At 39.0% G+C, this 125000-nt stretch overlaps 2 protein-coding genes across 5 annotated transcripts in view; both read right to left on the bottom strand.

Moving 5' to 3' along the window:
• Window positions 1–13229: 13229 nt before the first annotated feature.
• Window positions 13230–79960, bottom strand: adamts18 (ADAM metallopeptidase with thrombospondin type 1 motif, 18). 3 transcript variants are annotated; one of them, XM_088991490.1, is made up of 25 exons: window positions 79597–79960; window positions 77700–77802; window positions 73450–73640; window positions 73321–73377; window positions 63139–63418; window positions 62705–62919; window positions 61918–62001; window positions 61432–61591; window positions 58802–58907; window positions 56546–56683; window positions 56309–56462; window positions 52761–52856; window positions 52173–52321; window positions 44792–44964; window positions 40650–40780; window positions 37408–37531; window positions 36344–36588; window positions 29015–29135; window positions 26144–26270; window positions 20301–20505; window positions 18179–18379; window positions 17519–17589; window positions 17293–17452; window positions 15033–15240; window positions 13230–14133 (listed from the first exon to the last, which is right to left on the bottom strand). In XM_088991490.1, the coding sequence occupies exons 1-25, from the start codon at window positions 79696–79698 to the stop codon at window positions 14015–14017; spliced, it is 3720 nt and encodes a 1239-aa protein (XP_088847616.1). In that variant the 5' UTR covers window positions 79699–79960; the 3' UTR covers window positions 13230–14014. The 3 variants fall into 3 exon arrangements, with proteins under 3 accessions (XP_088847616.1, XP_088847615.1, XP_088847617.1); XM_088991489.1 differs by having other exon boundaries at window positions 73321–73640; XM_088991491.1 differs by lacking the exons at window positions 73321–73377; window positions 73450–73640; window positions 77700–77802; window positions 79597–79960 and having other exon boundaries at window positions 63135–63383.
• Window positions 79961–99381: 19421 nt separating this feature from the next.
• The window catches only part of phkb (phosphorylase kinase, beta), a 66057-nt gene continuing 40438 nt past the window's right edge, over window positions 99382–125000 (bottom strand). Inside the window, exons 17-31 of one of the 2 annotated variants that reach the window (XM_088991487.1) lie at window positions 122064–122147; window positions 120879–120983; window positions 118717–118799; window positions 118523–118613; window positions 117156–117214; window positions 116891–117053; window positions 115450–115531; window positions 113649–113706; window positions 113446–113536; window positions 103327–103532; window positions 102336–102470; window positions 101598–101727; window positions 101394–101501; window positions 99976–100116; window positions 99382–99902 (exon numbers count right to left, since the gene is read on the bottom strand). In XM_088991487.1, the coding sequence (XP_088847613.1) occupies window positions 99765–99902; window positions 99976–100116; window positions 101394–101501; window positions 101598–101727; window positions 102336–102470; window positions 103327–103532; window positions 113446–113536; window positions 113649–113706; window positions 115450–115531; window positions 116891–117053; window positions 117156–117214; window positions 118523–118613; window positions 118717–118799; window positions 120879–120983; window positions 122064–122147 (1674 nt within the window). In that variant the 3' untranslated portion in view covers window positions 99382–99764. Of the gene's footprint in view, window positions 99903–99975; window positions 100117–101393; window positions 101502–101597; window positions 101728–102335; window positions 102471–103326; window positions 103533–108514; window positions 108606–113445; window positions 113537–113648; window positions 113707–115449; window positions 115532–116890; window positions 117054–117155; window positions 117215–118522; window positions 118614–118716; window positions 118800–120878; window positions 120984–122063; window positions 122148–125000 lie in introns of both variants that reach the window. The other variant, XM_088991488.1, reaches the window with a different exon arrangement.

Raw genomic sequence — 125000 nt, 5'->3', positions numbered from 1 at the left:
TGTGGGAGTGTGTGTGCCCATGCACCGAGAAGGATGGTACAGTATACACGTACCATCTAGCAGGGACCCAAAAGTGAAGGAGCTAGCTAGCTAGTTAGCTAGTAAGCTAATTAGTTAGCTAGTAAGCTAATTAGTTAGTTATTGGTTTGTCTGTTTTGTTTATTTATTTATATTGATTTACATTGATTTATATATATTTATATTTTTGTATTTATTTATATTTATTTATCTATTATTTATACTTTATTTATTTATTTATTTGTTTGTTTGTTTATTTATTTATTTATTTATTTATTTATTTATTTGGTTCGTTATTTAGCTAGCTACTAAGCAAATGTTTTGTTTATTTATATATTTTTTGTCTGGATATGTTTTTGAAACTCATCGAGTGTGTGTGTGTGTGTGTGTGTGTGTGTGTGTGTGTGTGTGTGTGTGTGTGTGTGTGTGTGTGTGTGTGTGTGTTGATGTGTTTGTGTGGGAGTGTGTGTGCCCATGCACCGAGAAAGATGGTACAGTATACATGTACCATCTAGCAGGTACCCAAAAGTGAAGTAGCTAGCTAGCTAGTTAGCTAGTAAGCTAATTAGTTAGCTAGTAAGCTAATTAGTTATTTGTTTGTTTGTTTTGTTTATTTATTTACATTGATTTACATTGATTTATATGTATTTATATTTTTGTATTTATTTATATTTATTTATATATTATTTATACTTATTTATTTATTTGTTTATTTATTTATTTATTTGGTTCGTTATTTAGCTAGCTAGTAAGCATTTTTTTTGTTTATTTATATATTTTTTTGTCTGGATATGCTTTTGAAACTCATCGAGTGTGTGTGTGTACGTGTGTGTGTAGTTATTTGTTTGTTTGTTTTGTTTATTTATTTATATTGATTTACATTGATTTATATTTATTTATATTTTTTTATTTATTTATACTTATATATATATTTTTTTTGTTTGTTTATTTATTTATTTGGTTCGTTATTTAGCTAGCTAGTAAGCACATTTTTTTGTTTATTTATATATTTTTTTTGTCTGTATGTTTTTGAAACTCATCGTGTGTGTGTGTGTGTGTGTGTGTGTGTGTGTGTGTGTGTGTGTGTGTGTGTGTGTGTGTGTGTGTGTGTGTGTGTGTACTTAAAATGCAGTTTTCCAATAGCCAAGATGGCTCCTCGTCCATGCAAATAGACGTTAATGGTCTCCCGCAGATTGCTGACAGAATCCCCCCCCCCCCCATGTTTCAGTCACCAAACTCGTATTTGATGTTGAGTCATCCTGAAGGTAACCTTCCAAGTTGTCTCTCCTGCTTGTCGCCATTTTGGTGGCGACGCTCCCTCGCCGCCATGCCTCTGCCGCCGCTGTCACCTGTCAATCAAAGCACAATGGCGCCCGTGACCCCTCCTTGTCCTTGGACTTGACGAGCAACGGTGGAAGTTTTCCACCATTGTTGGTTTGTTTTCTCCTGAAGCACAAATGCTTCTCACTCGCTCATGTCTCTCTCTCATCTGTCTCACACTCTCTTTCTCTCTCTCTCTCTCTTTCTCTCTCTCGCTCATCTGTCTCTCTCTCTCTCACTCATCTCTGTCTCTCATCTGTCTCTCTCTCAGCTCTCTCGCTCACTTTTGTCTCTTTCTCTCTCTTTCTCTCACTCATCTGTCTCTCTCTCATTTCTGTCTTTTTCTCTTTGTGTCTCTCTTTCTCTCTCTCTCTCTCTCACATCTCTCTCTTTTCTCTCTCACACATCTTTGTCTCTCTTTCTCACTATGTCTCTCTGTCTTTCTGTCTGTCTCTCTCTCACTCATCTCTGTCTTTTTCTCTCTCTCACTCATTTGTCTCTCTGTCACTCATCTCTGTCTCTCTCTATTTCTCATTCATCTGTCTCTCTCTCACTCATCTGTCTCTCTCTCTCATTTATGTCTTTTTCTCTCTGTGTCTCTTTCTCTCTCTCTCTATCTCTCTCTCTCTCTCTCTCTCTCTCACATCTCTCTCTTTTCTCTCTCACACATCTTTGTCTCTCTTTCTCACTATGTCTCTCTCTATCTTTCTGTCTGTCTCTCTCTCACTCATCTCTGTCTCTCTCACTCATTTGTCTCTCTGTCACTCATCTCTGTCTCTCTCTATTTCTCACTCATCTGTCTCTCTCTCATTTCTGTCTTTTTCTCTCTGTGTCTCTCTGTGTCTCTCTCTCTCTCTCTCTCTCTCTCTCTCTCTCACATCTCTCTCTTTTCTCTCTCACACATCTTTGTCTCTCTTTCTCACTATGTCTCTCTCTATCTTTCTGTCTGTCTCTCTCTCACTCATTTGTCTCTCTCTCACTCATCTTTGTCTCTCTCTATTTCTCACTCATCTGTCTCTCTCTCACTCACTCATCTGTCTCTCTCTCATTTCTGTCTTTTTCTCTCTGTGTCTCTCTCTCTCTCTCTCTCTCTCACATCTCTCTCTTTTCTCTCTCACACATCTTTGTCTCTCTTTCTCACTATGTCTCTATCTTTCTGTCTGTCTCTCTCTCACTCATCTCTGTCTTTCTCTCACTCATTTGTCTCTCTGTCACTCATCTCTGTCTTTCTCTCTTATCTGTTTCTATGCGTGCCCACATCTAGCACCGTTAATTCCCCAGTATTGGCGGTACTTCTGGGCCTTCGAGCAAGAGCCTCTTCTGGGCTCATTGGTGGACGTTCAAGGAGGCTCTTCAGCCTTTGAATGCTCCACACAGGTGCAGAAACAAAGAGTGAGAGCTCTGTAGCGATGCGCCGTGTGAGCTCGTGGAAGCCTCGCCTCATTTCTCAACATCCTTTTGTCCACTTATCCGCATTTGTTAGCAGGAGGAAATCACATTTCGGATGAAACTCTTGTGACTACAATTAGAAAAAGCTCATCATCCTGGCATCCCATTAGCTAAGAGGGACCTCTATCATGTGTTCTGTAGATAGATACAGTGGTACCTCGACTTGAAAAATTATTACGTTCTGATAGAAATTCTGAACGACAAAAGTTTGTAAATTAAGCCGTATTTTCCATGTAAATGCTCTAATCTGTTCCAAGCCTCCCCAAAATTCAGATGTTTTCTTGTGAAGAAATGTCTTCCAGGAGACATTAATTTTGGCAATAGAGACTCCACTGTACAGTGGGGCCTCGGTTTACGAACATTTGCCTTACGAAATTTGGCGCTCTACGTCATATTCTCTATTCCCGAATAAATTCGTGAGTGGCAGGGAATCAGTTAAAGGACAACCGACAGCATTTTTTTGTTTCCTAACTGACATCAGAAAAATGTTTTATAGCATCTAAAATAGTTTATTTCTTTAATTACAATCCAATAGCACATTTATTAGACATAAAATAAGGTATATTTTGTGTAGTTTTAAGGCTTACTTAGTAGAAAATGATGATTTATTGGGACCTGGGAACGGATTATTCTCATTTTAATGGTTTCTTATGGGGAATAAATATTTGGCAGACACATTTTCGTCTTACACACACTTTTTGGATACCAATTAAGTTAGCAAGTTAGGTATCACTGTAATATTCAAAGTTACTCCGTTCTGATTAGCACACCTTGCTAGCACGTATAGCATGCATTTTTTAAATGTACTTTTTTTACAAACTTTACATGCAATATTGTTTTTCTGTTGACATCTTCACACAAGTAGTAACACGCTCAGGCCCAAATCACTAACGAAAACAATCTAACAATGTTTGGTTGAGTCCTTGAGCGCCTGAGGATAAACTCATGTCACGCTTGTCGCTCACTGAAGCGGTCGCGTCTAATGAGATGCTATGCATGTCATGTCATGCTGCGGCCTGAGGAGCACATCTCAACGCCTACTTTCCAATCCGGATGGCGACTTTAGTGTTATTTTTGTGGAAATTAGATATTCAAATAACTCGGTGTACGTTATTCCCTTGGTGCTTACTGAGCTAAAGTCTTCTGAGAGATTCTTTGTTGTGAGCATTGACTGAAAAATAATTTGGCTTGATTCGATATACCCGAACTATTCCGCAGCCAGCACATACTCAAAGGACAACCGAGACCTCCGGACAAGTTGCGATCATAATTAGTAACGTTTCTTCAAATGACTTCGACTGAGCGCATTTTATAAAGATTCCACCGCATATAGCTATATTTTACCTTTCAAGAATTGCACTGAATATTCATGAAGTCTTGTTTTCGAGTTGATGACGATCCCCGAAGTGACGTCACGGAGGGAACGCCCCTGACCGAAAAAGCGACACATAATGCATTTTGGGTACTTTTTTTTCGTCTGAAAAAAACGTGTTGATCGCAAAATTAGAAGGAAAACTGCATAACTAACGCGATGATGAATCGTTGTGTGTCGCAGCCAATTGCGGTAACACGCATAAAGAAGGTGTAAGTAGACACAAATTCCCAGCGGACAAATCTGCCCATTTCCAACGGAGCTTGTGTGCCATCTTGTGCATTTTCTGGGCACTACATTGCAGTCCAGACGGTTCGAATTGATACGGAAAGACTTCTTTAATCGTTTGCAAACATGTATGCTTTCCTCTTCAGAACTATTTGAATAATATTCATCTTGTCCGAATCTGAACTCTCTGAAGCCATTGTTTTGATTCTGGAGCAAGGCAGTGTGTGACCAATAGTGACGTCACGAACAAGGGGGTTGGACTTTCTGAATCTGCCCAGTTCTGAACTTTAAAGGACAACCAACATCACTTTTTTGTTTCCTAAGTAACATCAGAAAAACGTTTTATCGCATCTAAAATACCCAAAACACGCAGTATGATATTTTTAGTCAAATGCAAAACACCAATAAAAATGACTTAAAGTGTCCAAAAACTACTTCAAATTGAACCCGGAAGTGGCCAGTTTCAGAAGGTCCCGCCCCCTTGTTCGTGGTGTCACGGCCCAAGATGTCTTGCCTTGCTGGAGAATCAAAACAATGGCTTCAGATTCGGAAAAGATGTTTTCTTGTTACTCATCCAGTTATGAATATGATTCAAATAGTTCTGAAGAGGAAAGCATACATGTTTTGCAATCGATTAAAGAATTTATTCCGGTCATTTTGATGCTCTGGAGAGAAATGTAGTGACAAACTCTTGAGTACTCACAGTACCCAAAAAAAGGCAGAAGAGGGTGACAAAGCTCCGTGTAAATTGTCTCCTGGGACGTTTTGTAAGCGATCATCAAATACACTGTAGAAGTCTTGGCGCAACACATAACGATTCACCATCGCGTTATTTATGTGTTTTCCTTCTAATTTCGCCATCAACACGAAGTTTTCAGACCAAACAAAGTACCGCAAAATGCATTGAGGTGATGCAAGGTATGCAAGGGTGAGGACTCGTCACCAAATGTAGAATATAGCTATATGCGTTGGAATCTTTGTAAAATATGCTCAGTAGAAGTCATTTGAAGCCATTTTACAAATTATGGACACAATTTGTCCGGAGACGTTGTCCTTTAAGTCATTTTTATTGCTGTTTCTGCATTTGACTAAAAATATCAGCCTGCGTGTTTTGGGTATTTTAGATGCTATAAAACGTTTTTCTGTTGTTAGTTAGGAAACAAAAAAATGGTGTCGGTTGTCCTTTTAAAACCACCAACCTATGCAGATGCAGGCGGGGCATTACAGTGCCACCCGTTGGTCGCAAACCGAAACGTGACACCTTGATTTGTGGCCATTTTGGTAGAATGAAGAAAAAGCAGAGTGACTATGAACACAGTCTATAGCAGTCTAACAAATGGTCGTCATTTTGCTGATTTGAAGGATTCTATAAAAGTTCTCAAAGAACCGCAGTGGCATCAGAGCTGTGGAATTTGTTTCCTGTGCGCAATCAGCATGTAAAAAGCGGCGGTAATTAAGGAGCAATGCCCCACATGAATCCCATCCGGCAAAGCAGGATTTTAATTCCCAGCTAATTGAGGCTATGACAGGGATGACGCTGGGTGGGGCCGGAAAGTCCTGCCGGTCGGGGTGATTTGTAAAAAGCCTTGGTGAAGTGAACCGGGAATGTGAAACCTCACACCTGAGCCCGTTTGTTTCGCTATCCCACAGCTCACCGAAGGAAGTCGGGCAAACATTCCGCTTTTAGCTCGTCTTTAATGGCAGCCGCCGGCGGGTGGCGGAAGAAAGAACGTTGTTTGATTGATTAGCTTCATTTGAATTCGGATCTCGCCTGTGATCGACGTCGACGGGTTCACAAGACTGCAAAGAGAATAAAAGAGCAGAGAGAGAAAGAAGTATATTTAGAATTTTCCGGGCTTCTGCCTATGCTAACGTCTAATCAAGGCAGTCGTTTGTTTAAAAAAAGGGTCTTTTCATCATCCTCTTCATTATCATCATCATCATCATTACAAAAATGACATTGTAGTTGCTTCTTTTTAATCACTGTGAACTATCTACTGCTCAAAAATGAACCCATAAGGCACAGGTGTCAAAGTCAAGGCCCGGGGGCCAAGTCTGGCCCGACACCTCATTTTATTCGGTCTGCAAAAACAAATCTAACTTGTGAAATTATATGAAAGTCCGAATCATAATTTCAAATTGTCCCATATAAACCACAATAACAGTTATTATTCTTGACTTCAGATGTTAAAAGTAGTCATTTATGAATTTGTTGTGCGTTCTGTATATAATATGTGGACGAGATGAAACATTGTAATGATTTCTCCGAATTCATAACGGCCCTCGAGAGGAAATCGTAACTACAGCTAACTGTGTAGCTCTCTCTCGTTTCTATTTATAATTGTATTTTATTTATTGCATTCAATTTGTGATTGGATTTTATTTATTATAGTACCTATGCTTGTCTGTCACTGCAAAGTGTCCTTGGGAGCTTTGAAAAGCGCTTAAAATGTAATTATTATATAATACAATCATTATGTATTAGTAGTAGTAATAGTACTAGTATTATTATTATTATTATTATTATTATTATTATTATTATTATTATTATTATTATTATTATTATTATTATTATTACGTGGCCCTCTGCAAAAAAAAATGAGTTTGAATGGATCAAACTTCAATTTAGCAGTCACCTTAACTCCTCTTGAACAAATTAGCTAAGTCACGATGTAGCTTCCTAAGCTCCTATTCCGCAAATTTCCATTATGAACGGAGAAAAACAACAAAACATACAAGGGCGAGATTAGCGCATGCTAACCGAGGTTAACATTAGCTTGACAGCATTGAAAAGCATGACATGGTAAAGAGCCGATCTGCGCCCTCAACTAGCTAGAGACGAGTCTATAGCATCATCAACAAATTCCTCGTCGAACAGAATCATTTTCACGAAATGCATAACAAATATGAGTCTTCATACAGGTAACATCCGACTTACGACCAGCTCGATTTACGACCACCCGTACTTACAACCATGTCCTCCAGGCCCTATTTTTTCAAATTTTAATTCTACACCTGGCACCGCAACGTGCTAGCAGGCCGCCAAAGCGGACAACAATTTTGGCCAGCCAGGGGGGGGGGGGGGCTTTCATGAGGTAGCCTTCGATATAGGAGTACCTAATCTAACATGAAATATAGTGATACCTCGGATTACGAACGCTTTAGCTAACGAACTTTTTGCTTTACGAACATTAAATTCGTGAAAATATAATCTTGGCATACGAACTACAGAACCACACAGAGCCACGGAGGCTGGCGGACTAGTTTTCGGCGGATGAACTACAATACAATAGCACATTTATTATACATAAAATAAGGTATATTTTGTGTACTTTTAAGGCTTATTTAGTAGAAAATTATGTTTTATGGGGACCTGGGAACGGATTATTCTAATTTTTAATGATTCTTTATGGGAAATAAATGTTCGGCAGATGAACTTTTCTCCTTACACACACATTCTGGGAACAAATTAAGTTCGTAAGCTGAGGTATCACTGTACAATAATTTACATCAGTTATGAGGGTTAGGGTGTAGTAATAGTTTGAGAAACGTGAGTTTTTTTTTGTTTATTTGTTAAAGTGCTTTAGGGGATTGTTGTTGTCGTCACGAGCCCATTGACATTCAATCCAAGCTTAAATGAGGTGAAAGGTAATTTACTATCTGTATTATTCTGATCCATTCATCTTTTCTGTGTTCTTTTGAAGGCACAAGAGGCCAGAAAAAAAACGCTAACTGACCGCTGCGCTTAGAAATCTGCATAGCAGCTTCTGTTTTCGGCAGGCCGCACCAGCTTTGAGACTCTTTGAGGTAAGAGCCATTAAGCTGCATATTTATGTGCATACATCTACCGTCTTTGTTGTGAGGGTGTGATCTAACATCTATTGTGTTAGGATTGTGTTGTTCTGGTTTTTGTTCTGTTTTTTCGTTGAAGATTTAAAAAAAAATGGATCCCATGGGTGAGCAGTGCCCCCTGGTGGCCTCCTTGTGAATTTAACCAGATTGGTCTTCCATACTTTTTAGCGGCTTATGGCAAACCATGTCATTTGAAAGGCGGACTCGGCCCACTCTTGCGTGTCTAGTGTGTCCCAACATGAATAAATTGATGGCAAGCAGAGCGCAGTTACTCCCAGGAAGACGAAGAAAAGGAGGGTGGGACAAAACATCGACACGGGAGAACAGATGAGCGTCTCTGCGTTACTCTCATTAATTCACCAATAACAAGGGCGGAGACGGGTAAGACTCAAAAGACGAAGAGGACATGGCGGCCTGGGTGGGGATAGGGTGGGTGGGTAATATCTTCCTTATTCCCATCAAAATTACAGTCGAACAGAAGGTGTGCATTTGTGTGACTTAGTGTCCCAGTACCAGTATGCTAAATCGAACATTGCTACGTGTGGCTAAGGGTGTTTCTGTGTTGTCTAAGCAACAGTCTCAGGCAAATAGAAGGGATTGAAAAACCTCTGTTGATTTGGATTAACGAAAAGTAGCTAGCGGGGGACAGTGAGTGAGGGTATTATCGCTGAGAAAGCACAGCAACTTCACTCGGATGTCATCAAGAGGCAACTACATCAAAGACCATCACAATGGTAAATAAAAAGACTTTATTATACTGTACCGTTTTTTTATTTAACTACAATACAATAGCAGAGCGCAGTAACTCGCAGGAAAAGGAAGAAAAGGAGGGTGGGACAAAACATTGACACGGGAGAACAGACGAGCGTCTAGGCGTTACTCTCATTAATTCACCAATAACAAGGGCGAGGACGTGTAAGACTCAAAAGACGAAGAGGACACGGCGAGCTGGGTGGGGGTGGGGTGGGTGGGTAATATCGGTCCCTTCCTTGTTGTGAACGGCTTGGCTGCCGTTTCCTCAAGGGCGCCGGGTTAACAGGCAGCCGGGCAGCATTGCAGCTGCTATCTGCCAGACCGGTGGCCCGGAGGAGCCCCCCGCCCCAAGACCCCCATCACCCCACCTCACCCCCTCAATCAATGATCACATTTCAGACCTGAAAATGGTGAGAAGTCAGCCTCTCAAAGCAAGATGGATGAGGGAGAGCGTTGCAGCAAAACAATATGGATCAATAATATTCGCAGCCTGCAGGGAGAATACGCTAAAGAGATGCTTTTTAATTTCGTTTTGGGCTTTTTATTATTTTTTTTCTGTACGCAATGGATGTGAGGCTCAGAAATACAGCTGGTCCGTTCACCTTCATGCTTCAGGGAGCAAGAAACAGTTTGGAATGAACAATTCTCCTCCGCCGTAATGGTTCTGAAATTGTAATTTCTCATTGACGGCAGAGGTGGGAAACGCACCGGAATGTAAGTCAGAGTCAGGTTGTACAACCAATGGAGTGACCAAATACTCTATTTTTCATTTGGTAAGAGGAACGATTAGGGTAGTTGAATCTCGCATTTTGTGTTTTGATAGGGTTGGCATCCAGTGTACATTTAGGGTTTAGGTTACAGTAGGATCAGGGTTGATTGTGGGTGTAAGGCAGTGGTTCTTAAACTGGGTTCGACCTAAACCTAGGGGTTCGGTGAGTCGGTCTCGGATTCGGTGAACCTTTGTGGTGGAGGATCCATGTAGATTCTCGTATGTAGTTAGTGGCCACAGTCTTTGAAAGAAGGGTTCGATGAATGAGCATATGAAACTGGTGGGGTTCGGTGCCACTAACAAGATTAAGAACCCTTGGATTAGGTTAGTTGAGTGTCGCATTTCGTGTTTTGATAATGTTGGTATCCAACGTACTTTTAGGGTTTAGGTTACCGTATAGTTCTGGTAGGATCAGGTTCGATTTTAGGTGTCAGGTAAGGTCAGGGTTTTGAATAAGTGTCAGGGTTGAAGTAAGGGTAAGGTTTTGGTTCAAGTTGGGGGAGGTGGTACCTCGGTTTTCAAAAAGTATTCTAGTAGGATTATCTTTTAGGTCATGTAACCAGAAGGTTTGGGGTAGGTCTCGGTCAACATCTGTTGTAAAAAAAAAAAAAGATTCATATTTCAAGGTGGCGCTCCTTGAGATGTGAGCTTAGTTCTTAACTTGACCCCGCTCGTAAATTTAAAAGATTTGGATCTTAGAACGTCTTTCCCCATTAAAATGAACTGTTATGGAAAAAAAATCATGTCATGGAAAAAAAAAATCTAGGGCAAAAATGTTTATCATGTGTATCGCTTTCTCATACATGCATACGGTAAGCGCGTAATTTCTAAGAATATGCTTTTTTTGCTACGAGTAAACAGACATTGTACTGCTCCTTCTGGTGGGCAAGCTTTGGCCACAAACTGCAATATTTGGCCACAAATGGCAAGCTTTGGCCACACGGTGGCGGTTTCAACAACATAAACAATTATCTTAAATTGTTCACTTGTATCTGAAACACTGGTGCTTGTCCAGCTTCCCCAAAACACATACAGTAAAGTCTCGTTATATCGATATCGGATATATCGATAGTCCCGGTTATATCGATACTATTTCTATGCACGCACGGAGAAAATTACATGCAAACAGGGTCAGATATATCGATAGTCCCGGTTATATCGATATTTTTTCGGACTCCCTTGAATATCGATATAACGAGACTTTACTGTAATTACAATACAAAAATAGGACCATCTATTCCCAAAAAATACATTTTGATGCATCATCCCATAAATCATGAGCGAAAGACTTTCTCCCGCACACATTTTCAACCAATCAAACGGAAACTTTTCCAAGTTTACAAAAGGCCAACGAAGGTAATGAGACGGACAAGGTGACGGCAAGGTGGGGGAGGACGAGACGCTGTAACAAACAGGTAGATCGATAGGAGAGAAGAGGCTAATGGGCTATAGGCTTCACCCGACTTGGCTGATATCCACAGGTCTTTTTTTTTTTTTTTTTTTTTTTTTTTACTGCAGCCTTTTTAAATTATACCGGCGGTGACACGGGCACAAAGACCCGCCACCGCGCCGGGAGGCGTCGCTTGTCGTTTGAGCCGTTAATCATACCAGATCTACTGCAGGGCGGGGGACCTCATCTTCCTCTTCACGACCAAAAGCTCCGTCGGCATTGTGATCCACATGCAGGAGAAAGCGCTTTGAATGAACAAGTACAGTAAAGTCTCGTTATATCGATATCGGATATATCGATAGTCCCGGTTATATCGATATTTTTTCGGACTCCCTTGAATATCGATATAACGAGACTTTACTGTAATAATAATAATACATTTCATTTATAAGCGCCTTTCAAAACTCTCAAGGTCACTCTACAGTCACAGGATAATCTTTTCTGTGGGCGAGCAACGGCAGCCATACGCGCCAGCGTACACTCAACCCGGAAGTACTCTAATAGATAGAAAGCTAGCTAGCTAGCTAATAGATTGCCCAGTTCCGAGCTCATTTTGTGGCAGTTTTTGGGACGCTTTGTCATTTTTATTGGTGTTTTGCATTTGGCTAAAAATATCAGCCTGCGTGTTTTGGGTATTTTAGATACTATAAAAAAATGTCTGATGTCACTTCGGAAACAAAAAAATGGTGTCAGTTGTCCAATAAGTCTGCTTAATGGGCCGAATTTGGGGTTCAATTCCGATCTACGCTCCGAGGTTATGAGGGGTGTTCGAAAAGGCCAAAAATGTTGCATTCCCGCGGGTGCTCAGTGAACACCAGCGCTGAAATATGACACCTTGCGCAGTAAAGAGAAATAGAGAGATGGATATTTTAAAGGCAGGATGATGGGACTCTCTTAAGATGTGATCAGGTCCGTTGATAGTGGTTGAGGGGCTCCTCTCAGGGTTCACTGCACACACAAACGAGCGCCTTAGGCTGGAAGGAGGGCAGTGGGGGGGGGGGGGGGTGCTTGACAGGCTGGAGGTGGGGAAATAACAACCGGAGCTCTTTAAATGGAGCGAGTGAAAATGTGAAAATACAAGTCAAGAAATAGCTACATCGATCAGGCGAGGTGGAGGGGGGATGAAGGGCAACAGGCTCCCCATTTTGGATTGGATAGATTGGACAGAGGCGGAGGTAGACATGGTGCTCCCTGTTCCGCACTTGATTTCTGTCCATGCAAACTGACAGCAGCGCTTAGTCTTTTTAGCCGTTAGCATGGAGCACACGCCCGTCGCTAGTGATTGAGAATGCCGATGTTTGTTTGAAAGTGTACACACACATTCAAGTCTTATAAATCAGTGTCTATGGCGCAAGATGGTGGTAATCATCGATAGGCGATAATAAAATATTAATAATAATAATAATTTCTGTAATACCGTACAATAGCTATCTGGCTGGCCGGATAGCTAGCTAGCTGGCTAGCTATTGGCTATCTATTGGCTTGCTAGGTAGCTTTCTAGCTATTTGTCTTACTATTCTATTTGAGTTACTTCCGGGTTGAGTGCTGGCGCGTGTGGCTGCCGCTGCTCACCCACAGAAAAAAACTTATCCTGTGACTGTAAAGTGCCCTTGAGAGTTTTGAAAGGTGCTTATAAATGGAATGTATTATTATTATTATTATATAAACCAATATGTATGTGTTGCATTGTATTTTGGATAGCCACCCTCATTTCAAGCTCATATAACTTCAGACCCATATAACTTAGGAATTAATTTTTTCGTTAACTCTTTGGTTCTGATTGTCCCTTCCACGAGGGGGCCGCATTTGCCTTTTGTCCATGTTAGCACTTTGTTACAGCTTTAGCTGTTGTTAAAGTGCTATATACAGTAAATCAATATGTATGCGTATGTATGTATGTAAGCACTATATAAACCAACATGCATGTATTGTATTGTATTTTGTACACCTGCCCCCATTTCAAGCTCAGATAACTTCATACTCCATATAAGGTTTCTAATGCTGCATTGAATGTTTATGTAGTCCTAAAACTCATTATTTTGTGATTCCTGGAATTCGAGTGACAATGACAAAAACCCTGGCACTGGAGTAGACACATTTCTGCACATCGTCTGGCAATGAATGAGTTAAAGTCGGCTCAAAATACCCAAAGTTGTAGAAAACAAAGTCGAGATAAGTTCATAGTTTTGATGAAAGGCGCTTAGAAATAAAATGGGGACCTGGGAATGGATTATTCTCATTTTAATGGTTTCCTATGGGCAATTAATTTTTGGGATACACACTTTTCACCTTATACACTCTACCTGGGAACCAATTAAGTTCGTAAGCCAAGGTATCACTGTATTTTCCACTGTGTCAACACGAATGGAAAGTCTGGTGGGTGTGTCAGCACAAAAAATGGACAGGGGGGGTAGTGCACCAAATGCAAATAATGCTTCATTCCCAAAAAAAATAATAATAATACAAAATGTCATCATGCGGAGAACGTCCATAGTGGGTGAGTTACACATCACAGATCCACTGCACAACATCATGAGCAATAAGTTAAATAAAGGCATCGGATCCTTGAAATACACGCACCATAAAGGCGCGCTAAGAACAACAATGGAGGAGCGCTCAAAACGTACCGCAGAAAGTCCAAAGTTACTTATTTTCCAGTTGGTTGATGGTCTGTTCTTACTTCTTCACTCAGTTCGTTCGTCAAGTACTCCAGGAAGGACAAACACAATCTGTGAAGTGCAGTTTCTTGTGTTTTGAGAGATGTTTCCAAAAGAATTTTTCCTTCTTTACTCGGCCTCGGCCTTTAAAGCCTCCAGCCCGTGCAGGATAGGCAGCACTGATCCCCGTAGAACCTGTGGCCGCAGACGCCGTGATGCGGGACCAGGTGGCACCAGCTGAAGCGGTCAACGCAGGGTGGCTCGCCTGCGGGGGTTGAAGAGAGAGAGAGACAGAGTGTGTGAGAGAGAGAGAGAGAGAGAGAGAGAGAGAGAGAGAGAGAGAGAGAGAGAGAGAGAGAGAGATACACAGACAGAGACAGAGAGAGACAGAGACATACACAGACAGAGAAACAGAGAGAGAGAGAGACATAGACAGACAGAGATGTAGAGAGACCGAGAGGGAGACAAAGAGAGAGAGTGAGAGAGTGAGAGAGAGACATAGACAGACAGGGATGGAGAAAGAGAGATTGAGAGAGAGACGGAGAGAGAGAGTAAAACAGAGACAGAGAGATGGAGAGAGACACAGAGACATGGAGAAAGAAAGAGAGAGTGAGAGAGAGAGAGAGACAGGGATAGAGAGAGAGAGATTGAGAGAGAGACAGAGAGAGAGAGAGAGCAACAGTAAGAGAGACCGAGACAGACAAAGAGACAGAGAGAGACACAGAGACGTGGAGAAAGAAAGCGAGAGAGAGGCAGCGACATAGAGACAAAGAGAGGTAGAGACAGAGAGGTAGAGAGACAGAGAAAGAGCGAGACAGAAAGAGAGACAGAGTGAGAGAGGGCGAGAGACAGCGACATAGACAGAAATGGAGAGAGACAGAGAGAGAGAGACAGTAAGAGAGAGACATAGACAGAGAGACGGGGAGAGACATGGAGAAAGAAAGTGACAAAGAGACAGAGACATGGCGACAAAGACAGAGACAGAGAGAGGTAGAGAAACAGAGAGACAGTAAGAGAGAGTCAGACAGAGACATACAGAGAGATGGAGAGAGAGACACGGAGACACAAAAAGAAAGCGAGAGAGACAGAGACATAAAGAGAGAGGTAGAGACAAAGAGAGGAAGAGAGACAGAGAGAGACACAGTGGACTTGCAAGCACTTTACCTCTTAGCGTGGTCCCGACGGCTGTGACGCGATTGTGGTGGTGGTGATGGTTCAGCGGCGGCTGGGCAGCAACACGTGGACAGAACTGAGTATTGCAGGCCTGCGTGGCGACCGGTCGCTGGTGAACCAGGCAACCGGTCGCCGGACGACCTTGATGCAGACACTGGACGTTGCGGGTCTGGACGCCTCCGCCGCAGGACACCGAGCACTCAAAGAAGAAGAAGAAGAAGTCATGAAGGCCTTCAAGGACAACCGACACCATTTTTCACATCAAAAACATCAGAAAAACGTTTTATAGCATGTAAAATGCGCTAAACACGCAGGCGGATATTTTTAGTCAAATGCAAAACACCAATAAAAATGAATTAAAGTGTCCCAAAACTGCTACAAAATGAGCTCGAAAACTGGGCATTCAGAAAGTCCCGCCCCCTTGTTCGTGACATCACGCCAGGATACTCCTTCACAAACTGCCCTGCTCCAGAATCAAAACAATGGCTTCAGAGTGTTCAGGTTCCTTTCTTAATATTCGGCACGAGTCTTAAAAGGTAAAATATAGCTTTATGTGGTGGAATCTTTGTAAAATGCGCTCAGTGGAAGTCATTCAAAAAGCTATCAAGCCAGCTAAACAGAACACAATTGATGATGAACTAGGTAAAATTATGGCAGAGAAAGCACCTACAAGGGATCATTCCTCAAGATGGTGAAAGAAGAAGGCTACGTTCCTCATCAAGTGTTTAATGCTGAGGAAAGCGGCCACTCCATCCCATCAAGCCATCAACGACCCTCACAAAGGTCAATAAAACGACTTTATTATACTGTGCAGTTTTTTTCTTTAATTATAATACCATAGCACATTTATTATAGGTAAAATAAGGTATATTTTGTGTAGTTTTAAAGGACAACCGACATCACTTTTTTGTTTCCTAACTGACATCAGAAAAACGTTTTATAGTACAGTAAAGACTCGTTATATCGATATTCTCAGGAGTCCGAAAAATATCGATATAACCAGGACTATCGATATATCCGACCCTGCGCGCATGTAATTTTCTCCTTGCGTGCATAGAAATAGTATCGATATAACCGGGACTATCGATATATCCGATATCGATATAACGAGACTTTACTGTATCTAAAATACCCAAAACATGCAGTATGATATTTTTATTCAAATGCAAAACACCAATAAAAATGACTTCAGGTGTCCAAAATCTGCAAAAAATTGAGCTGCGAATTGGGCATTTTTGGAAAGTCCCGCCCCCAGTTGGTGACGTCTTGCATTGCTGTAGAATCAAAACAATGGCTTCAAATTCGGAGAATATGCTTTCTTGTTACACATCCAGTTATGAATATGATTCAAATACAGTAAAGTCTCGTTATATCGATATTCAAGGGAGTCCAAAAAAATATCGATATAACCGGGACTATCAATATATCCGACCATGTTTGCATGTAATTTTCTCCGTGCGTGCATAGAAATAGCATCGATATAACCGGGACTATCGATATATCCGATATCGATATAACGAGACTTTACTGTAGTTCTGAAGAGGAAAGCATACATGTTTGCCATCGATTAAAGAATTTATTCCGTGCCATTTTGAGGCAACATTGGGGGGGAAATGTCTCACCCAAAAAGAGGCAAAAAATGGCCACCGAGCTCCTGTGATGAATGAATCAGCCCGTTTCCACAGGCTGATAAATTCCTTAAATGGAGCTTGGACGCCCTCTTCTGGCTCTTTCTGGTGCAACACGAGGTTTTCAGACCAAACAAGCATTGACGTGATGGAAGGACTGCTACAATGTGTCCTTTTTTTTTTTTTTTCGGTCAGGGGCGTTCCTTCAGTGACGTCACGTGCGGACTCGTCACCAACTCAAAAACAAGACTTCCGGAATATTCAGCACAAGTCTTAAAACGTAAAATATAGCTATTTGCGGTGGAATCTTTGTAAAATACGCTCAGTAGAAGTCATTTGAAGCCATTTTACAAATTATGGACACAACTTGTCCGAAGACGTCGGTTGTCCTTTAAGGCTTAGAAAATCACAAAGTGGAAAATGATGTTTTATGGGGACCTGGGAACGGATTATTCTCATTTTTATGGTTTTCTATGGGAAATTAATTTTTGGGATACACATGTTTCGCCTTACACACTCTGCCATGGTATCACTGTACAGTATATCGTGCGTGTGTGTGTGTGTTGATAGTGAATATGATGTGATCCCTTTTCGCCTCAAACCATCCCAATAATGATGAGTACCTGTTGCCATGGAGAAGAATACCAGCTTGAGACCACAGCGCCAGTATTGCCCGCCAGGACCCGCAGCAGTTCTGGACACGGTCCTCGATCGCAAGCCTGTTGGAGATCCGCCGAGGGTTTGGCCAGGTTCCTGCACCTCCTCACGGGAAACTCCACAAACCTACAAAAGGGATTGGATTGTGACTGAGGAGGAATGAATGTGAGATTGTTGCAAAAAAATGCTTACCCTCCCTGGAAGTCTTTCTCTCCGCAACGGAGATCTCGCTTCTGGAGGCCAGGACCGCATGATCTGGAGCACTAAAACACAAACGTTCAGAAATGTCTTTACTATGAAGATCTATCTGCAGTCGACATGCATCGAAAAGCTAGCAACCACTCATTTGACGACAATGAGGTTAACATCTTAGCGAAAGAAAATAGATGGTTTGAAAGGGGAGTAAAAGAAGGTACAGTAAAGTCTCGTTATATCGATATTCAAGGGAGTCCGAAAAAATATCGATATAACCGGGACTATCGATATATCCGACCCTGTTTGCATGTAATTTTCTCTGTGCGTGCATATAAATAGTATCGATATAACCGGGACTATCGATATATCCGATATCGATATAACGAGACTTTACTGTATTTTCATAAAACAGCAAAACCCTTCACTAAATCGTGGTGGGGTGAGGTTCAATTTGGATCATTCCTACAACAGACTTCTTAGGCAACATAGGCTTAGTTATGCTGATGAGGTGATACCAGATCAAATATTGTTGTTGGTATTATTATTATTATTATTATTATTATTAGTAGTAGTAGTCGTATTATTTTTATTATTATTTGTTTTTTTATTATTATTATTATTTTTATTATTATATTATGATCAAATCCATGTCCTTACCTCTCCCCAGGAAGTCAACGTCCACTGCAGTTTGTCGTTTTTTGGGCAGCGGCGCAGGACGCAGCTCTCCTGGGCTTTGGGTCGTTGGTTCTGTCTGCACATGCTGTCGAGCACCACCGCCCCCGCCGACGCCGCGCCGAGGTCGGCGCTTTGGCAGAAAACGCTTCGCTTCCTCAATCCGCGGCCGCAACTCTTGGAGCACTGAGGGTTGAGGACACAATACGGAGACGTAGTGAGACGCAGGGTGGCGTCCTCTGGAAGGGTTTGTGAAGCGTATGTGTGGATTTTATGACGTTCTGAACTCTCTGAAGCCATTGTTTTGATTCTGGGGCAAGGCAGTTTGTGAAGGAGTATCCTGGCGTGACATCACGAACAAGGGGGCGGGACTTTCTGAGAAGCCCAGTTCCGAGCTCATTTTGCGGCAGTTTTGGGACACTTTAAAGGACAACCGACACCACTTTTTTTGTTTCCTAATTGACATCAGAAAAACGTTTTATAGCATCGAAAATACCCAAAACACGCAGTGTAGTGGTATTGTTGTTGTTGTTTTTTCTTATTATAACTATCTATATTCATATTTTTATTATTATTATATTATTATATTACTATGAAAATGTTGATGATGATTATTATTGTTATGATTTTTTTACTAGTATTATTCTTCTCCTTATGTTTCTATTATTATGTTTATTTTATTATGTAGTTTTTATTTTTATGTCTCCTTATGTTTATACTATTATTGGTATTATTATTGGTAGTAGTAGTAGTATTAGTAGTAGTATTAATAGTATTAGTATTATCAATATATTATTAATATTTGATTATTGTTATTGTTATTATTATGCTAAAACAAAAACATAAGGATTATCATTAGGGAATATTTGAAATTTTATGATAATTATTATTTTTTTTAATTTGGGCTTCATCAAATAGACATACAGGTAGACGCAAACAATCGAACCAATATTTTTTTCTATTTTTCTAATTTTTGTTGTTGTCAGGTGGCCTACCTTCCAGCAGAGGGCAGCAGTGCATTGAAAATAACCGAGTCCTGCTCGCATGCAAAAACCTGGTGGAGTTTCCTTTTTCCCTTTAAGCCTTTAATTATGAAAACATCGTCAAAATATGTTTTAATTTAAGGTCACAAAAGGCTACATTTGTCATATATCCGGAGAATCAAAATGTCATTCTGAGCAGGCTGTTCAACATCACAAGCTAGCAAGTACTCATTCGTACGATACAAACAAAATTCACCGTTCAAAATTGCATAATATAATATAATATCGGAAGGTGGCTTAACCAAAATAAAGATGGATTTTTTGTATATGATCATTTTTATGTACTTTTGATGTGGCTAAAAATTATGAATATTTTTTTAGATTTTACATACCAGTACAGTGATACCTTGGCTTATGAACTTAATTGGTTCCCAGACAGAGTGTGTAAGGTGAAAAGTGTGTATCCCAAAAATTAATTTCCCATAGGAAACCATTAAAATGAGAATAATGCGTTCCCAGGTCCCCATAAAACATAATTTTCTACTTTCTAATTAACTAAGCCTTAAAACTACACAAAATATACAATATTTTATGTATAATTAATGTGCTATGGTATTATAATTAAAGAAATAAACGGTACTACAGTAAAGTCTCGTTATATCGATATCGGATATATCGCTAGTCCCGGTTATATCGATATTTTTGCGGACTCCCTTGAATATCGATATAACGAGACTTTACTGTATATAATAAAGTGGTTTTATTGATCTTTGTGATGGTCGTTGATGGCGTGATGGAATGTAGAGGCCGGTTAGATCAGCATTAAATACTTGATGAGAAACGTAGCCTTCTTTCAGAAATGATCCCTTGTAGGTGCTTTCTCTGCGATAATTTTACCTTGTTCCTCATCAATTGTTTTCTGTTGAGCTGGGTTGATAGCTTTTTGCATTAAGTGTACTTGTGCGGGTTATTTGTGGAGCCTGATTGATGGGATGTGCTCGTATCCCGCAGTGAGTCCACATAGTCACGCACCAGTTAGCCGCATTAGCATTGACATTAGCATGAGTTGGGAGGGTATGGAATTCATGTGCAAACATGGAGGGTAGGATGACATATAGGAGTACCTGCGACCAGGCTCCGGTGTTCCACCCGGGCGGGCAGGCCTGCGTGTTGCAGGGCCGAAGCTGTGCCGGCGAGACGACGGGGCAGAGGGAGTGCGGCGCCGCTTCTTCACGCTGGTAAGTTACCTTCCTCATGCAACGCAGCGTCCTGGCCTGCTGGCCTCCGCCGCACGAGCGACTGCATGTCGCCCAGTCTCCCGTCCACCAGCTGAAAGGATGAACACGGAGAAGATGAAGAAGGAAAAACATCAAGTTTGCTGGAAAGTTTACATTTGCCACTTCTTGATTTTATGACCGAACAGGTGATACTTATTTTGATTAATTCACTGCCAAATGTGCAAAAATGTGTCCACGCCAACTTCCCTCGGATATCATCAAGAGGCAACTACATCAACGACCATCACAAAGGCCAATAAAACGACTTTATTATATAGTACACTTTATTTCTTTAATTACAATCCAATAGCAGATTTATTATACATAAAATAAGGTTTATTTTGTGTAGTTTTGACGGACAACCGACACAATTTTTTTGTTTCCTAAATGACATCAGAAAAACCTTTTTAGAACATCTAAAATACCCAAAATATGCAGGCTGATATTTTTAGTCAAATGCAAAACACCAATAAAAATGACTTAAAGGACAACCGACATGACATTTTTGTTTCCTAACTGACATCAGAAAAACGTCTTATAGCATCTAAAATGCTCAAAACATGCGGTATGATATTTTTATTCAAATGCAAAACACCAATAAAAATAACTTAAAGTGTCCAAAATCTGCCAAAAAAGTTGAGCTGCGGATTGGGCATTTTCAGAAAGTCCCGCCCCCAGTTCGTGACGTCACGCCAAGACGTCTTGCATTGCTGGAGAATCAAAACAATGGCTTCACATTCGGATAATATGCTTTCTTGTTACACATCCAATTATGAATATGATTCAAATAGTTCTGAAGAGGAAAGCATACATGTTTGCAATCGATTAAATAATTTATTTGTGCCATTTTGAGGCAACTGGGGGAAATGGATCACCAAAAAAGAGGCAGAAAATGGCGTCCAAACTCCCGTGAGGAATTAATCAGCCCGTTTCCACAGGCTGAAAAATTCCTTTCATGGAGCTTGGTCGCCCTCTTCTGGCGGCTTTTTGGTGCAACACAAGGTTTTCAGACCAAACAAGTACAGAAAAATACATTGACGTGATGGAAGGACTGCTACAATGTGTCCTTTTCTTCGGTCAGGGGCGTTCCTTCAGTGACGTTATGTGAGGACTCGTCACCAACTCAAAAACAAGACTTCCTGAATATTCAGCGCAAGTCTTAAAACGTCAAATATAGCTATATGCGGTGGAATCTGTGTCAAATACGCTCAGTCGAAGTCATTTGAAGCCATTTTACAAATTATGGACACAACTTGTCCGGAGACGTCGGTTGTCCTTTAAGACTAATGCTACAATTATGTGTTGCGCGTCTGAGCCGGGAAGCCAAAAAATAGACACACAGAGCATGCGTGGAGATGCTCGCGGGACGTTAGCACTTGGCTAACGTTGCCGCGACAAGTCTGGGCTAAGCGCTGACAGCGCTAACACACGGCCTCTGTTCCAAACACTTGAGACACTATTTCCTGCCGCTAATCTCCGGCATTGCATTTCTCTTATCTTGGCGAAAAGGTATTAAAGTGGCCCAATGCACGTTCAAACACAGCCCCCTTTTGTTTGGAAAGGGCTTGAGAGATTTAGAGAATCAGCCCCCTTCCCCCGCTCTCTATTTGCAAATTTAGACTTGCTGAGAAAATTCGTGGTTCTTTGGGTATATTTGGGCTGTACAGTGGGACTTTGGCTTACAAACTTAATTGGTTCCCAGACTGAGTCTGTAAGGCAAAAAGTGTGTACCCCAAAAATTAATTTCCCATAGGAAACCATTAAAATGAGAATAATCCGTTCCCAGGTCCCCATAAAACATAATTTTCTAATTTTCTAAGCCTTAAAACAACACAAAATATACCTTATTTTATGTATAATAAATGTGCTATAGTATTATGATTAAAGAAATAAACGGTTTCATTTTTTTTGCAATTTCAGCACACTTTAAGTCATTTTTATTGGTGTTTTGCATTTGACAAAAAATATCATACTGCGTGTTTTGGGTATTTTAGATGCTATGAAACATTTTTCTGATGTCAGTTAGGAAACAAAAAAGTGATGTCGGTTGTCCTTTAAAGTTGATCTGTTTCTGATGTTGTGTGGATGAGTTATGGGAGTTCAACATTTCATTCACCAAAATAAGTGATTGATTCATGAAAGATAGTCACTGGCTTACCAAAATAAATCGATACTAAGGAAGGTACAACGCCACCAAGATAGCCGCCTGATCTCCGTCCGGAGCATCTGCGAAATCCAAATTAAGGGGGAGCTTGGCCACAGTGATCTGTTGTTATTTATAATCTCGGAGAAAACGCATGAAGCAATTCTTTTTTTTTCCTCCACCCAAATTTTTGTCTGCGGAATTCTAAAGAGAAGGCAAAGTGCCTCCCTCCGTGCCCCGAGGTCGTTTTTATTTTTGCAGCATCCCGAGCCATCTGCACGACTCGCCGTTTCTCTCCCCGACCTAAAATCCGGTGGTGGTCAGACCACTCGTTTGCAGTAATCTCACCCTTGAGCTGCGGTGCCAAGACGACTACTATTTTGGAGGAAAGATGTTGAGACTGCAAAAGATACGATCGTCTTGAAAATGCTAAAACTAAATACAGTAAAGTCTCGTTATATCGATATTCAAGGGAGTCCGAAAAAATATCGATATAACCGGGACTATCGATATATCCGATATCGATATAACGAGACTTTACTGTAGTTTGTGTTAAAACACAACGAGGAAGAAGTCGTTCGGGGATTTAACACGCTTAATTTTAGCTACATCGCTATATTTGCTAACTAACATTGTTTCATAGCATTTGATGATATTCAAAATCAATATTGCATGGATAATAATTCTCAGAGACCAAGGAATAAGTTATGGTGGAAATATTTTTTTTTGGGGGGAAAGAAAATTGATGTATAAAATTTCCCATTTTAGAAAATAATGAGCAATTAAGAGCAATTTTTTTTAGAGTTGCGTCCATAACTTGTAAAATCACTTGAAATGACTTCTACTGAGCGCATTTTACGAAGATTCCACCACATAAAGCCATATTTTACCTTTTAATACTGAATATTCATGAAGTCTTGTTTCTGAGTTGATGACGATCCCCTAAGTGACGTCACAGAGGGAACGCCCCTGACTGAGAAAGCGACACACAATGCATTTTGGGTACTTTGTTTGGTCTGAAAACACCGTGTTGATCGCGAAGGAAAACTACATAAATAACGCGATGGTGAATTGTTGTGTGTCGCAGCCAATTGCGGTAACATACATAAAGAAGGTGTAAGTCAGTGTAAGAGAAAGAATTAGAAATATGAACTCAAAAATGAATTTGTCACTGTATATGGTATATACAGTATATTATACAGTGGTATATAATATATTGACAGATAGATGTGTTGTTTTAAATTTATTTGTGAGCTAAAACAGCGCTCCCGATAATTGCGAATTATTTCTTGATGAAACTGTATGATCACATACAGAGCACCGATGCGTTTGTGGATTTGTCGTAGCTTGGAATTGAAGCGGATTTACAGTATGTGAGACAGGAGTGAGACAGTCTGTTTTTGTCAATGGATGCTACAGCGTGGTGTTTACTTTCAATATTTAGCTTGTAGCAGACATGCACATTTTACCATGACATCCCTTATCCACTGGTGAAAAGGACGCTTTGATCCTCTCATCATTCATTATTTGTTATTTTCTTTTTTTTTTGTTTTGACTTCAAGATGGCGCCGCGAGAGTTGCTGCCTTTACAGCAGCTCCTGTATTTTGTTTTTGTACTTCTTCCTTTCCTTTCCTATTGATAGAACGTTTTTACACACATCCGTAAACACCAGAAAGAGGTCCATCATTTTTTTCCAACAGCTATTACTTTCATGAATTTGCTGCTGTGAAATGTACATTTGTCCACTGCGAGACTAATAAAGGCTTATCCAATCCAATCCAATCCAAAATTCTATACGTACATAACTTTATTCTGTCTGCCCATTGATCTGTTAAGTAGAGGCCTTCGCCGCAAACCCTCTCGGTGAGATTTTCAACCCCAAAAAAAAAAAAAAAAAAACAATACAGATTAAAGAGTTGGGAAGAAGAGGAAGGCAACTCGACCACGAACAAAGTGCAGACTCAATCTCTACCGCAACGCGGGAGGGTACCCAAGCCTGTAATATTGATTTTGTCACATGATTATGGGGGAATAAGAAGTTATCATATTTAAAAGTTTCATGCTGTTATATGCTTAGTGGACATGTGTGACTCGAATAAACAATTGAAGCACAGACAACTTGGGGTCAATCTGAGGTCAACAGACACAGCTTGTTAAACTATTTGAACTAGCCAAGCTATTTGTTAGCTAGCTAGCTAGCTTGCTGGCTGGCTATCTATTAGCTATCTGATAGCTAGCTAGCTAGCTTTTTATTTATTTGAGTTATTCCGGGTTGAGTGAACGCTGGCGCATGTGGCTGCCACTGCTCACCAACAGGAAAACTCCTCCAGTGACTGTAGAGTGACCTTGAGAGTTTTGAAAGGCGCTTACAAACGAAATGTATTATTATTATTATTATTATTATTATTATTATTATTATTATTATTATTATACACATTTTGCACGCCTGGCAGTTTAATGAATTAATAATAACAATAACAATATTAATCATAATAATAATAATGATAATCATAATATTAATCCTAATAATAATCATAATAATAATCATAATAATAATCATAATACATTTCATTTAGAAGCGGCAGTCAAGTAAGGAAACTAGCTAGCTAGCTAGCTATTAGCTATATAGCTAACTAGCTAGCTATTTGAGTGAGGAAACATATGAGCTACCTAGCTAGCTATCTATTAGCGAGCTAGCTACCTTCCTATCTTTCTATCTTTTTGAGATATTCCGGGTTGAGTGAACACTGGCGCATGTGGCTGCCGCTGCTCACCCACAGGAAAACTGATCCAGTGACTGTAAAGTGACCTTGAGAGTTTTGAAAGGCGCTTACAAACGAAATGTATTATTATTATTATTATTATTATTATTATTATTATTATTATTATTATTATTATACACATTTTGCACGCCTGGCAGTTTAATGAATTAATAATAACAATAACAATATTAATCATAATAATAATAATAATGATAATCATAATATTAATCCTAATAATAATCATAATAATAATTATAATAATAATCATTATTATTATTATTATTATACACATTTTTGCACGCCTGGCAGTTTAATGAATTAATAATAACAATAACAATATTAATCATAATAATAATAATGATAATCATAATAATAATCATAATAATAATCATAATACATTTAATTTAGAAGCGGCAGTCAAGTAAGGAAACTAGCTAGCTAGCTATTAGCTATATAGCTAACTAGCTAGCTATTTGAGTGAGGAAACATATTAGCTACCTAGCTAGCTATCTATTAGCGAGCTAGCTACCTTCCTATCTTTCTATCTTTTTGAGATATTCCGGGTTGAGTGAACACTGGCGCATGTGGCTGCCGCTGCTCACCCACAGGAAAACTGATCCAGTGACTGTAAAGTGACCTTGAGAGTTTAGAAAGGCGCTTACAAACGAAATGTATTATTATTATTATTATTATTATTATTATTATTATTATTATTATTATTATTATTATAAAACCAGCACAACATTTAGCGACATGGAAGCGCACACCGCAAACGGACACTTACTATGCGGGGCAGGGCTGCGTATTGCAGAGGTGCGAGCCCAGCGTGGGTTTCGTGAGCGGATTGCACATGGTAGCGTTGACATGAACTTTCTGGTCCTGCAGGCAAATGGCTTTGGTGGAAATGCGACCTGGAGGGATGGAAACGGGAAGAGTTTAGAAAAGAAATGAATTATTATAAAATATTTGTCTTGGTGGCATTTTAGCTTGGTGACATTTTTTAAGACCTTCAACTCAATAACAATCTAGAAGAATTGTATCAATTCATCCAAGAGTCTAGTAGAATATTTGACCATCAGTGGGAGGACTTAAAAATTATGAATTCTGATTTAACGATTTTATTAGAGGGGTAAAAAACGGTTTTGATTACTAGCGCATGAAAAAAAAAAATGAGGGAAGAAAACAATAGCAGCAATACATTCACGAACCGCAGCGTCTCATGAAATCCAAGTACAGTGAGACCTCAACTTACGAACTTAATTGGTTCCCAGACAGAGTGTGTAAGGCGAAAAGTGTGTATCTCAAAAAAATAATTCCCATAGGAAACCATTAAAATGGGAATAATCCGTTCCAGGGTTTCCATAAAATATACTTTTCAACTAAATAAGCCTTAAAACTACACACAACATACCTTATTCTATGTATAATAAATGTGCTATTGTATTGTAATGAAAGAAATACACTGCATTGTATCAAAGTCACTTTATTTACATTTGTGATGGTCATTTATGGCTTGATGGAATGGCGTTGAAGGTCGAAGGTGAAAGGGAATTGCTGTTTGGAAAGAGAGGCGTATTACATGACGACTGTAATTAAAGAAATAAACTGTGCTGTAAAATAAAGTTTTTGATGGTCGTTGATGGCTTATGGAAGGAGAGTCACCTTCCATAAGGACTGTCTGTAACTTAACTTCTGGTGCTGTTCGGTCGTGTGCTTCCGCCAAAGATCACTCCGCCAGCCGTGGTGGGTGTGTATTATGAAAATAGTGCTTATTATAAGGTTTAATTTTCAGAAATTTGACGTTTGTAAGACAAAAAGTTTGTAAGTTGAGGTGTTTGTAAGTTGAGGTCTCACTGTATGGAGTGTATATGAAAAGAAACTTCATTGTTGAACACACTGGAAGTAAATAATGCGTTGGAAGGAAGCATCTAAGTATTTCTCTTTGGGGAAAATGTATCCACAGACATGATTTGCATTCAACAAGGAGGAAGGTGGGGGGGGGTACTCAATAGACGTCTGTTCTCCCGAGTGCACTTTTTGTTTGTAATTGTAGCTGTCAGATGTGATTACGGCGGGATCGAAAATCCTCCTTCAGGATCGCATTTTAAATGGCGATGGACAGATGGATAACAGTGGAACGCTGGAAACTAAAATGTTCCCTTTTTGAAGTTCCAAAAAACAGGAGGAAACTGTCAAGGTTAGCTTAAGTTGAATAGCGCCATGAATGCAAATTGTTAAACTATGTTAGCCAATTGGATGCTTTTCCTGGTGGAGCAAAACTGGAAATGTCAAATGTGTTTTTGGCATTTTTGTCAGTGTGAAGACACAGCAAAAAATATAAAATAAAATAACAAATCATGTCCATCAAATTATTTTTAAAAACCAAACACTACATACAGAATGAAAGAAAATAGATGGTTTGAAAGGGGAGTAAAAGAAGATATTTTCATAAAACAGCAAAACCCTTCACTAAATCGCCATGGTGGGGCTGAGGTTCAATTTGAATCGTTCCTACAACCGACTTCTTAGGCAACATAGGCTTAGTTATGCTGCTATGATTGATCCCTGCTCTCAGGTTGGGGGGAGTAGAGGACTACTCCCTGCGGCTACACTGATTACTTCTATTGTCCTGATTGATTACTTCTATTGTCTGAGTTGCCTGAGTAAGGGTCTACGACTGGCCTGATTACCCCATTTGATCCGATATCACCTAATTAGCATAACTAAGCCTATGTTGTCTAAGGAATCTGTTGTAGGAACAATCCAAATTGAACCTCACCCCATCATGGTGATTTAGTGAAGGGTTTTGCTGTTTTATGAAAATAGCTTCTTTTACTCCCCTTTCAAACTATCTATTTTCTTTCGCTAGAGTCTGGCACCGCCACGTCTGAACAGTAGGGATATATATGTCAGGCCGAAACTACCAGTAAGACTTTAGTTTGCTGACAAAGTTTCTCGGATAAGAAGCGAAAACAGCTCCAAAGAAGTACAGATGAAGAAACCATTCTCAAATGTGTTCGGGTTTTGTTTTTTTCATGGTTGGGCTGTGATAAAGCGCTGGCCATGGCCTCTGGCGATGTTTTTTCCCTTCCACAAGGGGGCAGCATTTCACTTCTTCCCATGTTAGCGCTTTGTACCAGCTTCAGCTGTTGTTAAATCACTATATAAACCAACATGTATGTATTGCATTGTATTTTGGACAACTGCCCTCATTTCAAGTAGAGATAACTCCAGAACCATATATTTAGGAATTAACTTTTTTTCTGATAAGAGAAGCGAGTCTAAGGTTTCTATCGCTGTATTGAATGTTTATGCCGTCCTAAAACTCAATATTCTGTGCACGTCTGGCAGTGAATGAGGTTAAAAAGAAAAAGTGGGACCCAAAGGCAAACTTTGTCACGGTGTGGCAGGAAATTTATATTTACATCGAATTGTTTTCCTTCCCTTCCCTCGAATAGGATGTGTATTTATTATTTTTGCCAATCGGTTTTGCCATTTGTTCTCCATCTTGCACTTGCAGTCATTCGTAACAAAAGTGCTCAAGGCATGCATGGCCTAGACTCATCCAACCTGACCGCCACCTGTAGCCGCGAACGAAGGACAATCTTAAAAAAAAAAAACGTGTTAAAACAACATCCAAACTCATCCAAGTTACCTCCAGCGCAGGGAGCTGAACAGTCTGAACGCACCACACCCCAGCTAAAGTCTGGCTTCCTCTCTGTGCGAGGCAACGTGTACTCCCAAACCACTCCGGGATTCTTGCCTTGCAGGAGGATCTAGGAAGAAGAAGAAGAAGAAGGAAACATTTGTTATTTGAAAGATAGACAGGAAGTCAGATCATGAGGGTCACATTGGACCCTAATTTTGTTCTGTGGGCAAAGACCCCAGAGTGTATCATTCTCCATCCATGTGTGACATGGATGGAGAAACATGGGTGATAGATATTAGACAGAGTGGAAGTGATCATATTTAAAAGTTTCATGCTGTTGTATGCTTAGTTGGCCGAACACAAGGCCCACAATGGAAGCACTGAAGATCTCGGGTCAATCTGAGGTGAACAGACACAGCCTGTTAAACTGTCATGTTCATGTAGGCGATCTGCAATTTAGGACTTAGTAAACTCCTTCACAGGAAGAGGTTATCGGGTTACAAATCTATCAGTTTATGGAAAGACAAATAATTAAAATGTCTATGTTCTGTTGGTTTATGGATATTGGTGCATTGGACGTTCAGGGGTGTGGTATTCAAATCAAGAAGACTATGTTTTACTAATGCATCGCTTAAATTTTGCATATGCTCTCAATAAATAGCTTGGCAGTGGGCTGCAGAGGTTGGGCGTCGATCATGAATGGCTGCGTCCCCTGCCGGCAGTAAAAGACAATCTTCCTGTGTTCAACCTTTGTTCGCAGTGTCCGAACAAACATCTCTGACAAGGGTTGTCCAAACGTTTTTGTTTGAGGGCCATAGACAGAAAATCAGAGAAGCTCAAAAAACGTGAATGGTAGGAATGGCCGTGTCTGGATATGTGCCGTGTGACTACCCGGTGACCAGTCGAGGGTGTGGCCTGCCTCTCATCCAAAGTCAGCTGGTGGAGACTTCGGCCCCACCCATGACCCTAGTGGTCTGGAAAAGAGTGTAGACGGCTGGATAGACTACAAGGGCAACAACTGCCTTTGGTGAAAGTATGCACAACCCTACGCTTTGGTGTCTATACCAACCAGGATTGTAATACTATGCCAAAAATCACAAAACTCCACTGGAGGTCTCCATAGTGGACCAAGAGGAAAGTCCATCACGGACGTTGCTTTCAACCGCGTCCGGAAATCTTAGCCTTAGGCTGCGAGCGAAATCGCTGTTCAAACACCAACATTTTTGTGGCATGCCACACGCGGGACTCTAGTGTAATTTCACTCCAGTTCTTTGAGCTTGATGAGTGGCGCGGTGGGGATGCGGAAAATCTGTGGTTTGTTGTCTTTGATGCCACCATGTTTTGTACTTGTCAAACATGACAAGGATCTGACACTGTGTGCACCTTACATGTGTCTACAGTGATACCTTGGATTACGAACTTAATTGGTTCCCAGACAGAGTGTGTAAGGCGAAAAGTGTGTATCCCAAAATTTCATTTCCCATAGGAAACAATTAAAATGAGAAAAATCCGTTCCCAGGTCCCCAGAAAACATAATTTTCTACTTTTTAATTTTCTAAGCCTTAAAACAAAACAAAATATAGCTTATTTTATGTATAATAAATGTGCTATGGTATTGTAATTAAAGAAATAAACTGTACTCTATAATAAAGTCGTTTTATTTACCTTTGTGATGGTTGTTGATGGCTTGATGGAATGAAGTGGCCGCTTTCATCAGCATTAAACAATTGATGAGGAACGTAACCTTCTTCTTTCACCATCTTGAGGAATGATCCATTGTAGGTGCTTTATCTGTGATAATTGTATCTAGTTCCTCATCAATTGTGTTCTGTTTAACTGAGTTGATAGCTTTTTGCATCAAGTGTACAGATGGCTTGTGCCGGTTGTTTGTGTAGCCTGATTGATGGGATATTTTAACCTTCCAGTCTACACTCTGCTTTTGAACTATCAAAGTTGAAAGTCTCTCACTGTCCACCCCCCCTCACTGCTGCGTTCTTGACCAATCGCGTGGCTTTAACCGAAGACTGGGGGAGGGGAATAGAGGACAAAAACAGTCGGCTGCCATTTTGTTGTGAGAAGAACGGGCTCGTTCGCGAACGACACTCACTGTGGCGCTCCGTGTACGAAAAAAGTTCGTATGCCAAGGTAAAGTTTGTATGCTAAGATAAAAATGTCATAAATGTAACGTTCGTAAACCGAAAAGTTCGTAAACCAAGGGGTTCGTAAACCGAGGTATCACTGTATTGCCAACACAGCCTCTCAGTCATCCCAGTTATTTTTGTCTAAAACGTCATACCACCCTCCCCCACTGCTAATTTGATGGAATATGCAGATTAGGATGTTGACGGTTATGGAAGAATATTTATCTTTGCTGGTGTTTGGCTTGGAAACCAATATTGAGCTTTGTCCAAAACAATTGTTCGAAAAGTTCTGCGGTGTTTATCTTGGCACGCTACGTGAGCGCATATTGTGTGTCTTTTCCCACAGAGGGAGTTGTTTCACAGATGCAAAGCTACAAAATACACAAATTGTCTCCGCATTGTATTGTTACCGCAGCTGTTTGCGAAAGGATTTTAGACAACGCAACATTTGCATTTTATCTCATTAAATCGCCACAGATTGTCTACCAAGTCCTTGTGGGATGTTGTGTAAGTTTCCAACGTGTTGTTTGCGCATATGCTTCAGTACAATAGCAAGAAACAATAGTGGATTTAGGACAGAGCCCTGGGGAGCGCTGTCGAATGATGACTTGCTAATTTTAAAACGGTAACATCTGAAAATGGGTTTCGGTTTGAAGACTAAATATAATCATCTCGGAAAAAATGACCCGCCAGTGAAGATATTCGCGACCCATATTCCAACCAAGCGAAAAGAGTGGACTAACACTAACACAGGTAAAATTTTCATGAATGTAACGTTCACAAACCGAAAAGTTCCTAAACCAAGGGGTTCATAAACCGAGGTATCACTGTACCTCACTTTACATTCAGAAATTACATGTATTCTCTGTTTTCTGTCTTTTTTAGCCACATTTTAAAGGTCAACCGACGTCTCCGGACAAGTTGTGTCCATAATTTGTAAAATGGCTTCAAATGACTTCTCCTGAGCGTATTTGACAAAGATTCCACCGCATATAGCTATATTTCACGTTTTAACTGAATATTCCGGAAGTCTTGTTTTTGAGTTGGTGACGAATCCGTACGTAACGTCAGTAAAGGACCGCCCCTGACCGTAAAAAAATGACGCATTGTAGCGGTCCTTCCATCACGTCAATGTATTTTGCTGGCCTTATTTGGTCTGGGGACCTCGTGTTGCACCTAAAAGCCGCCAGAAGAGGGCGTCCAAGCGCCATACAATGAATTTATCAGCCTGTGGAAACGGAGGTGGCCACAGGAGGTCGCCATTTTGTGCCTCTTTTTTTGGGTGTGAGTTGTTGCCTCAAAATGGCACAAATAAATTCTTTAATCGATTGCAAACATGTATGATTTCCTCTTCAGAACTATTTGAATCACATTCATAACTGGATGTGTAACAAGAAATCATATTCTCCGAATCTGAAGCCATTGTTTTGATTCACTAGCAATGCAAGACGTCTTGGTGTGACGTCACAAACTCGGGGCGCGAAATGCCCAATTCGCAGCTCAATTTTTTGCAGATTTTGGACACTTGAAGTCATTTTTATTGGTGTTTTTCATTTGACTAAAAATATCATACTGCGTGTTTTGGGTATTTTAGATGCTATAAAACGTTTTTCTGATGTCAGTTAAAAAACCAAAAAGTGACGTCGGTTGTCCTTTAAGTGCCTTGCACGCTGGGTCCGAGAGGATATTAATTTCATCTGTGCTGTATGTCATGCATATTAGCATATTTGACAATAAAGCTGACTTTGACTTTGATTAAAAGCACCTTTGTCCGCTCTTCCCTTTTTGTCCCCTTTTAGATTTGCTTGACATTATAATAATAACTGATGGAGACATCGCCGAAATATGAAAGGAGGATTAACGTTTAAACAACCCAAAGCTGCCCTTTAAGGACAAGCGAATTTTAATACGTATTCAGTCTTGTCTGTGTGCGTTCGCAGTTCATACTGATCTGCAGATGTCACCGCTGTAATCTCTCTAAGTATGTCCTGTAATTACAAAAAAAATGGTAGAAGATCTTTAGAGTGCGGCAGAAGCAGTGGTGGCTAGATTAAAAGATTAAGAATATAGCAACTGAGCTCTTTGAATGTGATGATTTAAGGTCAGGCGACGAGGGGACACGAAATCGTTGATGCTGAATGCCGCTGTTCAATTTTTTAGCATTTTAAATAACTTCCGAGTTACGACCAACCGCACTTACGACCACAAGTGCCAAACCTTTTTATTTTTATGTTTTATTTTTTTAATTCTACGCCTGGCACCGCAACGCGTATTATAATTTTGGCCAGCCAGCATGTCACACACGCACAGCAATCATCTGCGTGACTACATAGACTGACATATCGTAAATAAAATATAAATAAAAACAAAAATAAAATAAACATAAAAATACATAAATAAATAAATAAATAAATAAATAAATACAGAAAAAAAGACTAAATAAATGAGTAAATAAATACAGAAATAAAATATCAATAAAATATAAATACATGTATCAATAAAATATAAATACATATATTAATAAATACATCTTAAATAAAATATAAACAAAAACAAAAACATAAAAAACTAAAATAAACATAAAAATATTAAATAAATAAATAAATAAATAAATAAATAAATAAATACAGAGAAAACAAATCAATAAATAAGCAAATAAATAAATACAGAAATGAATATATGTATCAATAAAATATAAATAGATATATTAATAAATACATATCTTAAAATATAAAGAAAAACTAAAACATAAAAAACGAAAATTAACAAAAATATTAAATAAATAAATACAGAAAACATTAAATAAATAAATAGTGCAGAAATAAATAAATAAATACAGAAATGAATACATGTATCAATAAACTATAAATAGATATATTAATAAATACCTATCTTAAATAAAATATAAATAAAACAAAAACATAAAAAATAAAATAAACATGAAAAATATTAAGTAAATAAATGAATAAATAAATAAATAGATAAATAAATAAGTAAATAAATAAATACATTAAAAAATTACTAAATAAATACAGAAATGAATACATGTATCAATAAAATATAAATACATATATTAATAAATACATCTCTTCAATAAAATATAAATAAAAACAAAAATATAAAAAGGAAACAAAAATACAGTAAAGTCTCGTTATATCGATATTCAAGGGAGTCCGAAAAAATATCGATATAACCGGGACTATCGATATATCCGATATCGATATAACGAGACTTTACTGTATTAAATAAATAAATAAATACGTAAATAAATAAATACATAAATGAATACATATTTCAATAAAATGACATGAAATTCTGCTTATGTAGCATTGCACAGTTCCAATGACAATTGACCAATGTAAACTTCGGAATGGAACGTTTTGCTTTCCTACTGCGGATGCTCTCAACGCACAAAAGCAAACAACAACAAGCACTCGACGGAGCCCGGCCATAAGTCAAATTCTCTTTTCTGAAATAGCGGCAAAAATCTACAAATGCGAATGGCGCAGTGGAGCAACTTTTAGGAGGATCCCACCAATGTTCCTCCTGGAAGATTTACAAACAGCTCATTCTTCAACCAACGAATGTCCTCCAGCTCACCCGGTTTCAACTTCTGGTTTCTACAGCCAGAGTTCAAAGTTCAAGCGAAAATAAAAGCTTGCGCTGACGCAGTTATGCGCCGAGAACAGCCCCCGTGATGCCTGCCGCTTCGGGGCAAGGACTGGTGGTCCTGCTTTATGGTCTCTCGCCCTCCATGCAGTTTTTCCTTCCGTTTTCTCGCTCCGCTAACCTCCAATCACGTTTGCAACAAAGGCGCTATTGAGGTCAGTGGCCACGGGGGCCACACGGCGGTGGCTTTGGACGCTTTGTAAATCAATGATGGAGCTGTGGTGTGTTTTTATTCTTATTTTTTTGTTTGTAAAAGATGGAAAATTCAAACTGCATCCAAAATGAGTGAAGACAGTTGATGATAATTAAAAAAAAAAAAAAAAAAAGGAAACAGAAAATAAATGAAGACAGAAATGCCGACATTTTATGACAAAAATTAATAGATAAATATTAATTAATAAATAGATAATTTCTCCACTGTGAGACTAATAAAGGCATATCCAATCCAATCCAATCCAATAAATAAACGGATGGATGGACGGATAGATCAATGAAAAAATAAATGAATCAACAAATAAACAAACAATAAATAAAGCAACAAAGAAACAAAAAACAAAGAAATAAATACATAAATAAATGCATAAATAAATAAATCATAATTAATAAATAAATACATGAATAAATAGATAAATAAATGGATGGACGGATGGATGGATCGATGAAAAAATAAATAAATCAACAAATAAACAAAAAAACTAATAAATAAATAAATGCATAAATAAATCAATCATAATAAATAAAAAATAATAATAAATAGATAAATAAATAAATGGATAGATCGACGAAAAAATAAATAAATCAACAAATACCCAAATAGAATAAATACATAAAGAAATACATAAATAAATACATAAATAAATACATAAATAAATCAACAAATACACAAACAGAATAAATAAATAAATAAATAAATAAATAAATAAATAAATAAATAAATACATACATGCAAAAATGAAAACATGCAAAATTGCAAACAAAAAAAAATTACAAAACAAACAAACAAATAAATACATACACAAATGCATAAATAAATCAATCATAATAAATAAAAAATGATGAATGAATGAATAAATAAATAAATAAATGGATGGACGGATGAAAAAATAAATAAATCAACAAATAAACAAACAGAATAAATGAATCAACAAACAAACAAACAGAATAAATAAATAAATTAATTAATTAATTAGTGAAAACATGCAAAATTGCAAACCAAAAAATACAAAACAAACAAACAAATAAATACATACGTAAATGCAGAAATCAATCAATCATAATAAATAAATGAATAAATATTTTATAGATAATTAATAGATAAATACATCAAAGGAAGGACGGATCAATGAAAAAATAAATACATCAACAAATGAACAAACAAACAAACAAACAAACAAATAAACAAATAAATAAATAAATAAATGAAAGAATTCTACAGATGATAGAAATTGTCCCTGCCTTGTCTGCTCAGTAAGAAATAGAATGGCACTCTATTCGATTTGATCCAAATATTGACTATCAGCCTTACCTCAAACACTAGCGTCTCATTGGTTGGTCCCGCGGCGTACAGGCTCTCAGGTTTACTGAAGGAGCGCTGGTAGCTGAACGTGGCTCCTCCAAAGTAAAACTTGCCCGGCCAGTCCACCGTCCAGTCTCCCGTCAGGTAGTATTTCCTCTTCGGGGAACGCACCGCCAGATAGCTGGTCGACACCGCCATCTCTTCCACGCGAATGCTGCGGGCACCCGCCGGGATGGTTACCATGGAGTAGTACTCTGGGTAAAAAAGAAACATTTGTGGGATTACACCTGTGATGCTTTTTGTCTTGACATTTGAGAGTTTTGAAAGGGGCTTAGAAACTAAATGTATTATATAATAATAATAATAATAATAATAATAATAATAATAATAATAATAATAATAATAATAATAATAACAATAATCATCATCATCATCATAACCATAATTATTATTCTTATTGATAGAGTGTTTTATACATAATAATAATAATAATAATAATAATAATAATAATAATAATAATAATAATAATTATTATTATTATTATTATTACCATTACTAATTACTATTAGTATTACTATGATGATGATTATTATTATTATTATTATTATTATTATTATTATAAATAATAATATTATTTTGCAAAATGTATTCATCAATTCATTAATGATAATAATAATAATACACATAATAATATTATTATTAATAATAATAATAATAATTATTATTATTATTATTATTATTACCCTTACTATTATTTTATTATTATTATTATTATTATTATTATTATTATTATTATTATTATTATTATTATTATTATTACCCTTACTATTATTATTTATTATTATTATTATTATTATTATTATTATTATTATTATTATTGCTATTACTATTACTATTACTATTACTTATTATGATGATGATGATGATGATTATTATTATTATTATTGTTATTAGTATTATTATTATTACTATTACTATATACTATTATTATTATTATTATTATTATTATTATTATTATTATTATTATTATTATTATTATTATTATTTGGAGGCAAAAAGTTGGAATAACTTACCATTCGCTCTGTGCTGCAGTGTGTACATGCCTTTGTAGAATTTGCATGTAGAATTGCTTCCCTTGCAGACGCCGCAAGCATCCGGAGCGGCTTTGGATCCTAAAATCTGGTCGCAACCAACGGCCTGAATACAAAAATATGATTAAAAATGCGTCAAAATCAATGAAGATTGTCAAAAATAGCAAACATGTCAGGGGGGAAAAACATAAGAATTGTACACAAAAGCACCCAAAATGTACCCAAAGAAATTCATGAAATGCACATTCCACCATGACGCCCATGATCCACTGGTGAAAAGGACACTTTGATCCTCTCCTCTTTCATCTGGAACTGCTTCATGGAACGAAGAGGGTGCAGAAAATGATGTCCACGATTTTTGTGTTGTGTCACATTATTTTTATTTATTTTTTCTTCTGCCTTTATAGCAGCTCCTTGATTTTGTTTTTCTACTTCTTCTTTTCCTTTCCTCTTACTTCCATCACTTTGCTCCGGTGAAATGTAAATTTCTTCACTGTGAGACTAATAAAGGCTAATCCAATGCAATCCATTCCCATACAAATGATGAAAAAAAAAAAAATAACGAATTGTCAAAATTGTCTCGAATCACTACAGTATAATAAAAAATAATCCGAGAAAAAAAACAACAATTTATATATAAGTGACTGTAAATATCAGAATTAAAAAAAAGAAAAAAACAGTAAAAATCAAATATTGCAATTTCAGAAGTCAAAATAGTTACATTATGAAAAATGTCAATTGAATAAATAAATGAATAAATAAATAAATAAATAAATAAATACATGTGCAATCAGGCCCAGATAAAAACAGTGAAAAGTTTCAAAAAAAATATTTCTCATAAATACAAAACTTTAATCGATTGCAAACATGTATGCTTTCCTCTTCAGAACTATTTGAATCATATTCATAACTGGATGAGTAACAAGAAAGCATCTCCGAATCTGAAGCCATTGTTTTGATTCTCCAGCAAGGCAAGACGTCTTGGAGTGACACGACGAACAAGGGGGCGGGACCTTGTGAAACTGGCCACTTCCGGTTTCATTTTGAAGTAGTAGTTTTTGGACACTTTAAGTCATTTTTATTCTGGTTTTGCATTTGACTAAAAATATCAGCCTGCGTGTTTTGGGTATTTTAGATCCTATAAAACACAGGTGTCAAAGTCAAGGCCCGCGGGCCAAATCCGGTCCGCCACATCATTTTTTTCGGCCCTCGAAAGCAAATCAAACTTGTTAAATTCCATGATGATTGCTAAAATCTGAGCCAAAATTTCATATTTTTGGATGTCAACCACAATAAAAGTCATTATTCTTGACTTCAGATTTTAAAACGAGTTATTCATTAATTTGCTGTGTGCTCTATATGTAATATTTGAAGGGATTTAAAAATTCTAATGGGTTCCCCAAATTCATAACGGCCCTCGAGAGGAAACCATAACTACAATGTGGCCCGCGGCAAAAAATGACTTTGACACCCATGCTATAAAACATTTTTTCTGATGTCAGTTACGAAACAAAAAAAAATGGTGTCGGTTGTCCTTTAAATGCATTCCAAGAAAAAAAAAAAATGAATGAAAATGAAACCGACACCGAGCTTTCGACCCGTTCTCGTATTCAAATTTCAAATCCAATCACCCCCCCCAATAAAAACCTGGCCACAGAAACTGACACACAGCTGTAATTATTTACTGCAACAATGCTAATTCACATACGCCTCCTCCAAATTTGGGAGATCGCATTGCCGCATAACGTTCAAACGCTGTCTATAAATACGCTAAACTTCACATGCGATTCAAGTTGGCGGCCATTTTAAAGCCGATCGACCAAAAGCAACAACAGCGCCCGTGGAAACGGGACAAAATAAAGTGTCAACGCGTCGGTTTGGGTTGAACCGCAAGACAATTGGGTTTAAGATGATGGTCGGATTTTCATAGGATTGTTTGGAAATGCGCTCTTGACGGCTGCTGAAAGGTGACACTTGAGGTTTACCCAAGTTGCTGAAAGACGATGTTATGCTTCAAGCAGGACGAAAGGGATTGAACGGCGGCCATTTTGTGGACTGGCCTGCTGCTATTGAGTGTTCTTTTTTTTCTTGTTTTTCCTCAAGAGAATCATGATACAGTGATACCTTGGCTTACAAACTTAATTGGTTCCCAGACAGAGTGTGTAGGGCGAAAAGTGTGTATCCCAAAAAAATAATTTCCCATAGGAAACCATTAAAATGAGAATAATCCGTTACCAGGTACCTATAAAACATACTTTTCTACTTTCTAATTTTCTAAGCCTTAGAACTAAACAAAATATACCTTATTTTATGTATAAAAATGTGCTATGGTATTATAATTAAAGAAATAAACTGTACAGTATAATAAAGTCGTTTTATTGACCTTTGTGATGGTCGTTGATGGCTTGATGCAATGGAGAGGCCGGTTTCATCAGCATTAAACACTTGATGAGGAACGTAACCTTCTTCTTTCACCATCTTGAGGAATGATCCCTTGTAGCTGCTTTCTCTGCAATCATTTTACCTTGTTCCTAATCAACTGTGTTCTGTTGAGCTGGGTTGATAGCTTTTTGTATCATATCTTGATGCCTCAAAATGACCCGGAAGAACTTCTTTAATCAATTGCAAACATTTATGCTTTCCTCTTCAGAACTATTTGAATCATATTCATAACAAACCAAATATCCAATGGATGAGTAACAAGAAAGCATCTTCTCCGAATCTGAAACCATTGTTTTGATTCTCGAGCAAGGCAAGACCAAGGTCTTGGCGTGACGTCACAAACTGGGGGCGGCACTTTCTGAAAAATCAATTTTTTGCAGATTCATTTTTATTGGTGTTTTGCATTTAACTAAAAATATCAGCCTGCGTGTTTTGGGTATTTTAGATGCTATAAAACGTTTTTCTGATGTCAGTTGGGAAACAAAAATGTGATGTCGGTTGTCCTTTAAGGCTCATATAAGTATGTTTAAGGTTTATATAAGTATGTTTAAGGCGTGTATAAGTAACCTGTATTGGTTTGTACTGAAAAATAAACATTTAATAAAATATATGCTCTATAAAGGTATGTAAAACTGGAAAGAATACTACATATGTTACCACAAAAATGTTCGTATGTATCGTTGTTCGTAACTCAAATGTTCATAAGTAGGGGAGCGTCTGTATATTGCTGTATTTTCAAAGGTCATCATAGCATTCGGAATCATTGGTAGAATTTTTTATACCTCACACACGCCGTCGATGCAAACATCGCCTCCGTGGTCGGAGCAGGAGGTGCCGTCTTTGACCTTGCTGGACATAGCGAAGAAGAAGTCAAAGTCCACGGCTGTGCAGTACAATTTACAGACGTCTTCATCTGCAGAAATGATACAATTAAAATCACTCGATGAGAATGGAAAACACTCAAGCCAAATAAACATTGAGTGTGTGTGTGTGTGTGTGTGTGTGTGTGTGTGTGTGTGTGTGTGTGTGTGTGTGTGTGTGTGTGTGTGTGTGTGTGTGTGTGTGTGTGTGTGTGTGTGTGTGTGTGTGTGTATGGCTATTTTTGTGAGGACCACTATGCTTCTATACCATACATAGTGAGGACATTTTGGAACCAAAGTTGAGTGAAAAATTGTCAAAATAATAATAATTATAATAATAATAATAATAATAATAATACATTTGATTCATAACTCTCCAAGGTCACTTTACAGTCACAGGATGTGTGGCAGCCACACGAGCCAGCGTTCACTCAACCCAGAGTGACTCAAATAGATAGAAAGCTAGCTAGCTAAGAGATAGCTAATGACAATAATAATAATAATAATAATAATAATAATAATAATAATAATAATGAAAATAATTAGAAATAATAATAATAATAATAATAATAATAATTAGGAATAATAATATTATTAATAATAATAATAATAATAATAATACATTGCATTGATAAGCACCTTTCAAAACTCTCAAGGTCACTTTATTTATTATAATAATAATTAGGAATAATAATAATAATAATAATAATACTGCTACTACTACTACTACTACTACTACTACTACTACTACTACTACTACTAATAATAATAATAATAATAATAATAAATAATACATTTGATTTCTAAGCGCCTTTCAAAACTCGCAAGGTCACTTTACAGTCACAGGACAAGCCTTTCTATGGGTGAGCAGCGGCAGTCACACGCGCCAGTATTCACCCAACTCTCAAACAGACCGAAAGCTCACTAGATAGCTATTAGATAACCAGCTAGAGCTCTGGCTAGCTAGAGATAGCACTAATAGATAGCTAATAGATTGATAGCTAGAACTAGAGCTAATAGTTTATGTCGGTCAATTAGTTTATATTTTTTTTTATTTTGGCGAATATGTTACTCAAAACTGGTTTAGTGTGTTCAGAACTGAGGCAAAGGTCATCCAAATATGGATTTGATCTACATACAGTAGAGTTTATGTATCTGCGTGAGATTAGCGATGCTACAATTTCAAGTGAGGTTTTTCAGGGGATTTCTCCCCATGGCTTGAGGCAGAGTCTTTTCGACAAGTCTCAGCAGATGGCGGCGAAGGTGACTTTACAATCTTCCTCCCTCCGTAACCTCCTATTCATCAAGAGCTTAAACAGAACCGGGACGGCGGCCAAACAGATCGCTGTCCTTCACCGCACGACGCCCCCCCCCCCCCCACCCCCTTTTTCCCTTTTCCTTCCCTCTCTCCGATTTCCAATCTTTTCCCAGTGTGTCAAAGGCTTACAAGTGGCTGCACGCCTTCCGTCGAAGGTGGCAAAAGTTCTCACGTTTCAGATACTTGTTACAAGAAGAAAACAGGGGAGGGGAATTACAGCTTCAATCGGTTTGATTGAGGAACAGTTAGAAGTACAGTGATACCTTGGCTTACTAACTTAATTGGTTCCCATACAGAGTGTTTAAGGCGAAAAGTGTGTATCCCAAAAATTAATTTCCCATAGGAAACCATTAAAATGAGAATAATCCGTTCCCAGGTCCCCGTAAAAGATATTTTTTTAATTTTACATTTTTTTAAGCCTTAAAACTACACAAAATATACCTTATTTATGTATAATAAATGTGATATGGTATTATAATGTGGCATTTTTGTGTTTATTATGTTTGTTCAAGTCATTATAAGTGCCTCGTACGTTGGGTCCGAGAGGACAGTAATTTGTGCTGTATGTCATGCACATTAGCATTTGACAATAATGACAATAAACTGACTTTGATAATTAAAGAAATAAACTGTCCTGTATAATAAAGTCATTTTATTTACCTTTGTGATGGTCATTGATGGCTTGATGGAATAGAGTGGCCGGTTTTATTCTTTCACCTTCTTTCACCATCTTGAGGAATGATCCCATGTCGGTGCTTTCTCTGCCATAATTTTACCTAGTTCCTCATCAATTGTGTTCTGTTTAGCTGGGTTTATAGCTTTTTGCATCAAGTGTACAGATGGCTTGTGTGGGTTATTTGTGGATCCTGATTGACCTTGCAGTCTCCACTCTGCCTTTGAAATGTCAAAGTTGAAAAGAGTCCAAATGTCACTGTTTTCTATACATTTTGTCACTCTCTCTCTGTCGTCTGCCTGTCTCTTTAATGTTTAAATCCCCCCACCCTCCTTACTGCTGCGTTCTTGACCAATCACGTGGCTTTAACCGAAGACTGGGGGCGGGGAATAGAGGACAAAAACAGTCAGCTGCCATTTTCTTGTTAGAACGGGCTCAATCGCGAACGACACATCACTCATTGAGGCAGCACCATGTACGAAAAAAGTTCGTATGCCAAGGTAAAGTTTGTATGCCAAGGTGAAATTTTCATACATTTAACATTCGTAAACCGAAAAGTTCGTAAGCCGAGGGGTTCATAAACCGAGGTATTACTGTATCCTTTTTTGAATGTCTTGTGTGAAATTACAGTCTGTTAAATAAATACCCAACTAGAGAACTAATGCCAGGAAGGGAAAAAAATGATGCTAGGACATCACTGGCTGCCATATTTATCGCATCAAGTGATCCTCCGCTCAAAGTATTTTGGGCCGCAGTCAATGGAGCTTTCGGCGCAGCAAAAAAAAAATAAAAATAAAATCTCATTAAAGGGATTTGGGCTGGAATACGGAAGATCAAGTGAATTAAAAGCAGACAAAGCTCATCGGCAGCGATACGTGCTCCTTTGTGTGTTTAAGTCGAGCCGCGCCGGCCAATCGGATTGTGGCTCTTCGCGCTTTATGTGGAAAATATTCCCATGGATTCAATTACGGGGAACTAATTAAGAAAGTGCTTAACGTTGGACAGGCCAACCGTGACGGGGTTGAATACACTCTACTAGCTCTGGGCAAATTGAGTTTGTGCTAAAACCTGGACGATTTTTCTTTTGAAGCAATTTCAGTGATTTGAAATGTTTTATTTATGTTTTTATGTTTTTATTTTCTATGTTTTTATTTTCTATGTTTTTATGTTTTCATAGTTTTTATGTTTTTATGTTTTTATTTATTTATTTTATGTATTCATCCATTCATTCATTCATTCAAGTATTCATGTCTTCATGTATTCATTTATTCATGTATTCATTTATTCATGTATTCGTTTCACATTTTCCCCTTCTTTGTAATTTGATGTTTATTTTACATTATATCGCTGTGAACTTATAAAACCTCAGACTTTTATTTGGCTATTTATTTATTTATGCATTTATGTATTTATTTATTTATGTATTTATTTATTCATTCGTGTATGTATTTATTTATTTATTTATGTATTCATTTATTTTAGTTGTTGGTTTTTTATGTATTTATTTATCTAATGTTTATTTATTTATTTATTTATTTTAGTTGCTGGGTTTTTATTTTTTTATTATTTTATTATTATTATTTATTAGGTATTTATTTTTTATCCGTTATGTCTTCAATTCTTCATTCATTCATTTATTCATTTATTTATTTATTTATTTATTTCAAGCATTCTTTCCCTTCCTTTATATTTTTTTGTTTGTTTGTTTATTTAACATTGTCAACAAATCACTTTTTTTACAAAGAATAAATTAGCACCATTGTAATATTTGCAACACTTTGACTGGCCTGTCTTTGGGAAAAGGTAAAATCTACACCCCCCTAAAATAATAATAATAATAATAATAATAATAATAATAATAATAATAATAATAATAATAATAAAATGTTATGTTGAATGTACTCTTTCTTTTCATTAATTTTTGTTGTCCAATGGTTGCACAAAATAATATATATTTATTTATTTAATAATATATTTGTTAAGTCGAAATATAGATGACTTTTAATTTTTTTTAAAAAGCACTTGAAGCAAAGGATTCCATTTCATGCAACCGATTTCTGCAATAAATGTTACCGTCCACTTTGGTGTACGGCTTCCACTTGTAGTACCAGCCCCTGAAGGGTTTGCTGTTGTGCTCGGCACACTGCTGCGTCCGGAAGTCCACGCTGTTGATGGGGCACGGGCGAGTGTTGCACAGCTGGTTATGGCGGCCGGGTCCGTAGCAGAACTTGCCGTTATGCTGCGGCCTGGTAGTAACACAATGGTCATCATTGTCAAACATGGTTTGAATTTGCATGAAAACTGTTACAACTAGTTATATGTATACACATCCTAAAAACATCCCATGTTATTTCATTTCTACTTATTCTTATCAGTTACTAAGTTCATATATGTATGTAGTTTAGTTATTTGTATATGTTAGTATACATGTACTTAGCTTATGTCCTTAGTATACAAACCTTAAAGGACAACCGACAACACTTTTTTGTTTCCTCACTGACATCGGAAAAACGTTTTATGGCATCTAAAATACCCAAAACACACAGTATAAAATGTTTAGTAAAATGCAAAACACCAATAAAAATGACTTAAAGTGTGCTGAAACTGCAAAAAAATGAAACTGAAAGTAGGCAGTTTCAGAAGGTCCCACCCCCTTGTTTGTGCTGTCACCCCAAGACGTCTTGCCTTGCTGGAGAATCAAAACAATGGCTTCAGATTCGGAGAAGATGCTTTCTTGTTACTCATCCAGTTATGAATATGATTCAAATAGTTCTGAAGAGGAAAGCATACATGTTTGCAATCGATTAAAGAATTTATTCCGTGCCATTTTGAGGCAACATTGAGGGGAAATGTCTCAACGAAAAAGAGGCACAAAATGGCGACCTCCTGTGGCCACCTCCGTTTCCACAGGCTGATAAATTCCTTATATGGAGCTTGGACGCCCTCTTCTGGCGGCTTTTGAGTGCAACGCGATGTCCCCAGACCAAACAAGTACAGCAAAATACATTGACGTGATGGAAGGACTGCTACAATGCGTCATTTTTGTCGGTCAGGGGCGTTCCTTTAGTGACGTCACGTACGAACTCGTCACCAACTCAAAAACAAGACTTCCGGAATATTCAGCGCGAGTCTTAAAAGGTAAAATATAGCTATATGCGGTGGAATCTTTGTAAAATACGCTCAGTAGAAGTCATTTCAAGTGATTTTACAAATAATGGACACAACTTGTCCGGAGACGTCGGTTAGCTAGCTTTCTATCCATTTACTTCCGGGTTGAGTGAACGCCGGCGCATGTGGCTGCCGCTGCTCACCCACAGAAAACTTATCCTGTGATTGTAAGGTGACCTTGAGAGTTTTGAAAGGCGCTTATAAATGAAATGTATTATTATTATTATTATTATTATTATTATTATTATTATTATTATTATTATTGCGTTTTGAGCCTCAAGAGCCATAGCGATACATTTTTTGGTTTTCGTGTCATTTTGATAGGACGCGTAAAGCTGACAATTGGAAGCAGCATGTGGGGTGTGAATGACATTGGCGCCAGGAAAATAGATTCAGGCTAATCCATCTGGTTGGGGTCTGATTAGGAAGAGAAAGGATGCTGCCAAATTAATCACTGAGATTAACAGCGGGACAATCACACACAGATGCAAAACACAGTTGAATGAGTTCGCCATGGCACGGTGACTCATTCAGATGAAACTGAGATAAACATTTAAAGGATAACCGACACCTTCGGTCAAGTTGCGTTCGTAATTTGTAAAATCACTTCAAATGACTTCTACTGAGCGTATTTTACAAAGATTCCACCGCAAATAGCTATATTTTACCTTTTAAGACTTGCGCTGAATATTCAGGAAGTCTGGTTTTCGAGTTGATGACGATGCTTGACGTGACGTCACGGAGGGAACGCCCCTGACCCAGAAAGCGACACACAATGCCTTTTGGGTACTTTGGGTCTGAAAACTTTGTGATTATCCGGTTGAGGGCGAAATTAGAAGGAAAAAACATCAATAATGCGATGGTGAATTGTTGTGTGTTGCACCAAAACTACTATTTGATACTAGTTGACACAAATTCCCAGCAGACAAATCAGCCCATTTCCAACGGAGCTTGTGTGCCATCTTTCCTGGGCGCTACATTGGAGTCGAGACGACTCGAATTGATACTGAACGACTTCTTTAATCGATTGCAAACATTTGTGCTTTCCTCTTCAGAACTATTTCAATCATATTCATAACTGGATGAGTAACAAGAAAGCATTTTCTGCCAATCTGAACTCTCTCAAGCCATTGTTTTGATTCTGGAGCAAGGCAGTTTGTGAAGGAGTATCCTGACGTGACGTCACAAACAAGGGGCCAGGACTTTCTGAATCTCCCCAGTTTCGAGCTAATTTGTGGCAGTTTTGGGACACTTTAAGTCATTTTTATTGATGTTTTGTATTTGACTAAAAATATCAGCCTGCGTGTTTTGGGTATTTTAGATGCTATAAAATGTTTTTTGATGTCATTTAGGAAACAAAAAAATGGTGTCGGTTGTCCTTGAAGGTTTTGATTGTTTTGTTTAGGATAATACCCACGCAAAGATGATTGCGACAGATTCCAAAGTGGAATTTTGAAGCTTCTGAATGACCTGGGGGGTCTCTTTCAATGTGTCAATGTGCACTTTTGCGGATCTGGATCATTATGGCGCGCAGTGGTAATTGATCCGAGTTTTGTCCGCAAAGTCATGCAAGCGGGGGAAATACCGCCTGTATTCAGTGTAGTTCCACCCAACATGGCAGAGCTTCCATGCGGTAACATGTTTGAACGAGTACATACGTACACGGCCACTCACTGCAATCGACCTGAACTACCCCAGGAACTGTTTTGAATTGTGGGGGAAAATATCTAAAATTAAAGCTTCAAACACCTTACCTCCATTGTCCCACTGACCCCATAACACTCATAGTTGCAGAAGCTACTGCAAGCCTTTCTGTCTCTACCGCAAGAATGCTAAACGAAGCAGACAGCTAACCGGCTTGCTAAGGGCCTCCTGCGTGGGCCCTTCTTGCTCAGCCGAACGTAGCGTATGCGTAACGTGTATCATATGAGCAGAAAACATCTTTGATCCCCCGGCGGGAGGGATTAGGAGACGTGCAGGGTGCGCCCGTGACTGCCTGGCTGTTAAGCGAGCGCTGATGAGCTCAGTGAAGTGAACGGTCCAAATATTTAAACTGACCTCGTTGTGTGTTTGTAAAGGAGGAGGGCGCCTGGTGAAAACTAGATGATGCACTGTACGTTAGCTTATGAAGATGTAATTGTATATCGATATCGGATATATCGATAGTCCCGGTTATATCGATACTATTTCTATGCACGCACAGAGAAAATTACATGCAAACAGGGTCGGATATATCGATAGTCCCGGTTATATCGATATTTTTTCGGACTCCCTTGAATATCGATATAACGAGACTTTACTGTAATTACATAACTACATAACTATATAGCTATATAACTCAATGTGTATTGCTTTATCTTTCTAGCTATCTCGCTAGCTATGTTGCTAGCTAGTGGTCTGTTTATATATATATATATATATATATATATATATATATATATATATGGCAAGTGGAAACAAATCCAACAGAGATATGGTGCTCCTCAAGCGATCATTAGCGTACTTAACCTTCAACACACCTGCCAACTGTTTCAATTATATATATATATATATATATATATATATATATATATATATATATATATATATATATATATATATATATATATATATAAAGAAAAGACACTGTATGTATTTGCAACCCTAACGCAAGAGAAAAAAAACCAAGAAAGGTGCTATCAGTCAGCCATAAAATGTGTCTTGACTGTTGGTTCGTGTTCAGAAAACCCTCTGCAATTACTTCCAGCATCAATCTATTTATCCCTCACGGTTGTACAACACGGAGTAAATCAGTCGTATAAGCAAGCAGGCATGACTCCTGGAAATTGTCTTGGTAGCTTTCCTTGTAATTTTTTTGAAAATTCAAACCCCAAAACCTGCTAAAGCAAATCATGAATTCTGTCATCAATTGACACCTCCAAAAAAAGTTCCCTGTAGAATTTTCTATGAAGCAAATCGCAAATCTTCCAATTTTTTTGGGCTGACGCTGCCATTGCTGGTTCATCTTTCATTATTTGCATGAATCTTTCAAAGACAAACGAATCTGAAAATAACTGTGTCAAGACTTACAGCAGTGTCTGAAACTCTTCCATCAAGCCATCAACGACCATCACAAAGGTAAATAAAACCACTATATTATACAGTACGGTTTATTTCTTTAATTATCATACCATAGCCCATTTATTAGACATAAAATAAGGTGTATTTTGTGTAGTTTTAAGGCTTAGAAAATTTGAAAATTATGTTTTATGGGGACCTGGGAACGCATTATTCTACTTTTAATGGTTTCCTATGGGAAATTAATTTTTGGGATACACATTTTTCATCTTACACACTCTGTCTGGGAACCAATTAAGTTAGTAAATTCAGTTAAGTTAGTAATTTCCAAACCGAATGAAGATTTCGAAATCAGAATAATTTATTCTGATTTTGAAATCTTCGTTCAAACGTTTGATTTGAAAAAAAAAAAAAACGTTCATTATTTATTTTATTTTTTTCTTGAAGAAGTTGTCGGCCACCCGGGTGGAGACGTTTTGTAAGTTGAACGCCTGACGGGCGTCCGGGCAAACACTATTTCAAACACTGCTTACAGTGTGGCTAATGCTAAGCTAAAGCCTTTTAGTTTGGCATTGCTTGTGACCGTAATTCGGCGGTGAAATATAACAAAACACACAATTCGGAATAAATCAAGTCTTCCAAAGCTCCAACATCCTTGGATAAAAGCAAACCGTGCGTTATAATAATAATAATCCATTTCATTTCTAAGCGCCTTTCAAAACTCTCAAGGTCACTTTACAGTCACATGATAAGTTTTTCTGTGGGTGAGCAGCGGCAGCCACACGCGCCAGCGTTTACTCAACCCGGAAGAAACTCAAATGGATAGAAAGCTAGCTAGCTAATAGATACGTAGACAGCTAGTAGATAGCTAGCTAGATAGCTAATATGTTTTTTTTGTGGGTGAGCAGCGGCAGCCACACGCGCCAGCATTCACTCAACCCGGAAGTAACTCAAAAAGATAGAAAGCTAGACAGCTAATAGATAGCTAGCTAGATAGCTAATATGTTTTTCTGTGGGTGAGCAGCAGCAGGCACACGCGCCAGCGTTCACTCAATGCGGAAGTAACTCAAATAGATAGAAAGCTAGCTAGCTAGCCAAGAGATAGCTAATGACTAGCCAGCTAGATAGCTATCTAGCTAATACCTAGATAGCTAGATAGCCGGCGAGGGAGCTAGATAGCAAATAGCTAGCAAGCAAGATGGCTAGCTCGATAGCTCGATAAATAAATCAAGAAATATTCACACTAAATGCTAATTTCATACCATCGGCCTCCTGATTTAATCGCCAGCAAGTGCTCTCACGAGCCTTGCGTTTTTTGTTGATTTTGTGTTGTTTATGCGTTTTCTTTTTTCACGAATTTATTCGGGAATTCAAAAAAATGACGAATTAGTTAAGGTTGTGTTTTTTTATTCTTGCTTGGGTGCCGATAAAGCGCTGGCCAGACCTCTGGCAATGTTTTTTTTTCCTTTCCACAAGGGAGCAGCATTTCCCTTTTGTCCATGTTAGCGCTGTGTTCCAGCTTTAGCTGTTGTTAAAGTGCTATATAAACCGATATGTATGTATAGACAGCTAGCTATTAGCTATCTTGCTGGCTACCTAGCTAGCTAGCTATTTGCTGTCTATTAGCTATTTGGCTGGCTGTCCATCTGGCTACCTGGCTAACTATCTAGCTAGCTAGCTATTAGCTATCTATTAGCCAGCTGGTTAACTTGCTATCTATTTGAGTTACTTCCGGGTTCAGTAAATGCTGGCGCATGTGGCTGCCGCTGCTCACCCACAGAAAAAAAAAATTATCCCGTGACTGTAAAGTGACCTTGAGAGTTTTGAAAGGCGCTTATAAATGAAATGTATTATTATTATTATTATTATTATTATTATTATTATTATTATTATTATTATTATTATTATTATTATTATTATTATTATTATTATCATGTGGAAATACGGATTGCTTTTTCAGCATTTTTGGCTACAACATTCAAAATGACTGCTTCCCCCCGACTGAGTGACCTAAGAGGGACTCAGAAATGTTGGGCATTGTGGGATGTGCGGCATTACGTTTGAGCAGCCATGCGGGACCTTGGCATCTCTCGGCACAAAAAAAAAGCGTAATTTTGAAGAGGTTTTTGGCCTCACCCTGTGTCTGGAGCGTGGGGAGAGATTGCCTTGCTGTCTGGACTGTCAGCTGACTCGAAATATGTGTGAGTGGGCATGTACGAGTGTGTGTGTGTGTTCTGACAGCTACCTGGAAACCCCTACATTTAGGTGTTCCCAAAAAAAGGATGAAAAGAAATACAGTGATACCTTGGCTTACGAACTTAATTGGTTCCCAGACAGAGTGTGTAAGGCGAAAAGTGTGTATCCCAAAAAATAATTTCCCATAGGAAACCATTAAAATGAGAATAATCCGTTCCCAGGTCCCCATAAAACATACTTTTCTACTTTCGAAGCCTTAAAACTACACAAAATATACTTTATTTTATGTATAATAAATGTGCTATGGTAATATAATTAAAGAAATAAACTGTACTGCATAATAGAGTCATTTTATTGACCTTTGTGATGGTCGTTGATGGCTTGATGGAATGGAGTGGCCGCTTTCATCAACATTAAACACTTGATGAGGAAGGGAGCCTTCTTCTTTCACCATTTTGAGGAATGATCCCTTGTAGGTGCTTTCTCTGCGATCATTTTACTTAGTTCCTCATCAATTGTGTTCTGTGTACAGATGGCTTGTGCGGGTTGTTTGTGGAGCCTAATTGATGGGATATTTTAGCCTTGCAGTCTCCACTCTGCCTTTGAACTATCAAAGTTGAAATGAGTCCAAATGTCACTGTCTGCTATCCATGTTGTCACTCTCTGTCGTCTGCCTGTCTCTTTAATGTTTAAACCACCTCCCCTCACTGCTGCGTTCTTGACCAATCATGTGTCTTTAACCGACGACTAGGGGGTGGGGAATAGAGGACCAAAACAAGCCGGCTGCCATTTTCTTTTAGGAGAACGGGCTTGTTCGCGAACGACTCATCACTCATTGTGCCAGCTCCGTGTGTATTGCAAGGTAAAATTTTCATAAATTTAACGTTCGTAAACCGAAAGGTTCGTAAGCCAAAAGGTTTCGTAAACCGAGGTTTCACACTAAACAAATACAATTAAAAGCTTTTGCCAGAGCACGTTTCCAAGGGTGACAAATATCCCTTTCTGTAGTGTATCCGTGTGTGGGCGTGCTTACCGCGGACTAGTGCAGGAGCGCTCTCTGTACATGACGCCACCTCCGCACGTCCTTGAACATTCCGACCATTGGGACCATGGCGACCATTGGCCGTGGATCGCCTTGGGGCCGTGCTCCCCATATTTCACACACTGGCCACGCCAACACCACTGACAAAAGACAAGACAAATCAGTCAATTTTTTATTCCCATGATGTCTCCATTTTGTCTGTGTATAAAAACAAAATTGGGATATCATGGGGTGTAAATTAAATTTCCCATCACAGCATTATAATGAATTAAATACAGTAAAGTCTCGTTATATCGATATTCAAGGGAGTCCGAAAAAATATCGATATAACCGGGACTATCGATATATCCGACCCTGTTTGCATGTAATTTTCTCCGTGCGTGCATAGAAATAGTATCGATATAACCGGGACTATCGATATATCTGATATTGATATAACGAGACTTTACTGTATTCCAATTTCAGAAGTCAAAATAGTTACATTATGAAAAAATTCATTGTAATAAATAAATAAATAAATATTTGTGCAATCAGGCCCAGATAAAAACAGTGAAAAGTTTATAGAGCACATCTATTCACCATGTCAGGGCCGCAGCTGGTGCCTTCAGCGGCAGGCATGAACTTGGTCTCACATCGGTGGCCCATGCGGTGACACCACAGCGACTTGCAGATGTCCTACCAGATGAGAGACACACAAACGCAACATAGACTCTGGATGCGGTGAAATATAGTTTACCATGACTATTTGACTATTTTTAACAAAAAATGTTGCATCCAAGGCGCCGTCGTCCATTAGGAATTACACTGAGTGAAGATTTCTTTTTGACAGTCATGACTGCCTAGCTCTGGGGCCATTGTCCTTTTTTTGCGCCTACAATCGGCAGCATTTTCACAGCTCTGCTTTGTTCAACGGAGAGGTGGGTGCTTTTGGACAGTCTGCGGCTTGGAATTGAAGCGGATTGACGTGGGACAGGAGATGTGAGACAATCTCTTTTGGTCAATGGATGCTACAGCTTCATGTTTGCTTTCAACATTTAGCTTGTCGCAGATGTGCACATTTCACCATGACGTCACTGATCCACTGGTGAAAAGGACAATTTGATTCTCTCCTCTTTCATCTTATAGATGAGTATAATAGAATACACTGAGTAGCTAGACAGTTAATAGATAGCCAGCCAGCTGGATAGATAGCTAATAGATAGCCAACCAGCTAGCTAGATAGCTAACAAATAGCAGATAATCAGCCAGCTAGCCTACACATAGCTAATAGATATGTAGCTAGCTGGATAGATAGCTAATAGTAAGGCAGCTAGCGAGCTAGATATCTAATAATAATAATAATAATAATATATTTCATTTATAAGCGCTTTTCAAAACTCAAGGTCATTGTAGTCCTAAAACTCAATAGTCAGTGGTTCCTGGAATGCAAGTGAAAATGACAAAAACCCTGGCACTGGAGTGGACACATTTTTGCACATCGTCTGGCAGTGAATGAAAATCATCTTGTTATTATTATTATTATTATTATTATTATTATTATTATTATTATTATTATAAAGAAAGAACATATACCAAAAAAAAAAAGTTAGTTCTACTTCATTACATACCACCACTGCTGAGTGAGCATCAGCTGCTCCTCAGCCAGCGTCAGAAGGGAGGCTCATTGTCGGGGCCCGTGGTGGACCCCTGCACCATAAGCCCGACAATGAGCCTCCCCTAAGAAAAAAAGCCTGCACGTCAAACCGAATCAGCGCACTTCTTTAATGAAACCGCCTCTAATTATGTGTGTCATCTGAGCCAACAATACAGAAACGGAACGAGAGAGTGAGCACAGAGGGTGAGCCTCGCATCGGGAGACTGGCTGCCGATGCTGGCCGGGACGGAAGGCCCGGGGGTGAATGAGCCTTACAGAAAGAGTTAGGCTTTCAAATCAGGGTTTTGAGCTTGGGTTGTATAGTGATACCTTGGCTTACGAACATAATTGCTTCCCAGACAGAGTATGTAAGGCGAAAAGTGTGTATCCCAAAAAATAATTTCCCATAGGAAACCATTGAAATAAGAATAATCCGTTCCCAGGTCCCCATAAAAGGGATCGCCACAGCCAATCAGAGTCCTCCATCTAACCCGGGTTTGTGCAGCCTCTTCTAAAGGTTTTAAAAACTGATTCGCGCTTCCAATCAGCATCTCAAGCTAAGATAAGGGTTTCAAATTGAGGTTTTCAAAATAGGTTGAGAGTATAAAGTTAGAGTCAAAGTTCAAATCCACATTTTACTTTCAAGCAAGGGTTAGCATCAAAGTCGCTGATGCATCACACAAAAAGCAAATCGTTTTTTATAGTTTTCACCTAGCCGTCCCCCATTGTCAAGAAAGAAACCCTCTTCAAACAGGTCACGATCTCGTCAACACCCCGTGAAACGGCCTCCAATAGCCCCAATGAAGCGGTGTGCGTTAATCCGCTAGCTATAGCATTTGTCTAAGTCTATTTCCCAGCGGTCAGAGACCCTAGGAGCATTTCCATGTGAATAACGGCAAACATAAAGACTTCACCTCGCCCACAGAGCTCGAATGGCGTCGAAGGGCTCTGCCCATTGAGGCAATTCAAAATGGGAGTCAGACACATGGGGTTCCTACGCTGTTTTGGCAAAGATCAGGGCAATTAATAAAGTACCCATTTAGTAGGACATCTCGGACGTTATGAGGACAACAATACTTGGACAAGGTAATCATTATTGGGGTTTTCTAGTGGTATCAAAGACTCGTTGATGTGGGAAGTTCCGGTCCATAAGAGGTCCAGGACTCTTCTGTAGATGTTGTTTTTTTTCAAGCAATGCAAAACAGTGAGGGCAGTGTGGGAAAGACTTGAGGGGAAGTTCAAAAGATTTGTCTCAAGGAATACAAGAGGAGAATACAAGAGGAGAGCCATGACCAGTGGTTCTTAATCTTATTGGAGGTACCGAACCACACCAGTTTCATATGCTCATTCATCGAACCCTTCTTACAATGACTGTGCCCGCTAACTGCAGATTAGACTGAGGGGTAGAACTCTCCGGTAGACGATCCACCGAACCCCTGAGACCGACTAACCGAACGAACCACTAGGGTTCAATCGAACCCAGTTTAAGAACCACTGGTGTAGAATCTTACTCCAGACCCAAATATCATCAAACAGCTTTGAGTCAGTACAGATACAGTGATACCTTGACTTACGAACTTAATTGGTTCCCAGACAGAGTGTGTAAGGTGAAAAGTGTGTATCCCAAAAATTAATTTCCCATAGGAAACCATTATAATGAGAATAAGCCTAATTTTCTAAGCCTTAAAATAACACAAAATATACCTTATTTTATGCAGAACAAATGTGCTACGGTATTATAATTGAAGAAATAAACTGTACAGTATAATAAAGTCGTTTTATTTACCTTTGTGATGGTCATTGATGGCTTGATGGAATGGCCGCTTTCATCAGCATTAAACACTTGATGAAGAACATAGCCTTCTTCTTTCACCATCGTGAGGAATGATCCCTTGTTGGTGTTTTCTCTGCCATAATTTTACCTTGTTCCTCATCAATTGTGTTCTGTTTAGCTGGGTTGATCGCTTTTTGCATCAAGTGTACAGATGGCTTGTGCGGGTTGTTTGTGGAGCCTGATTGATGGGATATTTTAACCTTGCAGTCTACACTCTGCCTTTGGACTATCAAAGTTGAAACTCTCTCATTGTTGTCTGCTGTCTCTGTCAATGTTTAAACCACCTCCCCTCACTGCTGCGTTCTTGACCAATCACGTGGCTTTAACCGAAGACTGGGGGCGGGGAATAGAGGACCAAAACAGTCGGATGCCATTTTGTTGTTAGAAGAACGGGCTCGTTCGCGAAAGACACATCACTCATTGAGGCAGCTCCGTGTATGAAAAACGTTCGTATGCCAAGGTAAAATTGTCGTAAATTTAATGTTCGTAAACTGAAAAGTTCGTAAACCAAGGGGTTCGGAAACCGAGGTATCACTGTATGAGTACTTTACTGATGAGAGGTTGTTGATGAAAAAAAAAACACAAAATCACCATTTTAGATGACGAGTAGAAAAATGACGAGACGTCCACATACGTTGAAAAACATCTTTACGAGCTTACCTTAACAAAGTCAAGGCGGCACAACTTTGCCTTGGAGCCAAATTGCCACTTGCACTGCGTGTCACCATCGTACAGCTGACCAGGAAGCTTCTCTGGATATTTGTATTGACCAATCTGCTTGGGTTCGTCCACCAAACAGGACGCCTGAGTGGTTCTAGGTGGATGGGCCATCGGGCATCACAATTACAATCAACAAAACCATCCAAGCAAATGGTAGAATGGCAATGAAGCATTTACCCAAGGAAGCGGCTGAGGTACTGACGGCTGCAGATGGACCAAGAGAAGACCCCGTTATTACCGGCGAGGGTGGGGGACATAATGTTGCCTTCGGTTTTGCGACAGGGGTTGCCTTCGCCGTCATGTATCATCCCGAAACTGAAGCAAAAAGAAATGAGTGTCAAGATAGGGTTTGACGTTGGGGTTTTAATTCTGGATTTAAATTAGGGTTTCAAGGTAGGGTAGCGATTTTAAATGGAGGTTCCAAGTTAGGGATTCTAGCAGATGAGAGTATTCAAGACAGGGTTCGGTTTAAAAAAAAATGGACGATGTTTCATGTTGTGGTTTCAAGCACATTTTTATAGTTTATATATATGACATTTTCCAGAAAAAAATTGGGTTTCAAATGAAGGTTTTGAACTAATAGAGTGTTAAAGGACAACAACACCATTTTTTGGTTTCCTAACTGACATCAGAAAAACGTTTTATAGCATCTAAAATACCCAAAATACGCAGGCTGATATTTTTTAGTCAAATGCAGAACAACAATAAAAATGACTTAAAGTGTCCAAAAACGACTTTAAATTGAAACCGGAAGTGGCCAGTTTCAGAAGGTCCCGCCGCCTTGTTCGTGACGTCACGCCAGGACGTCTTCGCCTTGCTCTAGAATCAAAACAATGGCTTCAGATTCAGAGAAGATGCTTTCTTGTTACTCATCTAGTTATGAATATGATTCAAATAGTTCTGAAGAGGAAAGCATAAATGTTTGCAATCGATTAAAGAAGTTATTCCGTGTCATTTTGAGGCATCTGGACAGAAATGTAACACCCAGAAAATGCACAAGATGGCACCCAAGCTCCGTTGGAAATGGACTGATTTGTCTGCTGGGAATTTGTGTCAACTAGTATCAAATAGTAGTCTTGGTGCAACACACAAGAATTCACCGTCGCGTTATTTATGGGTTCTCCTTCTAATTTCACCATCAACACGGATCAACACAAAGTTTTCAGACCAAAGTACCCAAAATGCATTGTGTGTCGTTTTCACGGTCAGGGGTGTTCCAGATGTGACGTCACGTCAGGCATTGTCATCAACTCGAAAACAAGACTTCCTGAATATTCCGTGGAATCTTTGTAAAATAGGCTCAGTAGAAATCATTTGAAGTGATTTTACAAATTTTGGACACAACTTGTCCGGCGGTGTCGGTTGTTCTTTAAGTCTCAGTATGAGTTTTAAATTTGGCTTTTGAAGTGAATGGAAAAATATGTCATTTGAAATTGTTTTCAGGTTCTCACCTTCTAATATGTCGAGGAAAATGTTTCTTCAGCTGTCATCTGTACTTCTTTGAAGGTGTCGGACATTTCAATCCTCATCCGAAGAGCTTTGTCAGCGAACTAAAGTTTTGCTGGTAACTCTAACGCTAATGAAGTTATACCAGAGCTAATAAGGCAATCAGACTCAGGGATAGAACATTAGAGGTAATCCAACTGAACAAAAGAGGTAAGCAGATTGGCTAATGCTCCCCCAACCTTAGAGCAAGGACCTATCAGAGCCGAGATCTGGCACTGCCACCTCTGTCCATTAGGGATATGTTTAATGTCGGAGTTACCAGCACAACTTCAGTTCGCTGACGAAGCGCTTCAGTTCAGAGGGAAATGTCCAACACCTTCAAAGAAGTACAGATGATGGCTGAATAAATCTTTTCCTCGATGGACCACTTCTGTACGACTGAGAGCCTCCACAGACCTGCTAATATAGGCATTAAAAAATGAGGGGTAGGATTCCACTCAAGCTCGTCTTGATACCTCGTGAGTATTCGCTATATTTGTTGTATTACAATGTTGCGTTTCTTCCCCAATTTATCTCAGGACTCAACATGCTTTCGTGTATTTTTGACACTGAAGCAGTCGGGTGAAGAGCAGGAGAAAACACGTCCATGGTTTGTGTTGGGCGAGTGCCAGGCAGGCAGGCGAGTTTAACCATATAAACTTAAAAAAAATAGAAAAATAACAAAACAATGTCAATTCAACCAATCAAACTTACATCTCGATGGAAACGCAAACACAAACAGAGCGGCGTCCGCCCCGGGCTATTCTCCCCAGCAGTCGAATTTGGACATAATGTTGGCAGGTCAAAGCGGGCTTTTGTCTATGCGTGTAATGTTTGAGGCCCCTTTTTGGTCGATAACACGGAGGCTTCATCTGCTTCCAGTTTACGATTGCAATTTCTGCCACTTGGTTGTTTCAACGTGGTGACTGTGAGGAACGACGGACATACTTGTGTCCGGATTCGTGAGCGATGGTGAATGCCAGGCCCAGTCCTGTGTCCTCGTTGATGGTGCAGCTTCTGTACTTGCTGCACATGCCGCTAATCGGTGCAAAACCTAAGGGTGGAAGAATAACTCGGAATGAAGACAAAGAAAAAAGGAGGATCAATTTAAAGGGTAGATAACCAACACCATTTGTTTGTTTCCTAACTAACATCAGAAAAACATTTTATATCGTCTAAAATACCCAAAACGTGCAGGCTGATATTTTTAGTCAAATGAAAAACACCAAGAAAAATGACTTAAAGTGTCCCAAAACTGCTTCAAAATGACCTCAGAAAGGTACCGCCCCCTTGTTCGTGACGTCACGCCAGGATACTCCAGACACAAAACAATGGCTTCAGAGAGTTCAGATTCGGAGAAGATGCTTTCTTGTTACTCATCCAGTTATAAATATGATTCAAATAGTTCTGAAGAGGAAAGCATAAATGTTTGCAATCGATTAAAGAAGTCCTTCCGTATCAATTCGAGCCATCAGGACTCCAATGCTCCTAGAAAATGCACAAGGTGGCACACAAGCTCCGTTGGAAATGGGCTGATTTGTCTGCGGGGAATTTGTGTCAACTAGTATCAAATAGTAGTCTTGGTGCAACACACAACGATTCACCATCTCGTTATGTATGTGTTTTTCCTTCTAATTTCGCCATCAACTTGGATCAACATGATGTTTTCAGACCAAACAAAGTACCCAAAATGCATTGTGTGTCGCTTTCTCGGTCAGGGGCGTTCCTGACGTGATGTCACGTCAGGCATCGTCATCAACTCGAAAACAAGACTTCCTGAATATTCAGCATGAGTCTTAAAACGTAAAATATAGCTATATGTGGTGGAATCTTTGTAAAATGCGCTCAGTAGAAGTCATTTGAAGTGATTTTACAAATTATGGACACAACTTGTCCGTTGGTGTCGGTTGTCCTTTAAGATCTGGATAAATTGGTTTTTATGGTGATTGGTGGTCAAAGTTAAACATGCGTGTTCCTCAAGGGGCACTTCTCCATCCACCTTGATGAGTCAGTCGAGACTTTTTAGTTCGATCCAAACCAAAATAACAGGAATGAAAATGTGACTCGGACCGCAGTCTGAACCCAAATGACTTCCAAAGTAGACATGGGAGACTCCCTGTGTAGGACGGTTCAGACTTTCCAGCAATTACCCAAGGTCACTTCATTCGTCAATCCATCCGTCTCTAGGTGGTAAGGCAATAAATAAAACTCAAAAAGGACTAAATCCTGGTCTGGTAGCGACTGAGTGGCACTTGATGCCATGCCAGATTCGTGAAACATCTACCAAGGCCCTATCTTTCCACTCCCATATAAATAATCTGCGTCCTTCCACCTACGCGATATCAATCGTCTTCACCCCTCTATCACCACTGCTATCCTCGTTCAAAGTATTGTCACCTCCCAGTTTGACTATTGCAATTCACTTCTCCTTGGTGTCCCTCAGAAACTTCTCGACAAACTTCAACTCGTCCAGAATTCTTCAGCCCGCATCATCACCAGAACCTCATCCTTTCACCACATCACCCCCGTCCTCCAAGAGCTCCACTGGCTCCCACTCAAAGATAGAATTAACTTTAAAATTCTTCTTTATACATTTCAAGCTATCCATAACCTTGCCCCCACTTACCTATCTGACCTTCTTCAAATTTCTATTCCCTCTCGTTCCGTCAGATCCTCTTCCTCCCTCCACCTCTGTATGACTCCCCTGCCCGTCTCAGCACGATGGGGACAGGGCTTTCAGCTGCTCTGCCCCCAAACTCTGGAACTCACTTCCTCCCAACATTCGTAACATCGATTCTCTTCCCACCTTCAAATGCCATCTCAAAACCCACCTATTTAAAATCACATTTTCCGTGTAGCTCTCTCTCTTGTTTCTATTTATAATTGTATTTTATTTATTGGATTCTATTTGTGATTGTATTTTATTTATTATTATACCAATGCTTGTCTGTGACTGTAAAGTGTCCCTGAGAGCTTTGAAAGGCGCTTAAAATGAAATGTAGTATTATTATTAAGAGAGGTCGTACATTAAATAAAGACGCAAGAAGCACATCAAGTGAGTATAATTTTTTTCCTGTTATTCCTTTTTTTTTTTGCTTAAACCTAATTTGAAACCAACCCTGACTTGAAAGTCTAAACCGAATGGCGAGTTGAATAACTGGAAACCCTAACTGCTGTGATTGGATAGTATCCAATCCAGGGTGTGTACCTTGTCGCCTCACCCAAAGCCAACTGGGAGAGGATCCAGTACAACCACGACCCTAATAAAGAAAAAGTGGAGTGCAAGGAAGGATGGATGGAAACCATTAAACTGTATGTAAAAAAATGTATGTCATTAAAACGGCGAGCACTCGTCAACTCTTGAACATGCGACATTTCAAATTCAAACTTTATAAGTGTGAAGCACGGGTGGGAATCCTCTTTCCGCCTGTCAACAGGGGCGAGTCAGCAACTCGCTTGTGGCAACCAAACCTAACAACCTCATGTTTCCAGACCAGCAGAAAGTGGTCGAGGCCTTCAGGGGTGGAGACAAACCGAAGAACGGAGAACGGGAAGTTGGGCTTGGCTGGTTGCCTTACCCAGAGTGTCGCAGGGCTCGTTCTTCCAGGAGCAGATGTCCAGCCCGGTAAGTAGGATAGCGTGGTCGTGCCGCTTGCCGCTTTTGCCCACCAGACCTGATTGCCACTGACAGAAGCTGTTGAGCGACTGGTCGGCATGATGATTGATGGTCAGTCCAAACTGTTGTTGAGCAGAGATACATGAGTTGAATCTTGAAACAAACTCGCTAGCGCGCTAACTCGCTAGCTAGCTTACTCGCTTACTAGCTATCTAGTTTCCTTTGTTAAATATCCGCCAATATTCACCTTTCCAAATAATTACTACTTCTTCAACATTCTTGGGAAATCACAACTGTCCCATCACCGTTTTTGTTTTTCAACAGGCCCACGAGCTACCTGGTGCCTGCAAGCACCACATTGGTGATCCCTTATTTAAGCCATTCACAGCAGGGTTTGGTCCCGGAGCCTACAATTACTGTATACTGTATAACCAGCCAGTGCACTCACCGGGTCCTGTTCCAGTAGCAATAAGCTAACTACCACAATGTTGATGTCTGTCCCAATGGTGCCGTCTTTGAACAGACTGGAAACCTGAAGGGGGTGGGAAAAAAGAGCACTAAAAGTGGCTGTTAACTCAACAAATGAGCCAACCCTGAAATCAGTTACCACCCTGTGTGTGCTTGGTTGCATGTCGTCACAGCCCAATACACCCAACACAACCATAGATGAAAATCTGGAAAGTCTTTGTCATTCATGCACTGAACGAGTGCTGCATTTGGAAAAATGGTAAGAAGGCACCGGCGCCACTGAAAGCGCTACAAAACTACTTTTTTTTTAATATGTAGGGCAGAGCTTGAGAATGGTACTGTCCCACCATTGGAGGAGAAACGGTTGGCATTCTCAGAATCAGAATTAGAATCAGATCTGGGTCTGACTTTAACATTAAATGACATTCTGTCAATGGCAAAATCCACCAAAGTCGGTGGTCCTATGGTGGGAAGAAAACAAACTACTTGGTCATTTTCCTGCTTTTCTGTCAATCTAGGCCAGGCAGGACTATGAGGGAAAAATAGCTACAGGGGAATAACGGTTGGCATTCTTTGTATCTGATTCTACCTTGAGATTAAATGATGTTCTGTCAAAGGTAAAATTCACCAAAGTCAATGGTCCCATGACGGGAAGAAATATGTTAACAAACTACTTGGTCATTTTCTGTCAATCTAAGCCAGGCAGGACAGTGAATCAGAAGAAATAGCCATGGTCTCAAAAGAACGGATGAGTAAGTGATTCTGACCATGTTCATGACGGTGAGGACATAGGTGGTGACGTTCTCCCGGCCATGTTTCTCCAGCATCTTCCTGTCCGCAACCACCAGGGTTTCCACGTTCAGTCCTCCAACTTGGTTGGAGTCAATCGGGGACCGCCTGGGCCTTCCTGGACCCTCGTCGTCGTTCATTTCATACTCATCTGGCATCAGGAAAGGATCCTCGGTGGGAGGCTTGGGAGTATCTATGGATATGAGAAGTATTGTGGTCCAATCAGCCACAAGATTATTTGTAGTTGTCCATTTTTGTTTTTATTCTACACAAAGTGCACTGCAGCATTATTGTCTTCCCTTTTTAGGGATAATTTATGTATAATGGCAAGACAGAAACATCATGCTTGGCTATACACAATGGTACTTAAACAACATTTACAAGTAGAAGGAAATGAAGTTCCCTTACATACATTGCTTGCGGCGCCCACAGAAATGCTGCCTTTCTGTGTGCCCGTTTTGGTCATCCTGGTCTTGAGGATGGTGCTGGTGTAGGTTTTGGTCATGGTGTTGTGTAGGTGTTCCGAGTCTCGACATCTCGCTGTTTGGTTGGTGGATCACATGTTCGATGGAGCGTTTGTAGACGACGTGCGGCTGGTGACCTTCAGGTACACTGTAGTTATGACGTTGGGCCAGATGATGAGGCAGGGGCGAGATCAAGTACTCGTGCTCAGACACGCGAATCAGACCTGACTGGGAGACAGATACAACGAACAGTTACACTGACCTCTATCTATAAATTCATTGATGATCTAAACAAACAGATAACTTGAGAAGAACCATTCCATCCATTTGTCCATTTTTTGGTCCTCTTGTCCTCATGGTTACGAGGTGTGCTGGAGTCTATACTCGCTGTTTTGGGGCAGTAGGTGGGGAACACCTGTTGTCAACCAATCGCAGTGCGCACCTAGACCAGTGGTTCTTAAACTGGGTTGGATCGAACCCTCGGGGTTCGGTGAGTCAGTCTCAAGGGTTGGGAGGTACCTCCACCTCAGAGGTCCACCCCTCAGTGAAGTCTACAGTTAGTGGCACAGTCATTGAAAGAAGGGTTCGATGAATGAGCATATTTAACTGGTGTGGCTCGGTGCCTCCAACAAGATTAAAGAACCACTGACCTAGACGAACAATCATCCAGACTCATAATCACACCAGGGATCAATTTAAAGCGTTTCATGAACCTGCCTTGCCTGTTTTTAGAAACTGGGAGAAAAACAGAATACCCAGAGAAAACCCACACAGCAGGGAAAATGCAAACTCCACACAAGAAGTCCGGAGCCGGAATGGAACCTTGCACCTTTGAACTTTCAAGAAGCTAACTCAGTCACAAATTTATTCTGGAATTCAAAATATGACGCTGAGCGCCATTCCCGAATTTGTTCGGGTTTTGGTTTTTCTTGCAGGGGGTGCCGATAAAGCACTGGCAATGTTTTTCCCCTTCCACGAGGGGGCAGCATTTCCCTTTTTTCCATGTTAGCGCTTTGTTCCAACTTCAACTGTTGTTAAACCGCTATATAAACCAACATGTATTGCATTGTACTTTGGACAGCCGCCCTCATTTCAAGCTCATATAACTCCAGACCCATATACTTTAGGAATTAACTCTTTGTCTCTGATGAAAGAAGAGAGTCTAAAGTTTCTTATGCTGGATTGAATGTTTATGTAGTCCTAAAATTCAATATTCCGTGGGTCCTGTAATTTGAGTGAAAATGACAAAAACCCTGGCACTGTAGTGGACACATTTTTGCATATCATCTGGCAGTCAAAGAGTTAATACCATCGGGAAAAAAAAAGTGTGGTAGGGAACAAATAAAGGGAACCCCAGAAGACCCCAGAAGGGAAAAGCAAGCACCCATTTTTTTCAGTATAATTTCATTGCTTTCAATAAAAGTCAAAACAGGAAACAATTCAAATTAAAAATCTAATTCTTGAGAAAAACATCTTTTCAAAGCCACGTCGCTTTGTCCAACACGCTTGCCTCTGTGCTTCTGTTTTCAGTAATTAGTCACATTTTTAGGATCGCTGGGTCAGCAATTCTTTGTCTATAGCCGCTAATTCCCATCAGAATTGCCAATACACACTGTAAGACGTAAACACACACATCAACCCACTGACCCACTGACCTTTGACCTTGGTGTGAGTGAGCGTGTTTGGGTAACTAAGTGTGTGTGTGTGTGTGTGTGTGTGTGTGTGTGTGTGTGTGTGTGTGTGTGTGTGTGTGTGTGTGTGTGTGTGTGTGTGTGTGTGTCTGACACAGTCAACGAGCAGGTTGCAAAATAAACAGACAGCCGACAAAAGACAAGCTGGTGTTGTCAAAACACGACTGGGCCCGCTGCGGAGCGGTCGCTTTGAGCCTGAGTCGTTCTAATTTGTGTGGAACGTAAACTTCCTCTAGCTAGCCTACATTTCACGCGGATGGATGACACGCTCTGGTTTGACAGCACAGCCGCCCCGCACACACGTTGTGAATGAACGAGGTTCTTTTCCAGACAGATTTAGTGACTAAAGAGGAAATATGAAATATCTGACAACATATTTGAAGGGAAAGTGTATATAGCATCAAGCTAAGCATGTAGCGAACATGAATTCAAAAAGTTGACATCCGATCAAGGCAGCGGAGTCTTAAAATAGAAATACAGTGATACCTGGGCTTATGAACTTAATTGGTTCCCAGGCAGAGTGTCTAAGGCGAAATGTGTGTATCCCAAAAATTAATTTCCCAAAGGAAACAATTAAAATGAGAATAATCCGTTCCCAGGTCATCATAAAACATAATTTTCTACTTTCTAATTTTCTAAGCCTTAAAACTACACAAAATATACCTTATTTTATGTATGCGCTATGGTATTATAATTAAAGAAATAAACTGTACTATTTAATAAAGTCGATTTATTTACCTTTGTGATGGTCGTTGATGGCTTGATGGAATGGAGTGTCCGGTTTCATCAGCATTAAACACTTGATGAGGAACGTAACCTTCTTTCACGATCTTGAGGAATGATCCATCGTAGGTGATTTCTCTGCGATAATTTTACCTAGTTCATCATCAATTGTGTTCTGTTTGGGCTGGGTTGATCGCTTTTTGCAACGAGTGTACAGATGGCTTGTGCGGGTTATTTGTGGAGCCTGATCGATGGGAATTTTAACCTTGCAGTCTACACCCTACTTTTGAACTATCAAAATTGAAACGAGTCTGAATTTCACTGTTTTCTATCCATTTTGTCACTCACTCTCTGTCGTCTGCCTGTCTCTTTAATGTTTAAACCACCTCCCCTCACTGCTGCGTTCTTGACCAATCACGTTGCTTTAACCGAAAACTGGGGGCGGGGAATAGAGGACAAAAATGAGTCGGCTGCCATTTTCTTGTTAGGAGAACGGGCTCGTTCGGGAATGACACATCACTCATTGTGGCAGCTCCGTGTTTATCCCGAAAAATAGTTCGTACACCAAGATAAAATGTTCATAAATTTAACGTTTGTAAATTGAAAAGTTCATAAGGGGTTCGTAAAGCGAGGTATAACTGTATCTGAAGGTAAAGTGTATATAGCATCAAGCTAAGCAAACATGAATTCAAAAAGTTGACATCCAATCAATGCGGCGGAGTCTTAAAATAGAAATAGTTTAGCGCTAAAGAGAGAGACGAGAGGTCAGGACGCTTTTATCAGTCACCTTCGCTTTTGCTCATCTCTTCATCCCCATCTGAAGTTTTTACAACCGCATCAAGCGATATCGCTGTCATCGTTGCTCGGAAAGTTTCCCTTGACCTCGAGCGATGCTATGTGACTTTTCTTCAAAAGGATTAGCCCCTTTTTTTGAATCGTCATAGATCACACGGCGTATCGGCCGGCTTGGCTGGGCGTCGCGTTTCATTTCGTTTGCTAACATATCAAAGGTGCAATTAGTGACTTTCAACCGGGAAAACTGTCAGCTAAAATGTCAAAAGTTAGCTAAAGTTAAAAGTTGAGCTTTTTAGCGCTCTTTCTTCTACACATCAAAGGGGTTTCGGGTAAATGAGTCTGGACTAGACGTGACGATTCAATAGTGAGTAAAGCAAAGGAAAACTAAACAAGACGAGATGATCAATTCATATCGATTCGCCTGGTCAATCATGGCATCTTCTGGAACAACAATGTGGAACTGCTGCAGCTTGGAATTGATGCGTATTTATTTTGGACATTAGATGTGAGACAGTCTCTGTTCGTCAATGGATGCTACAGCTTCGCGTTTGCTTTCAACATTTAACTTGTAACAGACGTACACATTTCACCATGACGTCCTTGATCCACTGGTGAAAAGGACGGTTTGATCCTCTCCTCTTTCGTCGAGAACTGCTTCACACAACAATGAGTCTGGACTAGACGTGACGATTCAATAGTAAGTAAAGCAAAGGAAAACTAAACAAGACAAGCTGATCAATTCATATCGATTCACCTGGTCAATCATGGCATCTTCTGGAACAACAATGTGGAACTGCTTTAGCTTGGAATTGATGCGGATTTATTTGGGACAGGAGATGTGAGACAGTCCCTGTTCATCAATGAATGCTACAGCTTCGCGTTTGCTTTCAACACTTAACTTGTAGCAGATGTACACATTTCACCATGACGTCCCTGATGCACTGGGGAAAAGGACGCTTTGAGATTGAGACTGTCTGTGTCTTTTGTGTGGTATTACATTATTTGTTACTTTTGACTTCAAGATGGCGCCGCGAGAGTGGCTGCATTTCCAACAGCTCCTGTCTTTTGTTTTTCTACTTCTTCCTATCCTTTCCTCTTTACTTTCATCACTTTGCTGCTGTGAGACTAATAAAGGCTAAACCAATCCTAGAGTGGCCTCTTTATATACTTCTTTTGCGGCATCCCTACCATGACATTACGACGCAAATGACTAAGTGCTTACATGCCATAAAGACAAGGGATGGAGGGGGTTTTGGGGGAGCCCAGTGGCCAGAAGCCCCAAACCAGTGATTACTGAACATCTGCAGGGAGTCATGTGACCAGAAGAATTATGGGTCTTATAGGAGGAAGAAACACAAGGTGGTAAGATTATATTTAGAAGAGCTAAGAGACCGGCAGCGTTGTGTGAGTATGTTGACAGAAAAATAATAAATTAAATGCTATACAATCCCGTTAAAATCAAATTAAGATTTTTCTTCTTGGCCAAAATTCCAAAATGGATGCTTGTCGCAAATGTGATATATCGCTTATTGTTGACATCAAACCTACATTATATATATTAATCAACAATAATTACAGATTACAAATACAGTGATACCTTGGCTTACAAAATTAATTGGTTCACAGACAGAGTGTGTAAAGCGAAAAGTGTCTATCCCAAAAATTAATTTCCCCTAGGAAACCATTAAAATGAGTATAATCCGTTCCCAGGTCACCATAAAACATAATTTTCTATACTTTCTATGCCTTAAAACTACACAAAATATACTTTATTTTACGTATAATAAATGTGCTATGGTATTATAATTAAAGTAATAAACGGTACTATATAATAAAGTCGTTTTATTTACCTTTGTGATTGTCATTGATGGATTGATGAGGAACGTAGCCTTCTTCTTTCACCATCTTGAATGATCTCTTGTAGGTGCTTTCTCTGCGATAATTTGACCTAGTTCCTAATCAATTGTGTTCTGTTTAGCTGGGTTGTTAGCTTTTTGCATCAAGTGTACAGTTGGCTTGTGCGGGTTATTTGTGCAGCCTGATTGATGGGATATTTTAACCTTGCAGTCCACACTCTGCCTTTGAACTATCAAAGTTGAAACGAGTCCAAATTTCACTGTTTTCTATCAATTTTTGCATTTTCTCTCTGTCGTCTGCCCCCCCCCCCCCCCCCCCCGCCCTCACTGCTGCGTTCTTGACCAATCACGTGGCTTTAACCGAAGACTGGAGGCGGGGAATAGAGGACAAAAAAAAAGTTGGCTGCCATTTCCTTGTTAGGAGAACGGGCTCGTTCGCGAACGACGCTTCACTCATTGTGGTGCTGTGTGTGTATCCCGAAAAATAGTTCGTATGCCAAGGTAAAATGTTCATAAATTTAACATTCGGAAACCGAAAAGTTCGTAAGCCAAGGGGTTCGTAAACCGAGGTATCACTCTAATAGTAAAAGAACCATTAGCATTGTGCCTGTGACAACATTAGCATCACAATTGCAACGTTACTTCCAGAGTCTGCGTGTAAAACTGGAACGGTCAGAGCGTGTTGATCGTCATTTCCATTTGAATGGACCCTTCAGGGTTTAGTTCCTTGTGGCCGAAAAGCGGGTAATGAGGAGACAGAAGATGCGTTGACACTCTTTTCCGCGGGTGTGCCTCTCAAGTCATTCAAAGACAATGCCATCTCAGTGGGGTCCTCGTTTGTCAAGTGAACCACTATTTATCCAGACCCAACAATTTTCGATACAATTTTCGGGAATGGAAAATATGACAGAGAGCGCCATTCCCGAATTTGCTTGGTTTTTCCTGCGGGCGTGCCGATAAAGCGTTGGTCAGACCTCTGGCAATGTTTTTCCCCTTCCACAAAGGGGCATCATTTGCCTTTTCTCCATGTTAGCGCTTTGTCCCAGCTTCAACTGTTGTTGAAGCGCTGTATAAACCAATATGTATTGCATTGTATATTGGACAGCTGCCCTCATTTCAAGCTCATATAACTCCAGACCCATATAATTTAGGAATTATTTTTTTTCTGATGAAAGAAGAGAGTCTACGGTTTCTAACGCCGTATTGAATGTTTATGTAGTCCTAAAACTCAATATTTTGTGGGTCCTGGAATTCAAGTGACAATGGCAAAAACCCTGGCACTGGAGTGGACACATTTTTGCACGTCTGGCAGTGAATGGGTTAAAAATGAAATGCTTATAGATGATTTGCTGATCAAATGTTGACTTTCACCCTTGCTAGTGATCCGGACTTTCCTCTGCATCACCATAATCAGTTATTCGCTTATATCTCTTGAGCGAATGCCAGAAGGAGATTTATGAGACCGTGGTGTGCAGCAAATAGGCTAAAATAACATAGCCCGCTAATAGGCTAAAATAACATAACCCGCTAAATCCAACTTTTTTACAACTGCAGTTAATTTGAAGGCAACGCTAGTGAGTCCGATTTTGATGTATGGCTTCAGTTTGCATCCACTTAAAGTCCTCCACAACACCCATTTGTCTTACGTCAGAAAGACGACAAAGGACACATGCAAAACACACAGCATCCATCAGCCATTTTAGGAACCCAACCATGCACTCCCCACCCTCTCCACCTTCCTCCTCTCAAGCTGGCATCTAACAGTGGGCACTACATCACTGTCAGAATGCGGACCACCAGGGATTGGGTACGGGCCTTAGAGAAGGGGGACGGCCCAATTTGTTGGACTCGACACAAAGTGGACAGGTACAAATGGGCCGAATTCTGTTTGGGGATCAGTCACTGAGGTGTCAGATGAACCCAAAGGGGCCAGCGCGAGGGTTCCTGCTTCATTCTACAACATATCTTCTTCTTGATGAGAAGGTTTCTTCAGCCGTCATCTGTAATTCTTTGAAGGTGTCGAACGTTTCGCTTCTTGTCCAAGAGGCTTCGTCAGCGAAATAAAGTAATTTCGGCCCTACTAATGTCAAGACATGGCGGTGCCAGACTCTGCTATGATTGGTCCCGGCTCTCAGGTTGGGGGGGGGGCAGAGGACTACTCCCTGCGGCTACACTGATTACTTCTATTGTCCTGACTGATTACTTCTATTGTCTGCCTAAGTATGGGTCTACGACTGGCCTGATTTCCCCATTTGAACTGGTATTACCTCATCAGCATAACTAAGCCTATGTTGCCTAAGAAGTCAGTTGTAGGAATGATCCAAATTGAACCTCACCCCACCATCGAAGAAGTACAGGTGACGGCTGAAGAATCCTTCTCATCGATGGACCACTCCTGTACGACTGAGAGCTTACACAGACATATCTTCTTCTTCTTTAACTTTAGGCTTTTCCCATCAGGGGTCACCACAGTGAATCGGTGTCTTCGATCTAACCCGTTTTTGTGCATCATCTTGTCTCACACCAGCTACCTTCATGTCCTCTTTGACAACATCCATAAAGCTCCTCTTAGGTCTTCTTTTCGGTCGCATGCCTGGCAGTTCAAAGCTCAGACTCCTTCTGATATAGTCACTCCCTCTCCTTTGGACATGTCCAAACCTTCTCAGTCTGGCCTCACTCTGTGTCACTGTCTATTTGTCTGTCTGTCTCTCTCTGTATCTCTCTCTGTGTGTGTGTGTGTGTGTGTGTGTGTGTGTGTGTGTGTGTGTGTGTGTGTGTGTGTGTGTGTGTGTGTGTGTGTGTGTGTGTGTGTGTGTGTGTGTGTGTGTGTGTGTGTGTGTGTGACAGAGAGAGTCTCTGTGTCTCTCCCTGTGAAAAATGACAAAAAGAGTGAAAATAAAATACAGTAAAGTCTCGTTATATCGATATTCAAGGGAGTCCGAAAAAATATCGATATAACCGGGACTATCGATATATCCGACCCTGTTTGCATGTAATTTTCTCCGTGTGTGCATAGAAATAGTATCGATATAACCGGGACTATCGATATATCCGATATCGATATAACGAGACTTTACTGTATTAGAATTTTCATTAACACATAATGCATGAATTTTAATGAAGGCCGTCCCTTCAGCGTTTATCAAGATTTTAGGTTCGTATGATTCAGCTACTCGAACATGAGAAAACCTCATTTACCCAACCAATGAGCTGTGTTCAACAATCGTCTTTTTTTTTCATGTGTCCTCGCTGACAAGTTCACTTCACTCAAGTACCAAACCCTCAAGGCCACGCAGAAAGCAATTAAGATATATACGCAATTAACAAGACTCTGCGGGATGAAATCCATCATCATCTTGTGCTGCTCTTAATACCGTCTCATTTGCTACACTTCCATCTGTTTGACCCTCGACCCTGAATGCTAGAGCATCGGTTCAAGTCCAGAAGCCCCGGTTCACTTCCCTTCTTTAAGAGACAACAACATGAAGGACGATTGGCACTTATTCTCTGTTTTCTCTCACCCCATTTGGCTCTCCCCAAAAGCCCTTTGACATGAACAGTCCATCATTCAAAAGAAACGATCCGACCTCCCTGCGAGCTTCCAAGGCTGGACAATGGCTTCACATTATCCCGGCACAACACTCGCACTCTCTCACTCGCCATTCATGATGTCACCCTCTTTTCTTTCCCTCTCATGTGTCTTTCTTCCTTTGCCGCATTGTTTGTAATCCCACCTTAATCCCACCCCCCCACCCCCCCTGAGCAAAATTGAATGCAGTCGCTCCTTATTTTGTACTTAATCCAAAGATTCTTGGCAGGAGAGCGTGCATAAAAGCACAGGCAAGATCGAGTATATAGTCATAGTCATTGGATAAAGAGATAGAGTGAGATGTCAATATTCATTCAACGTTTGTCTTTGTGATACCCTTTAAAAGCACTGACGAGGCCTCCGGAATACAGTGATACCTTGGTTCACGAACTTAATTGGTTCCCAGACAGAGTGTATAAAAATGCGTATCCCAAAAATTAATTTCCCATAGGAAACCATGAAAATGAGAGTAATCTGTTCCTAGGACCCCATAAAACATAATTTTCTACTTCCTACTTCCCTTAAAACTACACAAAATATACCTTACTTTATGTATATGGCTATGTGCGTGGCTTGATGGAATGGAGTGGCTGGTTTCATCAGTGTTAAACACTTGATGAGGAACGTAACCTTCTTCTTTCACCATCTTGAGGAATGATCCCTTGTAGGTGCTTTCTCGGCGATAATTTTACCTTGTTCCTCATCAATTGTGTTCTGTTTAGCTGGGTTGATAGCTTTTTGCATCAAGTGTACAGATGGCTTGTGCGGGTTATTTGTGGAGCTTGATTGATGGGAATTTTAACCTTGCAGTCTAGATTCTGCCTTTGAACTATCAAAGTTGAAACGAGTCCACATTTCACTATTTTCTATCCATTTTGTCACTCTCTCTCTGTCGTCTGCCTGTCTCTATAATGTTTACCCCCCCCCCCCTTCCTTCACTGCTGCGTTCTTGACCAATCACGTGGCTTTAACCGAAGACTGGGGGCGGGGAATAGAGGACAAAACCAAGCCGGCTGCCATTTTTCTGCCCGTTCTCCTAACGAACGACACATCACTCATTGTGGCACCTCCGTGTGTATCCCGAAAAATAGTTTGTATGGCAAGATTAAATTTTCAGAAATTTTATGTTAATAAACCGAAAAGTTCGTAAGCCAAGGGGTTCGTAAACTGTACTGACGAGGCCTCCGGAATACAATACAATACAATACAATACAATACAAGGGTGGACCACATTCAGGTTGCTAACAACCTATTTGTCGACCCCCAAACCGTTCTGACCGTTCTGAACTTTTCTATTAAAAGTCCCAGAACGACTCTGCCTCGGTCCTGTTTGGCCTGACCTCTATCTATGATCACATCACATGCTAGGCTAACACACTAGCTGCGTAACTCAAAATACCACAGAGCAACAATGACTTCCAGTCCTACGAAGCATCAAGGAACAGTGAATAAATATTACAGCAAAAGCAGACTTACCAGCCCAGAGCACGTCGATATGGCCGCCGAGGAAGACGACAAGTCCCGGACAAATCCCTGATAGAGACAATCTTGAAACCTTTCGCTTGTGGTTACTGTGGCGATGCCATCCGAGCCGAGTGTCTGTACTGTGAAGCCCGGGCCGACCACCGAGGACGGTTGCAGGTCCAGGTGCAGGTCTTGGCCGAAGACAGAGAGGCGGTAGTGCACAGACGAGGATCGCGTCGTGGACCTCCTGCTGCGACGGGCCCGCCAGCTCACATCATGGCTCAGGTATTGTCCCTGAGCGTCCACCTCCACTGGGGTGGCAAAGGCGTAGTCTGAGTGGGGGACGCAGGGACAGAAGTCATATACAATGTCTTTGTGTTTTCAAGGGCAAAAACCAAGAGGTGTGTCCCTAAATTTTGAAAGTCAAAGACGCAAAAACTACTGTAAACTTGTGAGGGTGCCATACCACTGACAAAGGTACAAGGTCCTAGTTCTTGGGTGTTTTTTTCACATAACAGCTATTTGTACTTTAAAGCTCCCAAAAAGTTTAGAAATCACCGTGAAACCTTTTCTTAAGAAGCAAACAGATACGGTTGGTCCCACAGGACTATTTGCTTAAAAGATCTGTGGCCAGTATTTGTCTCAGCCACACGCACCAGCGTTCAGTCAACCCGGAAGTAACTCTCATAGATAAAAATCTAGCTAGCTAGACAATCGCGAGCCAACAGACACCTAGCTCGATAGCCATCCAGCTAATTAACCAGCCAGCTCGATAGTGGATAGCTAGCTAGATAGCCAATAGATAGCAAACAGCTGGAAAATAATAATAATAATAATAATAATAATAATAATAATAATAATAATAATAATAATAATAATAATAATAATAATAATAAATTTCATTGATAAGCGCCTTTCAAAACTCTCAAGGTCACCTTACAATCACAAGATAAGTATTTTTGTGGGTGAGCAGCGGCAGCAACATGCGCCAGCGTTCACTCAACCCAGAAGTAACTTAAATCGATAGAAAGCTAACTAGCTAGCCAATCAATGCAGTTATTATCAAGTTAAACATAAAAGAAAGCAAATCAATCCCTAGTTGCTGACACTTCTGAGTGTTCTGTGATTGACTGGTGATCAATCGAACGTGTTCTTGGGGTTCTAGCGCTTTCTAACCTTCAAGTAATGAAGCTTCAGCTACTGAACAACTTCGGATGGGAGATCCACAATATCACGGATGGTTTTTTTGACCACGGATTGTTGGCTAGCAATCAGTTCAGGGTGTCCCCTACTGCCGACTGCCCGAAAAGAGCTGAGCTCGGCTCCAACACGGCCATAAATGGCTTGATCAATTACTTTATGACAGTTATACCAGGAATGCAACTCAAATTCACATTTTTCATTCTAAAATGTTCCCACACAGAGAACATAAAGGACAGGAAATGTAATTGCCATAAACAAATACAATGAGACTGAGCCTCGGGCTATCAGATGTTATGATAATAAATCAGACCGATGTACTTCCCAAAAGGAAAAAAAAGTATATAAGCGGTTGTATATTATCTTAGTTAAGCTGAATGGCTAAATGCTGAGTTACCACCTCCTCCAATCATACATCCGACTCGCCGGATTTATAGGACAACGACACCATTTTTTTTGTTTCCTAACTGACATCAGAAAAAAACGTTTTATAGCATCTAAAATACCCAAAACAAGCAGGCCAATAAAAATGACTTAAAGTGTCCCAAAACTACTTCAAAATGATCCCGGAAATGGCGAGTTTCAGAAGGTCCCGCCCCCTTGTTCGTGACATCACGCCAGGACATCTTCGCCTTGCTCTAGAATCAAAACAATGGCTTCAGATTCGGAGAAGATTCTTTCTTGTTACTTATCCAGTTATGAATATGATTCAAATAGTTCTGAAGAGGAAAGCATACATGTTTGCGATCGATTAAAGAAGTCCTTCCGGATCAATTCAAGCCGTCAGAACTCCAATGTAGCGTCCCAGAAAATGCACAAGATGCCGCCCAAGCTCCGGTGGAAATGGGCTGATTTGTCTGCTGGGAATTTGTGTCAACTAGTATCAAATAGTAGTCTTGGTGCAACAAACAATGATTCATTGTGTTATTTATGTGTTTTCCTTCTAATTTCACCATCAACACGGATCAACATGAAGTTTTCAGACCCAAAGTACCCAAGTGCATTTTGTGTCGCTTTCTCGGTCAGGGGCGTTTCTTACGTGACGTCACGGTAGGTATCGTCACCAACTCAAAAACAAGACTTCCTTAATATTCAGTGCGAGTCTTAAAACGTAAAATATATCTATATAGGGTGGAATCTTTGTAAAATACGCTCATTAGAAGTCATTTGAAGTGATTTTACAAATTATGGACACAACTTGTCCGGAGGTGTCGGTTGTCCTTTAAAGCTTGCTACATGTCAAATACAGTTCCAAAAAGGCGAAAGAAGCTAGCAAATATTTCATAGCTTCAATGATCACCCGTCTGTGCAAATAAATTCACTGTTTCCTCTCACCCTTCAACACTGATGTACAACACCTCTTTTTCAGTCCACCCCCTCATAAATCAAAGTTCACAAGTAGTCCCTACAGGGCAACTTGGCTAAGAAGGGACTCCTAGAGTGCACAGAGCACATTCTCTTCAGAATCAGAATCAGAATCCGAGAGCCTGGAATAGTCCCACAGTGGGAAAATGTGCAATTTTTGGAACCTCATGACCTACCGGACCTCAAAACGGCCAATTGACGCATTCCCGTACTCAAGCCATCGCAAACATTCAATATATTCATATTGAAACTTCTACATGGATTTTTCAAAATTAAATAATGGAAACACAACATCTCTTAACATGCAAAAAATCAACAAGATAATGTTTTAAATTGATAACACAGTGTCTGAAACTCATGACAAAAAGTTAGTGGACACCAGGGTAGACAACTCTGAAAAGTTGCCTGCCCCATTTTTCACAACTTGAAAAAAAAAAAAGTGCCAGAGTTTTTGTCATTGTAACTTGAATTCCAGGACCCACAGAATATTGACTTTTAGGACTATATAAACATTCAATGATGTATAAGAAACCATAGACTCTTTTCTTTCATCAGAAAAAAAATTGTTAATTCCTAAATTGTATGGATCTGGAGTTATATAAGTTTGAAATGAGGGCTGCTGTCCAAAATACAATGAAATACATACTTGTTGATTTATATAGTGCTTGCACAACAGCTAAAGCTGGAATAAAGCGCTAACATGGGGAAAAAAGGGAAATGCTGCCCCCTTGTGGAAAAAAAAAAACATTGCCATAGGCCATGGCCAGCGCTTTATGGGCCAAAAACCAAAACCCGAATTTGGGAATGGTGCTCTATGTCATATTTTCAATTCCCGAATAAATTTGTGAATGGCAGTAAATGAGTTAAAACCCTAATCCAGTCTTGAAACTTTAAATAGTTTCCCAGATATGGATACCGTTTTGTTTTTATGACCAAAATCAAATTGAAACACGAACGCGTACACTTCAAAAATTTTTCAATTACATGTACACACACTGCCACAATGAGTGATGCGTCCTTCGCGAACGAGCCCGTTCTCCTAACAACAAAATGGCAGCCGACTGTTTTTGTCCTTTATTTCCCGCCCCCAGTCTTCGGTTAAAGCCACGTGATTGGTCAAGAACGAAGCAGTGAGGGGAGGTGGTTTAAACATTAAAGAGACGGGCCGACGACAGTGAGAGAGTTTCAACTTTGCGTAATCGTGGTAAATATCCCATCAATCAGGCTCCACAAATAACCCACGCAAGCCATCTGTACCCTTGATGTAAAAAGCTATCAACCCAGCTAAACAGAACACAATTGATGAGGAACAAGGTAAAATGATCGCAGAGAAAGCACCTACAAGGGATCATTCCCCAAGATGGTGAAAGAAGAAGGTTACGTTCCTCATCAAGTGTTTAATGCTGAGGAAACCGGCCACTCCATTCCATCAAGCCATCAACAACCTCACAAAGGTAAATAAACCAACTTTATTATATAGTACAGTTTATTTCTTTAATTATAATACCATAGCACATTTATTATACATAAAATAAGGTATATTTTGTATAGTTTTAAGGTAGAAAGTAGAAAATTATGTTTTATGGGGACCTGGGAACGGATTATTCTCATTTTAATAGTTTCCTATGGGAAATTATTTTTTGGGATACACACTTTTTGCCTTACACACTCTGTCTGGGAACCAATTAAGTTCGTAAGCCAAGGTATTACTGTATTTTTTTTATGAGGCACATCCGTGGCTAAATTTCCTCCATCTTTACATTTTATGCCCTATATTCGTCATCGTAAGGTTGCAAGACAACAACACCAACCAATGGAGAACTCACCCTGATTTAACCCGTGGCTGTTGGTGGTGGTGGAAGAAGAAGAAGAAAAGTAGTTGGGTGACACAGTGTGGATGGAGGCATGCGTGCAGCATATGTGCAGAGTCTGAAAAAAAAAAATATTAAATTGCACGGGTATAGCAACAGGTGATACATAAATTATATAAATAAATTAGAGGTATCGATATTCAAGGGAGTCCGAAAAAATATCGATATAACCGGGACTATCGATATATCCGACCCTGTTTGCATGTAATTTTCTCCGCGCGTGCATAGAAATAGTATCGATATAACCGGGACTATCGATATATCCGATATCGATATAACGAGACTTTACTGTATATAAATAAATTAGAGGTTTCCAAAATGGCGAGGCATTTATGTACTTTAACTCATTTACTGCCATTCACGAATTTACAGACGCTCCCCAAATTACGAACATTCGAGTTACGAACAACTGTAATAATAATAATAATAATAATAATAATAATAATAATAATAATAATAATACATTTAATTTCTAGGTCACTTTACAGTCACAGGATTAGTTTTTCTCTGGGTGAGCAGCGGCAGCCACATGCGCCAGTGTTCACTCAACCGGGACTGCTCTTAGTTATCTATTAGCTAGCTAGCTAAGTTGACTCAACCCGGAAGTAACTCAAATAGATTGAAAGCTAGCTAGCTACGACTACTACTACTACTACTACTACTAATAATAATAATAATAATACATTTCATTTATATGCGCCTTTTAAAACTCTCAAGGTCACTTTACAGTCACAGGATTAGTTTTTCTTAGGTCACTTATACAAGCCTTAAACATACTTATATAAGTTTTAAACATATATTCCATACAAAATATAGCACTGAAGCAACTTACGAACAAATTCATTTTAAAAACGACCATTCAGAACGTATCTCGTTCGTAAGTTGGGAAGCGTCTGTACAGGTTATTTATACAAGCCTTAAACATAGTTATATAAACATGAAACATACTTATATAAGCCTTAAACATACATTCCATACAAAATATAGCACTGAAGCAATTTACGAACAAATTCACCTTGCGAACGACCGTTCGGAACGTATCTCGTTCGTAAGTTGGGAAGCGTCTGTACAGGTTATGTATACAAGCCTTAAACATAGTTATATAATCATGAAACATACTTATATAAGCCTTAAACATACATTCCATACAAAATATAGCACTGAAGCAATTTATGAACAAATTCACCTTACGAACGACGGTTCGGAAAGTATCTCGGAAAATTGAAAATATGACGTAGAGCGCCATTCGCGAATTTGTTCTGTTTTTTTTTCATGCTTGGATGCCGATAAAGCGCTGGCCATGACCTCTGGCTATATTTTCTTTTCCAGAAGGTGGCAGCATTAGCCTTTGTTTCCATGTTAGCGCTTTGTTCCATCTTCAGCTGTTGTTAAAGCGCTATATAAACCAATATGTATGTATTGCATTGTAATTTGGACATGCACCCTCATTTCAAGCTCATATAAGTCCAGACCCATATAATTTAGGAATTAACTCGTTTTTTTTCCTGATGAAAGAAGAGAGTCTAAGGTTTCAAACGCTCCATTCAATGTTTATGTCGTCCTAAAACTGAATATGATGTGGGTCCTGGAATTTGAGTGACAATGACACAAACCCTGGCACTGGAGTGGACACATTTTTGCACATCTGGCAGTGAATGAGTTAAAATAGGATTTCCAGACAGCCTCAATAACAAATACTATCACCAATATTGGACATATTACACACAGTATTCATACTTTCATGCATATCTGACACTCTCTCTGACAACTTTTGACAACAATGACGTATATATGCATATGCATATTAGCATATTTGACAATAAAGCTGACTTTGACACACGTGAATCGATACCTTGATGAGGCTCCATGTCAGCAGGGTGGAGAGCAGCCGCACTGGAGCGCAGCCGACCAGCGGCACCGGAAGAGTCCAAATGAGAAGAAGCAGACAGTCCATCGTGGTGGTCTTAGTGGTGGTGGTGGTGGTGCGTTCAGGGCCAGCTCACACCTCCCCGCGGCTCCTAAAAATGCCCACGAGATGGAAAAGCGCGCCACATATTGCTATCATAGCACTGTGCGCGCGCATAATGGACCCCCCCACCCCCTCCTCAGGTGAGGTCCACTCGTGCAAGTGTGAAGCAGGTAGTCCGAGTCTCACTGAATGAGTGAGTGAGTGAGTGAGTGAGTGAGTTAGTGAGTGCGAGTGCGAGTGCCGGCCGGCCGTGCGCTTTTGGCACCAATCAGCTCTCAGCATCACGAGAGCACGCGTGGAAAACTCGCGAAGAGCTTTGCGCGCGACTCGGAACGCCCACACGTTTTTGGCGTCAGTCCTGCGCATTTGCATCAGCGCGAAAGTCAATCCAAAACGCAACAGAGGCGAAATGTTGACATGCACGTGTGAGTGCGTGCGTCCATTCATTCCGGTTTGTATTTGTATTGTTTCAAGCATGCAGGAAGAGTGTTGCATGTTGGAAATGGCGTTCACGGCGATGCATTGGAAGGAACGGGGCATGCTCAGACTTGCAGTCCCCAAGAATGTGCTATCCGATAACAAACTCTTTTGTTTAATTACAGTAAAGTCTCGTTATATCGATATCGGATATATCGATAGTCCCGGTTATATCAATATTTTTTCGGACTCCCTTGAATATCGATATAACGAGACTTTACTGTACCTAAATGAAGGAAGGAAGGAAGGAAGGAAGGAAGGGAGGTGGAAAAGGCAGTATGAAAAGGATTGATAAAGAAAGGAAATGAGGAAGGAAGGAATATAAAATTAGTAAAACAATGTGTCTCACGACAGCGTAGAATGGAGGAATGAAGACGAAGAAGGAAGGAAGGAACGGAGGGAGGGAGGGAGGGGGAGGGAGGAAAGAAGGAAGGAAGGAATTAGGGAAGGAAGGAAGGAGAGAGAGAGGGAAGGAAGAAAGAAAAGAAAGAAGGAAGAAATGAAGGAATTAAGGAAGGAAGGAAGGAAGGAAGGAAGGAAGGGAGGAATTAAGGAAGGAAGGGAGGGAGGGAGAAAGGAAGGAATGAAGGAAAAAAAGAAGGAAGGAATTAAGGAAGGAAAGAAGGGACAAATGAAGGAAGGGAGGAAGGAATTAGGGAAGAAAGGAAGGAGAGAGAGAGAGGGAAGGAAGGAAGGAAGGAAAGAAGGGAGGAAGGAATTAGGGAAGGAAGGAGAGAAAGAAGGAAGAAATGAAGGAATTAAGGAAGGAAGGAAGGAAGGAATTAAGGAAGGATGGGAGGGAGGGAGAAAGGAAGGAATGAAGGAAAGAAAGAAGGAAGGAATTAAGGAAGGAAGGAAGGGAGGGAGAAAGAAGGAAGGAATTAGGAAGGAAGGAAGGAAGGAAGGAATTAAGGAAGGAAGGAAGGAAGGAAGGAAGGAAGGAAGGAAGGAATTAGGAAGGAAGGAAGGAAGGAAGGAAGGAAGGAAGGAAGGGAGGGAGAAAGCAAGGAATTAAGGAAAGAAAGAAGGAAGAAATGAAGGAATTAAGGAAGGAAGGAAGGAAAGAAGGGAGGAAGGAATTAGGGAAGGAAGGAAGGAAGGAGAGAGAGAGAGGGAAGGAAGGAAGGAAGAAGAGAAAGAAGGAAGAAATGAAGGAATTAAGGAAGGAAGGAAGGGAGGGAGGGAGGGTGGGAGGGAAGGAAGGAAGGAACGAAGGAAGGAAGGAAGCAAGGAAGGGAGGGAGGGAGAAAGGAAGGAATGAAGGAAGGAAAGAAAGAAGGAAGAAAGGAAGGAATTAAGGAAAGAAAGAAGGAAGAAAGGAAGGGACAAATGAAGGAAGGAAGGAAGGAAGGAAGGTGATTTCACTTGATCGAGTCAAAGCATTGTTATTCAACGAGGCAACGACAGCCTTTTCTTCATTCCTTTGTGTGAAGAAGCCTCACTGCTTTTTCCACAACTTTTACCACAGAGGAAACTGTCCCTCTAATCACAGGACGCCTCCTAATTGTCGTTTCTCACCTCCGATGTGTGTGTGTGTGTGTGTGTGTGTGTGTGTGTGTGTGTGTGTGTGTGTGTGTGTGTGTGTGTGTGTGTGTGTGTGTGTGCGTGTGTGTGTTGGAGGGTCGGTGGGGGGGATTTCTTTGAAGTCAAAGAGGCAATGATCATGTCATCAGTTAGCAGTCAGGTGACATCTTCCTGTATCCGTTGACACATTTTGATGATGTCACGGAAGAGGTGAGACGGAAAATGTTTGATGTGCGCTTGTTGCCGGGCAGAACATCTATAATAGATATATATATTTAAATGATTTATAAATACAGGCCATTTCAACCTCACTCATACACTGCCATTCACAAATTTATTAGGGAATTGGAAATATAACATAGAGCGGCATTCCTGAATTACTTCGGGTTTTGTTTTTTAATGCAAGGGTACCGATAAAGCACTGGCCATGGCCTCTGGGAATTTTTTCCCTTCCACAAGGGGGTAGTATTTCCCTTTGTTTCTTATAGCGCTTTGTTTCAGCTTCAGCTGTTGTTAAAGCGCTATATAAACCAATATGTACGTATTGTATTTTGTACATCCGCCCCCATTTCAATCTCAGATAAGTCCCAACCCATATAATTTAGGATGTTTTTCTAATGAAAGAAGCAAGTCTGAGGTTTCACCAGACACCAGAGTACATTGACGATGACACCCACTTGTCGACATGTAAGGGGAGAAGCTTGACCCCTCTTGACCCCCCCCCCCAAGGGGGAAGTAGCAACTACAAAATAACAGGGAGTGTTTGTCTTTCCTTTCCTCGTATTTTCATCACTTTGCTGCTGTGGAAGGTAAATTTTTCCACAGAGTTGACTAATAAAGGTTAATCCAATCCAATCAGATCCAAGGGACCCAGTAGAGAAAATACACTTGGTATAGCAGAATGCCCAGAATGGCAAAGCGGAGTCTGCTAAATTCCTAGATACACTTAGGGTTAGGGTTAGGGTTAGGGTTAGGGGTTACAGCAGTGGGTCTTAAACAGGGTTCGGTTCGCCATCAGTGAGTCGGTCTCAGAGGTTCGGTGGATCCTCCCCCGCAGAGGTACAGCCATTGAAAGAAGGGTTCGAGCATATGAGCATATGAAACTGGTGTGGTTCGGTACCTCCAATAAGATTAAGAACCACTGGTCATGGCTCTCCTCTTGTATTCTCCTCTTGTATTCCTTGAGACAACTTCCCCTCAAGCCTTTCCCACACTGCCCTCACTCTTTTGCATTGCTTGAAAAAAACAACATCTATAGAAGGGTCATGGACCTCTTTTGGACCGGAACTGTCCCACATCAACAAGCCTTTGATATTAAGAGGAAACCCCAATAATGATTACCACCGTCCAAGTATTGTTGTCCTCACAACATCCGAGAGAGAGAGATAGAGTCTGCAGTTCGTGGGCACAGTCATTGAAAGAAGGGTTCAGTGAAAAAGCATATGAAACTGGTGGGGTTTGGTGCCTACAACAAGATTAAGAACCACTGGATCCTGGATTGACCCTTGGTTTTTGGTGCACCTGGTTGTTTTGCAAGTTGTCTCATGGTGATTTTGAGCATGCATTCTTTTGAGGTTTTGACTTAACGGTTGCTTCTTAGGTTGACACATGATGCTTTTGACCCCTGATCCTTAATGGGTTAAAAAGATTTCACCCACGATGCTTGTGCGTTGACCTATGTGGCTTTTGACATTAGGTGCTTAAGGGGCTGATTCAGGACGCTATGTGAGTTCACTAATGTTGCTTTTGACCGATGATCCTTCGTGGGTTGACTCATGAGTCTTTGGATCCATGAAGCTTCATGTATTTAGGCACGCTAATCTGTGCTTTCTTACCCAGCGATGCTTCACCCGTTGACCATTGTTGTTTTCTGACCCGTGACGCTCACGTGTTGAACCGCGGTACCTTGTAGGTTGACCAAAGTGTTAAAATTGGAGTAGCCCCTTGACATTTCATGCCTTGATTCACTTTGCCAGATAAGACGGTCCATTTTTCTCACCGACGGTGCCGGTCACACATTCAACGAGGTCGATGGGCCGCGAAAAGCTGTCGACGCACTCCGTCCGGGCCTCAGTGACTCACTTCAGAGGGGATGAGATAATGAGGTGCGATCCACAGAGCTTCTCAGTCTCGTGTTCTTCACCACGCCACAAACACAACTGAGCACTCAGCGACTGCCAAAGTACCCCTGAAATCCATCACCTACCCCTTCCCCTCTACTCCTTCTATCCCAAATCCATCACAGTCAACACACACCATGGCCCATATCTGTTGGCTGCGTCCCATCTGGGAGAGGGATTTCCCAACTTTTTTACCCCTTCCCACCCAGATCCCACCCACATCCTTGGAGGGACGTGACAAAGTGCAGGTCCCCGTGATGGTAGCGCTTAATAGACGCTTGTTAATAGACGCCATCCAATTGAGATGGTGGGCTTGACCCAAAAACCATATGTGAATGACGGATTTATTCTTTGGCAACACGGTGGTCCCGCGGTATGCACGTCGGCTTCACCATTCTAGGATTTGCGAGTCGAATTTCAGTTTCGGACCTCTTGTTCGGACTCCACTCTCTGAAATTCCAACATTATTTGACATGATCAGATGACTGTTGGAGTGACCGCCGTAGCTGAATGGGTTTATTGAGAAAACAATACAAGCATTTTTTGAAAAGTATGTAATTTTTTTAACCAATGACTAAACTAATTACCCTAAATCGCCCGAATTTACTCCAAACCTAAACCCTAATAGCAAACCCTAATCCCAAACTCGAATGAATGTTATATCTGAACTCATTGACTGCCATTCCTGATTTTATTTGGGAATTGAAAAGCATGACGTAGAGCCCCATTCCCGAATTTGGTCGGGTTTTTGTTTTTCTTGCAGGGGGATGCACTGGTCAGACCTCCGGCAATGTTTCCCGCCTCCCACAGGGGGCAGCATTTGCCTGTTGTACAGCCGACCCCATTTCAAGCAAAGGAATGAACTCCAGACCCATATAACTTGGGAAATACAGTGATACCTCGGTTTAGGAACCCCTTGGCTTACGAACTTTTCGGTTTATGAACGTTGATTTCATGAAAATTGAACCTTGGCATACAAACTATTTTTTGGGATACACCCGGAGCGCCACAATGAGTGTTGGCGAACGAGCCCGTTCTCCTAACAAGAAAATGGCAGCCGACTCATCCTTTATTCCCCGCCCCCAGTTAAAACCACCTGATTGGTCAAGAACGCAGCAGTGAGGGGAGGTGATTTAAACATTAAAGAGAAGGGCAGACGACAGAGAGTGAGTGACAAAATGGAGAGAAAACAATAAAATCGTTTCAACTTTGATAGTTCAAAGGCAGAGTGTACCCTGAAAGGTTAAAATTCCCATCAATCAGGCTCCACAAATAACCCGCACAAGCCATCTGTATGCTTGATGCAAAAAGCTATCAACCCAGCTAAACAGAACACAATTGATGAGGAACAAGGTAAAATTCTCGCAGAGAAAACACCAACAAGGGATCATGAATCAAGTTGGTGAAAGAAGAAGGCTACGTTCCTCATCAAGTGTTTAATGCTGATGAAACCGGCCACTCCATTCCATCAAGCCATCAACAACCATCACAAAGGTAAATAAAACCACTTTATTATACAGTACAGTTTATATCTTAAATTATAATACCATAGAATATTTATTTTACATAAAATAAGGTATATTTTGTGTAGTTTTAAGGCTTCCAAAATTAGAAAGTAGAAAATTATGTTTTACCTGGGAACGGATTATTATCATTGTAATGGTTTCCTATGGGAAATAAATTTTTGGGATACACATCTTTTGCCTTACACACTCTGTCTGGGAACCAATCAAGTTTGTAAGCCAACGTATCAGTGTCACTCTTTTTTCTGATGAAAGAAGAGAGTCAAAGGTTTCTTACGCTGCATTGAATGTTTATATAGTCCCAAAATTCACTATTCTGTGGGTCCCGGAAGAAGATCCCACAGCCATTCCAGGATTTCGATCCCAGAAATCTTCCACCGTCGGACCTCGCAGGATCGCCATCGTAGTTGGTCGGTGGTCAAATGCTTTCTCTCGCTTTTTTTGTTTTCTCCTTTCTTCAGACAGACAAGCAAAGAGAGACGGACAGACGGGGGCCAAATTACAGGACGGAGGATAAACGTGATGTAAAAATACACGCGGCAGCCAGCAGGTTCATCAGGCCGCGACGGGAGTGAGGCTGTTTTTAGAACGTATCTTCTCTCGGATAATCTCATCCTCTTCATTTGTGGCTCCTCTGGAAAGGAAGGGCCATACTTTGTGTGTGTGTGTGTGTGTGTATGTGTATGTGCGTGTGTGTTTAAATCTAAATATGCATCACTTGTTTTGGGAAATGCACGGAAAGCAGAAAGAAGGAGAAATATATCTATTTTTGTATTAAATGATGCCAAGGTCACGAGATGGCTTGGGAGCCGATCGTTGAAAATATAGGTTTTTTTTTAGTCTTGTCACGATTCACAAAGATCTGCTTGACATTAAAGGACAACCGACACCATTTTTTGTTTCCTAACTGACATCAGAAAAACGTTTTATAGCATCTAAAATACCCAAAATATGTAGACTGATTTTTTTTGTCAAATGCAAAACACCAATAAAAATGACTTGAAGTATCCCAAAACTGCCACAAAATGAGCTTGGAACAGGGGAGATTCAGAAAGTCCCGCCCCCTTATTTGTGACATCACTATTGGTCACACACTGCCTTGCTCCAGAATCAAAACAATGGCTTCAGAGAGTTCAGATTGGGAGAAGATGCTTTCTTGTTACTCATCCAGTTATGAATAAGATTCAAATAGTTCTGAAGAGGAAAGCATACATGTTTGCAATCGATTAAAGAAGTCCTTCCGTATCAATTCCAGCCATCTGGACTCCAATGTAGCGCCCAGAAAATGCACAAGATGGCGCACAAGCTCCATTGGAAATGGGCTGATTTGTCCACTGGGAATTTGTGCGTACATCTCCTTTATGCGTGTTACCGCAATTGGCTGCGACACACAACGATTCGCCATTGCGTTATTTCTGTAGTTTTCCTTCTCATTTCACCATCAACACGGTGTTTTCAGATGAAGAAAAGTACCCAAAATACATTGTGTGTCACTTTCTCGGTCAGGGGTGTTTCCTCTGTGACGTCTGGATCACGGTTGTGTGGTCGGACTTGTTGTAACAATACGCAAAAAGTACGCAGCCATATTTACAAAAAAACGGCTCAGGTGACATACGCACTCATTGGTGGAGCGTTTAAGCTAATTAGCCTAGTTAGTGTTTTTTGTTGTTTAATGCTAACTCTTTTATGCTAATGTTAGAGCCATAAGAAAATATTTGTTAAAATACATTTTTGTTTACAATTGTATAATTAGAGTTGGGGCCTGTTTTTTTTGGGTCACCCTGTATTTGTTAGATGTCACTCTCACTTCAAACTACTACATGTTACTTACCCCCCTAAAGGTCCGATTGCCCCCGGCAACCAATATAAATCGCTTCCGGCACCTCCGTGAATAACCATTGAGCAAAACAATCGATTTTGAACACCTCCAAGGACACCTCGTCGTGACCCACGTTGCCATTTTCTTGACATTGCTTCTATCTCAAGACAAAAGGAGAGCAAAAGCAAACGAAAGAGGCAGGTCAGTGCACACAAATGCTCATTGTCCTGACGGAGGAGGAAATTGCTGCGGGATACAACCAAAATGTGCTGACTCACTTCAAGCTAGCGAGTGACAATGGAAGCTCCTCAAAGTTTACACCAGAGCAAAGTCAAACATGAGTAGCGCGGACAGGGGGGATAAACAACAAATGAAGGTTTTGACCTGCCCGGTGGGATCAGGTCTGCGGACCAAACACTATTAGAGCAGTCGGGGATTTAAGCGGATACTCGGAGGGGATTGAATCCTTTCTTTTGCTACACCTTCTCTTCGGAACGACCTCTCGCTGAACGTTGGGCAAGCACTATTGGTTATTTTCTTTGTTTGTTGTGTGAATGATTTTCGCCTCGTGTACAGCAAATTGTGTACAGCGGTGGTTGTTTCTAAAGTCCGCTAGCAATATGGTGAGTTGAGTGAAGTGCAGTTTTAGACTCTTTGGGATGAATGTGGGGTTGGTAATAAAAAAACAAATAAACAAGAAACATAAAACAAGACACACGAAAGACGAAACACAAAAAAACGAAACACAAAACGAGAAACACGAAACATGAAAGACGAAACGCGAAAAACGAAACACAAAACGCGAAACACAGAAAACAAAAAAAATAAAAAAATTAACATTTGTTATTTTCTTTGTTTGTTGTTGTGTGAATGATTTTCGCCTCGTGTACAGCAAATTGTGTACAGCGGTGGTTGTTTTTAAAGTGCGCTGGAAATACGATTGAGTTGAGTGAAGTGGAGTTTTAGACTATTTGGGATGAATGTGGCAACCCGTAATAAATAAAATAGCAAAACAAAAAACAAAAAACAAAAAAACAAAAAACAAAAAAAACAAAAAAACAAAAAAACAAAAAAACAAAAAACAAAAAACAAAAAACAAAAAACAAAAAACAAAAAACAAAAAACGAACACGCAAAACGAAAAAAGAAACGTGAAACATGGACACGAAAAATGAAAAATGAAAAATGAAAAACGAAACAAAAAACGAGAAACGAAACCAGAAATCAGAAACCAGAAACGCAACTCAACTCAACTCAAAACGCGGACATGGACACGAAACACGAAATCCGAAACACGAAACACGAAACGAAAAACGAAAAACGAAACCACAAACGCGAACGCGCACGAGCACACGGACACGGACACGAAAAATGAAAAATGAAAAATGAAAAATGAAAAATGAAAAATGAAAAATGAAAAATGAAAAATGAAAAATGAAAAATGAAAAACGAAACAAAAAACGAGAAACGAAACCAGAAATCAGAAACCAGAAACGCAACTCAACTCAAAACGCGGACATGGACACGAAACACGAAACGAAAAACGAAACCACAAACGCCAAAAACGAAAACGAAACGACACACGCGAAATGCGAACGCGCACGAAAAACGAAAAACGAAAAATGAAAAACGAAAAATGAAAAATGAAAAATGAAAAATGAAAAACGAAACAAAAAACGAGAAACGAAACCAGAAATCAGAAACCAGAAACGCAAGTTAACTCAAAACGCGGACATAGACACGAAACACGAAACACGAAACACGAAACACAAAACACGAAACACGAAACGAAAAACGAAACCACAAACGCGAAATGCGAGCGCGCACGAGCACACGGACACGGACACGGTCACGAAAAATGAAAAATGAAAAATGAAAAATGAAAAATGAAACAAAAAATGAAAAATGAAAAATGAAAAATGAAAAATGAAAAACGCAAGAAAAACTCAAAAAACGAGAAATAGACACGAAATCAGAAACCAGAAACGCAACTCAACTCAAAACGCGAAACACGACACGAAAAACGAAACCACAAACGCGAAATGCGAACGCGCACGAGCACACGGACACGGACACGAAAAATGAAAAATGAAAAATGAAAAGAGAAACGAGAACCACAGAACGCGAAACACAAAAAAAACGAAACACGAAAAACTAAAAAATAAACATTGATTTCCCATAAGAAAGCATTAAAAATGAGTATAATCCGTTCCCAGGTAAACTTGTTATTGGTAAACAACAAAGCCAACGCGACACAAATTGTGACATCAAATATGCTTTTCATATTATTTTAGATGGAATCCTTATGCAAATTAGCCTCTAAGGGGGATACTCGCGACTGTGACGTGTACGTTATGAAGAACAATGACAGCCTTTGACTTGTCAACATGACGTGAATGGCGTGTGATGGCGGATTTTGTGTGAATGTGTTCTCATGGCCACAAAAGCACGACTGCATGTCAGCGACAACCAAAGTATCGCACATGAGCTCATCAAAGACCTCGCACGCCACCTCCACCGCGTGGGGGGCTTCAAAGCCAACAATGGAAGGCCGCGACTTGTTCCGTCTGATGCCACCGAACACTTTCAAGCGCCGCCGGGGTTCGCAGGTCATCCAAGCAGCAGAGTGTGAAGGAGTGCGAAGTGGGGACGGGTAGTGTTAAGGGGGTTGTGGCGGGGGATGGGGAGTGGGACTCCTGGGTGGACATGGCGTGGGGCAGTGGGAGCTCTTGGGTCGCAATTTTCCGCCCTGATTGGAGTAGTGAATGAGCGAGCATTTTGTGCCTCAGCCGAGTGGGAGCGAATGGTTGGATCGGCCGTTTGGGAAATCTCTCACAGTTGGAGAGGTGACATCACCTTGATAGCGGATGACGTCTCATTAAATAAAAGTCCGAAAAAATAATATAAACTATCGATATATCCGAAAAAGAATATCTACGAAAAACATGACTTTATGTATTTATGTTTTAGAAAACGTGTACAGTGATACATTGCCTTACGAACTTAATTGGTTCCCAGATAGAGTGTGTAAGGTAAAAAGTGTGTATCCCAAAAAATAATTTCCCATAGGAAACCATTAAAATGAGAATAATCCGTTCCCAGGTCCCCATAAAACATAATTTTCGAATTTTCTAAGCCTTAAAACTACACAAAATATACCTTATTTTATGTAGAATAAATGTGCTAATATAATTTATAATTGTATTTTATTTATTATTGTATCTCTGCTTGTCTGCGACTGTAAAGTGTCCTCGACAGCTTTGAAAGGCGCTTGAAATAAAATGTATTAATAATATTATTATTATTATTATTATTATTATTATTATTATTAGCTATCTAGCTGGCTAGATGCTAGATTTGAGTTAGCTCTATTTGAATTACTTCCGGGTTGAGTGAACGATGGCGCCTGTGACTGCCACTGCTCACCCACAGAAAAGCGTATCCAGTGACTGTAAAGTGACCTTGATTTTTTTTTTTATAATAATAATAATAATAATAAAAATATTATTATTATTATAAAAATCAGACAGAATACGACAAAATATGGCCAGTTGGCAGGTATGCCTCACCTCACCTGAATGTGTCACGCTAATCTGAGGGCTGTTTTTTTATCTGGCCACTTCTGGTTTTATTTTGAAAGAGCCTATGGCCTTTATCTCTGTGCCTGTACATTTCGTCCTACAGCGTCCATTGCAGCCACAAATCTGACCATCTGGCCTTTCCTTGTTTCCGCAGCCTTGCCTATTTTGAGTTTTTCGCCGCTGATCCTCAAATAAATAGTATGTACTTTACTCTGAACCCTGCAACCGTGTCCAAATTTGGGATGGACAGGATGCTTTTGATACCTTCTGTGGTATATTTTGGGGATCAACAGCTTTAGTATTTTTTTCATCCTCAACTCACTGCTACTTCCTGGTCTACCAAAATTGTTTCTTTCCCTCTTCCTCCTCTCACTTTCCTGATTCATCAAATCCGCAGAGTGCTTTTTCCATTTATGCGCTCCGCAAATTGCACCATCACACACGTCTGCATCTCCATCCTTCATCATCATAAACTGCTGAAAATTGTAAAGAGCAATACATTGGGGAGACTGAACAAATTCTCAAAAAAAGACTTTATCAACATCGCAGGGATAATACTAGTTCGCGTCAATCTGCAGTACATATGCACCGAAAAGCTAGCAACCACTCATTTGACGAAAATAGGGATACAATCTTAGCGAAAGAAAATAGTTCGAAAGGGGAGTAAAAGAAGCTATTTTCATAAAACAGCAAAACCATTCACTAAATCGCCTAATATCTTCAATTCCCCAATAAAAAATTTGGGTATGGCAATGAATGACAGTAATACCTTGGCTTACGAATGGAATTGGTTCCCAGACAGAGTGTGTAAGGCAAAAAGTGTGTCTCTCAAAAATTACTTTCCTATAGGAACCCATTAAAATGAGAATAATCAGTTCCCAGGTCCCCATAAAACATAATTTTCCACTTTCTAAGCCTGAAAACAGCACAAAATATACTTATTTTATGAACAATAAGTGTGCTATGGTATTAGAATTAAATAAACTTTACTGTGTAATAAAGTCGCTTTATTTACCTTTGTGATGGTCGTTGATGGCTTGATGAGGAACGTAACCTTCTTATGTCACCATCTTGAGGAATGATCCCTTGTAGGTGCTTTGTCTGTGATAATTTTATCTAGTTCCTCATCAATTGTGTTCTGTTTAGCTGGGCTTGATAGCTTTTTGCATCACGTGTACAGATGGCTTGCGCGGGTTGTTTATGGAGCCTGATTAATGGGATATTTTAACCTTGCAGTCTACACTCTGCCTTTGAACTCTCAAAGTTGAAACTCTCTCAATGTCGTCTGCCTGTCTCTTTAATGTTTAAACCACCCCCCACTCACTGCTGCGTTCTTGACCAATCACGTGACTTTAACCGAAGACTGGGGGCGGCGAATAGAAGACAAAAACAGTCGGCTGCCATTTTGTTGTTCGCAAACGACACATCACTCATTGAGGCAGCTCCGTATATGAAAAAAATTCGTATGCCAAGGTAAAATTTTCATAAATGTAACGTTCAAACCGAAAAGTTCGTAAGCCAAGGGCTTCGTAAACCGAGGTATTACTGTATTTAAATAAAACTTTGATACTCGTGTTCATTTTTGGGAATCTTGGCAGGATGGTGATGGAAACAATGAATTTTGGATAAGAAGATGCCGAGATGATTGGTATGTCTCTTTTTTGTTTGTTTGTTTGTTTGTTTTTTGATCCTAACATCCTGCCACACGGCACCAGCAAAACATCAAGACCATGCAATTTTCATCACGGAGTCCACCCTGTGATACCGCATTGTTTGGTCTGCGGGAAGCAACTTCGGAATCAACATTTAGCATGCGTGGACATACGTGGAAAAGAATGATTTTGTTTATGCGGGGGTGCGGTCCATGATTCAGGATTTCTCAAGGGGAAAAAACTAGACGAACTTCAGTGATGAGAATGAAGACAATAAATTATACTGCGTTTGATGTTGAGGAAACTTTAGATGTTATGTTAACTGAAGCCAAAATTGCCCTCAAATGTTTATAAAAATACTAACTTGAGCTTAGTTGTTTTTTGTGTTCCCCAAAATAAATATAACGGGGTAATTAAAAGCCATTATTTTCATGTTCATGAAAGAGCTTCAGTAAGGACAAAATGTTTGGTTGTTTTTCATGAAAACAAGAGCGCTTGGTTCACTTAAGACGCAATTAAAACAATTACAGAAAGTTTTTAAATGTTGTTAGCTGTTGTTTAGTTGTATGTTGTTAGCTGTTGTTTAGCTGTTGTCTCATTCTTCAAAATTGGTTTGGTTTATCTATCCATTCATTTAGGAACAAGTGACGTTTCCCTAAAACGTGCGTTAGTCCTGTTGAAGAATCAATTTTAATATCATGGAAGACATTTGAGGTTCATTTTAACTTTATCTAAAATATTTTTCGCTTCAACAAATGTTACAAAATGGCATATGAATCCGACATTGTGTTGAATTAAGACATTTTTTTAAAATCTGCAACAAGTAGGAGAAACCCTGAAGTGTGCTCGCTTTATCGATTCTTGCATTCTACCACCACCTGGCGGTTAAAAGTAGCACTACAAGAATTACAATCCAAAACGTACACGACGTTGCGCATAGCTTTATCTCACAAATATAAGATGAAATAGTATAGTATATACAATGGTAAATAAAAAATAAATTTATTTTCATTTAAAAATGGCATAAAAATGACTAATAATAATTTATACAATTTATTATTTATTTAACACACGAACAGATTGCACTTACGTTTGGGCATGTTGCACTTCCGGACTTCGCCAGTAGGCGCCACTAGATCATTGTTTCTGTTTCTTCCTATTACCGTGGGGCATGTGGACATGAGGTAGGAAGGTCAGTGTCCTGCTGAAATCAAATCAAAGTGAAATAGCAGATGGATGTATCGTTGCCAGGGCAACTCATTGTCAGTATCACGTCAGAAAAGAAAAAAAAAGTTTACACAAGGTCGACTGCGGTAAACAGCTGCGTTGCTAAGTGATGAGATTTTATAGGCCCCGCCGGATGTGTTATTCAACCGTGATTCACGATGTTTCCAAATATGGCCGTGCGTATTATCGCAAGTTGATCCATGGGTGTCACCTTGAACCGGATGTGGCGTTTACAGCACCGATGTGTCAGGCGACGCAAAGCATCAATATGGGAATTGACCTGTGGGGTGCTTTGTCCGGAGAAAAGGACGGCCATTCATGCCTTTGGAAAATGGGCCATGTTAAATTATGGGCAGACGCTTGTTGATTTTGTTTGTGGAATTATTAAAGGATAACCGACCCCCGCGGACAAGTTGTGTCCATAATTTGTAAAACTTCTACTGAGCGTATTTTACAAAGATTCCACGGCATATAGCTAGCTATATTTTACGTTTTAACACTCGCGCTGAATATTCAGGAAGTCTTGTTTTTAAGTTGGTGATGATTCCAGACGTGACGTCACGTCTGGAACGCCCCTGACCGAGAAAGCGACACACAATGCATTTTGGGTACTTTGTTTGGTCTGAAATCATCGTGTTGGTCCGTGTTGATGGCGAAATTAGAAGGAAAAGGCAAATAATGCGATGGTGAATCGTTGTGTGTTGCACCAAGACTACTATTTGATACTAATTGACACAAATACCCAAAATCAGCCCATTTCCAACAGAGCTAGGGCGCCATCTTGTGCATTTTCTAGGACGCTACACATCAGTCCTGGCGCCTCAAAATGACCCGGAAGGACTTCTTTAATCGATTGCAAACATGTATGCTTTCCTCTTCAGAACTATTTGAATCATATTCCTAACTGGATGAGTAACAAGAAAGCAGCTTCTCCGAATCTGAAGCCATTGTTTTGATACTCGAGCAAGGCAAGACGTCTTGGCGTGACGTCACGAACAGGGGGCGGGACTTTCTGAAAAATCCCCAATTTGCAGCTCAATTGTTTGCAGTTTTAGCACACACACAAGTCATTTTTATTGGTGTTTTGCATTTGACTAAAAATATCATACTGCGTGTTTTGGGTATTTTAGATGCTATAAAACGTTTTTCTGATGTCAGTTAGGAAATAAAAAAGTGATGTCGGTTGTCCTTTAAGGTTTCCATCCATCTAAATGTTTATTTGTCAGCTTAGCCGTCTTCCTATTGACCAATGAGATTATTATTCGGCATTCAATTTACGGTTTCCTCTCGGGGGCTGTTATGAATTTGGAAAATGTTTAATCCCCTCCACATATTACATACAGAGCGCACAACAAATGAATGAATAACTACAGTAAAGTCTCGTTTATCGATATCGGATATCGATAGTCCCGGTTATATCGATACTATTTCTATGCACGCACGGAGAAAATTACATGCAAACAGGGTCGGATATATCGATAGTCCCGGTTATATCGATATTTTTTCGGACTCCCTTGAATATCGATATAACGAGACTTTACTGTAGTTTTCAAATTTGAAGTCCAAAATAATGACTGTTATTGTGGTTTACGTACGACAATTTGAAAGTGTGGTTTTCACAAACTTGTGAAATTTGGAATTTCACACGTTTGATTTGCTTTTGCGGCCCGAATAAAATGATGTTGGCGGGCCATATTTGCCTGAACCCATGTTATGGCCTGAACTTTGACATCTGAGATCTAGATCAACCATTTTAAATCAGATGTTCTTAAAAATCGTGCCCACCTCACAGAGTCCTGAACAATATGGCTGAATAGAGGGAAAGATATGAGGTAAAATGGCATTTGCCCAGCATTAAAAAATACACTCATTGTACTCCCCCCAGTGATGGTTATTTTATGTCTTAATAGTATTCAATATTATGGATCCCTGCTGTTCGCTGGGAGGTGTCTTCGCCCCTAAAAATCACATTGTCTTTGTTTGCACAGTCCATTACTTACGTTTGGGCATGTTGCACTTCCGGACTTCTCCAGTAGGCGCCACTAGATCATTGTTTCTGTTTCTTCCTATTACCGTGGGGCATGTGGACATGGGGTAGGAAGGTCAGTGTCCTGCTGAAATCAAATCAAAGTGAAATAGCAGATGGATGTATCGTTGCCAGGGCAACTCATTGTCAGTATCACGTCAGAAAAGAAAAAAAAAAGTTTACACAAGGTCGACTGCGGTAAACAGCTGCGTCGCTAAGTGATGAGATTTTATAGGCCCCGCCGGATGTGTTATTCAACCGTGATTCACGATGTTTCCAAATATGGCCGTGCGTATTATCGCAAGTTGATCCATGGGTGTCACCTTGAACCGGATGTGGCGTTTACAGCACCGATGTGTCAGGCGACGCAAAGCATCAATATGGGAATTGACCTGTGGGGTGCTTTGTCCGGAGAAAAGGACGGCCATTCATGCCTTTGGAAAATGGGCCATGTTAAATTATGGGCAGACGCTTGTTGATTTTGTTTGTGGAATTATTAAAGGACAACCGACGCCTCCGGACAAGTTGTGGCCATAATTTGTAAAACTTCTACTGAGCGTATTTTACAAAGATTCCACGGCATATAGCTAGCTATATTTTACGTTTTAACACTCGCGCTGAATATTCAGGAAGTCTTGTTTTTAAGTTGGTGACGATTCCAGACGTGACGTCACGTCTGGAACGCCCCTGACCGAGAAAGCGACACACAATGCATTTTGGGTACTTTGTTTGGTCTGAAATCATCGTGTTGGTCCGTGTTGATGGCGAAATTAGAAGGAAAAGGCAAATAATGTGATGGTGAATCGTTGTGTGTTGCACCAAGACTACTATTTGATACTAATTGACACAAACACCCAAAATCAGCCCATTTCCAACAGAGCTAGGGCGCCATATTGTGCATTTTCTAGGACGCTACACATCAGTCCTGACGCCTCAAAATGACCCGGAAGGACTTCTTTAATCGATTGCAAACATGTATGCTTTCCTCTTCAGAACTATTTGAATCATATTCCTAACTGGATGAGTAACAAGAAAGCAGCTTCTCCGAATCTGAAGCCATTGTTTTGATACTCGAGCAAGGCAAGACGTCTTGCGTGACGTCACGAACAGGGGGCGGGACTTTCTGAAAAATCCCCAATTTGCAGCTCAATTGTTTGCAGTTTTAGCACACACAAGTCATTTTTATTGTTTTGCATTTGACTAAAAATATCATACTGCGTGTTTTGGGTATTTTAGATGCTATAAAACGTTTTTCTGATGTCAGTTAGGAAATAAAAAAGTGATGTCGGTTGTCATTTAAGGTTTCCATCCATCTAAATGTTTATTTGTCAGCTTAGTCGTCTTCCTAGTGAACAATGAGATTATTATTCGGCATTCAATTTACGGTTTCCTCTCGGGGGCTGTTATGAATTTGGAAAATGTTTAATCCCCTCCACATATTACATACAGGGCGCACAACAAATGAATGAATAACTACAGTAAAGTCTCGTTATATCGATATCGGATATATCGATAGTCCCGGTTATATCGATACTATTTCTATGCACGCACGGAGAAAATTACATGCAAACAGGTCGATTATCGATAGTCCCGGTTATATCGATATTTTTTCGGACTCCCTTGAATATCGATATAACGAGACTTTACTGTAGTTTTCAAATTTGAAGTCCAAAATAATGACTGTTATTGTGGTTTACGTACGACAATTGGAAAGTTTGGTTTTCACAAACTTGTGAAATTTGGAATTTCACACGTTTGATTTGCTTTTGCGGCCCGAATAAAATGATGTTGGCGGGCCATATTTGGCCCCAGGGCCTGAACTTTGACATCTGAGATCTAGATCAACCATTTTAAATCAGATGTTCTTAAAAATCGTGCCCACCTCACCGAGTCCGGAACAATATGGCTGAATAGAGGGAAAGATATGAGGTAAAATGGCATTTGCCCAGCATTAAAAAATACACTCATTGTACTCCCCCCAGTGATGGTTATTTTATGTCTTAATAGTATTCAATATTATGGATCCCTGCTGTTCGCTGGGAGGTGTCTTCGCCCCTAAAAATCACATTGTCTTTGTTTGCACAGTCCATTAGCGACAAGAAGAAAAGTCAATTGAATTGCTGATTAAAAATCCCCCTGACATCTTATTTCGTAGCTTGGTTTGACAAAATAAGATGTGGGTGTTTTAGTTAGTTTTTTGAAACAAAAAAATACAATAAATGTTTTCTGTGTATGTCCTTGTCAACATGTAGCAGATGATAAAAAAAGATGTTTGCGAAGTGTGAAACCAATTTTTGTACTTTGCAGTTTGGCTAACATCTCTTTATGACGTACAATAAGTACATGCTAGGCATAGCGATACTGAGCGGACCCACCTAATAATATGAATACAAAAACACATGAATGACAAAATAAAAAAAATAATAAACAGACAAACACAAACAAAAATAAACTAGCTAGCTGCCTAAACAGCTTGCTAGCTAACTAATTAACTAAATAGATGGATGGATGGATGGGTAGCTAGCTAGCTAGCTAACTAGATGGATAGACAGATAGACATAAAGACAGCTAGCTAACCAGATAACTAGATAGATAGTTAGCTAGCTAGATAGATGGATAGAAATAAAGACAGCTAGCTAGTCAGATAGCTGGATGGATGGATGGATAGGTGGATAGGCGGATAGATAGATAGATAGATAGATAGATAGATAGATAGATAGATAGATAGACAGCTAGCCAGATAGCTAGATAGATAGCAAGCTAGATAGACCTAAAGACAGCTATCTAGCCAGATAGCTAGATAGATAGCTAGATAAATAGCTAGCTATCTAGTTAGCTAGATAAATAGCTATCTAGCTAGCTAGATACAATAGCTAGCTAGCTAGCTGGATAAGCTAGATCGAGAGAATAACAAGTAATAAGAAGCAAGCGTTCTGCCATTTTGATTTATAGTAAGTGTGAATTTTAGGGTTATATTGCCATCTGTTGGGATCTTCCAAACACATACTTGTCCTGCATATCGTGTCCATTTGCCACCAAATGTGAACAATGTCTACTCCAACAGATGGACACCTCATTTAAACATATTTGCATTTTGATCATCACAAAGTTTAATGATTGGCAAATAAAAGACCAAATCATAATCATGCTAGCCCACAAATTCGGAACCTACTTGCAGCATTGATTCTACATATAACTGTTGATAAAATACGTAACAATACGCTAACGCTTTTAAATATGTCTTTACTTCTCTTTATACGACAACCATTCAGGGGGAAAAAAATTGTGCACGTAAACATGACACGTTAAATATTTAATATGTATGCGAGCACAATGGCACAATGGCACAATTCACATTCAAAGGAGGTGATTGCTAAACATCACTCAGCACCGGATTAACAGCAATTATTATTATTATTATTATTATTATTATTATTATTATTAGTAGTAGTAGTAGTAGTAGTAGTAGTAGTAGTGGTCTTAGTCTTAGTCTTATTATTGTTATTATTGTTATTATTCCTATGACTATGACTACTATTACTATTACTCCTATTAATTATTATTATTATTATTATTATTATTATTATTATTATTATTCCTATGACTATTATTACTAACTATTACCATCACTCCTATTATTATTATTATTATTATTATTATTATTATTATTATTCCTATGACCATGACTATTACTACTAACTATTACTATTATTCCTATTATTATTATTGTTATCATTATTATCATTATTATTATTATTGTTATCATTATTATTATTTTATTATTCTTATTCTTATTCTTATTCTTATTCTTATTCTTATTCTTATTCTTATTCTTATTCGTATTCTTCTTATTCTTCTTCTTCTTATTATTATTATTATTATTATGACTATTATTCTGACTATTATTATGACTATTATTACGACTATTACTATTACTATTACTATTACTATTACTACTACTATGACTACTACTATGACCACTCCTATTATTATTATTATTATTATTATTATTATTATTATTATTATATTATTATTATCTTTAGTTTTCAATGCACCATGTGGATTGTTTCATCAACACTAAAAGAATAACAGCGTCCGGGTTTCTAGCTAACAGAACACGGGTCGTCCTTGCAGGGCTTTACGTCCCCCTGCAACAAAAGCGTCAGGACTGCTTTGGTCAGGTAGCTGGAAGTGCCTCTCCGACCTACAGGTGGCGTGTTGTAGAAAGCCTGCATGTCGTCCTGGAGACATCAGGGAGGACAATGCTGATTTCTCTTTAAAAAAAATACCCAAAGGGGTCGGAATGCTTCATACCTGCTTTTCAGTTCCTTCCGAGCGACTACGATCCCGCTGAAAATCAGCAAATGCTTCCTTTACAAGACTGTCCAGATCCACCTTGTCAGCAAAATCCACTTCCGGGTTTCTCTCCAGCACGATGGACACTACCATTAACAACTGCGCTCACACAAGGAGAGATATGAGGACACTGGTATCAAAGTCAAGGTCCGGGGGCCGAATCTGGCCCGCAAACATCATTTTATTCGGCCCGCAAAGGCCAATGCAACTTGTGAAATTCCATGATGTTTGCAGTGTCTGAAACTCATGACAAAAAAGTTAATGGACACCCGGGCAGACAACTCTGAAAAGTTGCCTGCCCGATTTTTCACAATTTAAAACACAATAGGACGACTAATCGCAAAAAAACACAGTGTTGCGAAGTATAAAGGGTTTTCTAAAATTAAGGAAGTACCTACCACAAATGCTCCCTTGCTTAATTTATGGTAAATAACCCTTGCTGAAGATTTCGCTCCAGTTGTAGTTTATCATCGTGGTGCACAATACAATGTTTGCATTGCGTTGTCTGCTCAAAGCTACGTGGACTCCTTTTTTTCTAACCGGCTTTCAAAACTCTCAAGTACACTTTTCAGTCAGGGTGTAGTCTGAAGCAGGCTTCTGATTGGCTGCCGGTGCCGAGTATGCAAAATGCCAAACGAACGTTTGTTTGGCAATTTGTTTCTTCTCACGACTTTTTGGACGGACTTGTTTTCTCAGTGGTCGACTTCGCTTTTTACAAGTGGCGATATTTGTTATAATTAACATTCCTGCTAATATTTAATGCCGAAAACGGAATACCTGAAAATACAGGTAACATCCGACTTACGACCGAGTTCTGTTCCGACCAAACGGTCGCAAATCGAAATGGTCGTAAGTCGAAATGGTCGTGAGTCTAAATCCATTCCAAATGTTGAATAGAGACTCGGAGGCTAAATGACTCGCTAACTCCCCCTTCTGGTGCCATCACGCAGTCGATTGCTGTGCAAGAGTGAGGAGCTGGCTGGCCAAAATTGTTGTACGCGTTGGCGGCCTCCTAGCGCGTTTCGGTGCCAGGCGTAGAATTAAAAAAAAAATAAAAAATAGGGTCTGGTGGTCGTAAGTATGGGTGGTCGTATGTTGGAGCCGGTCGTAAATCGGATGTTACCTGTTTTTTTGTTTTTTTTGTTTTAACGAATGAAATGTGGAACTGTTTTGATTGTACCATTAAATGTAATTTGCTCATGATTATGCGTTTACTGGTATTTTGAATACTATCCCCCCCCGCCCCTCCAATCTTGCATTGAGTGGTGAAAACAGTGTAATGATAGCAATGGTACATTTCATTTCTGGGCGCTTTTCGGGGCACTCGAGGTCGATATTGGGAACGGATTTGGAATTGTCCACCAGTAGTTGCTTACCTCCACGATGGTCTGTCTGTATTCGGGCAGGACGATGCTTTTCAACATGTCCTCCACCAGCAGAGAGAAATTCATCTCGTACATGGTCATGTCAGACAGTGTCGGTTGCTACAAAAAAATCGAATTACAGTGAGGAAATGTTGAGAACATTTTTGGTCCTCTATTTCAAAGATGCTTGAAGGCATCGCAAATGGAGTCCTATACCTGCGGTAGGTGTGTACCGCCAACCAGAATCCCATCGGGGGTCCTCTCCAGGATCTGCCAAACGCGGTCGTAAAAGCCCAAAGGAGTTCTGTTGAGCGAACCGTCAATCTGGCGGCGGTGGAGCCATGACCTGCGCGAGATGCGATCGGGCCGTGAAGAGGAAATTGGCAAATTGTGTCACGTTTTGGTTTGCAACCAACGGGCGGCACTGCAGGCAGCTGAACAAGTTTTGTCGTTTGCATCAGTGGTAGTTGAAAGGACTCCCAGTATGACTATTCAGTGTCGGGTCATTGTTTGTTTCACCCTGTCAGTTTTGTTTCTTCTCATCATGTTTTGCTCGTGGTTTTGTTTGCTACTTTGGACCTTTCTGTTCTGATAACTTTGTTGTTTGAGATTTTGTTCCTGCTGATTTTATTTAATATTATTGGTCAAATACAAGGTGTATTTGACAAATTATCCCTCCTGCTTGCTTTTTTGGGGTCCACCACCACCCACCAACTTGCAAATCGTGACAACTTGATTTGACAAGCATTCAATGAGATAAGATTGAAAAATGTAAATACATTTTAAAAAAAATCCCCAGTTTTTTGTCTGATAGATAACATTTACATAAATAAATAAATGAAATAAATACCCAATTTTTTGGCTGACAGTGCAAGACGGATGTGGATAAGTGAAATCTAATTGAAAGTGGGTAAAATGACACAATAAGGATTTCACGATGAGGAATGTGAATACCTCCCAGTGTGCTGAGGCTGGAGAACGTCCAGTAAAAGTTGCTTGATATCGCTGGGAGAAAGCTGGTAGATGTCCTGGGGGGGCATGTCTCCTGCCCGGATTTTCAACTCCTGTTTCATTGCTTGGACAATCCAGCTGCGGACATCCAATACGGAAAAGAATACATGAAATGTATAATAATAATAAATAATAATAATAATAATAATAATAACTATTATTATTATTATTATTAGTAGTAGTCTTAGTAGTAGTAGTAGTAGTTGTAGTAGTTGTAGTAGTAGTAGTAGTAGTATTAGTAGTCATATTAGGAGTGGTATTAGTATTAGTATTAGTATTAGTATGTAGTAGTAGTAGTAGTAGTAGTATTAATATTAGTAGTATTAGTATTAGTAGGATTAGTAGTATTAGTAGTACTGTATTAATAGTATTAGTAGTACTGTATTAATAGTATTAGTACTACTATTATTAGTAGTATTAGTATTAGTATGTGTATTAGTAGTACAGTATTAGTATTAGGAGTATTAGTAGTACTGTATTAGTAGTATTTAGTATGATTATTAGTAGTATTAATATTATTTGTATTAGTAGTATTCATATATAGTATGTATTAGTATTAGTAGTATTGGTGGTAATATAGTATTACCACCAAATATTATAGTATAATATGGTGGTATATAGTAATATTATTATTAATACTAATATAATAATGAATAATGAATAATGATTAACGATTAATGATTAATGATTAATGATTAATGATTAATGATTAATGATTAACAATTAACAATTAACAATTAACAATTAATTAATAATTAACAAATAATTAATAATTAATAATTATTACTAAAAGGACATTGCACAACATTACGCGGACGCTTCGCTCATTTTGACGCAAATAGCGCATTTTGATTTGCTTCAAACGAACTGTCAACAGTTCTTGGAGTGGAGAGGGGTCATGGGGGTCATGGGGGTCATGGAGGGTGTCACCGACCCAACTCGGATCTTAAGCATGCCGCTGAAGAGCTCCGGGTTGTTGGAGATGATCCAGCCGATATGGATGACCAACTCCTGTTGTAGGACTGCCTCCCGTTCGCCCCCTAGTGGGCAACACTTGCTATAGATGATCCCCTGGATGACGCTCGGAGACAGCGGGTTGGAGATCACTTCCTCCTCGTGGCCAAAAACGCCAAGGGTCACCTGGGGAGAAGATCCGTTTGGAATTAGAACGTTCTTGAGATACCTAGGAGGAGCCTGGAGGGGCGGGAGGGTTGGTTCATGCCACAAACACACATCTTTGCATCTGCATTATAAGGCGCTGACACATGAGCCTTATAATGCGGCGCGCCTGATGTATGGAAAACGTTTTAAAATATGTCATTCATTGAAGATGCCCCATATCGTGTTTGCTTTCAACATTTAGCTTGTAGTAGACGTGCACATTCCACCATGATGTCCCTGATCCACTGCTGAAAAGGATGCTTTGATTATCTCCTCTTTCATCCAGAACCGCTTCATGTCACAATGAGGGTGCAGCTAGTGCTGAAGAATGAATGCCTCTCTGTGTTGTCATATACAGTAAAGTCTCGTTATATCGATATTCAAGGGAGTCCGAAAAAATATCGATATAACCGGGACTATCGATATATCCGACCCTGTTTGCATGTAATTTTCTCCGTGCGTGCATAGAAATAGTATCGATATAACCGGGACTATCGATATATCCGATATCGATATAACGAGACTTTACTGTATTTTGTGTAGTTTTAAGGCTAGAAAATTAGAAAGTAGAAAATTGTGTTTTATGGGGACCTGGGAACGGATTATTCTCATTTTAATGGTTTCCTATGGGAAATTAATTTTTGGGATACACACTTTTTGCCTTACACGCTGTCTGGGAACCAATTAAGTTTGTAAGCCAAGGTATCACTGTAACATTTTGGAGTAGAAGGAGAGTCTCGAGGGAGTTTCGCTTAAACAGAGAATATTTAAATGTAATTGGCTGAGTACCGCTTGGAACTAAGAGGAGAGAACCCCAAATTTGCAAGTAGCTTGTGTCGAGGCAATCTATATGCAGATGCACACCGTGAGCTACTTGAGCATAATGAAAGGCTAAAAGTGCTCACACAGGGATGAAAATAAACAAATAAATAACTAAATAAAATAATCATGGGGCTAGATAAGCAAGGCCCTCGGTGAGGAGAAGGCTAATCTGCAAGAAACACTTGACGCCAGACGATGGCAGCGGCGAAGGGGTCGTGCTAGGATCAGCCGCCACGTACGCAACTCCTGTTGTAGGACTGCCTCCCGTTCGCCCCCTAGTGGGCAACACTTGCTATAGATGATCCCCTGGATGACGCTCGGAGACAGCGGGTTGGAGATCACTTCCTCCTCGTGGCCAAAAACGCCAAGGGTCACCTGGGGAGAAGATCCCTTTGGAATTAGAACGTTCTTGAGATACCTAGGAGGAGCCTGGAGGGGCGGGGGGGTTGGTTCATGCCACAAACACACATCTTTGCATCTGCATTATAAGGCGCTGACACATGCGCCTTATAATGCGGCGCGCCTGATGTATGGAAAACGTTTTAAAATATGTCATTCATTGAAGATGTCCCATATCGTGTTTGCTTTCAACATTTAGCTTGTAGTAGACGTGCACATTCCACCATGATGTCCCTGATCCACTGCTGAAAAGGATGCTTTGATTCTCTCCTCTTTCATCCAGAACTGCTTCATGTCACAATGAGGGTGCAGCTAGTGCTGAAGAATGAATGCCTCTCTGTGTTGTCATATATTTGTTATGTTCAAGATGGCGCCGGGAGAGTTGCTGCCTTTCCAGCAGCTCCTGTAATTTGTTTTTCTACTTCTTTCTTTCCTTTCCTCTTCCTTTCATAACTTTGCTGCTGTATTGCTTCCGGGTAGAGTGGCACAAGTGGCTGCGGCTGCTCACCCTCACAAAAAAAGGTCTAATCCCGTGACTGTAAAGTGTCCTTGAGAGTTTTGAAAGGCAAAATTATTATTATTATTAATATATATTATTAATATATATATTATTATTATTATTATTAGTATTATATTAGTAGTAGAAGCAGTAGTTGTATTATTATTAGTAGTAGTATTAGTAGTAGTAGTATTAGTAGTAGTATTATTAGTAGTAGTGGTATTATTATTATGATTAGTCGTATTATTATTATTATTATTATTATATTATTATGGTTATCATTATTATTATTGGATTTGCATTTATTAGTCTCGCAGTGGAGAAATTTACATTTCACAGCAGCAAAGTTATGAAAGGAATGTATTATTATTATTATTATTATTATTATTATTATTATTATTAGTAGTAGTAGTAGTAGTAGAAGTAGTAGTTGTATTATTATTATTATTATTAGTAGTAGTAGTAGTAGTAGTAGTAGTAGTAGTAGTATTAGTAGTAGTATTATTAGTAGTAGTGGTATTATTATTATGATTAGTCGTATTATTATTGTTATTATTATTATTATTATTGGATTTGCATTTATTAGTCTCGCAGTGGAGAAATTTACATTTCACATCATATACAGTAAAGTCTCGTTATATCGATATTCAAGGGAGTCCGAAAAAATATCGATATAACCGGGACTATCGATATATCCGACCCTGTTTGCATGTAATTTTCTCCGTGCGTGCATAGAAATAGTATCGATATAACCGGGACTATCGATATATCCGATATCGATATAACGAGACTTTACTGTATTTTGTGTAGTTTTAAGGCTAGAAAATTAGAAAGTAGAAAATTGTGTTTTATGGGGACCTGGGAACGGATTATTCTCATTTTAATGGTTTCCTATGGGAAATTAATTTTTGGGATACACACTTTTTGCCTTACACGCTGTCTGGGAACCAATTAAGTTTGTAAGCCAAGGTATCACTGTAACATTTTGGAGTAGAAGGAGAGTCTCGAGGGAGTTTCGCTTAAACAGAGAATATTTAAATGTAATTGGCTGAGTACCGCTTGGAACTAAGAGGAGAGAACCCCAAATTTGCAAGTAGCTTGTGTCGAGGCAATCTATATGCAGATGCACACCGTGAGCTACTTGAGCATAATGAAAGGCTAAAAGTGCTCACACAGGGATGAAAATAAACAAATAAATAACTAAATAAAATAATCATGGGGCTAGATAAGCAAGGCCCTCGGTGAGGAGAAGGCTAATCTGCAAGAAACACTTGACGCCAGACGATGGCAGCGGCGAAGGGGTCGTGCTAGGATCAGCCGCCACGTACGCGGCCATGAGATGAGTGATGAATAGCAAGTGCACGTGCGGTGATTAGTTGGTCTCGCAGGAGGGAGCTGCACGAGGAGCTACAATCTGATTTTATAATAATAGTAGTAATAGTAATAATAATAATAATAACAAGAAGAAGAAGAAGAAGAAGAAGAAGTAGAAAAAGAAGTAGAAAAAGAAGAAGAAAAAGAAGAAGAAAAGGAAGAAAAGAAGAAGAAAAAGAATAATAATAATAATAATAATAATAATAATAATAAGAAGAAGAAGAAGAAGAAGAAAAAGAATAATAATAATAATAATAATAATAATAATAATAATAAGAAGAAGAAGAAGAAGAAGAAGAAGAAGAAGAAGAAAAAGAATAATAACAATAAGAAGAAGAAGAAGAAAAAGAAGAAGAAAAAGAATAATAATAATAAGAAAAAAAGAAGAAAAACAATAATAATAATAAGAAAAAGAAGAAGAAGAAAAAGAATAAGAATAAGAATAAGAAGAAAAAGAAGAAGTACAAAAAGAAGAAAAAAGTAAGAAAAGAAGAAAAAGAATAATAACAATAATAACAATAATAATAATAATAATAAAAAGAAGAATAAGAAGAAGAAAAAGAAGTACAAAAAGAAGAAGAAAAGTAAGAAAAGAAGAAGAAAAAGAATAATAACAATAATAATAATAATAATAATAAAAAGAAGAAGAAGAAGAAAAAGAATAATAATAATAATAATAATAATAAGAAAAAGCAGAAGAAAAAGAAGAAAAAGAAGAAGAAGAAAAGAAGAAGAAAAAGAATAATAACAATAAGAAGAAGAAAAAAAAATATAATAATAATAATAATAAGAAAAAAAGAAGAAAAACAATAATAATAATAAGAAAAACAAGAAGAAGAAAAAGAATAAGAAGAAGAAGAAGAAGAAAAAGAAGAAGTACAAAAAGAAGAAAAAAGTAAGAAAAGAAGAAAAAGAATAATAACAATAATAACAATAATAATAATAATAATAATAATAATAATAATAAAAAGAAGAAGAAGAAGAAAAAGAAGAAGTACAAAAAGAAGAAGAAAAGTAAGAAAAGAAGAAGAAAAAGAATAATAACAATAATAATAATAATAATAATAAAAAGAAGAAGAAGAAGAAAAAGAAGAAAGAAGAAAAAGAATAATAATAATAAGAAGAAGAAGAATAAGAAGAAAAAGAAAAAGATGAATAAAAAGAAGAAAAAGAAGAAGAAAAAGAAGAAGAAAATAAGAAGAAAAAGAAGAAGAAAAAGAAGAAAAAGAACAAGAAGAAAAAGAAGAAGAGGAAAAATAAAAAGAAGAAAAAGAACAAGAAAAAGAACAAGAAAAAGAAGAAAAAGAAGAAGAAAAAGAAGAAGAAGAAAAGGAAGAAAAAGAAGAAGAAGACAAAGACGAAGACATTTCATTTTAGGCGCCTTTCAAAGCTCTCAAGGACACTTTACAGTCCCAGACAAGCATAGGTACAATAATAAATAAAATACAATCAAAAATAGAATGCAAAAAATAAAATACAATTATAAACAGAAACAAGAGAAAGTGCTACACAGAAAATGCGATTCTAAATAGGCGGCTTTTGAGATGGGATTTGAAGATGGGAAGAGAATCCATGTTACGAATGTGAGGAGGAAGTCCAGAGTTTGGGGGCAGAGCAGATGAAAGCCCTGTCCCCCATCCTGCTGAGACGGGCAAGGGGTTCGTACAGAGGTGGAGAGAGGAAGAGGATCTGAGGGAACGAGAGGGAATAGACATTTAAAGAAGGTCCGCTAATCGCCACCTCCCCCAGTGAACATTAAAAAGATCATCGGAGAGATTGATGTGGTATTTGAGCAATTTTACGCATATAAACTGCAATAATCACTTCCGGTGCATCATCAAGTACTTAGCAAGTAGTACCTACTTACCTGCTTGCCATGCACTAAAACACTAGTAATACTGGGAGCAAGGCTGTCCACCAGCTTAGTTAACAGACTGGCGGCAAGACGGACAACGGACCTAGTGGACGAAAAGACATTGGACGTCAGAAGAAAATAAAAAAAAGAGCACCACATCAAATTGATCTGAAATTGAAAGCGATCGCGTGTGAAGTTAGCCAACCAGGGAACATCACAAGCTTTTATATATATATATATATATATATATATATATATATATATATATATATATATATGATAATATGTACATGGTGTATTGGGCAATCAAAACAAAAGGAAAATACCGAAAAGGAAATAATAATAATAATAATAATAATAATAATAATAATATTGATGATGATAACAAAAATAACAATAATAATCATAATAATAATAATAATAATAATAATAATAGTAGTAGTTGTAGTAGTAGTCGTAATAATAGTAATAGTAATAGTTATCGTAATAGTAGTAGTAGTAGTAGTAGTTTTAGTCGTAGTAATACTAATAGTAATAGTAATAATAATAGTAATACATTTAATTTATAAGCACCTTTTAAAACTCTCAAGGACACTTTATAAGAAGGTACTACTTAAGATATTTAAGTAGTATTATTTTGAATAATATATTGAAATATGAAATATATATATATATATATATATATATATATATATATATATATATATATATATATATATATATATATATATATATATATGATAATATGTACATGGTGTATTGGGCAATCAAAACAAAAGGAAAATACCGAAAAGGAAATAATAATAATAATAATAATAATAATAATAATAATAATAATAATAATAATATTGATGATGATAACAAAAATAACAATAATAATCATAATAATAATAATAATAATAATAATAATAATAGTAGTAGTAGTTGTAGTAGTAGTAGTCGTAATAATAGTAATAGTAATAGTTATCGTAATAGTAGTAGTAGTAGTAGTAGTTTTAGTCGTAGTAATACTAATAGTAATAGTAATAATAATAGTAATACATTTAATTTATAAGCACCTTTTAAAACTCTCAAGGACACTTTATAAGAAGGTACTACTTAAGATATTTAAGTAGTATTATTTTGAATAATATATTGAAATATGAAATATATGAAATATATATATATATATATATATATATATATATATATATATATATATATATATATATATATATATATATATATATATATATATATGATAATATGTACATGGTGTATTGGGCAATCAAAACAAAAGGAAAATACCGAAAAGGAAATAATAATAATAATAATAATAATAATAATAATAATAATAATAATAATAATAATAATAATATTGATGATGATAACAAAAATAACAATAATAATCATAATAATAATAATAATAATAATAATAATAATAATAGTAGTAGTAGTTGTAGTAGTAGTCGTAATAATAGTAATAGTAATAGTTATCGTAATAGTAGTAGTAGTAGTAGTAGTTTTAGTCGTAGTAATACTAATAGTAATAGTAATAATAATAGTAATACATTTAATTTATAAGCACCTTTTAAAACTCTCAAGGACACTTTATAAGAAGGTACTACTTAAGATATTAAAGTAGTATTATTTTGAATAATATATTGAAATATGAAATATATATATATATATATATATATATATATATATATATTTTTTTTTTTTGAATATTAGCCCATTGAACATTTTATACAGAAAAGTATTTGATTAAATTAAATACAAATTGAATACCGGATACGATTGTGAAATAATTAAAAACAAATCAAGTAAATAACAGTTCAAATAATACTTCAATACAATTTAGAAACAATTAAACATGTTTAAAATATGTATGGTATATGGCTATTTTATTCATTCAAACCAACTAAAAATTAAAATAAATAAATAAATAAATAAATGGGCAAAGAAATAAATAAAAAAAGAATTTAAAAAAAGAATAAACAAATAAAATAAAAAAATAATGAAAAAATGTATATGCAAACAAATAAATAAATACATAAAAAATAAAAATGAGCAGACAAATAAAAAATAATAAGTGATTAAATACGTAAAAAAATCATACATAAAAATGAATGAATAAATAAATAAGTAAATAAATAAATAAATACATACATACATAAATACATATTAAAAAGGAATAGGCAAATAAAATAAATGAATAAACAAATACAATAATAAATAAACAATGATAAATAAAAATGAATAGACAAATCATAAATAAATAAATATAACATTTTAAAAATGAAATGAAATAAAATAATAAATAAATAACAATGAAAAAAGTAATATGCAAACAAGTAAATAAATACATAAAAAAAGAATGAGTAAACAAATAAAAAATAATAAATGAATGAATACATAAATAAATGCATACATAAAAATGAATAGACAAATAATAAATAAATAAATATAACATTTTAAAAATGAATAAAAAATAAAATAAAAAATAAATAATGAAAAAAGTAATATGCAAATAAATAAATAAATACATAAAAAAAGAATGAGTAAACAAATAAAAAATAATAAATGAATAAATACATTAATAAATGCGTACATAAAAATTAATAGACAAATAAATAAATAAATACATATTAAAAAGAAAAATATAAAATTAAAAAAAATGAAGAAACAACTAAAATAACAGACATAAATGCATACATAAAAATGAATAACCAAATAAATAAATAAGGGAAAAGAAATAAATAAAATACAAACGTGTTTCATTCAGAAAAAAAACAAAACAAGAAAATAACACAAAAAGCAACTTCATTTCTAATTCATACTTCTTGAATCTACGACTTGGGCCAAGTGGTGCTCCCTGGTAAGCCAACTTTCACACAAATTGGAAGACCTTTTTAACATTGAGTCATGAGAAGAATACTTAGAAAAAGTCTGTCCCATTTTGATGAAAATCACGAGTGAATCAACGACACTGCCAGCCAGCCAGCACAGCCTTCTCCAATTATTCATGTAAAACAGCTTCCATATTTTAACGTTCACTCATTTGATTTGTTAAATTGATCGTCAGGGCGCCTCCTCTTGCCTCCCTCTGATGCGAAAACCAAAAATGCAGCTAGCGTTGCCATTGGCAACCCATTGGAGCCGAAAGCCATCCTCGCAGAAGAAATCAAATCATTTCAATAATAAGCCAAAATGAATGCTGAAAGTGTGTGTTTGTGTGTGGAGATATTCATCGCGGTAACACACACACACACACAAAAATGCAACAGTCACGACGTTTATGAGGCATGATGTGGTGTCAATCCTCTGACACTTTGTTGGCCGTCCTATTTCAAGCTCCACTTGTTTGCCGATGTTAGGGAAATGAACCCCAAGCGATGATACCGTTTTCAAGATGGGGGTCGGGGGGGGGGGTGTAAAAAAAATAACAGCTTGATGGCTTTCTCCTGTCCGTCCCTCTTTGGCATAATCACATCTCGCTAGCGCGTGCGCAAATACGCATTCAGCCAATTAATACAAATGGTATACAGTGGGCAGAGTTGTCGTCGCTGTCAGTCAGAGTATAACACATTGATATAGATTAGACAGAATAAGAAGTTGTCATATTTAAAGGACAACCGACGTCTCCGGACAAGTTGTGTCCATAATTTGTAAAATGGCTTCAAATGACTTCTACAAAGCGTATTTTACAAAGATTCCACCGCATATAGCTATATTTTACATTTTAAGACTCGCGCTGAACATTCAGGAAGTCTTGTTTGTGAGTTGGTGACGAGTCCTCACGTGACGTAACTGAAGGAACGCCCCTGACCGAAAAAAGGACACATTGTAGCAGTCCTTCCATCACGTCAATTCCTTTTTTCTGGACTTTGTTTGGTCTGAAAACTTCGTGTAGCACCAAAAAGAGGCAGAAGATGGCGACAAAGCTCTGTGTAAGGAGCTTTGTCGCCCACTTTGTGCCCACTCAAGCGCCAGGGTTTTTGTCATTGTCACTTAAATTCCAGGACCCACAGAATATTGAGTTTTAGGCCTACATCAACATTCAATACAGCGTTAGAAACTTTAGACGCTCATCTTTCATCAGCTAAAAAAGTTAATTCCTGAATTATAAGGGTCTGTAATTATCTGAGCTTGAAATGAGGACGGCTGTGCAAAATAATAATAATAATAATAATAATAATAATAATACATTTCATTTATAAGCACCTTTCAAAACTCTCAAGGTTACTTTACAGTCACAGGATAAGTTTTTCTTTGTGGGTGAGCGGCGGCGCCACAAGCGCCAGCGTTCACTCAACTAAACAGAAAGCTAACTATTTAGCTAATAGATAGCCAGCTAGATAGCTAATAGCTAAAAGATAGCTAGCTAGATAGCTAATAGATAGCCAGCTAGATAGCTAATAGACAGCTCATAGATAGCCATGCAATACATACATATTGGTTTATATATCGCTTTAACCACAGCTAAAGCTTGAACAAAACGCTAACATGGAAAAAAGGGGTAAATGCTGCCCCCTTGTGGAAAACATTGCCAGAGGTCATGGCACCCAATGCTTTAACGGCACCCAAGCATGAAAAAACCAAACTGGGGCTCTATGTCATATTTTCAATTCCCGAAAAAATTCGGGAATGGCAGTGAATGAGTTAAATAATCTTGGGATCTCGATAGGCTAAATTAAAATCTCTGTATTTGGGGTAGACAGCACCCTGCGATGGTTAATAAGGTGAAAGCAAGCGAACGAGCTAGCAAGCTAGTTAGCTAGCTAGCTAGCTAGCTAGCAAACTCGCCCAGCCAAACTGACATACAGTAAGCATGACGTTCACTGATGCAACATGGCGAATTGATCTCAACGTTTTCAAGCTAACCTTTTTAGCTCGGCGGCAAGCAAGCCGCTAATGGCTAACATGCAGATTGCGCATTTCCTGACGGGACCCCGTTTTACCTGCTTTCCCTTCACGAGTATGGAGGTAATGTGAGGTGCGATTGAGCTGGCCAACTTCTTGGTGAAGGCGGCGGCGTGGCGCACCGCTAGCCTGAGCGCCGTTAAACACAACAACGCGCGTGTTAAATGTGCGTAGGTGCGCGCGAATGCGGGTGGGTGTGCGAAGGTGTGTTTGTCTGTGTATGGGCGTGTAAACATCTGACCAAAGTTTACGGCTGCCGGCTTGTCGGTAGATCCGTTCTAGTTCTTCCATCAGGTTCTCTGGAGTTTTGAAAGCAAGGCGGGAGGGGGGGAAAAAAGAATTGTGTAAGTGTATTGACCTTTTTTATTTTATTTTTTACAGCGGTTCAACTTGCAGCAACACAACCGGCGTTCACCCAATTGATTAGCCAAGTAATCCGCGTGTAACACAGTTGCATTATGAATACAAATATATAATAGAGGTTAATACAGTAATGTCTCGTTATATCGATATCGGATATATCGATAGTCCCGGTTATATCGATACTATTTCTATGCACGCACGGAGAGAATTACATGCAAAGAGGGTCGGATATATCGATAGTCCCGGTTATATCGATATTTTTTCGGACTCCCTTGAATATCGATATAACGAGACTTTACTGTATATCAAATAAACAAACATTTAGCAAACTAAACTACAGTGAGACCTCAACTTACAAACACCTTATCTCACAAACTTTTCATCTTACAAACGTCAAATTTATGAAAATTAATCCTTATAATAAGCACTATTTTCATAATACACACCCACCACGGCTGGCGGAGTGATCTTCGGCGGAAGCACACGACCGAACAGCACCAGAGGTTAAGTTACCAACAGTCCTTATGGAAGGTGACTCTCCTTCCATAAGCCATCAACGACCATCAAAAAGGTAAATAAAACTTTATTTTACAGCACAGTGTATTTCTTTAATTACAGTCCTCATGTAATGCGCCTCTCTTTCCAAACAGCAATTCCCTTTGACCTCCAACGCCATTCCATCAAGCCATAAATAACCATCACAAATGTAAATAAAGTGACTTTATGATACAATGCAGTGTATTTCTTTCATTACAATACAATAGCACATTTATTATACATAGAATAAGGTATGTTGTGTGTAGTTTTAAGGCTTATTTAGTTGAAAACTATATTTTATGGAAACCCGGGAACGGATTATTCCCATTTTAATGGTTTCCTATGGGATTTTTTTTTGGAGATACACACTTTTCACCTTACACACTCTGTCTGGGAACCAATTAAGTTCGTAAGTTGAGGTCTCACTGTATTTGATATTCAATGCTTCAGAAAGTTAAGGTGCCTTATAAGCTTGTGTGTTTATGTCTCAAAATAGAGGCGTTCATTTTCCCCCCAAAAAACTCTTCACGTCAAGAAAAAAAAAAATCTCATATATATTTTTTTATATTTTGGAAAAATGTCTGGAAAAAAATTCAGTAGCATTAAAAAAACGATTGTACCTTCTTTTCCCAAAATTGATCACAGCTGTTATTCTGGATCATATTAGATTACTATACAGGTAACATCCGATTTACGACCGGCAAAAGTTACGACCACCCGTACTTACAACCACCAGACCTTTTTTTGTTTTTGCTTTAAATTCTACGGTTGCCACCGCTACAGCCAGCAAAATAAATAAATACAGTAAAGTCTCGTTATATCGATATCGGATATATCGATAGTCCCGGTTATATCGATACTATTTCTATGCACGCACGGAGAAAATTACATGCAAACAGGGTCGGATATATCGATAGTACCGGTTATATCGATATTTTTTCGGACTCCCTTGAATATCGATATAACGAGACTTTACTGTACATGGATAAACAAATAAACAAACCAACAAATAAATAAATACATAAATAACACGAATTTAACGAATGAATTAAATAATTGAATAAATAATCTGTAGTAATTAACAAAAATAAAATAATGGTATTTTTCGCAGCTGCCATTCAACAAAGCAGACAGCATCTCACCATCTTTGGTCAGGAACTGCGATCCTTCCCTCCTAAGCAAGATTCCGGCAAGTTGAGCCTGGCTGGCCAAGCAATCACAATCCTAGAAGAAGGAAAAGTTCATCCATATTGAGTGTACAAGAAGACCGAAGGTGCATTTTTTTTTTTACCCACTCATGAAACGCCGGCATGAAATTATAATGAGTTGACTCGGCGTCTCGCATGACGATAACGGATAATAGCGCGTATCGCCTTATTTCCATGGGAATTAAATGAGGAATATGCATGAAATGGAGAAGATAAACAAAGCAGTGTCACACGCGACGACAGTGAGGTCGCTCTCAACTCTTCACATTTGATTCGCGCTTTCTCAGGACACTTCATTAGGGACTGTTACACGGTACAAAACACATTCTGTGTATAGTCATACCTCGGCTTATGAACGCTTTAGCTATCGAACTTTTCGCTTTACGAACGTTAAATTCGCCAGAATATAATCTTGGCATACAAACTATTTTTCGGGAAACAAAATTCATTTTAATTTTACTGTAATAAGTAACTCAAATAGATAGAAAGCTAGCTAATATATAGCTAATACTGTAGCTAGTCAGCTAGAAAGCCAGCCAGATAGATAGCTAATAGCTAGATAGTTAGCTAATGGCTAGCTAGATAGCTAATATATAGCCAGCTAGACAGATAGCAAATACAGTAAAGTCTAAAGTTTAAGCGAAACTACCTCCTTCTACTCCAAAATGTTACAGTGATACCTTGGCTTACAAACTTAATTGGTTCCCAGACAGCGTGTAAGGCAAAAAGTGTGTATCCCAAAAATTAATTTCCCATAGGAAACCATTAAAATGAGAATAATCCGTTCCCAGGTCCCCATAAAACATAATTTTCTACTTTCTAATTTTCTAGCCTTAAAACTACACAAAATACAGTAAAGTCTCGTTATATCGATATCGGATATATCGATAGTCCCGGTTATATCGATACTATTTCTATGCACGCACGGAGAAAATTACATGCAAACAGGGTCGGATATATCGTTAGTCCCGGTTATATCGATATTTTTTAGGACTCCCTTGAATATCGATATAACGAGACTTTACTGTAGATAGTGATGTGTCGTTCGCGAACGAGCCGGTTCTTGGAGCTCCTAACAATGAGCTGGAAATGGTAGCCGACTTTTTTTGTCCTCTATTCCCCGCCCCTAGTCTTCGGTTAAAGCCACACGTGATTGGTCAAGATCCGTGGTAGAGGAGGGGGGGGACACACGCAGCAGGAAGCAGTTTTATTTAGTCGAAAATTATGTTTTATGGGGACCTGGGAATGGATTATTCTCATTTTAATGGTTTAATGGAAAATTAATGTTTGGAATACACACGTCTCCGTTTACACACACTTTCTGGGAACCAATTAAGTTCGTAAGCCAAGGTATCACTGTATGTGATGGACTCACATGGAACTTGTGGAGGATCTCATCAGTGGGCTTTTGCAGCCATTCATCCACATTGATCTCGGGCTGCTGCTCCAAATCGGAGGCGTTCGGTGTGCTCATCTGTCGCTTGACTTTGGAGTGTTTGGGAAGTTCCAGTTCCTCGAAGCTCTTGAACTCTGGGATCCTTTTTTTTGGGTGTTATTTGCCATAGAAAAGAAATGTAGATGTAACTCAGGTGTACCTCATAAAGTGGTCATTGAACAGAATGAGAGTCACAGATTCTTACTCGGCCTCGTTGACGCGCAGGAAGTCCAATTGCTCCACCACGGCGCCGGAGATCAGCGTCTGGGTGTCACATCGCCATCGTCATTATTCTCAATTTCAAAATAAGATTCCTTCAGACGTTCGTTATGATTCGTAACTTAAATAAAAAGATACTTTTCTCATATTTTATATCCATCCACCTACCCACCGTATCCATCTAATCTACCGTATCCATCTAATCTACTGTATCTACCTACACCTACCTACCGTATCTACCCTATCTACTTATACCGTATCTATCTACCGTATCTATCTACCCTACCGTATCTATCTATCTATCTATCTATCTATCTATCTATCTATCTATGGTAGATAGATACGGTGGTATGGTATCTATCTACCGTATCTATCTATCTATCTACCTACCCTATCTACCTACCGTATCTACCTACCATCTATCTATCTATCTATCTATCTATCTATCTATCTATCTATCTATCTATCTACCTACCCATCTATCTACCTACCTACCCATCTACCTACCTATCCATCTACCTACCTATCCATCTATCCATCTACCTATCTATCTACCCATCTACCTACCTATCTACCCATCTACCTACCTATCCATCTATCCATCTACACATCTATCTACCCATCTACCTACCTATCCATCTATCCATCTACACATCTATCTACCCATCTACCTACCTATCCATCTATCCATCTACCCATCTACCTACCTATCCATCTACCCATCTATCTACCCATCTATCTACCTACCCATCTATCTACCCATCTACCTACCTATCCATCTACCCATCTACCTACCTATCCATCTACCCATCTACCCATCTATCTACCCATCTACCTACCTATCCATCTATCCATCTACCCATCTATCTACCCATCTACCTACCTATCCATCTATCCATCTACCTACCTACCCATCTACCCATCTACCCATCTATCTACCCATCTATCTATCTATCTATCTATCTATCTATCTATCTATCTATCTATCTATCTATCTATCTATCTATCTATCTATCTATCTATCTATCTATCTATCTATCTATCTATCTATCTATCTATCTATCTATCTATCTATCTATCTATCTATCTATCTATCTATCCATCCATCTATTGTTGACACAAATTCCCAGCAGACAAATCAGCCTATTTCCAACAGAGCTTGGGTAATTTGACTAAAAATATCCGCCTACGTGTTTTGGGTATTTTAGATGCTATAAAACGTTTTTCTGATGTCAGTTAGGAAACAAATAAAATAGTGTCCTTTAAGCTTCATCAATATCGAAACATAAATCATTAAAAACATATTTGATATCGTTCTTATCTTCATCACATGCCCGAGAAAGCCCCACAAACCTGAAGTCTGTCCACGTGAACTTTCACCCCTCCGATGTGGCCCTTCTTGAAGGACGCCAGCATGTCCAAAACCGGGTTGAAGCGACTTCCCCTGAACACACAAATCCGATAAAAAAAAAAGCTGTCAAGGCCACGCCACTGTCAATAATCAATCGATCAGAAGCTGCTGTATGAGAGTGTAAATGATATTTTACTTAAGGTTGTCCTCGTGGATGAGCACCAAGAAAAGAGGTCGTCCTTGCATCTTCCAACACTGCTTGATGAACTGGAGGGCGTTCTGCAAAACACCGAATCGCATTTGGAAGAATATTTCAAAGTTTTCCTACAACAAAAAAATGAGCACAAACTCTTCATTAACTCAATCACTGCCATCCCCGAATTTATTTGGTGATTGAAAATATGACGTGCAGCGTCATTCACGAATTTATTCGGGTTTTGGTTTTTCTTGGGTGTCGATAAAGCGCTGGTAAGACCTCTGGCAATATTTTTTTCCCCCTTCCACGAGGGAGCAGCATTTGCCTTTTGTCCATGTTAGCGCTTTGTTACAGCTTCAGCTGTAGTTAAAGCGCTATTTTAACCAATATGTATGTATTGCATTGTATTTTGGACAGGCACCCTAATTTCAAGCTCATCTAACTCCAGACCCATATTATTTAGGAATTATGTCTTTTTTTTCTGATGAAAGAACAAAGTCTTAGGTTTCTAACACTGCATTGAATGTTTATGTAGTCCTAAAACTCAATATTCTGTGGGTCCTGCAATTTGAGTGACAATGACAAAAACCCTGGCAGTGAAAGAGTTCATGTCATGCTTTCCCAGTTGGAATATTTGTGTAATATTTTGATTTTTTTTCTTCAAGTGATCCTCTAATTTGTATTTTTATGTATTTGTGTAATTATTTATTTATGCATTTATTTAAGGATTTTTTTTATTTATTTATTTATGTATTGATTTATGTATGTATTTATGTATGTATTTATGCATCCATTTATGTATTTGTGTATGTATTCATTTATGTATTTATGTATCCATTCATTTATGTATTTATTTATGTATTCATTTCTGTATTTATGTATGTATTTATATATGTATTTATGTATGTATTTATATATGTATTTATGTATGTATTTATAATGCCTCCCGAAAAAAAAATTCTTATAATATCTCCAAAATATTGGACAGTTTTATTTTGTGGGAAAAACAAGACTATTTTTATTTAAAAAAAAATATATATATATAATAAATAACAAATAAATACATAAATAAATAAATAAATAAATACATACATAAATAAATAAAAAAAAATAAAAAAAAAACCCAGTTGAAAATAAACAATTTCAAAAAATATTTATTCTTACACCTAAAGAGGACAACAGGATTGTTTTCTTGACTGTTAACGTTAATAATAATAATAATAATAATAATAATAATAAATCTTATTTATAAGCGCCGTTCAAAACTCTCAAGGTCACTTTACACTTACAGGATGAGTATTCTATGGCTGAGCAGCGGCAGCCACACCCGCTAGCGTTCGTTCACTCACCGGAAGTAAATAGATAGAAAGCTCGCTAGCCAGCTAGTAGATAGCTAATAGACAGCCAACAGATAGCTAGCCACCTAGATAGTTATATAGCTAATAGCTAGTTAGCTAGATAGTTAGTTAGTTAGCTAATACACTGAATATCCCTATTAAATACACAGATAGAAAGCAAGCTAGATAGCTACTACATAGCCAACAGATAGCTAGCTAAATAGCTAGCCACTTAGCCACTTCGTGTTTTTTGCTTTCAACATTTGTAATATAATAATAATACATTTCATTTCTAAGTGCCTTTCAAAACTATCAAGGTCACTTTACACTTACAGGATAAGTATTCTGTGGGTGAGCAGCGGCAGCCACACGCGCTAGCGTTCACTGAACCCGAAAGTAAAAAGATAGAAAGCTAGCTAGCCAGCTAGTAGATAGCTAATAGACAGCCAACAGATAGCTAGCCACCTAGATAGTTATATAGCTCATAGCTATAACTGATAGTTAGTTAGAACATTTAATTCACTGCGTTTTTTTTCCCCCTGCTCGTATTTTTTTCCCCGCTTTTTTTTCTCCTCATCAGCATACCTAGCATGAACTGCTAATGATGGATGTGTTTCAATTTGATGTGCGCCTTAACAACAGGCGATCGTAACAGTTTGATGGCCACCCCGTCGTTGAAATAAAAGGTTGAAGACCAGTTAGCCCAGTGTAAACCTTTCACATTATTATTTTTTTTTTACCATTTTGACCTTTTATCGGCCACAGATGTCAGAATATACGGGCGACGGGGGTGGCCATTATGTTCTGAACCGGGTGTGTGCGTACCGTAATGTCGTCAATCAGCAGCATGACATCCTGAGAAAGGTAAAAGTCGCTCAGATCAAAGACAATCGGGTAGCACACCACCGTCTTCCCCAGGATGCGGTAAATCTGCGGGGCATACGCGGGTGTGATGAAATGCTGGGACACGAACAAGGAATCACGTAAACACAACTCTGGCCGGGGTATAAAATAATAATATTAATAATACATTTCATTTCTAAGCACCTTTCAAAACTCTCACTTTACAGTCACAAAATCGCTTTTTCTGCGGGTGAGCAACCCGGAAGTAACTCAAATAGTTAGAACGCTAGCTAACAGATAGCTAGACAGTTAGCTAACTAGCTAGATAGCCATTGAGCTAATAAATAGCCAGATACATAGCTAGCTAGCTAGACAGATAGCAAATGGATAAATAACCAGCTACATAGCTAGCTAACTAGACAGATAGCAAATAGATAGCAAATGGATAAATCGCCAGCGACATAGCTAGCTTGCTAGACAGATAGCAAATAGATACATCGCCAGCTACACAGCAACCTAGCTAGACAGATAGCAAATGGATAAATAGCGTCTCAGAAAATGCACAAGATGGTGCCCAAGCTCAGTTGGAAATGGGCTGATTTGTCTGCTGGGAATTTGTGTCAACTAGTATCAAATAGTAGTCTTGGTGCAACACACAACGATTCACCATCGCGTTATTTATGTGTATTCCTTCTAATTTTGCCATCAACACGGATCAACACGAAGTTTTCAGACTAAACAAAGTACCGCAAAATGCATTGTGAGTCGCTTTGTCGGTCAGGGGCGTTCCCTCTGTGACGTCACTTCGGACATCGTCACCAACTCGAAAACAAGACTTCCTGAATATTCAGCGCAAGTCTGAAAAGTTAAAATATAGCTATATGCCGTGGAATCTTTGTAAAATACGCTCACATTTCCCCATTGTGGGACGAATAAAGGTTTTCTGATTCTGATAAAAGTCATTTGAAGTGATTTTAAGAATTATGGACACAACTTGTCCGGAGGTGTCGGTTGTCCTTTAAATGAATTCATCAGCAACCAAAGTGAACCATGATAAATGACTTCTCGGATTCACTCAGCTGCATCCTTCCGAGCGCTCCGTCGAGGCCGTGACGAGTGGGAGGCAGCCGCTAACGCGCAAGTTAGCATGTGTTAGCACGTGTGTACCTTCGAAGTCCCGATGCAGCCCACAGGTCGATCCGGACGCCCACTCAGGCCCAGTTTGTTATTGACGGCCAGGAAGCGGTACGCCTGTCGGAGGATAGAAAAGAAACCAGCGTTAATAAACACAAATGGCGGCAAAGGGGAGTCGTTCGGGCCCCCAGCTGACATTGTCCCCGTTGCCGCCGGTATCGTTATTATCTTTAGTGTTTATGAGATGTGGCGCTAATGAAAAAGGTGGCCGTCGCGCCATTAGCGACGTGTTTAGCGCCCCCCCGCCCACCAAAGGGAATGAAGGAGAAGCAACAGTAGAGGCAAGAAGACACTTTTCATACGTTCACACCTGGAATGGGGAATGCAAATGAAACACGTCCACTGTCGTTGTGACACATAAACGCAAACATACACGCACACACACACACATATATATATATACAGTAAAGTCTCGTTATATCGATATCGGATATATCGATAGTCCCGGTTATATGGATACTATTTCTATGCACGCACGGAGAAAATTACATGCAAAGAGGATCGGATATATCGATAGTCCCGGTTATATCGATATTTTTTCGGACTCCCTTGAATATCGATATAACGAGACTTTACTGTATATATATAGTAAAGTCTCGTTATATCGATATCGGATATATCGATAGTCCCGGTTATATCGATACTATTTCTATGCACGCACGGAGAAAATTACATGCAAACAGGGTCGGATATATCAATAGTCCCGGTTATATCGATATTTTTTCGGACTCCCTTAAATATCGATATAACGAGACTTTACTGTATTTTTATTCAGACCTTTGTGTTGTAAAGCAAGGTTAAAAAAGTACAGTAAAGTCTCGTTATATCGATATCGGATATATCGATAGTCCCGGTTATATCGATACTATTTCTATGCACGCACTGAGAAATTACATGCAAACAGGGTCGGATATATCGATAGTCCCGGTTATATCGATATTTTTTCGGACTCCCTTAAATATCGATATAACGAGACTTTACTGTATATAGTAAAGTCTCGTTATATCGATATTCTCGGGAGTGGGAAAAAATATCGATATAACCGGACTATCGACATATCCGATCCTGCGGCATGTAAATTTTCTCCTTACGTTCATAGAACTAGTATCATAATAAACAGTACTATCGATATAACCGATATCGATATAACAAGACTTTACTGTGTGTAGTTTTCCTTCAAATTTCGCGATCAACACGAAAAAAAGTACCCAAAATGCATTGTGTGTCACTTTCTCGGTCAGGGGCGTTCCCTCCGTGACGTCACGTCAGGCATCGTCATCAACTCGAAAACAAGACTTCTTGAATATTCAGCGCGAGTCTTAAAATGTAAAATATAGCTATATGCGAAGGAATCTTTGTAAAATACCCTCAGTAGAAGTCATTTGAAGTGATTTTACATATTATGGACGCAACTTGTCCGAAGGTGTCGGTTGTCCTTTAAAGACACCGTCAAGCTGACCAGGTCGAGCGTTTTTCCCGCTCGGCTGCATAGCCTTAAGCCTCCTTTGTACTGTCATCTGTCTGAATGCGCCATATTGGAAAATGCAAAGAGAATTGAGTGGGACATTGATTCCCCCCTCCCCCCACTCTCCCTTTCCTCCCCCATCTTCAGCTTCGAGGTGTGAAATCCTCACCTGCTACGTGAACAGAATACATCATCATTTCCTTGCCCTTGAGATCTACACGGAATGTGACATTTAAAGAAATAGAGTGATTTTTTTTTGTCCCAAGTGGTTTTTATTGGGGGAGGGGGTATTGACGCATATGTAAGTTCATGTTTTGTTTGTTTTTTTTACACATTCGATACCGGTGTTTATCAGAAGCTAACACGCCCGTTTTTCTAATATCAGTTAGGACCTTGAGACCTTGAAAGGACAACCGACGTCTCTGGACAAGTTGTGTCCATAATTTGTAAAACGGCTTCAAATGACTTCTACTGAGCGTACTTTACAAAGATTCCACTGCATATAGCGATATTTTACGTTTTAGGACTCACGCTGAATATTCCGGAAGTCTTGTTTTTGAGTTGGTGACGAGTCCGTAGGTGACGTCACTGAAGGAACGCCCCTGACCGAAAAAAAAAAGACACATTGTAGCAGTTATTCCATCACGTCAATGTATTTTGCTGTACTTGTTTGGTCTGAAAACCCCGTGTTGCACCAAAAAGCCGCTAGAAGAGGGTGACCAAGCTCCATGGAAGGAATTTATCAGTCTGTGGAAACGGGCTGATTAATTCCTCACAGGAGATTGGACGACATTTTCTGCCTCTTTTTGGGTGATACATTTCCCCCCAATGTTGCCTCAAAATGGCACGGAATAAATTCTTTAATCGATTGCAAACATTTATGCTTTCCTCTTCAGAACTATTTGAATCATATTCATAACTGGATGTGTAACAAGAAAGCATATTATCTGAATCTGAAGCGATTGTTTTGATTCTCGAGCGGGGGGCGGGACTTTCTGAAAATGCCCAATTCGCAGCTCAATTTTTTTTGCATATTTTGGACAATTTAAGTCATTTTTATTGGTGTTTTGCATTTGACTAAAAATATCAGCCTGCGTGTTTTGGGTATTTTAGATGCTATAAAACGTTTTTCTGATGTCAAGTAGGAAACAAAAAAATGGCGTTGGTTGTCCTTTAAGAGACTCTCACTGGAGTGCAATTCAATAAATTAGTCAATAGGTGGCACTGTGTTCCTCCCGTGCAACTCGGTCTGCAAACAATGGTGGCTAAAAGGTTGTTCCAATTAAAATAAAACACATAAGTAAGTAAAGAGCAGGGCACTGAAAAAAGGGGGATGTACTCACACGCACATACACACACACACACACACACACAAAAGCACGGCATGGTGAGAACAACCTCTGCACCCGAATCGGCTCCCACGCGCAGAATGCCAATGAGGCAGC

The sequence above is a fragment of the Hippocampus bargibanti genome, linkage group LG03 (assembly GCF_051943395.1).
Source record: "Hippocampus bargibanti isolate YZ-2025 linkage group LG03, ASM5194339v1, whole genome shotgun sequence".
Classification (NCBI taxonomy): Eukaryota; Metazoa; Chordata; class Actinopteri; order Syngnathiformes; family Syngnathidae; genus Hippocampus; species Hippocampus bargibanti.
Note: the sequence above shows the minus strand (reverse complement) of the source record. Positions and strands in the feature narration are given on the sequence as shown.

Coding starts and splice junctions, on each gene's coding strand:
- adamts18 (XM_088991489.1), bottom strand. CDS start 79,698: ATGGACTGTCTGCTTCTTCTCATTTGGACTCTTCCGGTGCCGCTGGTC. Junction 29,136..36,343: donor ATGAGACGCTAGTGTTTGAG/GTAAGGCTGATA, acceptor TCTTCTTCCTAG/ATCCTCCTGCAAGGCAAGAA. Junction 18,380..20,300: donor ACACCGGAGCCTGGTCGCAG/GTACTCCTATAT, acceptor CTCAACCCTCAG/TGCTCCAAGAGTTGCGGCCG.